The 144,179-nt window shown below is 36.0% G+C and overlaps 1 pseudogene; it reads right to left on the reverse strand.

The window, feature by feature from the left end:
- Positions 1-31,724: 31,724 nt before the first annotated feature.
- Positions 31,725-83,356, reverse strand: LOC140532010 (cAMP-dependent protein kinase type II-beta regulatory subunit-like; annotated as a pseudogene).
- Positions 83,357-144,179: the final 60,823 nt, after the last annotated feature.

Raw genomic sequence — 144,179 nt, forward strand, 5'->3', positions numbered from 1 at the left:
GAAAATTTGACTTTTAAATACAAGAAGAAAGAGAAGTATGAAAAAGTAGACAGGAAAGGCAAATCATAAGGGACTTACTAAAATTGAATTGTTTACATTCCTACCTCGGAAGATAATATTTGTAATTCTTGAAACTTTTCTCAGTATTTGGATTATTGAAAGGATTACACACACACACACACATATGTATATATATATATATATATACATATGTGTGTGTGTATGTGTGTGTATATATGTGTGTGTATATATATATATATATATATATATATATATAGAGAGAGAGAGAGAGAGAGAGAGAGAGAGAGAGAGAGAGAGAGAGAGAGAGAGAGAGAGACAGAGCACAGAGTGAGTTGCATAGGAACAGATGGTATCTAAAAAATAAAATTAAGGGGTGAGAGAGGAATATAATGGGACAAGAAAGGGAGAAATGCAGTGGGGAAATTATCTCTCATAAAAATGTGAGAAAATGCTTTATCAATGGATGGGAAAAGGAAGAGGTGAGAGGGAAATAATGAAGCTCTTGGCTTAAGGAGGGAATGACATGAATACTCAATTTGGCCTGAAAATCTGTCTTACACTACAGGAAAGTAGGGAAGAAGGGGAAAAGAGGAGAGTAAGGGGGATGATAGAAGAGAGGGCAAATGAAAGGAGGAGGATAATTCGTGGTAAACGATATTGGGAAGGGACAAGGTCAAAAGAAAGGCAGAATAGGATGGAGGCAAATATAGCTAGTTTTTCACAACATGACTATTATGGAAGTCTTTAGCAAAACTACACACATATAGCCTATATTGAATTGCTTGCCTTCTCAGTGGGGATGGGTGGGGAGGGAAGGAGGGAGAGAAGTTAGAACTGAAAGTTTTAGGAACTAATGTTGAGAGTTGTTTTTGCACGTAACTCGGAAATAAGAAATACAGGTAATGGGATATAGTAATCTGTCTTACCTTACAAGAAAAGAGAGAAAATGGGGATAAGGGAAAGGAGGAGCTTAATAGAATGGAGGGTAGATTGGGGGAAGGACTAATCAGAATGCATGGTGTTTTGAGGAGTGGAGGAGATTTGGGGAGAAAATTTGAAACGCAAAAGCTTGCAGAAATGAATGTTGAAAACTAAAAAAAATAATAAATTGGGAAAAAAGTTATAGATATCATCTTTCCATATAGGAATGCAAACAGTTCAAGTTTAGTAAGTCATTATGATTTCTCTTTCCTATGTACCTTTTCGTACTTCTCTTGATTCTTGTGTTTGAAAGTCAAATTTTCTATTTAGGTCTCATCTTTTCATCAAGAATTCTTCAAAGTCCTCTATTTCACTGAATGACCATTTTCCCCCTGAAGTAGTATACTCAATTTTGCTGGGTAGGTGATTTTTGGTTTTAATCCTAGCCCCTTTGACTTCTGGAATTTCATATTCCAAACCCTTCGATCCCTTAATGTAGAAGGTGCCAGATATGGTGTTATCCTGATAGTATTTCCTCAACACTCAAATTATTTCTTTCTGGCTGTTAGCAATATTTTCTCCTTGACCTGAGAACTCTGGAATTTGGCTACAATAGTCATACATGTTTCTCTTTTTGCATCACTTTCAAGGGCTGATCAGTGGATTCTTTCAATATTCATTTTACCCTCTGTTTCTAGAATATCAGATCAATTTTCCTTGATAATTTCATGGAAAATGATGTCTAGGCTCATTTTTTGATCATGGCTTTCAGATAGTCCTATAATTTTTAAATTGTCTTTCTTGGATCTATTTTTCAAGGTAACCTGTTTTTCCTATGAGATATTTCAGACTGTTTGTGATTTTTGCATTCTTTTGGTTTTGCTTTATAATTTCTTGGTTTCTCATAAAGTCATTACCTTCCATCTATTCCATTCTAATTTTTAATGAACTATTCTCTTCAGTGAGCTTTTCAATCTCCTTTCCCATTTGGCTAATTCTGCTTTTTAAAGCATTCTTTTCCCCATTGGCTTTTTGGGCCTTTTTTGCCATTTGAGTTAGCCTACTTTTGAAGGGTTTATTTCCTTCAGCGTTTTTTAGGGCTTCTCTATGAAGTTCTCAATTCATTTTTCATGATTTTCTTGCATCGCTGTCATTTTTCTGGTCAACTTTTCCTTCAACTCTCTTATTCGATTTTCAAAACCCTTTTTGAGCTTTTCTATGACCTAAGAGCATTGCATATTTATTTTGGAAGTTTTTGAAGCAGAAACCTTGGCTTTTATGTTTTCTTCTAGTGGTATGCTTTGTTCTTCCTCATTTGCTAGGATTCAAGAAAATACTTGTTCACTAAGAAAGTAATTTTTTCCCATTTTGGGGCATTTTCCCAACCAGTTTCTTGACTTTTGTGTCCTTTGAGGACCAATAAGTCCTCAGTTCCTCCAAGGTGGTGCAGTCATGGGAGGGGAGTTTACTCCTCTCCTGGCCTGTGCTCTGATCTGGGAGCAACCACAAGCTTTTCTGATCAGCATGTGCGTGTAGAAATCACTCTTCACAGCCTCCACCAGCTCTACCAGGCCAATGCTCCTTCTCACCACAGGGGCTGCCATTCAGTGCTGAAAGCCAGCTCAGCCATTTGATTCCTCCAGTGTCTTTAGGCAAAGTGCTCCAAAAATGGACTCTGTTGAGCCCTTCACTGTCTCCACCCTGGGGCCAATACTGGGGCCAGACCCTGATCCCTTGTCACCTAGGTTAAAGAACTTTCTCACTGATGGCCATTGAAGCTGTCTTTGGCCTTTGTCAGTTGAGATGTCTGGAAATGGCAGTTGCTACCCATTGTTCTGTGCCCTGGAGCCTGCTCCAATCCTGTCCCTGCCATGCAGCTGAGCCAAGAATTGACTGTGCTCCACTCTGAGCCCAGTGTGACAGAACTTTCCTGTCGTCCTTGCAGGCTGTCTTGGGACTGGAAATCACTTTCACTCTGTCCTTTTGCCACTTTTGCTCCTCTAGAATTTGCTTAGTCATTTTTTACAGGTATTTTATGGGCTATGAGCATAGAGCTAGAGCAGGTCTATCTTTCTACTCCACCATCTTCAGCTACTGTTTCTTGAGTACCTAATCAATGGTCTAACCCTTTACTTCTTAGCCAGTTCCAAGTGGTTTTGATGATTGCTGCTTTATAATGCAATTTGAGATCTGGTAGGGCTAGGTCACCTTACCTAGCATTTCTTTTCATTAATTCCCTTCATATTCTGGACCTTTTCTTCTTCCAGATGAATTTGAGCATCTTTTTTTTCTACCCCTACAAAATAATTATCTGGTATTTTGATTGGCATGGCACTGAATAAGTAAATTAATTTAGGTAGAATTGTCATTTTTATTATATTAGGTCATCCTGCCCATGGGCAACTGATGTTTTCACACTTACTTAAATCTGACTTTATTTGTGTGAAAAATCTTTTGTAATTGTATTATAGTCCCTGGGTTTATATCGGCAGGTAGACTTACAGATATTTTATATTGTCTGTAGTGGCTTTAAATGGAATTTCTCTTTCCACCTCTTGCTGTTGGACTTTGTTAATATATAGATATGCAGATGATTTATGTGGGTTTATTTTATAACCTGCAACTTTTCCAAAGTTGTTTCTTATTTCAAGTAGATTTTTACTTGATTCTCTGGGAATCTCTAGGTATATCATCATATCATCTTCAAAGAGTGATAACTTAGTTTCTTCTTTGCCTATTATAATTCCTTCCTTAATTTATTTTTCTTCTCTTATTGATAAAGTTAATATCCCTATTATCATACTGAATAACAATGGTGATAAGGGACAAGTTATTTCACCCCTGGTTTAATTGAAAATGCATCTAGCTTATCCCCATTACATATAATGCTCACTGATGGTTTTAGGTAGCTACTGCTTATTTTTTTTTTTTTTTTTTATGGATGGCTTCATCTATTCGTATGCTCTCCAGTGTTTTCACTAGGAACATGTTTTGTATTTTGTCAAAAACTTTTCCTGCCATCTATTGAGATAATCATATAATTTCTGTTAGTTTTTTTTGCTATGATCAATAATGCTCAAAGTTTCCTAATACTGGACTAGCCTTACATTCCTGGTATAAATTCTACTTGATCATAATATATTATTCTCCTATTAAGTTGCTACATTCTTTTTGATAATATCTAATTTAAATTTTTGCATCTATGTTTCTTGGAGAAATTGATATATAATTTTCTTTCTCTGTTTTAGCTCTTTCTGGGTTAGGTATCAGAACCATATTTGTGTCATAAAAATAATTTGGTAACACTCTTTCTTCAGCAATTTCCCCAAATAGTCTGTATAATATTGGAATTAACTGTTCTTTAAATGTTTGGTAGAATTCACTTGCATATCCATCCGGTTCTGGAGATTTTTTTTTTTCTAGGGAGTTTATTGTTGGTTTGTTCAGTTTCTTTTTTTGAGATGTGTTTATTTATATATTTCCCTTCATCTTCTGTTAATCTGGTAATTTACATATTTTTAAATATTCATCTATCTCACTTAGGTTGTCATATTTATGGGCAAAAAGGGGGGAAAATAATTTCTAATTATTGTTTTAATTTCCTCTTCATTGGAGGTGAGTTCATCCTTTACATTTTTGATATTGGTAATTTGGTTTTCCTCTTTCTTTTTTGAAATCAAATTGATGACATGTTTATCAATTTTATTGTCTTTTTTCATAAAACCAACTCTTAGTTTCATTTATTAATTCAATAGTTTTCTTAATTTCAAATTTATTAATCTCGCCATTGTTTTTCAGCATTTCTAATTTGGTTTTTACTTCAGGATTTTCAATGTGTTCTTTTTCTAGCTTCCTCAATTACATGCCCAATTCACTGATCCCCTCTTTCTCTATTTTATTCATGTAGGCATTCCATGATATTAAACTTTCCCCAAGAACTGCTTTTACAGCATCCCATAACTTTTGGCTGGTTCTCTCATTATTTTCATTCTCTTGAATGAAGTTATTGATTGTTTCTGTGATTTATTGTTTAACCCACTCATTCTTCAGAATTAGATTATTTAGTTTCCAATTAATTTTTGGTCTATTTTTCCACGTCTAATTTTTTTTTTATCACATTATGATCCTAGAAGAACGCCTTAACTCTCTCTGCCTTTCTGCACCAGATTGTGAGGTTTATATGTCTTATTGTAGGGTCCATTTTTGCTTATGTGTAATGTACCACTGAGAAAAAGCTATATTTCTTTCTATCCTCTTTCATTTTTCTCCAGAGATCTACCATATCTGTCTTATCCAGAGTTCTATTCACTTCCTTAACTTCTTTCTTGTGTATTTTAAGTTTAGTGTTATCAAGATCAGAGAGGAGGAGGCTGAGGTCCGCCACTAGTATAATTTTTCTATTTCTTCCTGTAGCTCCTTTAACTTCTTCTCTAAGGATTTGGATGCTATACCACTTGGTGTATGTATGTTTAGTAATGATATCGCTTCATTGTCTATGGTGCTTTTTAGCACTATATAGTTTCCTTCCTTATCTCTTTTGATTAGGTCTAGTTTTGTTTGTGTTTTGTCTTGGATTAGGATTGCTACCCCTACTTTTTTTTTTTTTTTTACATCAGCTGAAGCACAATATATTATTCTCCAACCTTTTGCCCTTACCATATGTGCATCCTCCTGTTTCAGATGTGTTTCTTGCAAACAACATGTTGTTGGATTATGATTTTTAATCCATTCTTCTATCCACTTTCATTTTACAGGAGAGTTCATTCCATTCACATTCACATTTATGATTACTGTCTGTGTCTTTCTCTCTGTCCTATTTCCCCCATTTATGCTTTTATTTCTCTCTTCTCCCTTCCCTTTCACAATAGTTTTAATTTTGACCACCTCCCTCAGTCTTCCCTCCCTTCTATCACCCCCACTCCCTTTTATTCCCCTTTTTCATTACTGTTTCTTCCCTTCTTTTTAACCTCCTCTCTTTTCTCTTTCCCCCTTTCCCTCCTACTTCCTCTTGGGTAATTTAGATTTCTATACATAACCGAATTTGCTGTTCTCTCCTTGAACCAAAACAGATGAGAGTAAATCTCAAACAGTGCTCATCTCTCTCCCCTCTTTCCCTCTGCTCTAATATGTTTTTGTGTCTCTGCCTGTGATGTAATTTACCTTTTTCTGCCTCCTCTTTTTCACATCTTCCTTTCAATCCCTTCTCACCATTAAATATCATTTTTATCATCACATCATTTAATTTATACCCAGTCCCTCTATCTATCCCTTTAAAATATCATAAAAAATATGCATTTCTCACAATTAAAAAGTATCACTTTCCCTTATAGTGATGTAAACAGTTTGCCCACATTGAATAACCAGGGATTTTTTCCCCTCTTTATCTTTTTATGCCTCTCTTGAGACTTGCATTTGAAGATCAAATTTTCTATTGAGCTCTAGTCTTTTCACAAGTAAAGTCGGGAAGTCCCTTATTTCATTGAATATTCATCTCCTTGTCTGAAATATTATGCTCAGTTTTGCTGGGTAATTGATCCTTGGTTGCAGTCCAAGTTCCTTTGCTTTACGGAATATCATATTGCAGTCGCTTCAATATTTTAATGTAGAAGTTGCGAGTTCCTGTGTGATCCTGGCTGTAGTTCCTCAATATTTGAATTGTTTGTTTCTGGCTGTTTTCAGTATTTTCTCTTTAACCTGGTAGTTATGGAATTTCGCAACAATATTCCTTGTCATTTTCAGTTTGGGATCCCTTTCAGTGCAGCTCTCCTTGACAATTCCTTGGAAGATATTGTCCAGGTTCTTTTTTCATCATGGCTTCCCAGGAGACCAATAGTTTTTAGATTTTTTCTCCTGGATCTATTTTCCAGGTCAGTTGTTTTACCAATGAGACATTTTATATTTTCTTCTATTTTTTTTTATTCCTTAGATTCTGTTTGACTGATTTGTGATGTCTCAAAGAGTCAATACTTTCTACTTGCCCAGTTCTAATTTTTAATAGACTGTTTTCTTCAGTTAACTTTTTCTTGTCCTTTCCATTTAGGCAATTATTCTTTTTAAGGAGTTATTTTCTCCAGTTAAGTTTTGTATTTTCTTCTCCATTTGTCCAATTTTCCCAGTTAGATTTTGTGTTTCTTTTTCCATTTGCCCAATTTCTCTTTTAAATTCTTCTGTGATTTATTTGTTCATATTTTGAAAATCATTGGCCATAATTTTTCTTCTATCTCTCTAATTTGGCTTTTAAAATCCTTCTTCAGCTCTTCCAAGAATGCTCTTTTGGCTAGAGACCAGGTCATCTTCCCTTCTGAGGTTTCAGATGGGAGTAGAGTCTCAGGGTTGACCTCTTCTGTATTCATGTTTTAATCTTTGACTCCATAGTAAGATTCTATGGTCTTTTCTTTTCTGGTTTGCTTTAAGCTCATTATGATTGCCTTTTTCCTGGCTTTTAAAGTGGATCTCTGCTTCTACAGCATAGAGGGTTCTGTCTCAAGCTTCTTGTGCTGAGAACTTGAGGCTTTGTGTATTGTGGCCTCTGATTCTCTCATCTAGAACCTAAAATGCTGCAGCTTCCCTGGTGCTGAGCTGACTGGTGTGCCAAGGAAGAGGATGGGTGAAGTCTTTCTGAGTTTCCCTGGAATTTGACATGTGGGGGAGAAGTAGTCTGATTGCAGGAGGTCTCCTCTCCTGAGCTAGACTACTGGCAAGTTCAGCGATTGGTGAACCCCCAAGTGTGCTAGTGTCTTTCTGATTCCCTGGCTGTGTTAAGATTTGTCTGGTCTCTTGTTGGTGCTTACAGGTTCCACCCCCCTGGGGCTCAGCATCTCTTCCTGGTTCACTGAGATGGGATTGCCTAGGATAGCTCTTGTCCTGCACTTGTCCCTTTCAGTCACAGCAAGAGGGTCTCTCCTTAATGATTTTCCTGCCTTCTTGAGCAAACAGAATGTTTACCCCGTTGGCTGATCCAACTGTTGCAGGATTTTTCCTGGGAAAATATTCTCTAGGTCTTTCAAGGTCAACAAGGGAAAGACAGGCACACTTACAGATCACTCTGCCATCTTGGCTTCTTGAACTTCAAGTCATAATGCAATATTCTTGACCACTTTTTTTTACAGCAATAGCAAAACCAAAGTTTTACATAATGCTATAAGATTTATAAAGTGCCTTATATATTATGTCATTTGATTCTTACAATGAACCTAGTACAGCCTGAAACTAACTTTTCCTGAGCTATGTGCAATTATATTCATCTTGAGGAAGAAAAATAGATGATATATAAGAATCAGATGAATGAGAACCTGAAGGTGATATTGAAATACAATCCTCTTCTGTTTTGACTTGACCATATATTATGAAGATCTCTAGGTGAGAGGTACTCAGGAAGAAACCTATTTTTTTTTGTGCCTTGTTGAAACTGACATTCATTCTTTCCTGCAGATCAACTTGCTTCATAAGATAGTGTTGTGCCTTCAGAGGCAAAATTATCTAAATTATTAATGACGAGGAAATTAAAATAACCTCCAATAAAGAGGCATAGAATCATATTGAAATTCAGTATTTCAAAGATGATTCCCCTTCTTATCTATTAAATTTGTAACTGCAGAATTGTAAAATAGAATTTTAAAATGACAGCCTTATTTAACCTTCTCAACCACACAGGGATCACATATAACTTAAGCTATATACTACGTAGTTTGGTATCTCATGACCTTCTGTCTAATCTTATAAAATATCACAAGCAATAATGAATGACCAGTCATTATACAGGCAGTATTTTATTCACATTACTCATATTAAAATAAGATTGAGCTATGTTTAACATAAATGCAAAAGACAGAATGAAACAACACCTATTAGGTATTCTTTGACAGGATTACTGAAAATGATATAATTTTTTTCTTTAATTTCCATTGTAGATATCCTTACTAAAGATTATTAATACAAGGTGTAATTACCTTGAATACTCAAGGTAAATATGAGAAGAGAGTCTGAACTGATATGATGTTTAAGATAAAATGTACATGATAACTTTCAAAATATCATAAAGTTTCTATTAGAGACAACGATCTTTAGAGTTTAATGGATGAAAGAATAAAGGAATGATTAAAAATAAACAGCTATTAAGTACCAAGCTCTGTGATGAAAAGAGAATATAAAAATTTTTTTAAAAAACTATGAAATCCCTGTCCTCAAAGAGGTTAATGCTAATAGGTAAGGGCACATATACAAATGGTAACCGGGGAAAGCTGGTGTGATCTAGTAATAGTGAGTGGATTATAGAATAACAATTTCTTTCCAAGAGTGATGGTCTTAATGCCTTTATTGTTCCTAGAGATAGAAGTCAAAGAGAGCAGGACAAGACTATTTGGGGGCATATCAGTGTGGTTAGTAGGATTAGAAATGATGAAACTCAATGATGAGAAACATAGGACCTCAGAACTGGAGTGCTGAGTAGGAAATGGAGGCTGGGGTACAGGACTACAGTATAAAAACTTATTCATATCCCTTACCTTTCAGTGATTATCTTTGAACAAGTTACAAAAAATGTTTCATTAATATGTTACATTTTAAGGGGTAGCAGGCATTATAGATTTTAAAGATTATGCATCAGATTTTGTTTTTATAACTCGTCTTAGGAATTTCTAAGTTGTAATCTAAAGGAATGAGTACTAAATATTCTTCTATTCACATACATAATACACCCATATTTTATATATGATACGCATACAATACATACACACATTTTAATATTATTAGTGATATGACTCCATGTCCCAAAGACATGAATATCATTAATAATATTATAAGGATGGAAAGGTAAAATGAGACTCTGATCAATTTAAGGTCAGTCATCCCAATGAGCTTATAAGATGTGAGCCATTATTTGAAGGTTATCAAAGGGAACTTTCTTTACTTCTCTAATTTTCAGTGTGTCCCCTTCTATGCTTTTATTGGGAGTTTGATTTGTCGGCTTTTTAATTTAAAGAGAAAGTCACATAATCAGTTTATTAACACTTTCCTTTTCTATTGTGACAATTATGTTTGGAGGAATATGATTTTTCCTCTGAAGCTTACTTTAACAAACCCAGAAGTTTGTGGTAATTTTTTTATTATTATTTTACTTAACATATTCTTTATAGGATTTGTTATTTGACCCATTCACTTATGCAGAATTTTATTAGTAAGTTTATATTTGGGTCTGTGTCTTTTGTTTGGGCTCCCTAAATTGATTGTGATTTTAATGTATTTCTTTTTTGTTTTGCATTTCTGCTTTTTACCCTTTGTTTACAACTTCTCTAGCCCTAATGCATGGTCTTTTTTAAAATGCAAATAGTTCTGAGACTATACTCTTTAACAATCCCATTTAGAAGAAAACATATGATTTTTAGCTCTAGTTTTTCTAGCATTTATTCAATTATATATTTTCCCTTTTGTTACAATTTCTGGTGGGTTTGTTCAAACGTGTTACTATGTCTTCTTATAATTTATTTAATTTTACTTTGTGAATTCATCTGCTAAGGTATTTGGAGTATACAAGTTTAGTATTATACTAAACTTGATATTTATGCTGATTTTTTTTGTTTAGTGTTGCTTTTAGCCTACTGTGGTTTCCTCATTTGTCTCTTTTTAAGTTTAAAGTTTTAGTTTTTGCTTGGTTTCAGAGCATTATATATTTTTCTTGATTCGTAGTCCTTGTACTTATTTCTTTCTTATTTAATCTCTATTTCCTCATAAAATTAAATATAAATAAGGCATACATCCTGAGTTTCATCTTCTAAAATGCTTTCATATTAATTCTTTGTAGATATTACTCCTTTCCTCATTTTTTTCTGTTATGCCTCACTCTTAGAAGTATCAATTCCCACAGGAGATAGAGAGGAAAGATGATACCAGTGGTTAAATATTTCTGACCCAATAGTATACTCTCTTTCACAAGATCATTTTCCCCTAATTTGCCATCAAATCTCCTCTCTTTTGCCCATGCACTTCCATTCTTCTGAATTTCAAGTGCCGCAAACTGGAAGTTCTAACCCTCCTGATGCAGAATGTTGTCAGTGGAAGCACAAAAGGAACAACATTTTGTCAAACTCGTTTTAGTGGTCTCTTTAAACTCCAGATCTCTGCCAATCATTTCCATTATGACGTCTCCATCTTCGATTACAAAATATCTCCCTTCTCTGTTCTGGTACCCCTCCCCCAGGCACATCAGAGGTTTTCTTCACTTCCCTTCCGCCACTGAACAGAGATTTCTTCCTTCCTTTCCCTTGATTCAATGTCTCTGTGACCAAACCCATGATCTTGTAAGCCCTCTTCTTCCTGAGACTCTAAAGGAATTATAAACCCTTCTTGTTTATCATTTACTTGATTAGAATGTATCATAAAATTCTATCTTCTTCCCTCATTCACTTTTATATTCCCTCAAATTCTATAGTTTACTTCTCCAAATATTTTGATTTACCTTCAAAAATGATGTGGTGAGATTTAGTTGGTAGGATTTCAGTCCAGTTCCTCCACTGGCACTTCTATTAAGTTGCATCTGTATGCATGTAATTATTTAGAAAGAAATCTCTTAAAGGTCTCCTTGCTATTATTATTTTGTTGTTATTGTTTTATTTACCAGAATAAATCTATTTCTAGTTTTATTTTCCTTTTTTCCCAAGGAGTAATAAGCATCTTTCTAGTTTTTGTTTTTGTTTTCTTTTTTGCAGCTTTTAATCCTTCCAAACCTAGGATAAGGATTTGTTGTTGTTGTTATTCCTTACACATATATCAGTTGCTGTATTTCTTTAAATTGTGTTTCTACTTCTCTATTTTATTAGTTTACTTTTAGTTTTCCACATTCACTTCCACAAGATTTTGAATTCCAAATTTTCTCCCAATCTCTCCCCTCCGCACCCCCTAAACATCATGTATTCTGATTACCCCTTCCCCTGAATCTGCCCTCCCTTCTATCACAGCTCTCCCTTCTCTCATCCCCTTCCCCTCTATTGTGTTTTAGGGCAAGATAGATTTCTATATTCCATTACTCATATGTCTTATTTCCCAGTGAAATAAAAAAAAATTAACATTTGTTTTTATAACTTTGAGTTCCAACTTCTCTTCATTCCTTCCTTGCCACCCATCCCCACTGAGATGGCATGCATTTTGATATAGATTATACATGTGTAGTCATGCAAAACACTTCCATAACACTCATGATATGAAAGACTAACTATATTTACTTCCATCCTATCCTGCCATCCATTTATTCTATTCTTTCTTTTGACCCTGTCCCTCATCAAAAGTATTTACTTCTAATTGCCCCATTCTCCCATTTGTCCATCCTTCTGTCATCTCCCCACACCCCACTTATCCACTTCCCCCCTACTTTCCTGTAGTGTAAGATAGATTTTCATTCCCTCCTTAAGCCAAATCTGGTGAGAGTAAGGTTCATTCTCTCCCTCCCACTTACTCCCTCTTCCTCTCCATTGAAAAAGGTTTTTTTATTGCTTCTTTTATGTGACAAAATTTATCACCTTCTACCTCTCTCTTTCTCCTTCTCCCATTATATTCCATTCTCATCCCTTAATTTTATTTTTAGATATGATTCATTCATATACAACTCATCCTGTGCCCTCTGTCTATATGTGTGCATACATATCTATATCCATGTATATAGATATAGATATGGATATAGATATATAGATACATATATATGCACACACACACACACATATTCCCTGTAACTGCCCAAATAATGAGAAAAGTCTCAAGATTTACAAATATGATCTTCCCACATAGGGATACGAACAGTCCAACTTTAGTAATTCCCTTATAAGCTCTCCTTCCTTTTTATGATTCTCTTGATTCTTGTATTTGAAAGTCAAATTTTCTATTTAGCTTGAATGCTTGACAGTTGTCTATTTCATTGAATGACCAACTTTTCCCCTGAAGTATGATACTCAGCTTTGCTGGGTAGGTGATTCTTGATTTTAATCCTAGCTCCTTTGATCGCTTAATGTAGAAGCTGCTAGATCTTGTGTTATCCTGATTATGTTTCCACAATACTCAAATAATTTCTTTCTGGCTGCTTGCAATATTTTCTCCTGGGAGCTCTGGAATTTTGCTGCAAGATTCCTAGGAGTTTTACTTTCTGGATGTCTTTCAGAAGATAAGTGGTGAATTCTTGCAATATATATTTTACCCTATGATTCTAGAATATCAGAGCAGTTTTCCTTGATAATTTCTTTAAAGATTATATCTAGATTTTTTTTTTATCATGGATTTCAGGTAGTTCAATAATTTTAAAACTGTCTCTCCTGGATTATTCAGGTCAGTTGTTTTGCCAATGAGATATTTCATGTTACTATTTTTTCATCAAGTCATTATCTTCCACCTGTTCCATTCTAGTTTTATGAAATTGTTTTCTTCAGTGAGATTTTGGACCTCCTTTTCCATCTGGATAATTCTGTTTTTAAGACATTCTCCTCCTCATTGGCTTTTTGTATCTCTTTTGAAATTTCGGTTAGTTTATTTTTTAAGGTGTTATTTTCTTCAGTATTTTTCTTCTTGGGTCATCTTTAACAAGTAGTTTACTCATTTTTCATGATTTTGTTGCATCATTATCATTTCTCTTCCCAATTTTTGCCCTACAACTCTTAAATGATTTTCAAAATTCTTTTTGAGCTTTTCCATGACCTGCAATCAATTTACAATTTTCTTAGAGATTTTGAATGTAGGAGCTTTGAATTTATTGTCTTCATCCATTTTCATTTTGGTCTTCCTTGTCATCAAAATAAGATTCTATAGTCTGATTCTCTTGCCTGATTTTGCTTATTTCCCCATCTTTTTACTTGACTTTTGAGCTCTTTGTAAAGGTAGTTCTCTGCCTCCAGTGGGGCTGGAGGGGTTTACTCTCAGTTAATCAATCCCCCCACAATCTGTGGGCTTAAAATACCAGAAATACCTGTTGCCTCTGACCCTACTGCGGCTGCTGCAGGGTCCTTTCCCCCCCCCCCCACACACACACCCTGAGGCTGTGCCCAGACCACTGTACTTTCTCATACAGGTCTGACAATTATTTTCTACTGACCTTTCAATTTGTCTGTAGAGTTTTGAGGTTCTGAAGTCTGTAAAGTGCCACAGTTGCCAGAGATTCCTTCCCCCTGATGGCTGATCAGTTTCTATCTGTGCCAGCATGGCCTATCCTGGCATTAGTTTTGCTACAAGGGCAGCATGATAAACACTTCCCAGCAACCTTTCAAGCAATCTTGGGCAGGAGATTTGCTTTACTTCATCATTCTGTGGGTTCTTCAGCTCCAGAATTTTAGAGTCATTTTTACATGTGTTTTTCTGGGCTTGGGGGAAAAGCTCTACCACGTCTCTCCTTCTTGTGTTTCTTCATTTTCTTATTTTTTTATTAAATAAATAAATTTATTCACACATTCCCTCATATTCTGTTTTTTGTAGAAGTGTTTAAATACCTCTTTTTTATTGAACCTAAATCTTTTTCTTTTCCCTGTTGATGACTATGCTTAAATTTACATATTTGGGTTGCATCTTGCATAATTTTGCTTTTCAGAGCACATTATTCCATTTCCTCTGCATTGCTTTGTAGGTAAAGAGTAGCCTTGTGTTACTCCAGTTTCATTTTCTTTATATTTGAATGTCTTACTTTTAGTTGTTGATTGTAAACTTTTAGAAATTCTGAATATCTTTTGCCTCTTTCTATATCTCTTGTCCTTAACACTCTGCCTGTCACTTAGTAAGTTATTAATAAGTGTTTATTAAATAAGTGGAGGATTGCTTCATATAATGATTTGTTTCTCACTCTATTTATTAAATTTAACCATCGCATATCTTGAAGTTTCAAGTAATTCTTTCTCCTGGAAGTGAAAGGTCAATTCTATTGATTGACATTTTATTACTTGTGTTAAGAAATTTAGAAAAATTTTCTTGTACAACTGTTTTTCATTTTTTCTGACTTTTTTCACTGTATACGTGTATGTTAGGAGACTGAAAATCTTTAACTCATTTCTATGCATCTTCTTTTCAGCATTCATATGTTTTTATTGTATGGATAGGCATTCTTTTGGCATTATTGAGTTGTTGTTTTTTTTTTCTTTGCATGTTTCTTTTCTTCCCAGTCATTCTTTATTTTTGCATATTTTTATTCCAAATCAATTGTTCTCTCTCACACACACTCCTCCCCTTCCCCTCACCCCCATCTTGGGAGACATTCACCACTATGACTTGATTTTTTTAAAGTGTTTCTATTTTACTGAATATAAATTCTGGCTCCATGAATCTTTTTATTTTTTCTTTTCTCTCTCTCATGAACAATTGAGGGATATTCTGTTATGGTTCCTTTTTACCTCAGTAGTCTAAGATTCTTTGCCTCATGACATGTTTACTATTTTTTCTTTGTTATGAAATATTTATTCTGGGATTCTGTGCATTAGATCATATTTGCTTAATATGTTCTTCTGTTGTTGTTTGTACATGAGCTTGAAGTTTTTAAATAATTTTTCTTACTCGTTAGATTTTTCCAAATTTCAGTCTTTATCCCTATCCCATCAGTCACTTTCTAACTTCCCTTGTGATACCTGATCCCCTGAAGATAGGAACTCAAAGTTATCTCAGCTCCTCCCATACTGGAGTATTCACTTTTCTCTAGCCTCAGTCCTGCCTCAAGTGAATTCTTAGGATGGTGTGGGGGACAGAATTAGCTCCAGTTAAATGCCAGTTGGTTCTGTTTCCTTCAAGCCTAGTATATCCCACACACATACTTGCCTCCTACCCCAGTTCCCTCGGTTTTTAATTTGTCATCCATAACACTGCTTTAGTGCAGCACTGCTGATACTCTAGAAATAGCACACAAGTTTTCTACCTCTTCTTCATGGAGTGCAGGTAAGAAAATAAGAGGAAAGAAAATGGTGCAATGAGGGTAAAGTTTGAGGATAGAGATTGTAACAGCAAAAATGGAATTGCCAAGTGGATCCCAGAACAAAAGCCTCTGTATCACACTGTGACACCATGCCTGAATCTGGTAACTGATCAACAAGGTGGCAGTGAGTCTCTGTTTTGGAGATGAGAAATGTTCATCATATTTTTACCTTATTAAAGTTCTTGTCATCTTGGAGTCATCTTTATCTAATTTATGTATTTCTGGAATACCATTCGTATCTTTGAGAGTGGCAGAATTGGGTAAAATACCTAGTCTGTCACCTTGTTGGTCACATGACCTAGAATTCCAAAGGCCACCTTTTAATGGAATTTTAATGTGACTACTGGATCCTTTCTAACAAGATGCAAATATCTTCTAAATATTATCTTATTGAGGTACTCTATTCTCCCTTCTTAGCTCCATCTCTCTTCCTTTTTTTCTTTCTTCATATTTTTCTCTGTCTTTGTCCATGTTTTTCTATCTCCATCTCTCCGTCTCTCTCTGCAATATTCCATTTTTGCCTTTTCCCGATCATTTTATTTTATTTTGCAGGGAAACAAGAAGATGAGCATAAGAAAGCCATTTCTCCCATCCTCCACCACAAAGTCCTTAGAGCAGGAGTAGTGAATTGGAGAAGTACATGGACAAAGTATAAATAAATGCAGATAGATAGATAGGTTGATAAATAGATGGACAGATAATAGATATATCTAAACAGATGGATATGTATAGATAAATGCAAACATGGTTTAAGATATAAACATATTGGGGTGGAGCCAAGATGGCAAAGTAGAAAGACACATATACGCAGGATCTCCCCACATAGCCCATAAAATACCTGTAGAGAGGGACTCTCAACAAATTTCGGAGCAGCAGAAGTGGAGAACAACAGAGTGGAGATTTCCAGCCCAGGGTGACCTGAAAGGCCCAAGGGAAATGTCAGTTGCACAGGAGGTGGAGAGGAGCGTGGAGCCCAGCCCAGCCTTGGCAGCACATTGCATGGCTCATAAACAGCCCTTGGGAGCAGAATCTAGAGTCTTGGAATCCCCAGGCACAGCAGCAGTGGGTCTGCAGATCCCTCAACCCACAGGTGCCAAAGTTCAGTGACAGGGGTTTTTTCAGCTGGCCGGGAAGGGAGAAGGGCCTTTCCATAGCTCCAGCCTCAGGCAGTGGGCCGCAGAGCAGGCAGCAGGAGTTCTCATAGCATCCCCTACCACAGCCCGAGACCATTGCTGGATGGTAAAAACCCCTGGGGGCACTGAGGGAGGTGGTGTTTGTCTCGCACTGAATGGTGGCCCTGACCCCACAGCTTGACTGAATCCTACCCTCCCCAGTGCTAGCTTGGCAGAACTGGAGGTCAGGTGCCTGTGCAGAGGAAGCTCTGCTAAGATTCTGGGCACAAAAATCCTTTCCTGCTCCAAGACCAGTACACGCTTGATTGTGCCACCTTGGAGGAACTGAGATCTTACAGGTCCCCAGAGTATACCCTATTCTTGACAAATGACCCAAAAGTAAAGTAACTGGTTGGGAAAATGCCCAACACCTTGCTAAAGGAGACACAAAAAAATGCTGAAGAAAATAACACCTTTAAAAGTAGGCTCACTCAATTGGCAAAAGAGGTTCAAAAAGCCAATGAGGAGAAGAATGTTTTCAAAAGCAGAATTAGCCAAATGGAAAAGGAGGTTCATAAGCTCACTGAAGAAAATAGTTCTTTCAAAATTAGAATGGAACAGATGAAGGCTAATGACTTTATGAGAAACCAAGAAATCACAAAATAAAACCAAAAGAATGAAAAAATGGAAGATAATTTGAAATACCTCACTGGAAAAATAACTGAGCTGGAAAATAGATCCAGGAGGGACAATTTAAAAATTATGGGACTGCCTGAAAGTCATGACCAAAAAAAGAGCCTGGACATCATCTTTCATGAAATTATCAAGGAAAACTGCCCTGATATTCTAGAAGCAGGGGGCGAAATAAATATAGAAAGAATGCACCAATCACCTCTAAAAGCGATCCAAAAAGAGAAAGTCCTAGGAACATTGTGGCCAAATTCCAGAGTTCCCAGGTCAAGGAGAAAATATTGCAAGCAGCTAGAAAGAAACAATTCAAGTATTGTGGAAATACAATCAGGATAACATAAGATCTAGCAGCTTCTACATTAAGGGATCAAAGGGCATAGAATATGCTATTCTAGAAGTCAAAGGAACTAAGACTAAAACCAAGAATCACCTACCCAGCAAAACTGAGTATAACACTTCAGGGAAAAAGTGGTCTTTCAATGAAATCAAGGGCTTTCAAGCATTCTTGATGAAAACACCAGCGCTGAAAAGAAAATTTGACCTTCAAACACAAGAATCAAGAAAAACATGAAAGGGAAAACAGCAAAGAGAAATCATAAGGCACTTATTAAAGTTGAACTATTTACATTCATACATGGAAAGATAATATTTGTAACTCTTGAAATTATTTTCAGTATCTGGGTAGTTGGTGGGATTACACATACACACACACAGATAGAGAGACAGAGAGCACAGGGTGAATTGTATAGGATGGAATCATATCTTAAGAAAATGAAATTAAATGGTGAGAGAGAAATATATTAGGAGGAGAAAGGGAGAAATGGAATGAAGCAAATTATCTCTCATAAAAGAGGCAAATAAAAGACTTTTCAGTGGAGGGAAAAAGAGGGGAGGTGAGAGAAAAATACATGAAGCTTACTCTCATTGCATTTGACTAAAGAAAGGAAAAATGCACACCCATTTTGGTATGAAAACCTATTTTACAATACAGGAAAGTGGGGGAGAAGGGGATCAGCAGGGGGGGGGATGATGGAAGGGAGGGCAGTGGGAAGACGGAGCAATTTTAGGTCAACACCCTTGGAGAGGGACAGGATCAAAAGAGAAAATAGAAGAAATGGGGGGCAAGACAGGATGGAGGGAATTATAATTAGTCTTACAAAACACCACTCTTATGGAAGTCATTTGCAAAACTACACAGATATGGCCTATATTGAATTGCCTGCCTTCCCAAAGGGAATGGGTGGGGAGAGAGGGATGGGATGAAGTTGGAACTCAGAGTATTAGGAGCAACTCTGTTGAGTATTGTTCTTGCAAGTAGGAAACAGAAATACAGATAATGGGGTATAGAAAGTTATCTTGTGCCAAGCCTAGAGGCCTGTATTGGGCTACCCGAGTCTTTCTTACCTGTCCAGGTCTTCGGCTGGCCACGCCGGATGCACGTATGAGAGAAAGGACGTTCCAGAGTCAAACAGGGTTTCGGTTACAAGTGCAGGGAGTCTTCTTTCTTAGGACGAAGAGGAGGAGATTTCCTAAGAAGGCTAAGCTTAAGGGATTGGAAGTAGAAGTACAAGCGGGGAGAGAGGGGGAGGGGAGAGAGGAAAGAAAAGAAGCGGAGCCCTACTTTTCTCTTTGGCTCCACACGTGCTAAGAGAGAGCTTTCTGGCTTCCTCAATCCTACTTAATCTTCAGCCACACAGTTTGCATCTCAATACCATGCTGTTAGGTAACTAGGTGTGCTCCAATCCGGGATGACCTCGAGGGCAGGGAGACTCCACCCATCAGGTATCTCCGGGGGAGAGGCGGAAATACCCGAGCTAGCCGAGCTAGCTCAGTCTGACCTTCTCGAACCCCCGCTGTTCATGGAGGGCCTCGTAAGACTCTACGATTTAGAAGTCCCACTTTTACCTGCCCGAGACTGTCCACACGGAATTGAGCTTCCAGTCCCAACAATCTTGCCCTACAGGACACAAGAGAAGATGGGCACAAGGAGAGGGAGGGATGTTAGAAGAGAGGGCAGATTGGTGATAGGGGCAATTAGAATGCTCGGCATTTTGAGGTGGGTGGAGGGGAGAAATGTGGAGAAAATTTGGAACCCAAAATTTTGTGGAAATGAATGTTGAAAAGTTAAATAAATAAATTTAAGAAAAAAAGATTTAAGTATATTTAAACATTCCCTGAAACTCAATCACATAGAGAAAGGATTTTGAATTGTGCGCACAGTATACTTTCAGAATTTGATCTATTAGCCAGATTTTGGAAGATTTCCTAGAAAGTCTTAACTTTGCAAATTTCCTCAAGAGTAAACCCAAGTTTTCGAGTTTGAGAATTTAGGCACCAAGACTTCTAGAGTGATTGTCATAAATGATACAATTCTTGGAAAAGGAAGACTATATAGTCTTTTTTCAACATGCTGATAGATAAGCTAATGAATTAGTCAGACAGTAAAAGCCTAAAAGACAGGGAATTACTTTTGCATAAGCCTCCCCAAATATATTTAATTTCAGGTGACATGAGAGACAGCATTTTAGTCAAATGACAGGTCTTTTTCACATAAAGAAAGCCAAATACTTTTGGCTATGTAACAATCAACATGAATAGCCTTTTCCACAGATACTATAGACTTTCTTACTGTATCTTAAAGAGTTAATTGAATCTTAGAATGGCATAACTGTCACTCTATGAACATTGTGTCAGAAGACTGAGTGTTCAATAATAATTCTTGAGGAATGTTAATTTTGATGACTGGAGAGAGAAGAGTAAAACACTCTGATAACTTTTTTTTTTATTTTTTAATGTTTAACAATCACTTCCATACAATTGAGATTTTAATCCCCCCACATACCCCCCACTAGCCTCCTCCTTCCCCACGACTGCATACAATTCTGTATAGATTCTGCATACACTTTCCTATTGAGTATATTTTCACTATAGTCATGCTATGTAGTCAGACTAAAGTAAATGAAAGAAATCGTATAACAAATCAGAACATGATACACAAACACATACACATACACAAACATGATCTGCTACATTTTGTGAGTGACTTCCATATTTCTTTCTCTGAGTGTGGAAGGCATTTTGCCTTGAGAACCACCTTTGGAATTGTTTTTTTTTATAAGAAGTTTTTGCGTTATTACAAAAATCCAAGTCTACCAGAAAGAACTCTCACACACTGTGGTCGTTGCTGTGCACAAAGTTATCCTGGTTCTGCTCCTTTCACTCAGCATCAGGTCATATAAGTCCTTCCAGGCCTCTCTGAAGTCTTCTTGTTCATCATTTCTTATGGCACAATAGGACTTCATTACATTCATATACCATAATTTATTCAGCCATTCCCCAATTGATGGACATCCCCTTGACTTCCAGTTTTTGGCAACTACATAGAGTGCTGCTATAAATATTTTTGTACATGTGGGACTCTTTCCCATTTTTATGATCTCTTGGGGATATAGTCCTAGTAGCGATATTGCTGGGTCAAAGGGTATGCACATTTTTGTAGCCCTTTGGGCAGTTCCAAATTGCTCTCCAGAATGGTTGGATGCGCTCACAGCTCCACCAACAATGAATTAGTGTTCCAACTCTCCCACATCCTCTCCAGAATTTATCATTTTCTTGTTCTGTCATGTTTGCCAATCTTATAGGTGTGATGTGGTACCTCAGAGTTGTTTTGATTTGCATCTCTCTAATCAATAGTGATTTAGAGCATTTTTTCATATGATTATAGATAGCTTTAATTTCTTCCTCTGAAAATTGCCTGTTCATATCCTTTCACCATTTATCAATTGGGGAATGACTTGTATGATTATACATTTGGGTCAGTTCTCTATATATTCTAGAAATGAGGCCTTTATCCCCGAGCTTAGCTATAAAAATTCTTTCCCAATTTACTACATCCCTCCGGATTTTGGTTGCATTGGGTTTGGATGTGCAAAAACTTCACAGTTTAATGTAATCAAAATTATCCATTTTGTATTTCATAATGCTTTCTATCTCTCCTTTAGTAAAGAATTCTTCCCTTCTCCATAGATCTAATAAATACACTATTCCTTGCTTCCCCAGTTTATTCATGGTATCAATCTTTATACCTAAATCATGTACCCATTTGGACTTTATTCTTGTGTACGGTGTCAGGTATGGGTCTATGCCGAATTTCCACCAAACTGTTATCCAGTTTTCCCAGCAATTTTTTTCAAACAATGAGTTCTTATCCCAGAAGCTGGGGTCCTTGGGTTTATCAAACAGAAGGTTGCTATATTCCTTGCCTACTGCATCTTGAGTGCCAAGTCTATTCCACTTGTCTACCTCTCTGTTTCTTAGCCAATACCAAGTGGTTTTGATAATTGCTGCTTTATAGTAGAGTTTGAGGTCTGGTAGCGCTAGACCTCCTTCCCAAGCATTTCTTTTCATTAGTCCCTTTGATATTCTGGACCTTTTGTTTTTCCAAATGAATTTTGATATTATTTTATCCAGCTCTAGAAAGTAATTGTCTGATAGTTTAATTGGTATGGCACTAAATAAGTATATTAATTTAGGTAGAATTGTCATTTTTATTATATTAGCACGGCCTACCCATGAGCAACTAATGTTTTTCCACTTACTTAAATCTGACTTTATTTGTGCAAAAAGTGTCTTGTAATTGTGTTCATATAATCCCTGGGTTTGTTTTGGCAGGTAGACTCCTAAGTATTTTATACTGTCTACCCTAGCTTTAAATGGGATTTCTCTTTCTATCTCTTGCTGTTGGACTTTGTTGCTAATATATAGGAACGCAGAAGATTTGTGTGGGTTTATTTTGTAACCTGCAACTTTGCCAAAGGTGTTTATTAATTCAAGTAATTTTTCACTTGAATCTCTGGGATTCTCTAAGTAAATCATCATATCATCTGCAAAGAGCGATAACTTAGTTTCTTCTTTGGCTATTCTTATTCCTTCAATATCTTTATCTTGTCTAATTACTACAGCTAACATTTCTAGTACCATATTGAATAATAGTGGTGATAATGTACAACCTTGTTTCACCCCTGATCTTATTGGGAATGCATCTAGCTTATCCCCATTGCATATAATGCTTGCTGAAGGTTTTAGATAGATACTGCTTATTATTTTATGGAAAGTTCCCTTTATGCCTACGTTCTCCAGTGTTTTTAGTAGGAATGGGTGTTGTATTTTGTCAAAAGCTTTTTCTGCATCTATTGAGATAATCATGTGGTTTTTGTTAGCTTTGTTGTTGATGTGATCGATAATGCTAATAGTTTTCCTAATATTGAACCAGCCCTGTAGTTCTGGTATGAATCCTACCTGATCATAATGTATTAATCTCGTGATAAGATGCTGTATTCGTTTTGCTAAAATCTTATTTAAAATTTTTGTATCTATATTCATTAGGGAAATTGGTCTATAATTTTCTTTCTCTGTTTTGTTTCTTCCTGGTTTGGGTATCAAAACCATATTTGTATCAAAGAAAGAATTTGGGAGGACTCCTTCTTCCCCAATTTTCAAAAATAGTTTATGTAGAATTGGAATTAACTGTTCTTTAAATGTTTGATATAATTCACTTGTGAATCCATCTGGCCCTGGAGATTTTTTCCTAGGGAGTTCATTGATGGCTTGTTCAATTTCTTTTTCTGAGATGGGGTTGTTTAAGTATTCAACTTCCTCTTCTGTTAATCTGGGCAATTTGTATTTTTTAAAATATTCATCCATCTCATTTAGATTATCGAATTTGTGGGCATAAAGTTGGGCAAAGTAGTTTCTAATTATTGTTTTAATTTCCTCCTCATTAGAGGTGAGTTCACCCCTTTCATTTTTAATATTAGTAATTTGATTTTCTTCTTTCTTTTTTTTAATCAGATTGACCAAAGGTTTATCAATTTTATTAGTTTTTTCATAAAACCAACTATTGGTTTAATTTATTAATTCAATAGTTTTCTTAATTTCAATTTTATTAATCTCTCCTTTGGTTTTCAGTATTTCTAATTTGGTATTTTCTTGGGAATTTTCAGTTTGTTCTTTTTCTAGCTTTTTCAACTGCAAGCCTAAGTCATTGATCTCCTCTTTCTCTATTTTATTTATGTAAGCATTCAAAGATATAAAACTTCCCCTAATAACTGCTTTTGCAGTTTCCCATAAATTGGGTATGTTGTCTCACTATTGTCATTCTCTTGAATGAAATTGTTGATTGTTTCTATGATTCCTTCTTTAACCCAACCCTTCTTTAGAATTAGATTATTTAGTTTCCAATTGTTTTTTGGTTTATCTTTCCATGGCCTTTTATTACATGTAATTTTTAATGCATTATGATCTGAAAAGGATGCATTGATTATCTCTACCTTTCTGCACTGGATTGTGAGATTTTTATGTCCTAGTACATGGTCAATTTTTGTAAATGTTCCATGTACCGCTGAGAAAAAGATATATTACTTTCTATTTCCATTTAATTTTCTCCAAAGATCTATCATATCTACCTTATCCAGAGTTTTATTTACCTCCTTAACCTCTTTCTTGTTTATTTAGAGGTTGGATTTATCGAGTTCAGAGAGGGGGAGGGGGAGGTCCCCCACTAGTATAGTTTTGCTATCAATATATTCCTTCAACTCCCCCAACCTCTCCTCTAAGAATCTGGATACAATACCACTTGGAGCATACATGTTTAGTAATGATATTGCTTCATTGTCTGTGGTGCCTTTTAGCAGGATATAGTTTCCATCCTTATCCCTTTTGATTAGATCTATTTCTGCTTTCGCTTTGTCTGAGATTAGGATTGCTACTCCTGCCTTTCTTACATGAGCTGAAGCACAATATATTCTGCTCCATCCTTTGACCTTTATCCTATGTGTATCCCCCCGTTTCAAATGTGTTTCTTGTAAGCAGCATATTGTTGGATTATGGCTTTTAATCCATTCTGCTATCCGTCTCCGTTTTATGGGAGAGTTCATTCCATTCACATTCACAGTTATGATTACAATCTGTGTATTTCCCTCCAACCTCTTTCCCGCCATTTGTGCTTTTAGCTCTCCCGTCTCCCTTCCCCTCCTCAATAGCATTCACTTTTCTCCCCCTCCTCCTGCAGCCTTCCCCTCCTTCTTTTAGCCCCCCTCCCTTTTACTCCCCTTTACTCTTATTGCTTCTTTCCTCCCTTTTAGCCACCCTCCCCTTTCTTCCCCCTTCCCCTCCTACTTCCTATAGAGCTAGTTAGAATTATCTACTTAAGATTATTGTTCCCTCCTTTAAACAAATCAGATGAGAGTACCTCTCAAACAATGCTCATCTCCCTCCCCTCCTTCCCTCTACTATAGTTTTGTACTTCTTCCTGTGATATAATTTGCCATTTTCTGCTTCCCCCTTTTCACACCTCCTATTACAATCCCTTCTCATACTTAAATCATATTTTTGACATGACATCATTTACTCTATGCCCGTTCCCTCTACATATATCCCTTTTATCATAATAGCTGCACAGTTCTCAAGATTAACAGGTATCATCTTCCCTTATAGGGAGGTAAACAGTTTGCCCTAATTGAGTAGCAAGTTTTTGTTTTTGTTGTTTCCCCTCTGTTTACCTTTTTATGATTCTCTGGAGACCTGCATTTGAAGATCTGGTGTTTTGGTCAGGAAGCTCTGGAAATCCCTGATTTCGTTGAATGACTTTCTCCTTGCCTGAAATGTTATGTTGAACTTTGCTGGGTAGTTGATCCTTGGTTGAAGTCCCAACTCCTTTGCCTTATGGAATATTGGGTTCCAATTCTTTCGATCTTTTAATGTAGAAGCTGCAAGGTCCTGTGTGGTCCTGACTGTGTGTCCTTGATATTTGAATTGTTTCTTTCTAGCTGCTTGTAGTATTTTCTCCTTCACCTGATAGCTCTGGAATTTGGCAACTATATTTCTTGGGGTTTTGAGTTTGGGATCCCTTTCGGGAGGGGAACGGTGGGTTCTTTCGATGACTATTTTGCCCTCTGAGTCTAGTACTTCTGGGCAGTTTTCCTTGATGATTTCCTGGAAGATATTGTCCAGACTCTTTTCTTCATCATGGGTTTCTGGCAGGCCAAAAATGCTTAAATTTTCTCTCCTGGATCTATTTTCCAGGTCAGTTGTTTTTCCAATTCAATATTTTACATTTTCTTCTCTCTTTTCATTCTTTAGATTTTGTTTGACTGATTCTTGTTGCCTCATTGAGCCATTAGTTTCTACTTGCCCAAATTTAATCTTCATCGTATTGTTTTCTTCCGTTAGCTTTTGCATCTCCTTTTCCATCTGACCAATTTTTCCCTTTAAGGAGCTATTTTCTCCATTTAATTTTTGTAGTTCTTTTTCCATTCGACCAATTTTCCCAGTTAGGTTTTGGGTTTCCTTTTCCATCTGATCAATTTTCCCCATTAGGTTTTGGGTTTCCTTTTCTGTTTGATTAACTCTTCCTTTTAGGGAGTTATTCTCTCCAGTTAATTTTTGAACTTCCTTTTCCATTTGTTCAATTTTCCTTTTCAGAGTGATGTTCTCATCAGTGAATTCTTTTTTTATAATTTTAAAATCATTGGCCAGTTTTTCTTTTTTATCCTCCTTCAGATGTTCCAGGTAATCTAGTTGTGCTTGCGAGAAATTCATAGTCCCATCTGAGGTTTCAGATGGAAGTACAGTCTCAGCTCTGACCTCTTTGGTGTTTGTGTTTTGGTCCTTATCCCCATAGAAAGATTCTATGATTTTTCACTTTTTGTCTGCTTTTTCCGATTCATGATGTTGGCTGAGTGTTGTAGCTTCTGGTTCTTTCAGTCAGAAGGTACAGATCTTTAAGTTGAGCTGATGTGTGTCTAGGCGAAAAGCAGATTTTTGTTTTTTGTTTCCCAGATCAACCCTGGGGTTAGCTTCTTAGGTGTGTGGGAGGGGTGGTCTGGTCTCAGGATATCTCCTCAGCTGACCTGAGGCAAAGGCAAGGTCAGGGGATAGTGATCCCAGCTTCCCTATTTTCTTCCCTTTTCCCCTGGAGGGCTGAGGCACGCCTAGATGCTAATTCGTGTTCCCGCCCCTCCTGGGGTTTTTCTCCCGGCTCTGAGGCTTGCCTGGGTCTCAGTGCGAATTTTCTCTGCCCTGGGTCATCTGTCCTTCCAGATCGCCTCCGCCACAGTAGGAAGAATCCCCCTTTGCTGTTTTTCTAGCCTCTGGTGTTATGAGACTATTTGCCCCCTTCTGCTGTTCCTGCTGATCCAGGATTTATCTGGGGAAGAATTTTATGGTTCTTTCACGGTCATCAGGGGGGAGGAGAGAGCATTTACTGATCACTCCACCATCCTAGCTCCTGGAAGTTCAAGTAGGTGACTTACCGAAGTTTAGTCTTCAGGCTGAAGGTTTCAAGGGCTGCTGCGCTGATATTTGGCGCTCAGCGGCTCTCACTGGCTCGGTTTGGTTTGTCTCCTGCTCCACTGGTTTTGCCCGCCACTCTCGGGCTTCTCAGGTCCCTTCCGCCCTGCTGCACTGACCGCACTGCGCTGTGCACTGGGGGCTTACCCCCGCGGAACAGATCCTTCCCGTGGACCTTCCAGTCTAACCTGGGCTCCGAATCTGTCAAAGTCTGTCACCCACTAGATTCTACACCTCCAAAGTCTGGTTAGATTCTCCTTTCAGAGATATCCAGAGGAGTTTGTCCAGGAGCTTAAGTGAGTCGTTGCTTTCACTCCGCCATCTTGGCTCTGCCCCGATAACTTTTTTATGAGAACACAATTTATGTTGTGAAGAATCTTACAAAGAAAAATAAAGAGAATTATTTTTTTTCCTATACAAGTGATTCATTATAAGGACATTTTAAAATAACCAACAATACTGAAAACATTGTGACTGACTTTGCAACTTCGATTAGAAATTTTTGTTGTACAAGTATTTCTTTGTCATTTGATGACTAGTTAATAATAAGTTAGTGCAACAGAACTGATAACTGGTTTAAAGGGAAGCACAGAGGATGTTGTACTGAGAATTCTGATTAATTAATGTTTTTTCCTTGTATAAGAGAGCATCTTACAATTCATTCTGAAGTATGAAGGCTAAACAATTATCATTATGTGGGTAATACTATTTTCCCTACGAAATAGCATGTGTATTTAAAGTTTGACTGAAGTTATACTTTTAATTATGCTTTGTATGTAACTGCAGATAAATACATTATTTTATAACTACAGTTTCATATCCAAATGTGGCTGAATAGATTTTCCAAACAGAACACAGTAAATAAAGAATATTTAACCTCATCTATACTGAAGTTGAAGGTTTGTTTCCCAGGAATGTTTTTAAATCATTAATTTTATTCTTAGTGTGTTAGCTTTTTGACATGAATATTGTTAGTGAATGATATGACACAAAAATATTTATTACTAAATAAACAGAAGAGGGAATCTTTTGTCAGGTGGATAAAGCTCAGGTCAAAGTACATGAATTTGAATCTTGCCTTTGTCATTTATAATGTATGAGATTTTGGGAAGTCATTTAACCTCTTTATTCCCTCTCTGGGTGACTTTTAAATCCCTTTCAGCTATAAACCTAACATCCTATAAACTAATTTCTTTCCCAATAAGTGTAGTAAAAAACATTAAACAAGAATGGTATTCTCTTACTCTTGGTAAATTAATGTGCAACTCTTTTTTTAAATACCTGCCCTCACAAAAGCAAAGAAAGAGTGTGAAGTGGTATAATAATGATACATATAGAGGGCTAGGAGTAATCTCACAAACTAGTTTCACCTGCTTAATTTTTATTGCTTTATTGTTGCTTTTCAATTTTTTAGTTTTGTCATCCTATTAGTCATTTTCAGTTGCAAAGACCTTGTGACCAGATATTGATTGATAAAATTTCTATTCTGTCTTACCTCTCTACAGATGTATATCATAGTTAATACAGGAGAGAAAAGAACCATTTTGTTTTAAACATTGGAAAGATTCATCTTATGTAAACCCAGCCTAAGGACATATAAATAATATTCCCTTAGATAAAAGAACAGACTGACCTCAGATTAATTTTGCTATAGGAAATATTTTACAGTGACTAAAAGATTTCTGGGATTTAGAACACAAAATGTCATCTTCAATAAATGTTTAATGTTCAACATGGTTTTCTTCTGGTCTTTTATCAATAGTTCTCAGAATGTGACTTTATTTTTGTTGTTATCTTTTCTATAGTTCATAGCAATAGTTATTTTTGTGATCCAGGAACATGGAGTTATTTTGAGGTGAAATTTGAAAGAAAAAAGAGGTAACCAAAATCTTCTATGAAAAGATAGATATCACAGTCTAAAGCAAAATTCAGTTTTTTAAAAAATGAAAACTATTAGGAATTGTATACTATAAAACAAGAAAGAAGGAAGAAAGGGGTAAGATTTTATTACTTAGGAAAAGTGTGACAATTACTTGTCATATGAAAGAAGCCTTTTTTACCTCACTAAATAAATGTTTGAATTGTCTGTTCTTAAACAAGAGGAATGTATAAGCTGTTAACACTGTGCCAAATTAGTCAAAATGTACTTTATTGCAAAAATATTTGAGGTCTTAGCATTGCATGTGGAGTTTTATTCTACTTCTCAAAGATACCTGCATCAAGTCAGAAAATAAAAAGGACGAAAATAAAGTCCAAATGGTTACATGATTTAGATATAAAAGCTGATACTATAAACAAATAAGGGGAGCAAGGATTGGTTTATATGTCAGATTTATGGAGAACTGAGAAATTTATGACCAAACAAGAGAAAGAGAACATTATGAAATGAAAAATGAATAGTTTTGACTACATTAAATTGAAAAGATTTAATATAAACAAAGTCAATGCAACCAAGACTAGTACGGAAGCAGAAAACTGGGAAAGAATTTTTACTAGCATCTCTGTTAAAAGGCTCATTTCTAAAATATATAGAAAACTGATCGTATTTGCAAGAATAAAAGTCATTCCCCAATTGATAAATGATCAAAGGATATGAACAGGTAGTTTGCAGATGAAAAAAAATGAAGCTATCTATAATTACATAAAAATGCTCTAAATCACTGTTGATTACAGAGATTCAAGTCAAAACAACTCTGACGTACCACATCACGCCTATCAGATTGATTAACATGACAAAACAGGAAAATGATGAATATTGGAGAAGACATGAGAGAGTTGGAACGTTCATTCATTGTTGGTTGAGCTGTGAGCTGATCCAACCATTCTGGAGAGCAATTTGGAACGATGCCAAAAGGGTTACAAAAATATGCATACCTTTTGACCTAGCAATACTGCTTCTAGGGCTGTATCCCAAGGTGATCAGAAAATGGGGGAAGTACTCACATGTACAAAAATATGTATAGCAGTTCTTTTTGTGGTGGCCAAGAATTAGAAAAATGAGAGGATACCCATCAATTGGGGAATGACTGAACAAGTTGTGGTATATGAATGTAATGGAGTACTACTGTGATATAAGAATTGACAAAAAGGAGGACTTCGAAGAAACCTGGAAATATTTATATGAACTGATGGTGAGTGAAGGGAGCAGAAGCAGGAGATCATTGTACCTAGTAACAGTCACAGTCTGTGATGACTGATTTTGATAGACTTAAACCGTCTCTGCAGTACAAGGATTTAAACAATTCCAAAGCAGTCATGATGAAAAATGTCATCCACATCCAGAGAAAGAATTATGGATTCTGAATGTAGAGTGAAACACACTATTTTCCTTTTTCTTTTGTTTTGTTCTCTTTCTCATGGTTTCTCCCATTCATTGTAATTTTTCTATACAACATGACTAATGTGAAAATATGTTTAATATGAATGCATACATAGAGCCTATATTGGATTGCAGGCCATCTTTAGTCGGGGGTGGGGGGGATGTGAAGTGAAGGGATATGGAAGTGAATGTTGTGTGATTAAGGAAATTTATGGTTCAGATTCGCACCTAAAATAAGACACATTTGAGAAGAAGAAGCTGGATATTTTATTGATTTACAGAAAGGCAAACGCATGAACAGTTTAGAGCTATAGCAGAAATAATTAATATAGCCTAATACTAATATAATTATAGCAATATTAATACAGATATAAGAGGAAACAGAAAAACATCACCAATTCAAGGAAGCACCAACACCTGAATTTTCTCAGCTGGGGAATCCCGGGAGACAGCTTTCAGGGTCTGAATTGGGAACAAGTGGTCCCAGGCAGAGTGTCCTCTCCATGGGTGAGATTCTGAGGACTTACACTAGGTGGGGGGACTTTATAGGGATCTAGACAAAGAAGGCTTTCTGCCAACGGCCCCGTGTACCGTTCCAAGCTGGTCGGGCACATGGCCATGGGAGTATGGATGTTTGTTCATCAAGGACATATCATACGGGGGCCAGAAGATATAAGTTAAGTAATCATATACTGGGAGGACTAACCAAATCTTCCAAGTATTATCTATGTGTTCCGGGAGTGGCTAGTTCCCAAAACATTAATGCATGGCCAACTTGCGCATGTTATGTTCCTTGAGATGTCACCAAAAGGACAGAATGGACTTACTTTATTCAAGGGACATGAAATATTCTTTCAAATGTTTAAAATTAAAAGTAAATTAGCTAAAAAGAGGATGAAAATAGACATACTCTATATAAACTTGTTTAGAAAGAATGTAGTGTCATACTTTATAACTATGATCAGCTTCCACATTCTTTTTTGACTTGAACATAATAATTTGAATCCATCAGAATGAGCCAATTCTTACATCCCCTTTATTCTGCGTATTTTATTAACTTTTTGTGACCTAATATTTCTGAGATGCCACACTCTTTGGAACAAATTTTTCATCAGATCTAAATAATTTGACAGAGTTTCTTAAAATCTGCTCCTTCCCAAGTATTGTAGGTTTCTTAAAATCTGCTCCTTCCCAAATATTGTAGGTAAAGTTCATTAACCATCAAATCACTGTTTTGTTTACTGATACATTATAGTCTTCTACAAAAAAAATATCAAAAAAATTCTGAAATTACAGGAAATGCTCAGCATCTGCAACAAATATGGGTACATGATCAGTGGATAAGCACTATGCTGTTCTTTGATATTACCTCTTATCAAATGATATTTCTCCTTCATACTGTGGAATCAACAATGTTCGTGTTTGTTCTAAATAAAGCAACTAGATGTTCTTCATTATTTTCAGTGTTCCTTTTCATAATTTCCATGCATGTACAGAAAATGCATCCATATCCATAGATAATCATTTGATAATTCCAACAGTGTGGACTGAAGTTGCTTGGTATTTGTTTGTTACCAGTGCAATTCTCCAAAACACCGTGCTCTAGAATATTGGGCAATTCCAATGGCACCATTTTCTTTGGTTTCTTCATCATTCTTCCTTTTCATAGATAATTTTTAGTTCTCCAGATTCTATAATGAAAAAAGAATCAGCTGAACCTCCCTGAGCAATAATTTGTTGTCCATTTATGTGTATTTTGGAACCTATCTTATCACTTTCAGATGTCCTGGGACTTCTAGCAATTTAAGAAATTGTAGTGACCCAATTAAAATTTTATATATTCTTCTTCCCCTTCTTCTTCTTCTTCTTCTCCTTTTTTCTTTCTCCTCTTTCTCCTCCTCCTCTTTCTCCTCCTCCTCCTCCTCCTCCTTCTTCTTCTTCTTCTTCTTCTTCTTCTTCTTCTTCTTCTTCTTCTTCTTCTTCTTCTTCTTCTTCTTCTTCTTCTTCTTCTTCTTCTTCTTCTTTTTTACAATTGTCCTCCTGGAAGTTACCCTGCCCATCTAATAGAGCACCAGGAGAAGTACCACTGATTGTAGCTGCTCTGGGGATATTGCACATTAAGGTTAATACACCAAAGGTTTCATGATTATTGTAGCTACCAACACACCTTTAAAAACCACACTTTACAAAAATATCATAGGTGTCCCTATCAATTACATAAAATTTGCCACCATTATCCTCCTAATCAATTACATTCTCTCCTTTCACCAACTTTTCAAACACAGCATCCAGTACTTGAGAAATCTGCTGTGAATCTAGGTTCTTTAAAAAAAGAATGTCTTTGCATGTCTCCTGTAATCTATTCCTTTGATCATCTATCTTCAGATGTATAATAGATAAAAAATGCAAGTGTCGTAAGCAAAGGTGATGATGTGGTTTCTCTGACTTCTTTCAACATTCATGTATTCCTGGAGTTTGCACCATCTTTTCATCTGGATTGTAAGCTTTTGCACACACTGATGCACATCTAGTACACTTGTTTATCATTGGAGCACTGAACACCAACGTGACACGGGACTTCTCCATTCATTCTACTCCTCCTCATTCTCAGAGTCAGTCTGCACTAGCTCCTCTGCAAAGTTGACTTCCCAGTTGGGGGGGGGGGGTGTCATCCCCAGTTGTTCTTGCTGATGCCAGGTCGTCAGTGCCAGGACCTTCCTTATGCCAGTTCTCCTGTCAAATAGTATCCAATCTTTGCTTGAAGACTTCCAGTGAGAAGGAACTCCCAAAATGGGCCACTTCACAATTATTCTTTAGGGTGTGTACACTGAGAGATCCAGAAGCAGCCACTGTTGTTGATCCAGTCATTCCAAAAACCTGCACCTGTTTTCTTGCAGCAGGGTCTGTGCTGGTGTAGCCTGCACTAGAGTGCCCTGAACTCTTACCACAGTGCAACAGACCTTTCCTGACAAAGTTCCAAGTTGCCTTGGACTGAAAAATTGTTTCACTTTATCCTTTTGTGAATTCTGCCATTCTAGAATTAGTTTTAGGGCATTATTTAAATGTCTTTGGAAAGGTTTGGGGGAGAACTCAGGCAAGCCTCTGCCTTCTCTACACCTCTGCCCCTGATGAAAAGAATTTTTAAGAAAACACTTAATCAGTAGATAAGCATTTATTTATTGATTGCCTGGTGTGTGCACAGCATTGGGCTAGGTGATGGGTATACAAATATGATAAATGAAATAATTCCTGGTGAGCTTATGCACGTATTTCAAAAAGACATATATGTAATGTATGTGTGTACATGTATACACACACACACACACACACACACATATATATGGGGGGAGAGAGTGTGTGTGTATTGAAATAGAGGAAGACAGAGAAGAAACACAGGAAGAAAAAAAATTAAAAGAAGAAGAAGAAGAAAAAGAAGAAGAAGAAGAAGAAACATAGTGATAATAATTCTAGTATCCTTTTTCATTGTCTAAGGACATTTACACAATTAAGGGTCCAAAAGAAGCTAGATGGGATGGTGAAAAAGCTCAGGAGATATGAATATAAGTTAAAGCAAAGCAAATGACCATGCTTATCCTTGAGAAAAGAAGGCTTAGGGGAATATATTTAACTGTGTTCAATTATTTGAAGGGCTATCATGTGGAGGAAGGATTAGATTTGCTGAATTTGACTCCAGTGGGTAAAATGGGGAGCTACTGGAATGAGGAGAAAAGTGGTTCATTTAGGCTTGATGTCAGGAAAATAAAGCCTTACAATTACGATTGTACAAAGTAGAATGGATGTTTTTCCTTAATTAATGGTTGTTCCTTCCCTGGAGATCTTCAAGCAGGTATAAGAAAAAATTCTCATTCAATATATGACTATTTTTTTATATATGTGTTAGACTTGATGTCCTCTGAGATCCATCTTGAAGATTATGTGTTTTTTTGTGAAATACAATCAATACAAAATAAGAAAATAAAAATGAAACAAAATAAGAAAACTGAATTTGTAGATTAGACAATGTTGGATGATGGAATATAAAGAAAATGAAGCAGTAACAATTAATCATGTGGTTGAATACACCATTTACGGTACATGTGGAATAGACAACACTTTTAGATTAGCTCAGCCTAGCCATGAGCAACTGATGTTTCTCCACTTACTTAGATCTGACTTTATTTGTATGAAAAGTGTTTTGTAACTGTGTTCATATAGTCCCTGGGTTTGTATTGGCAGGTAGACTCTCAGATATTTTATAGCGTCTACCATAACTTAAAATGGGATTTCTCTTTCTATCTCTTGTTGTTGGACTTTGTTAGTTGTACATAGAAATGTAGATGATTTATCTGGGTTTATTTTGTAATCTGCTACTTTGTCCAAGTTGTTTATCATTTTAAGTAGCTTTTTAATTGATTCTCTTGAATTCTCTAAGTATATCATCATATCATCTGCAAAGAGTGATAACTTAGTTTCTTCTTTGCCTATTCTAATTCCTTCAATTTCTTTTTCTTTTCTTATTGCTACAGCTAACATTTCAAATAACATATTGAATAACAGTGGTGATAATGGATATACTTGTTTCACCCCTGATCTTATTGGAAAAACATCTAGCTTATCCCCATTGCATATAATGCTTGCTGATAGTTTTAGGTGGAGACTGTTTTTTATTTTGTGGAAAGTTTCATTTACTTCTATGCTTTCCAGTGTTTTCCTTCTAATGTTTTATTTATTTTTATTTATTTTTTTGTTTATTTTTAATTAAACTATTTTATTTGTTTTCAGTGTTCTACAATTGCTTCCGTATATCTTAGAGTTTTCCTTCCCTCTCCCTCCTTCTCCCTCCCTCCCCAATAACTCCCTCAGTTGGCATACAATATTATATAGGTTCTATACATATATTCCAATGAGAAACATTTTCACCTCAGTCATGTTGCATACAATAATTAAAATGAATGGGAGAGAACATAAAACAAAACAAAACATAATACAACAGAAAAGGCTCTACTTCATTCTGTGATCAAATTCCATAATTCTTTCTCAGGATGTGGAAGGCATTTTGCCTCAAGAGTCCATTGGGAATTTTTTAAGTCCTTGCATTGTAAAGAAGTTCTAAGTCTATTCTAAATCTGCCAGAAAAGATCCTCGCACACTGTGGTTGTTGCTGTGTACAGAGTTCTCCATGTTCTGCTCCTTTCCCTCAGCATCAGTTCAAATAGTTCTTTCCAGGCCTCTCTGAAGTTTTCCTGCTCATCTTTTCTTATAGCATACCACAACTTGTATAGCCATTCCTCAACTGATGGGCATTTCCTTGAGTTTGTTTTTCCTTCCTTGAACCCAATCAGATGAGATTAACTCTCAAACAATACTCATCTCACTCCCCTCTTTCCTTGTACTGTAATATATTTTTGTGCCTCTCCCTCTGATAGATTTTACCTTTTGCTGATTCCTCCTTTTCACATCTCCCCTTATAATCCCTTGGCACTCTTAAATCACATTTTTATGAAGACATCATTTACTTTATACCTTTCTCTCTGTCTATCAATATCCCTTTTATACATCATAATAAATACACAGTTCTTCATATTAACAAGTATCATCTTCCCTTCTAGGGATGTAAACAGTTTGTCCATATTGAATAACAAGTAGTTTTTCCTCTTTTATCTTTTTATACTTATCGTGAGACCTGCTCTTGTAGATCAGATTTTCCATTGAGCTCTTACCTTTTCATCACAAGGTCTGGAAATTCCTTACTTCATTGAATGTCTATCTCTGTGCCTGAAATATTATGCTCAACCTTGCTGGGTAATTGATCTTTGCTTGTAGTCCAATCTCCTTTTCCTTATGGAATATCACATTCCATCCCTCCTTTTTTTTAATGTAGAAGCTACAAGGTCCTGCGTGATCCTGAATCTAGGTCCTTAATATTTGAATTGTTTCTTTCTGACTGCCTGCAGTATTTTCTCCTTCACTTGATACTACTGGAATTTGGCAACCATATTCCTTGGAGCTTTTGGTTTAGGATCCCATTCAGGAAGTGAATGATGGATTCTTTCAAGGACTATTTGGCCCTCTGGATCTAGCACTTCGGGACAATTTTCTTTGATGATTTCTTGGAAGATATTGTCCAGGCTCTTTTTTTTTGCATCATGGCTTTCTGGTAGTCCAATAATCCTTAGATTTCCTCTCCTGGATCTATTTTCCAGTTCAGTTGTTTTTCCAATTAGATGTTTTACATTTTCTTCTATCTATTCCTTCTTTATATTCTGTTTGAACGATTCTTGATGTCCCATAGATTCATCATTTCTACTTTCCTGATTCTAATTTTTATCAAATTATTTTCTTCAGTTAATTTTTGCATCTCCTTTTCCACCTGTCCAATTGTTCCTCTTAAGGAGTTATTTTCTCCAGTTAGGTTTTGTACTTTCTTTTCCATTTGTCTCATTTCTTTTTAAATTCTTCTGTGATTTCTTTTTTCATATTTTTTTTAAATCATTGGTAAATTTTTTCTTCTATTTCTCTAATTTGGCTTTTAAAATCCATCCTTAGCTCTTCCTAGAATGCTCTTTGTGTTTCAGACCATTTCATATTCCCTTCTGAAGTTTCAGAATGGAGTACAGTCTCAGTGTTGACATCATAAGTATTCGCATTTTGATCCTTGTCCCCGTAATAAGATTCTATGGTCTTTTCTACTTTGCTTCTTACTCATGATAATTACATTTTTCCTGGCTTTTAAAGCACAGTTCTATGTCTGGGGCACAGGGAGGCTCTGTCCCACAATTCTAGTGCTTAAAACTTGAAGCTTTATGTGTTGTGGCCTCTGGTTCTTTCAACTACAGGCTAAAATGCTGCAGCTTGTCTGGTGCTGAGCTGACTGCTGTTGGAAAGCAGAGGCCAGGTGAAATCTTTTTGGCTTTCCCCAGAGACACTCTAGAGCTAGCTGTGTTAAGTGTGAAGGATGAGTTGTCTGGCCACAGGAGGTCTGCTCTGCTGAGTTAGAGCATAGGCAAGCTCAAGGGTTGGTAACCTGGTGTGCACTTGTGTCTTTCTGATTCTCCTGGGATGCTTAATCACTCCTGGGATACTGGTGGTGATAGTTGTGGGCTTCATCCTGCTAGGGCTCAGGATCTTCTCCCACTTTGTTGAGTTGAGGTTGTCTGGAACAGCTCCATTCCTGCACTGGTCCCCTTCATTCACAGCAAGAGGGACCCTCTTTAGTGATTTTCTTAGCCTCATGGGCTAAGAGACAGTTTACCTCTTCTGCTGTTCCCACTGTTACAGGTGTGGGTGTCAAAAAGGTTTTCTAACTATACTCTCATAAGAAATGTTAGATGCAGCTAACATATTCGAATAAGATGAAGGTGTGTAGTCCAGATTTTCTCACTTCCCATATTGTTATCTTGCTGAGAAATTATATTTATAAATTTCCACTTGCCTTGATATTCCGTATTCTTTCCCAATTTCCCCTTTGTGAAAGGATTCCTCACATTTTCTGCTACCTTTCTTGGAAGATTTCATCTATATCTTTTTTTCTTATCTTTACAGTTTGAAGACCATCAGATAATTTTTGCTTGACCATTCCACTGATCTATCCCTTTCCTATGTAGTGTGTCCTTTCAGACATACACACACAGAAATTATATATGTATATGTATACATGTGTATAGAGAGACAGAGAGATGGAGAGAGAGAGAGAGAGAGAGAGAGACAAAGGCAGAGACAGAGATAGACAGAGAGGGCATGACTGTTTTCCAACAAAAGGAAGCATCTTGCTGAGGCATAACTAATCTCCACTATGATGAACCGATAGTCATTCTTTGAATCCAGGTTTGTTTATTTGTTTGCTTTTAATTATATTTCTTCTGTTGCCCTTTGCACCTAGTTTGGGCTACTTTTTCTTTCTTTGTTTCATGCCTTCTAGTTTATTGACTGACTTCCCTCTTCTTTATTTCTAGCTACTTCCTATTCTATTGAATCTAGAATTTCTTGTTCACTCCTCTTCCACTGAATCCCCCACTGATGACTAAATAATCTTTCCTTTCCAATAATGCTAATAATAGGAAGAGACATTTTTGTACAGGTAAGATTCGAGCATAATCGTCAATTCTACAAATAGTTTAGAGTTATTGAAATCCCTTTGTGATAGCCTTCTATTTTTCTTTCAGTTTCTTTGAAATCCTCCTTAATTTCCTCCCCCTTCTGTTTTTTATTGTTTTTTTCTCTCTCCCACTAATTGTTATTTTTATTTGGTCTCTCTTTTGTTCTTCTTCAGTATGCCTGTTTACTTACATTCTATCACATCACCCCTCCTTGAGTAAAGGAATCATTTTATGCATGCCTAGAACCTAGTACAGTTCCTTACACAAAATGGTTGCTTAAGAAATGGTTATTGAATTGAGTTGAATTGAAAAATTTGGCTTAATTTGTTCTTCAATTCAATTCTAGGCAAAGTTCATTATCCATTTCTATTGCTTCTCCAGCACACACACACACACACACACACACACACACACACACACACACACACACACACACACACTTACCAACCCTGTGAGGATTGACTTAGACCTTTTTTTAAACTTACCCAAGGTTAGAAGGAGACATAAATCATACTCAGAGAGAGTAATTTCTAATACCAACCTGAATCCTGCCCATCTATGCCCAACCAATTATTCCTTAAACCGAATAGCAAAAGACAAAAGAGCTATAGAGGGCAGGGACTGCACTATGTGGGCTTTCATGGGTTCTTCTACTTCCTGGCACTTTATCCTTTTGACAAATAGCCCCTTAACCCCTCTCCATGGTGATGTGTGCAAAATGTTACATGGCAGTTCAATATACTACATAAACCTGAGAAATATCTTATCTGAGGAGAACTGTCAAGATCATACTTTGTTCTACCAAGTCATATGCCTTTTGAAAATCAAATTTTAAAAATTAACCCAGTGGGAATTTAAATTTTCTACATTAGTCTGTTGTGTGACTACAAATTTACAGTATGCTATGGGAAATCACTTGTAAAAACCTGACTCTCATATTTTCACTGATGATACCCCAAAGGGAATATATTGCTCCCACATTGATATTACAGAGTTTCACTTTCATTTAGAGGCAATTTTAATGTATTGCTTCTCTTGTCTCTTTTTGGTCATCTTTTTCTCCTCTTACTACAGCATTTATGGAATTAAATTTATTTTTCCATAGTGTTGGCATTATGACTGGCATAAAGTAGTAACTGTGCCAGCAGAGGTAGCCCACATCATGTGACCAAACTATCATATATAGTTAGAGAAATTCAGCATCTGAAAACTTCTTGTTTCCCAGACTTGCTGGCACAGGTTCCTGACTGTCTTTTTCCAATACCGCCAGCCTATATCCTTGGCTCTTTGTTCATCATCTGCCAGTGTGAGTTCATCATCCCTGATCTCATAAGTCACCAAACTAGCACATACTGGTTTCTTTCTAAGAAGGCAGTGTGCTAAACTAGAATGAATTGGACTTGGGAGCAAAGGATCTAGGTTTTAGAGCTTAGTTCTGTCTTTTATTACTTTGTGATCTTAAGTCATGTAAGGCCTCTCAATTTTTTTTTCCTGTAATGTAAAATTAATGAGATGTCCTACGATCTTCTAGGGGCATTCCAGCTTGAAATTATATGACTCTATATTCTTCTCTGTCTTAGTTTAACTTTGTAAATATTGAGCCCACATGATTGCACTAACTACCAGTAATCTGCCTGAGTAGATGAACTAGCATACTCTACCCTACCACAACCAACAGAGATCCAGAGCTTGTTGAATCATTTGATTATATTCCTTCATGCACTGAACGCAATATGTTTTTTACTTTTATTTTTACCTGAAACAATTCCCCTCTGTAAGAAAGCTCCTTTTAGCAAAAAGTCTCTTCCCTTAAGCCTTTCCCTGGAGAAAATATCTGAGTTTCATTTGTTTAGCTGTTTCTGTTAATCTCCTTGTAAAATGACATAGATATTATGAATATATAGGGGGAGAAAGAGACAGAGACAGAGAGGTAGAGAGAGGGAGACAGACAGAAAGAGACAGAGAGACTGACAGAAAGACAGAGAAAGACATAGAAACGCATAGGGACAGACAGACAGACAAACACAGAGACACAGAGACAGAGAGAGACAGAGAAAGAGGATGGAGACACACAGAGACAGAAAGAGAAAAAAACAGAGAGAAACACAGAGAGAGGGAGACAGAGACAGAGAGAGGCACACAGAGAAAGAGACACAAAGGAAGAGACAGAGACAAAGACAAATTTATTATAATGTAAAAAATAGACAAAGAGAGACCAAGATAAACAGAAACACATAGAAACAGAGACAGAGAAGCAGAGACAGACAGAAAGACAGAGAGAGAGAGAAAGAGAGAAGCTTATAATAACATAAAAAAATTTAATATTTTTAGCAATGTACTTACTCAGCGCATTCAGGTAAGATCTCATTACACTCATGAAGTATTAGGATATAATGGGCAAGTAAAAGAGATAACTAAGACATTTAAGTCTTAGAAGTGATTTTTATAGACCTCCTTTGTCAGTATGGTGAAGTCTATGGACCTCTTCTCAGAATAATGTCAATAAATGCATAAAACAACATATATTGAATGAATTTTGGGAGAGTTTGTCCAGGTTTCTGGGGAGAGAACTAAATGTTTTATATTTCTGTTTTTATGATGCAACCTAAGTACTTCAGTTTGAGCTAACTGTACCAACTGGCTGATTATAACTATGAGCACACTGGTGAGGGCCCACTGGATGTGGCTCCAGTGCCAGCACTCTTAATTCTAATTCTATGTTGGGATAAAATGAGGCACTTGTAAGTTATTGAACAGTTAAGAAAAGGAGGTTTATTCTACCCTGTCACAGCTGAAATGCAAAACATGGAAACTGACAACTAGGTTCTCTAGAAGCCCCACCAATATTTCTCTATATTGAAAAATACATAGTTATACCTGTGCTTAGCTCAGTGTTTTATATATCTTAATAATTTCTTACTGAATACAATAAGTGATGCCTGCAGTGAAGCTCAGAGTTCAGGACCCAATCTGATTCAGTTCAACTGAACATGTAACTATTAAACACCTAAATGATTATGAAACATCTGGAGGATTTTGAGCAGGCACAAAATATACTATGACAAAAATGAAAATCATTCCATATCTCAAGAACATTGCATTCTATTAGGAGGAAACAAGAGGTAAATAGAAAACTGAATACATAATACATATACATTGAATAAAAAATAATTGGATGTGTTCATGTGTTTGTGCATATGTGCATATGTGTGATGAATTATGAGAGATGAATAAAACTATCTTGTAAGAGATGGTACTTGAACTAAGCCAACAAAGCATTATTAAGAGAGACAGGGATAAGAAGGGAAAACTATTCAAAAGTGGAATTTTCTGGGAAGTAATGGGTTCCCCTCATTGTAGGCCTTTAGGCAAAGGTTATATTCTCATCCAAATATGTATTGGATGGTCATTCATGTCCTTTTCAAGTCTGAAATTCTGGGGAGCTGTGAGAGAGTCCCAGGCATGGGAGATGAAGATTTTACCATACTTTATGAGACTCTTGTGGACTGCTATAACAGAGGAGAAAAGACTAAGAATAAAGTCCTTTAAGAAAATGAGATACAACATGAACATACTCTCCAAAAGCCTTGGTTTAGTGGAAATTGTCTCACTTTTTAGAAAATATAAGTCAATTCCATGTACTTCCAGTTAATAATGATTTTAAAGATACAGTAATATACTGTCCCAAGGGTGACACCTATTCTGAAGTCACCTTATTACTATCTTACTTATGACAAGAAGCTAGCTATGAAGAAGAAGTCCCTGTGCACAATGGTTCATTTCTTGATAGCTAAGGATATTAATTCATGAGCTGCAGGCAAGTTCATTGATCTTCCTAGCCATCCAGAAATGAAATGTCATGTAGAGCAACTCGTTCTTCATTGCTATTCTGGAATAGTTTTTTTTCTTCCTCCCATGAGATTCTATTTTAGAATTAAAAAATAACAACTTACCCACTCATTCTCAAAGGAAGATGACAAATGTGAAAACACATTTTGGGGGTACAAAAATTCATTTGCAGTCCACAGGATAAATATTTTGCTAGGCCTCAGTTAAACAAACAGGAAAACTCTTTCAACATTTCAAATCATAGGAAAATTTTGTGCCCTCGCACAAGTAAATAAGAATTGTTTTTTGTTAATCTGAAGAAACCAATGAAAAGCATAAGGATGCTTTCAAATAGGTTAATTGTGGAAATGGTCAACTGATAAACAAAACAACATAAAAATTAAATGCAAGGTAATTTTGATGTGCATTCCTGTGTGTGCATGTGTGGATAAATATTAATTTACTGCTAAGGGATTATGAAAGGACTCTTATAGAAACTGGTGCTTGAGTCAAGACTAGAAGGTTACAAAGGATTACAAAAGTCAGAACTGAGAAAGAAGAACCACTTAAATGTGCAATGTGATGCTTGTGAAAGTTACAGGTTTCTTCTTAATAGATGTCTTTAAGCAACAGCTAGTTGAAACTGACAGGATCTAAAATTCTGTCTATGTGTAGTTCCCTAATGGAAGTAGATATTTTGATATTGTAGTCAGGATTCTTTAAGTAAATTTCTTCAAGTCAGCAAGGTTGAAGAATGTGGAAGCACCAGATCTAGATTCAGAAAGACTTGAGTTCAAATCCGACCTCACTGAGTTATAGCTGAGTGACATGTGTATATATGTATATATCTCTATGTGTATTGTGTACATATATATATGCAGTATTGTGTACATGTACATTGTACATGTGTACACATATGCATGTTTATACTGTAGGTGTGTATATATCTATACACACACACACACATATATATATATAGGCAGATATTTATGTATGCCTCTATGTGTGCATATATGTATGTGTATATGTGGGTGTATGGATGTATATATTTAAACTGTATGTGTATGGTTAGTTGGTTGTTGTCCTTCATGTTTGAAGAGGACTAAAATGACACCACCATGATGAAGTGAAATTTCAGTGTTTCTGACTGTGGCTGATCAGACCAATATGAGCTCGGAATGTTCTACCACAGGTTGGGCACAGATAGTCCATGTGAATATTCAAGGTTGATATCCCAAATTTGCTCATCCTGCATTTACTTTTTACTGTCTCAGTTCTGCTTTGCTCAAAAAGCTCAGCACCCTTTCTGATGTGGGCACACCATGCCGAGCAGTCCTGGGCCAATGTCTCCCACTTTGTGCAGTCAAATCCAAATACATGTGTGTATGTGTGTATCTGTGTATCTGTGTATGTGTGTATGTATGTATGTATGTATGTATGTATGTATGTATGTATCTATCTATCTATCTATCTATCTATCTATCTATCTATCTATTTATCTATCTATCTATCTATGTATCTATCTATCTATCTATCTACCTATCCATCTGTCTATCTATCTATCTGTCTATTTTAGTCTTTAAGGTATAGGACAGTCTAATAGTAAAAAGCTTGTAAACTGATAGGGAGTTTACTGAGTAACAGTCATCCAGCAGAAAGATACTATATAAATCCACAGACCAAATAATGTACTTTATTGTTATTAATATTTATTTAGGAAACTTGAATTTACAGAGGAATGTTGCATTTATTAGAATATAATCTTGAAAAGACAGACTTAAATATCGAGTAGTAGGGGGGAGGGCATGTGTGAGGCAAGGTGGCAGAGAAAAGATAGAGACTTGACGGAGCTCTCCCCCAAATTTCCATGAACACCTTTGGTGTCATAAAATGATTCTGGTAACAGCAGAATTGGCAAGTTGAAGGACAAGGTGAATTAATTTTCCAATATTCCAACCAAAGGCAACTTAGAAGTTTGTTAGGAAGGTCTGTTAATATTTGGGTGAGAGCACAGTGTAGTGCAAGCTATACCAGCACATCCTGAATACAGCAAACCAGGGAAGGCATGGGAGCCACTGAATCATCATCATTGTCATCAGCTGCTTCCGGAGCTCTCTACTAAAAATGGTAAGGGGGTCAAAAAACCAATCAGAAAGAAATAACAGGGATCTCTGCTGCCACTGGGAAGAAGACTCAGTTGTTTTGCCTATACTTAAATCTGGGTCACAGTTTTGGGTGGCAGCCCCAGGGTGAGGAGGAGCATTAGGACACAAGAGCTTACAGCCACAGTGGAGTAGCTACGTTGATCACAGTTTCAGGGCAGAAATCAGTACTTGTAGTCACTCACAGACCAGAACACAGGCCAGTAGAGGACAAAATGTACCTCTCCTTAGATCACACCAGCTTGGAAGAATTAAAAATTTACCAGTCCCTAAAAGTATCTCTCAAAACAACTGCACAAACACTTGAAGCTTGTACAGTGTGCACTCTATCCTGGGGGCAGAGGCCCAAATTAACAAAGAGATAAAAGTCAAGAAATAGACTGGAAAATATGAGCAAACATGAGAAAATAATCTGACAATAGAAAATCATTAAGGTGATAAAAATAATCAGAACACACACTCAGGAAAAGATAACAAGGTCAAAGCTACTATATCCAAAGCCTCCAATATGAATTGGTCTCAAACTATGGAAGAGCTCAAAAAGAATTTTGAAAATCAAGTAAGAGAGTTAGAAGAAAAAATAGAAAGAGAAATGAGATGGATGCAAGAAAATTATGAAAAAAATGTCAACAGTTTGGTAAAGGAGACATACACAAACAGACACACAATAATTAAGAAAATAACACCTCAAAAAAACAGAATAGAGCAAATATTAAATGAGGTACTTTCTGTTCCAGTAGGAAAAGAATGCCTTGAAAAACAGAATTTATCAAATGGAAAAAGGCACAGAATTTTACTGAAGAAAAAAATTCCTTAAAAAGTGCAATTGTTGAAATGGAGAAAGAGGTACAAAAGCTCACTGAAGAAAATACTTCCTTAAAAATTAGAATTGAGCAAATGGAAGCTAATGGCTTTATGGGAAATCAAGAAACAATAAAATAAAATGAAAGGAATGAAAAAATAGAAAGCAAGAACTATCTCATTGGAAAAAAAAAATAAACAATAGACATAAAATAGATCCAGGAGACAAAACTTTAAAATTATTCAATTAAGTGAAAGTCAAAATAAAAATATTTTTTTAAAATAGCCTTGGCATTATCTTTCAAGAAATTGTCAAGAAAAACTGTCCTGATATTCTAGAACCAGAGGGTAGAATAGAAATTGAAAAAGTCAGCCATTAACCTCCTTAAAGAGATCCCAAAAGGACAACTCACAGGAACATTGTAGTCAAATTACAGACCTCCCAGGTCAGGGAGAAAATATTGCAAGCAGCCAGAAAATATGGGAAAAAAATCAAACAAGTATTTAAAGCCATAGTCAGGATAACTCAAGATTTAGCAGCTTCTACATTAAAATTCTGGAGGGAGGGGGCAGAGTCAAGATGGAGGAATAGAAGCAGAGCTGCAGAATCCACAGAATGATGTAGTGAAGCAAATTTCCACCCCAAGACAGCCTGATAAGTTGACAGGAAGCATCCAGTGAACTGCTTTGGGGGCAGAGCACAATCCAGGTTGGATTATGTCAGCACAGATGAGATCTGAGTAGATCTTGTGGGGATTTGAATTTTTGGCACATGTGGCAGTTTCTAGACTTCAGAACTCCAAAATGCCAAGAGCAAATTAGAAAGTCAGTAGTAAAATCCTGTCAGACCTGTGTGAGAGAGTAAAGTGGTCTGGCCCCATCCCCAGGGTAGCAGTAGGGTGGAGGAACCCACAAGAGCCACAGCAACAGCAGGGGCAATGGCAGTGGATGTTTCTGGAACTCTATGCTCACAGATTGTGGGAGGATCAAAATACTGGCAGTACACCCCCCAAAGCCAAGTAAATGGCTGGGGAAATAAGCAAGAACCAAAAGAATCAGACTATAGAATCTTACTTTGGTGACAAGGAAGACCAAAATATGCAAACAAAAGACGACAAAAAAGTCACAGCTACTACACTTAAAGCCTGCAAGAAAAATATGAGATTGTCTCAGACCATAGAAGAACTCAAAAAGGATTTAGAAAATCAAGTAAGAGAAGTAGAGCAAAAATTTGGAAGAGAAATGAGAGTGATACAAGAAAATTATGAAAAATGAATCAACTGTTTGCTAAAGGGGACACAAAATTGCTGAGGAAAATAATACCTTAAAATAGACTAACCCAAAAGGCAAAAGACATCCAAAAAGCCAACGAGGAAAAGAATGCCTGAAAAACAAAACTGACAAGATGGAAAAGGAAGTACAAAAGCTGACTAAAGAAAATAATTCCTTAAAGATTAAAATGGAGCAGATGAAAGCTAATGCCTTTATGAAAAATAAAGAAATTATAAAACAAAACCAAATGAATAAAAAAATAGCAGACAGTTTGGACTATCTCTTTGGAAATCAACAAACCTGTAAAATAGATCCGAGAGAAACAATTTAAAAGTTATTGGATTACCTGAAAGTCATGATAAAAAAGGCCTAGATATCATCTTTCAAGAAATTATAAAGGTAAACTGCCCTGATATTTTAGAATCAGAGGATAGAATATTGATAGAATTCACCAAACTCCTCATGGAATAAATCCCCAAAAGAAACTCCCAGAAATATTGTAGTCAAATTCCAGAGCTCCCAGGTCAAGGAAAAAAATATGTAAGCAGCCAGAAAGAAACAATTCAGGTATTGTGGAAACACAGTTAGGGTAACACAAGATCTAGCAGCTTCTACACTAGGGGATCTAAGGGCTTGGAATAAGATATTCTAGGAGTCACAGGAGGTAGGATTAAAACCAATAGTCGCTTACCCAGCAAAACTGAGTATAATACTTCAGGGGAAAAATCGTAGTTCAATGAAATAGAGGACTTTAAAGAATTCTTGATGAAAACATTAGAACTAAATAGAAAATCTGACTTACAAACACAAGAATCAAGAGAAGCATGAAGAGGTAAATAGGAAAGAGAAATCACAAATGACTTACTAAAGTTGAACTTTTTACATTCCTACATGGAAAGATAATATTTGTACCTCTTGATATTTTTCTCAATATTCGGGTAGTTGGACGGATTATATAAATACAGACAGAGAGTATGATGAGATGAGTATGAATGAATGATATCTAAAAAAAATGGATAAGAGAAGAATATATTGGTAGAAGGAGAAAGGGACAATTAGATTTGGGTAAATTATCTGTCACATAAAAGAGTCAAGAAAAAGTTTTATCAATGGAGGAGAAGAGAGGGGGTGGGACAAGGAAAGAGTGAACTTTACTCTAATCAGATTTGGCTTCACATGCCCACTTAATTTGGTATGAAAATCTATCTTACACTATAGGAAAGCTTGGGGTCAGGGGGTAAGGAGGGACTTGGATGATGGAAGGGAGAGCAAATGGGAGGAGGGGGTAATTATGGGGTAAGTATTTTTTGAGGCGGGAGAGGGTCAGAAGAGAGAGTATAATAAATGGGGGGTGGGATAGGGTGGAGGGAAATGTAGATAGTCTTTCACATCTTGACTGTCATGGAGGTCATGACTGCATATGTATAACCTACATTAAATTGTCAGTCTTTTCAATGGGTTTGGATGGGGAGGGAGGAAGAGAGAAAAGTTGGAACTCAAGGTTTTAAAGAGGAACCTTAAAAATTGTTTTTACCCTCTACTAGGAAATAAGATATCCAGGCTATGGGGTATAGAAATCTATCTTGCCTTATGGGAAAATGGAGGGAAGGGGATGGGAGAAGGGAGGGCAGATTGGTGTAAGGGGTAATCACAATGGAAGATGTTTTTGGTGGATGGAGGGGAGTGGTGAGGTGAATATTCGGGACTCAAAATTTTGTGCAAGTGAATGTTGAATCCTAAAAAGAAATAGAATAATTAAATTAATTAAAAAATTTTGGAAGACTTGAAATACCGTATTCCAGAGGGCAAAAGAACTGGGATTACAACCAAGAATCACCTACCCAGCAAAAGTGAGTTTAATTCTTCTGTGGGAAAAAATGGACCTTTGATGAAATAGAGAACCTTTAAGCATTCATCATGAAAAGACCGGAGCTGAAGAGAAAATTTAATTTTCAAATACAAGACTCAAGAGAAACATAAAAATTAAACAGGAAAGGGAAATCATGAGGGATTTAATAAAGTTAAACTGCTTGATACTTGTAACTCTTAAGAACCTTATCATTATTAGGGTAGTTAGAAGGAGTATATATAGATATAGGACACAGTTGTGAGTTGAATGTGAAGGGATGATATTCAGAAAAGTAAAATTAATGGGTGAGAAAGAAATGCACTGGGGAAAATGGAAAGGGAGAGGTAGAATTGGGTAAATTATCTCTCATAAAAGAGGCAAAAAACACCTTTTACAGTGGAGGGGAAGATGGGGCAAGTGGAGAGAAGTGAATGTCATATACTCTTATCAGAACCGGCTCAAAGAGGGAATAACATGAAAATTCAATTGGGTATAGAAATCTAGCTTACTGTAGAGGAAAGTAGGATGAAAATGGGATAAGAGAGAGGGAGTGATAGAAGGGGAGGGCAGATTAGAAGAGGACATAGTCAAAAGCAAAACACTTTTGAGGATAGACAGGGTGAAAGGAGAGAGAAAATAGAAAAATGGGGATTGTAGCATGGAGAGAAATAAATTTAGCTGTCGTAACTGTGAAAAAATTTGAAACAAATTGCTCTGACAAAGATTTCATTACTTAAATGAGAACTGAGTCAAATTTATAAAAACAAGAGCCATTTCTTGATTGATAAATGATCAAAACAGAAGTAATCAAAACTATCTGTAGTCATGGGAACATATGTTTTAAATCATTGCTGATTGGAAAAAAAATACAAATTAAAACAATTCTGAGGTACTATCTCATACCTGTTAGAATGGCTAATAGGACAGAAAAGGAAAATGACCAATGTTGGAAGTGTTGTGAGAAAAATGAGACATTAATGCTTGTTTGGCAGATTTGTGAACTCATTCAACTATTCTTAAATTTGGAATTATGCTCAAAGGGCTATCAAACCATGTATGCCCTTTGGCATGGCAATACCACTATAAAGTCTATATCCCAAAAGAGATGTTAAAAAATAACATAAAAGGTCCTATATATACAAAATATAAGAAATGTTGAGCAGGATGCTCTCAGAAAAACTGGTAAAGACTTACATAAGCTGATGCAAAGTGACATGTATTGTGTGCAAAGTAACAAGAATATTGTGAGATGACTAGCCATGAGTTACTTAACTATTCTCAGCAATACAGTTATCCAAGACAACTCTGTAGGACTTATGAAAAAAATTATATACATCCCCAGAGAAAGAATTGATGGTGTCTGGATACAGATTGAGGAATACTTTCTTGACTTTATTTTTCAAGATTTTTGTCTGTTTTCTTTCACAACGTGACTAACACTGAAATATATATTTACATGACTACATGTGCATAACTACATGACTACAATTCATGACTACATGAATTGCTTGCCTCCTCAACAAGGGTGGTGGGAGGGAGGAAGGGAGAGAATTTAGAATGTAAATTTGTTTAAAAAGAATGGAAAAAATAGTTTTTACATGTAATTGGAGGAAATAAAATATTGTATAAATTCTCAAAAAAATATAAATTAAGTATTTAGGAAAATCTCAAGGTTTGGCTGAAAGCTTCAAATTGATGGTTTTAACTCCCATGGACTATATGGGAAAAGTAAACGCAAAATTATTTAATTCCTGATCGTATAAATATCTCAGAAATGCGATAAGCTGTTGGAGATGACACAGAAATCATGATTGCAGGGAAATTTTCCTTTGTCCTCTAAATCACTGTTAGTCTCAGGTAAATATCATATTCCATCTTTCTCTTTTTCCTCCATGAAATGTTAGTAAGCAAATCAATTTTTTACGGCTTCAGATTTTTCTCTCAGTGTACTCAACTTAAACCTATTAGCCTGGAACATCATTTCATCAAATTTAATATTCAATTTAAAATTCAAGAGACATTTATTTCAACCTCAAAATACAAACCTAGTCTCAAAATATGAAACATCAAAATAAAACACAGGTATTATAACACTGAATTTTTAAGGTCCTTATATTCTGAGGCAGTGGCAACTCGAGGATATTAACAATAAGAGCCTTTAAAATCATAGAATCACTTGTAAGAGGCCTCTAAGTTCTGCTGGTCCATTCGTAACCCAAAGTATGAATCTTAGGGGCATTATCTTTTACAGCTTAATACAACACAGACAATGTTAATATGTAGTTTTCTAAGTCAGTATGAGGCCCTCAAGGATCTTCATATATGGTTTAATGGCTCCATTTTATTTGAGGCCACCATTTTGACATTCCAAAGTAAAACAAACTTGATCAACTATGGGGGCAGATATATGGAGCCAACCAGCGCTGGTGTCATGAAGTCATCAAGGTTTCAAAACTTTCTCAGTCCCACCCACTATGCAACTTTGAAAAGTCTTCATATAACATTCTGAGCAAAAGGAAAAGGAACAAACAAATAAAAATCACACTGAATTATTTTTCCTTCTAGGGAAACTTAGGAGGAGAGAGAGATTGTGGCAAACACTGGGATGGGAGAGGGCCTACAGTGCAACCTGGTAGAAGTGCCATTGGGTGGGAGCCTTGGAGGTAGCAGTAGTGTCAGCAGCAGTAGCAGCAGTAGTAGTGGCAACAGAAGGAGCCCAATTCCCTGGGTCAGGAAGAAGACTAAACATCTGATCAGAAAGATTATAGAAAGGAATGTGAGCTACCACTAGATGCAAGGCCAAGAGCCATTTGGTGATTTCATTACATAGTACCCGATTCTAAGTTTTTGTTCAGGGAAAGAGAGAAGTAGTTGCATTAGCAAAAGATCAGGATCTTAACTCGGTAAGAACCAGAGTACAAACTAGAACTGAATGCTGAACCAAACCTTTGTAGAAGTATCAAAAGATGCTTACAGGCTTCCAGACCTATCTCTGAAAATAGCAGGACATAAAAGATTAAAGTTCAGGCCAATCATCCTCCCATCATCCAGGGGAACAGAGCCTAACTATAACATAAAAGTCCAAAGTTAAGAAATAAACTGGAAAAGTGAGGGAACCAAAAACAACAACAAAGAACATGACCATAAAAAAGTTATTATGATGAAAGGGAAGATCAAAACTTAAACTCACAAGACATCATTAAAAAAGAGCTACAAGTAAAGTTTCAAATAAAAATATAGGTTGGTTACAAGCCCAGCAAGAATTTTTGGAATATTTAAAAAAAAAAGATCAAGTTGATTAACATTGGGTCACTAAGAGTGACTTGACTTTCTCAATTGACTTTGATGTCCAGGCTATTGATGGGTGACATAATAGAGAAAAAAATAAATTAAAGTTTCACCAAACAGAGAGAAATTTCATTCTTATGCATAGTCTTCCTTTCTCCATGCTTCAACCTTTTCCTCCTAGTATCACTCTCTTCTCTTGTTCTTTATGACACTTTCTCTGGTTTTCTCCATATTATCCCCCTACTCTTTCTCAATCTCCCTTACTTGCTCATCATCTATATCACCAACCCTAACTTTGGATGTTCTAGAAAGTTCAATTCCAGACCATTGTCTCTTTTGCCTCTATATTCATTTTCTTGGTAACCTTACCAGGTCCTATGAATATAGCAATCACCTCTATGTAGGCAACTTCTGCATCTGTTGACTTTCCCCAGCCTTTCCCCTGAACTTTAGTTCCATGTCACCTTATAGACATTCAAATTTGAGGTCTCAGATGCATTTTAAAATCAATATATTCTAAAACTGAAATCATTATCTTCTCCCCCTTCCACATCCTCCCCTTTTCCAAATATTTCTAATTCCATTACCACTCAAGTTCAAAACTTCAACATTATTCTGACTCCTCACTCTCATTTCACATGTCAATTTTACCTTCACATCTCTCACCTCTGATTCCTTCTTTTCACTTTCATAGCTATTAATTTAGTTCAAGCTCTCAGAACCAATTGTCTGCATAATCACAATAAGTTTTGAATTGATCACCCTGACACAAATCCCTCCCCACTCCAAAGTATACTACTACAGCCAAAGTAATTTTCCTCAACCTCATATTTGACCTTGGGAAGCTCTTATTTAACAAATTCTGGTGACTTCTTATTGTCTTTAGGGTCTTCTGTTTTTCCATTAAATCCAGGGGCAATCTTATTTCTACCAATTTTTCCATTCTCATTTAACATGCAATAACTCTGTAATAGAGTCCAAATGAATTTCTCTCTGTACCTCATATATGAAACTACATCATCTATCTCTTTGCCTTTGCACTAGCCATCACCATGCCTAGAATGCATTCCTTCTTTAGCTACACATCAGAGTCCTTTTCTGTCTTTAATGATGCAGGATCAAGTACCAACTTCTGCATGAATCTTTTCTCAAACCTTTCAAATTCTACTACATTTCCTCAAAAATTGCTTTGTCTTTAGTTACTTTGTACATATTTGTATTTATTCAGCTTGTATTTATGCTGATTATAGTTTATATGTATTTGTTTTTTCCTAATTAGAATGTTAGTTCCTTGAAAGTAGGAATGGTTCCTTACCTGTGCTTGTATTCCTGACACATAATAAATAATTTTTGACTGATGTATATTTTATTCTCATGAGATGATGATTTTCTTTTTTTTTTTAATTTTATTTTTATTTTTTAATGTTTAACAATCACTGCCATACAATTGAGATTTTATCGCCCCCCACATACCCCCCACTACCCCCCTCCCTCCCCACGACTGCATACAACTCTGTATAGATTCTACATATACTTTCCTATTGAGTATATTTTCACTATAGTCATGCTATGTAGTCAGACTAAAATAAATGAAAGAAATCGTATAACAAATCAGAACATGATACACAAACACATACACATACACAAACATGATCTGCTACATTTTGTGAGTGACTTCCATATTTCTTTCTCTGAGTGTGGAAGGCATCTTGCCTTGAAAACCACCTTTGGGATTTTTTTTTTTAATAAGAAGTTTTTCCGTTATTACAAAAATCCAAGTCTACCAGAAAAAACTCTCACACACTGTGGTCGTTGCTGTGCACAAAGTTCTCCTGGTTATGGTCCTTTCACTCAGCATCAGGTCATATAAGTCCTTCCAGGCCTCTCTGAAGTCCTCCTGTTCATCATTTCTTATGGCACAATAGTACTCCATTACATTCATATACCACAATTTTTTCAGCCATTCCCCAATTGATGGACATCCCCTTGACTTTCAGTTTTTGGCAACTACATAGAGTGCTGCTATAAATATTTTTGTACATGTGGGACCCTTTCCCATTTTTACGATCTCTTGGGGATATAGTCCTAGTAGCGATATTGCTGGGTCAAAGGGTATGCTCATTTTTGTAGCCCTTTGGGCATAGTTCCAAATTGCTCTCCAGAATGGTTGGATACGCTCGCAGCTCCACCAACAATGAATTAGTGTTCCAACTCTTCCACATCCTCTCCAGCATTTATCATTTTCTTGTTCTGTCATGTTTGCCAATCTTATAGGTGTGATGTGGTACCTCAGAGTTGTTTTGATTTGCATCACTCTAATCAATAGTGATTTAGAGCATTTTTTCATAGACAGCTTTCATAGACAGCCAATCTTATAGGTGTGATGTGGTACCTCAGAGTTGTTTTGATTTGCATCTCTCTAATCAATAGTGATTTAGAGCATTTTTTCATAGACAGCTTTAATTTCTTCCTCTGAAAATTGCCTGTTCATATCCTTTGACCATTTATCAATTGGGGAATGACTTGTATGATTATACATTTGGGTCAGTTCTCTATATATTCTAGAAATGAGGCCTTTATCCCCGAGCTTAGCTGTAAAAATTCTTTCCCAATTTACTACATCCCTCCGGATTTTGGTTGCATTGGGTTTGGATGTGCAAAAACTTCACAGTTTAATGTAATCAAAATTATCCATTTTGCATTTCATAATGCTTTCTATCTCTCCTTTAGTAAAGAATTCTTCCCTTCTCCATAGATCTAATAAATACACTATTCCTTGCTTCCCCAGTTTATTCATGGTATCAATCTTTATACCTAAATCATGTACCCATTTGGACTTTATTCTTGTGTACGGTGTCAGGTATGGGTCTATGCCGAATTTCCACCAAACTGTTATCCAGTTTTCCCAGCAATTTTTTTCAAACAATGAGTTCTTATCCCAGAAGCTGGGGTCCTTGGGTTTATCAAACAGAAGGTTGCTATATTCCTTGCCTACTGCATCTTGAGTGCCAAGTCTATTCCACTTGTCTACCTCTCTGTTTCTTAGCCAATACCAAGTGGTTTTGATAATTGCTGCTTTATAGTAGAGTTTGAGGTCTGGTAGCGCTAGACCTCCTTCCCAAGCATTTCTTTTCATTAGTCCCTTTGATATTCTGGACCTTTTGTTTTTCCAAATGAATTTTGATATTATTTTATCCAGCTCTAGAAAGTAATTGTCTGATAGTTTAATTGGTATGGCACTAAATAAGTATATTAATTTAGGTAGAATTGTCATTTTTATTATATTAGCACGGCCTACCCATGAGCAACTAATGTTTTTCCACTTACTTAAATCTGACTTTATTTGTGCAAAAAGTGTCTTGTAATTGTGTTCATATAATCCTTGGGTTTGTTTTGGCAGGTAGACTCCTAAGTATTTTATACTGTCTACCCTAGCTTTAAATGGGATTTCTCTTTCTATCTCTTGCTGTTGGACTTTGTTGCTAATATATAGGAACGCAGAAGATTTGTGTGGGTTTATTTTGTAACCTGCAACTTTGCCAAAGTTGTTTTTTGATTCAAGTAATTTTTTGCTTCAATCTCTGGGATTCTCTAGGTAAATCATCATATCATCTGCAAAGAGTGATAACTTAGTTTCTTCTTTGGCTATTCTTATTCCTTGAATATCTTTATCTTGTCTAATTGCTACAGCTAACATTTCTAGTACCATATTGAATAATAGTGGTGATAATGGACAGCCTTGTTTCACCCCTGATCTTATTGGGAATGCATCTAGCTTATCCCCATTGCATATAGTGCTTGCTGAAGGTTTTAGATTGATACTGCTTATTATTTTATGGAAAGTTCCCTTTATTCCTACGTTCTCCAGTGTTTTTAGTAGGAATGGGTGTTGTATTTTGTCAAAAGCTTTTTCTGTATCTATTGAGATAATCATGTGGTTTTTGTTAGCTTTGTTGTTGATGTGATCGATAATGCTAATAGTTTTCCTAATATTGAACCAGCCTTGTAGTCCTGGTATGAATCCTACCTGATCATAATGTATTAATCTCGTGATAAGATACTGTATTCGTTTTGCTAAAATCTTATTTAAAATTTTTGCATCTATATTCATTAGGGAAATTGGTCTATAATTTTCTTTCTCTGTTTTGTCTCTTCCTGGTTTGGGTATCAAAACCATATTTGTATCATAGAAAGAATTTGGGAGGACTCCTTCTTCCCCAATTTTCAAAAACAGTGTATGTAGTATTGGAATTAACTGTTCTTTAAAAGTTTGATATTATTCACTTGTGAATCCATCTGGCCCTGGAGATTTTTTCCTAGGGAGTTCATTGATGGCTTGTTCAATTTCTTTTTCTGAGATGGGGTTGTTTAAGTATTCAACTTCCTCTTCTGTTAATCTGGGCAATACGTATTTTTTAAAATATTCATCCATCTCGTTTAGATTATCGAATTTGTGGGCATAAAGTTGGTCAAAGCAGTTTCTAATTATTGTTTTAATTTCCTCCTCATTGGAGGTGAGTTCACCCCTTTCATTTTTAATATTAGTAATTTGATTTTCTTCTTTCTTTTTTTTAATCAGATTGACCAAAGGTTTATCAATTTTATTAGTTTTTTCATAAAACCAACTATTGGTTTAATTTATTAATTCAATAGTTTTCTTAATTTCAATTTTATTAATCTCTCCTTTGGTTTTCAGTATTTCTAATTTGGTATTTTCTTGGGGATTTTCAATTTGTTCTTTTTCTAGCTTTTTCAACTGCATGCCAAAGTCATTGATCTCCTCTTTCTCGATTTTATTTATGTAAGCATTCAAAGATATAAAACTTCCCCTAATAACTGCTTTTGCAGTTTCCCATAAGTTTTGGTATGTTGTCTCACTATTGTCATTCTCTTGAATGAAATTGTTGATTGTTTCTATGATTCCTTCTTTAACCCAACCCTTCTTTAGAATTAGATTATTTAGTTTCCAATTGATTTTTGGTTTCTCTTTCCATGGCCTTTTATTACCTGTAATTTTTAATGCATTATGATCTGAAAAGGATGCATTGATTATCTCTACCTTTCTGCACTGGATTGTGAGATTTTTATGTCCTAGTATATGGTCAATTTTTGTAAATGTTCCATGTACTGCTGAGAAAAAGGTATATTCCTTTCTATTCCCATTTAATTTTCTCTAAAGATCTATCATATCTACCTTATCCAGAGTTTTATTTACCTCCTTAACCCCTTTCTTGTTTATTTTGAGGTTAGATTTATCGAGTTCAGAGAGGGGGAGGTTGAGGTCCCCCACTAATATAGTTTTGCTATCAATATCTTCCTTCAACTCTCCCAACCTCTCCTCTAAGAATCTGGATACAATACCACTTGGAGCATACATGTTTAGTAATGATATTGCTTCATTGTCTGTGGTGCCTTTTAGCAGGATATAATTTCCATCCTTATCCCTTTTGATTAGATCTATTTCTGCTTTCGCTTTGTCTGAGATTAGGATTGCTACTCCTGCCTTTCTTACATGAGCTGAAGCACAATATATTCTGCTCCATCCTTTGACCTTTATCCTATGTGTATCCCCCCGTTTCAAATGTGTTTCTTGTAAGCAGCATATTGTTGGATTATGGCTTTTAATCCATTCTGCTATCCATCTCCGTTTTATGGGAGACTTCATTCCATTCACATTCACAGTTATGATTACAATCTGTGTATTTCCCTCCAACCTCTTTCCCGCCATTTGTGCTTTTAGCTCTCCCGTCTCCCTTCCCCTCCTCAATAGTATTCACTTTTCTCCCCCTCCTCCTGCAGCCTTCCCCTCCTTCTTTTAGCCCCCCTCCCTTTTACTCCCCTTTACTCTTATTGCTTCTTTCCTCCCTTTTAGCCACCCTCCCCTTTCTTCCCCCTTCCCCTCCTACTTCCTATAGAGCTAGTTAGGATTATCTACTTAAGATTATTGTTCCGTCCTTTAAACAAATCAGATGAGAGTACCTCTCAAACAATGCTCATCTCCCTCCCCTCCTTCCCTCTACTATAGTTTTGTACTTCTTCCTGTGATATAATTTGCCATTTTCTGCTTCCCCCTTTTCACACCTCCTATTACAATCCCTTCTCATACTTAAATCACATTTTTGACATGACATCATTTACTCTATGCCCGTTCCCTCTACATATATCCCTTTTATCATAATAGCTGCACAGTTCTCAAGATTAACAGGTATCATCTTCCCTTATAGGGAGGTAAACAGTTTGCCCTAATTGAGTAGCAAGTTTTTGTTTTTGTTGTTTCCCCTCTGTTTACCTTTTTATGATTCTCTGGAGACCTGCATTTGAAGATCTGGTGTTTTGGTCAGGAAGCTCTGGAAATCCCTGATTTCGTTGAATGACTTTCTCCTTGCCTGAAATGTTATGTTGAACTTTGCTGGGTAGTTGATCCTTGGTTGAAGTCCCAACTCCTTTGCCTTATGGAATATTGGGTTCCAATTCTTTCGATCTTTTAATGTAGAAGCTGCAAGGTCCTGTGTGATCCTGACTGTGTGTCCTTGATATTTGAATTGTTTCTTTCTAGCTGCTTGTAGTATTTTCTCCTTCACCTGATAGCTCTGGAATTTGGCAACTATATTTCTTGGGGTTTTGAGTTTGGGATCCCTTTCGGGAGGGGAACAGTGGATTCTTTCGATGACTATTTTGCCCTCTGAGTCTAGTACTTCTGAGCAGTTTTCCTTGATGATTTCCTGGAAGATATTGTCCAGACTCTTTTCTTCATCATGGGTTTCTGGCAGGCCAATAATGCTTAAATTTTCTCTCCTGGATCTATTTTCCAGGTCAGTTGTTTTTCCAATTCAATATTTTACATTTTCTTCTATCTTTTCATTCTTTAGATTTTGTTTGACTGATTCTTGTTGCCTCATTGAGTCATTAGTTTCTACTTGCCCAATTGTAATCTTCATCGTATTGTTTTCTTCAGTTAGCTTTTGCAACTCCTTTTCCATCTGACCAATTTTTCCCTTTAAGGAGCTATTTTCTCCATTTAATTTTTGTAGTTCTTTTTCCATTTGACCAATTTTCCCAGTTAGGTTTTGGGTTTCCTTTTCCATCTGATCAATTTTCCCAATTAGGTTTTGGGTTTCCTTTTCTGTTTAATTAACTCTTCTTTTTAAGGAATTATTCTCTCCAGTTAATTTTTGAACTTCCTTTTCCATTTGTTCAATTTTCCTTTTCAGAGTGATGTTCTCATCAGTGAATTCTTTTTTTATAATTTTAAAATCATTGGCCAGTTTTTCTTTTCTATCCTCCTTCAGATGTTCCAGGTAATCTAGTTGTGCTTGCGAGAAATTCATAGTCCCATCTGAGGTTTCAGATGGAAGTACAGTCTCAGCTCTGACCTCTTTGGTGTTTGTGTTTTGGTCCTTATCCCCATAGAAAGATTCTATGTTTTTTTCACTTTTTGTCTGCTTTTTCCGATTCATGATGTTGGCTGAGTGTTGTAGCTTCTGGTTCTTTCAGTCAGAAGATACAGATCTTTTAAATTGAGCTGATGTGTGTCTAGGCTAAAAGCAGGTTTTTGTTTTTTGTTTCCCAGATCAACCCTGGGGTTAGCTTCTTAGGTGTGTGGGAGGGGTGGTCTGGTCTCAGGAGATCTCCTCAGCTGACCTGAGGCAAAGGCAAGGTCAGGGGATAGTGATCCCAGCTTCCCTATTGTCTTCCCTTTTCCCCTGGAGGGCTGAGGCACGCCTAGATGCTAATGCGTGTTCCCGCCCCTCCTGGGGCTTGTCTCGTGGCTCTGAGGCTTGCCTGGGTCTCAGTGCGAATTTTCTCTGCCCTGGGTCATCTGTCCTTCCAGATCGCCTCCGCCACAGTAGGAAGAATCCCCCTTTGCTATTTTTCTAGCCTCTGGTGTTTTGAGACTATTTGCCCCCTTCTGCTGTTCCCGCTGATCCAGGATTTATCTGGGGAAGAATTTTATGGTTCTTTCACGGTCATCAGTGGGGAGGAGAGAGCATTTACTGATCGCTCCGCCATCCTAGCTCCTGGAAGTTCAAGTAGTTGACTTACCGAAGTTTAGTCTTCAGGCTGAAGGTTTCAAGGGCTGCTGTGCTGATGTCTGGCGCTCAGCGGCTCTCACTGGCTCGGTTTGGTTTGTCTCCTGCTCCACTGGTTTCGCCCGCCTCTCTTGGGCTTCTCAGGTCCCTTCTGCCCTGCTGCGCTGACCGCGCTGCGCTGTGTGCTGGGGGCTTACCCCCACGGAACAGATCCTTCCCGTGGACCTTCCAGTCTAACCTGGGCTCCGAATCTGTCAAAGTCTGTCACCCACTGGATTATACACCTCCAAAGTCTGATCAGATTCTCCTTTCAGAGATATCCAGAGGAGTTTTTCCAGGAGCTTAGGTGAGTCGTTGTTTTCACTCTGCCCTCTTGGCTCTGCCCCCGATGATTTTCTTTTATGCTCCTTCACCTACCTTCTTATTCCTACCTGCAGAAATCCTTCTTTTCATAGTTCTGATAATGCCTCTGACACATTTTGTAAACTAATACATTCAGACGAATGAAACTGGGAGTTGTTTTGTCATCACATAAATATAAATAAATATTTAGTGAGTTTGTGATGTATTTATCCAAGGATTAATGTAAATCCAACTTTATTATGCTGGAAAAATAGAAATGTTTGTTAATCATATTTTGGAAATGCATAAAAAATTTTGACTTCAAATGAAATAATGTTCTATGTTTTGGTTAAATACTAGACAATGGGAAGATATTTCTGGATGTTTATATTTAAATGTCAAAAATATGGCAGGATGTTATGTCTATTGAAATTTGACAGAGGTTTGGGCAGCCAAAGTGTGCATGGCAGAAGTCTTCATTATTTTGAATCATTTTATTTATTCCCTATAAAATTCATAGTATCAGGAAACCAAATATATTGGGAAGTTAGATATCTTTGTTGTAAGGAATAAATAAATACAGACTTTAAATCTAGATGACAATGCTAGCCCATTTTCAGCAAGCTATTTAATCCTTTTGCTTCATTGCATTGTTTGTCCATTTTCTTGAAGAGGGCCATGACATCAGGAAGGTGATACCATGACTGAAGTGAACAAGTGAATTGAATTTAAGTGAGAGACAGCTGTACAAAGTTACTAGCCTCACTTTCTTCTCTGGAGCCTTCTGGGTCTACTGGGAAGATGGAAATCAGGACAACTGGAGATGGCCCTGAATTCAGGTCTTTCTCAGGTCTCAGTTTGACTGAGGCAGAACCCAATTCAGTGATTAAAGCTAGGTAAGAAATGAAGCAAAATAAAAAATGGTCTCTTTTACCTGGTCAAAATAAAGCTAATAATAACCAATTTTAGAGGGGAAAACTCTTAGGGTTTCTGGCCAAAACAGAAAGAGTTGCTATTAACATTCACGTTGAGCCATCAGGGCCCCAAAATGACCAGGTGGAGCTTAGGCTGGAACCTATTGTTGGCCAACCAATGATAGCCAGAGTGATTATGGTTTAAAGCATGGTCCTTAAGAAAGAAATTGAGCTCATAAACCCCAAGATATTTTTCGAAGTTTCAGGAATCAAAATTTATATTCCTTTGGGCAGAACACCTGCAAATAAGTGTATTATACCCTATGTGGTAGAGGGAGAAGAAAGAGGAGAGGAGAAGGGAGGGAAGAGCTGTGTTGATTAACTGGAACTGGACAGATGAGTACCCAGTGGGGCACCTACTACTATTCCACAGGTGGCAATTTATCCTTTATTCTCAAAGAGGACTATGACTTCAGGAAGGCGATGCCATGATTTGCAAGGAAATTAGATTTAAGTGAGAGAGGACTGTGTAAAGTCACAAGCCTGGCTATGTTCTTTAGAGCTGTGGCAAAATGTAGATCAGAATGACTGGAGATGACCCCTGCTGCAGTGTATTATCTTTGAAAGGAAATATGAGTATAAGACTTGAGAAACTGTTTTGCATGACACTATTAATAGAATGACATACTATTCTCACATGACAGTCTAATACTGTATGTTAGGACACAAAGTACTTTTTCTCTATGTGTCTCTCTGTTTCTTTCTGTCTCTGCTTCTCTCTCTTTCTCTCCTCCCTGTCTGGCTTTTTCTGTTTTTTATTTCTCTCTCTTTTCCTTTCTTTCTCTGTCTTTCTATCCATCTTTCTCTGTCTGTCTCTGTCTGTCTCTCTCTCTTTCTTTCTTGCTCTCCATCCCCTGCTCCCTATTTTTTTTATAAGACCTACAATTTCATTTGGTATGGGTTATTCAGAATTCTGAATGATGAATTGTCAAAGAAGAAATCCCTGCTGCCAAGGCAGACCAGTACTTGCTCTGTAACATAGGCTGCTAGGTGATGTAGTGGGTGACAGATCTGAGTTACAATCTGACCTCAAATACTTAATAGCTTTATGACCCTGGGCAAGTCGTTTTATCTCTTCATATCAGCTGCCTCAACTGAAAAAGGGGGTTATAATAACACCTAACTCCAGGGTTGTTATAAGGAACAATTGAGAATATACTTCTCTCATATTGACTAGAAATGCATTTGATAGAACTGTGACCTAACTGATTTCAGCAAATGGGAAGAGTGGAGCTTGAGGTAAAGGGAAGACAGCTGGTGACTATATGTTTGCCTTAAAGGACATTAATATAAAAGTAAAGAGACCAAAAAAAAAAAAAAAAACAGCCTATACAGAGGAAAAGAAGGAAAATTCTAACTATATGTGTATGAGAAATGGAAAAACATATAAATCTAACTTTCAAAACTTACTTTCAAACTTTAAAAAAACTTTAAAAGTAAATTGAATAAAAATGATAAAGTGAAAATGATAAATTAGACAAGAAAACAAAGTACTATAATCTCTTCTATAAGAAACATATCTAAAAATTAGTACGTACACAGAATAAAATTAGGAACTGTAAAAACGTTGCTATGGATCAGAAAATATATAGGAGTTGCAATCATTCTATCACACAAAGCAAAATGAAAAAACAACAACAACAAGGTATAAAAGAAATAAATAAGGAAGTTACATTATTATGAAAGGCACCAGTGAAAACAAATCAGTATCACTATTATACTTATATTCCCCAAATGCCTTAACATTTAAAATCATAAAAAAAATATTTAAATGAACTACAAGAATTTGTTGACAGTAATACAATAGTAGCAAGAGATTTTTAATGTTCCTCTCTTGGGTCTGGATAAGTCTAACAGAAGGATGAAGAAAAGAAGAAATATATAATTGAACTAAGCTGGAGAAACCAGAGCTAAATGACTTATCATGGTTTCCAAATGCACCTGCTATATTTGTCAGAACATCATGGGACTTTTATAAAAAGGCAGAAATAGTAAACACATCCATAATACAATAAAAATAACAATTAGTAGGGAGCACAAACAAAAGACACAGACCAAAATGGAGACTTAACAAAACAATTTTAAATAATGAGTTAGTCAAAAAATGGGGCCACTAAAAACACAAAATAAATAATTAAGTGAAATAAATAATAATGTTGAAATACATGCCCAAATTTCTGTGATGCATCTAAAGTAATCCTAAAGGGGATTCCCCTAAATTCCCCTAAAGGGGAAAGTGATATTTCTAAAAACACACATTTACCCAATAGAAAAAAAAAACATTTAATGAAATGAATATACATTTCAATAAAAAAGCAAAAAATAGACTACAACCAAAATAATCACAAAAGAGGAAATATTAAAAATTAAAGGGGCAATAAACCAGAAACATTTATAGAAATTGCCTTAAAATTTAAAAGTTTGACAGGCCTAATAAAATTAATCAACTTTCAGCCCATCTGATTAAAAAGAGGAAATCATATCAACAATAACATTAATGAATAAAGTAAAATCACAACAAATAATATTTCTAAAAATATGACAATTTTCCAAAGACAAGTCTACCTATGCTCCTTCTTCTGTTGGATTATTGGCCTACATCATTGTTCATATAAAATCTCATTCAACGATGTATAGTTCAGATGGTATGGAAAACAAATACTTTTTCATCTGTTTGCTTTTCTTTGTGAATAGTTAGGCAAAATTCTTGAAAGATTATGACTATAAGTTACAGACTAAATGCTTTGGCAGAATGAGTTTCCACAAAGGCAACATTCCTGACAATCAGAACTATTTAAAACGGGAATGAGCTACCAGTGTAGGTCATGGGTTCTACCTCATCTGACATTTTCAAGTGTGCTCAAGGACATGTGACACCTAGTAGGTACTTTATAAATGTTGTCTGAATACAACTGAATTAAATCAGAGAATTAATGGTCACTTGTCAAGTAGGTGAAACTACATCTATAGGCTTAACTAAATTGTCTGACATTATGTGATTCCCACACTACTAAGTTATTGTGTGATATGTAATGTCCTTTGCTTTTATATTTAATGTAACAACCATTGACACTCATTTCCCAGGTGACTTCATCCTCCCTGCCTGCTCCCATACTTACTCACAGGTGATTAAATACTCATAAATGAAGTTATGTTCACAATACAAAGTTGGTATGTAACTGATGACCAGGATTACTCAGAGCTGACATTCCAGAACACTATCCTCTTTACCTACTAGCACCTTCTCCCATGTTCTTCTAACTCCTTTTAAGAATAACATATTTACATGAGTGTAGCCAGGGAGTATTCTTTACTTTGCTTTCCATCTAGAACTAAGGACATGATTTTAGATGATAGCCATCTGAATTGATACTTCTAGTCTTTTAAGAATATATTCAAAGAAGAGATTGGGGAAAGAATGATGAGGCTTTTGTCATCTGGATAACCCTCATTTCCTCAAGACAAAACAAAGTATCTGACTGAGGATTTGTAATAAAAAATAGCTGTACTTTGGGGAGATTCTTTTTTCTGATGGGATTAAAATGGAATGCATCTGACTGTACAAAGACCAGATTTAAATATCCTTCTACTACTTAAACAATCTCTCTTCACAGTTTATTTTAGATGGAGTTTAGGTCTCTTAATTATTACTAAAGGAATACTCAATGAAGTCAATCACTGTATGATATCAACTTACAACACAAAGTCAAGGTAGAAGTTCCTTTCTTTAACTGACTAAGGCCAGGTCCATGCAAAATATTTGCTTGAATATGAATTTTTAGTCACAAATGACTCCATTTTCCAGTTTATAAAGTCTAAATTAACTGGATGTTCCTCCTTTTTTATATCAAAATTTATTTTATTTTCAATTCACAGAACAAAACAAGAATTTCCAGAATGCAGTACAATAAAAATGATTGCACATGAAACTATAAATCTGCCATGTACAACTTTTTATTCCCTGAACTATACAACAAAGTTATCATGTTTCTTTTTTCCAATTTTTTTCTTCCCTTCCCCTTCCTGCTCTAGAGGTGGCTAAAATGTATACATACATACATACATATATATATATATATATATATATATGTATATATATATATATATGTATGTATATGTAGACAGACAGATAGATAGATATAGATAGATAGATATAGGCATGTATGCATACATGTGTACGTGTGCATGTATGCATATGTGTGTATGTATGTGTATGTGTGCATACACACATATATCTGCATACATATATATACACACATGCATACACTCAGATTCATATATATGTCTATGTGTAATTTCATACATGCTCTTATTTATCAGTTCTTTCTCTCCATGCAGATGTAGCATCTTTCTTCATGTGTCCTTTATGTCTAATTGTGTATTTATATTAGTCAAAATTACTTAGTGACTCAAGCATTCTAAAAAACAGCAATATTGCTGTTACTATATGCAATATTCTCTTTGTTCTTCCCCCTTCACTTTCCATCATTTTGTGAAAGTCTTTCCATGACCTTTCTAAGATCATTAAGCTCATCATTCCTTTTATTTTATAATTAAATTTATTTCTATGTTTTTAATTGAATTATTTTATTTGCTTTCAGTGTTCTACAATCACTTCCATATATCTTAGATTTTTTTCCCACTCCCTCCCCTTTATTCCTTCCTCTCTCCTCAATCCTTCCCTGAGACAACGCACAATCTTATATACGTTCAACATGTAATTCTTATTAAATGTATGTCGCATATGAGAATTAAAATTAAAGGGGGAAACCATAAAACAAAACAAAACATAACATAATACAAAAGAAAATGATCTCTTTCTGTCTGTTATCCAATTCCATAGTTCTTTCCCTGGATGTGGAAGGTGTTTTGCCTCGAGTCCATTGGAAATTTTTTTTTTAATGTTTATTTATTTATTTTTAGTTTTCATCATTCATTTCCACAAAATTTTGAGTTCCAAATTTTCTCCCCATCTCTACCCTCTTCCCACTCCATAATACCTTGCATTCTGATTACCTCTTCCCTCAGTATGCCCTCCCTTCTATCACACTTCTCCCTTCCCTTATCACCATGTTCTCACTTTTCTTGTAGGACAAGATAGATTTCTGTACCCCATTACCTGTATTTCTTCTTCTTAAGTTGTATGTAAAACAATTCTCAATATTCTTTACTAAAACTTTGAGTTCCAACTTCTCTCCCTTCTTTGCTCCCCATCTATCCTCACTGAGAAGGCAAGCAATTCAATGTAGGCTACATATGTGTAGTTTTGCAAAAGACTTCCATAATAGTCATGTTATGTAAGACTCACTATATTTCCCTCCATCCTATCCTGTCCCCCATTTATTATATTCTCTCTTTTGACTTTGTCCTTCCCCAAAAGGTTTTACTTCTAATTACTCCCTCCTCTCATTTGCCCTCCCTTCTATCATCTACCCCACCCCACTTGTCCATTCTCCCCTACTTTCCTGAAGTGTAAGATTGATTTTCATACTAAATTGAGTGAGGATGTTATTCCCTCCATAATCCAAATGTGAAGAGAGTAAGATTCATCTTTTCCCTCTCACCCTCTCTCTTTTCTCCTCCATTGAAAAAGCCTTTTCCTGTCTCTTTTATGAGAGATAATTTGTCCTACTGCATTTCTTCCTTGCTCCTCCCAATATATTCCTCTCACATCCCTTAATTTTATTTTTTTAGATATCATCCCTTCTTATTCAACTCACCCTGTGCTCACATACATACATACATACATACATACATATATATATTTATGTGAATATATATATGTATGTATGTATGTATGTATGTATATATACATATAGATGTATGTGTGTGCATACAAACCCTCCAACTACCTAAATATTGAGAAAAGTCTCAAGAGTTACAAATATTATCTTTCCATGTAAGAATGCAAACAGTTCAAATGCAGAAGGTCTCTTATGATTTCTCTTTCCTGTTTACCTTTGTATGCTTTTCTTGACTTTTGTGTTTGAAAGTCAAGTTTTCTATTCAGTTCTGGTCTTTTCATCAAGAATACTTGAAAGTCCTCTATTTCATTGAATGACCATTTTCCCTCCTGAAGTATTATACTCAGTTTTGCTGGGTAGGAGATTCTTGATTTTAATCCAAGTTACCCTGACTTCAGGAATATCACATCCCACACCCTCCAATCCCTTAATGTAGAGGATGATACTTATTGTGTTATCCTGATTGTATTTCCACAGTGCTCAAATTTTTTCTTTCTAGTTTCTTGCAATATTTTCTCCTTGAACTGGGAACTCTGAAATTTGGCTACAATTTTCCTATGAGTTTCTCTTTTAGTATTTCTTTGAGGAGGTGAAAAGTGGGTTCTTTCAATACTTATTTTGCCCTCTGATTCTAGAATATCAGGGCAGTTTTCCTTGATAATTTCATGAAAGATGATGTCTAGGCTCTTTGTTTTGACCGTGGCTTTCAGGTAGTCTTATAACTTTTATTCTCTCCTGAATCTATTTTCCAGTTTAGTTGTTTTTCCAATGATATATTTCACATTATCTTCCATTTTTTCATTTTTTTGGTTTTGTTTTGTAATTTCTTAGTTTCTTATAAGGTCATTAGCTTCTATCTTCTCCATTCTGATTTTGAAAGAACTATTTTCTTCAGTGAGCTTTTGAACTTCCTTTACCATTTGATTATTTCTGCTTTTTAAAGCATTCTTCTCCTCATTGGCTTTTTGGACTTCTTTTTTCCAATTGAGTTAGTCTATTATTAAAGGTGCTATTTTCTTCAGCATTTTTGGGGGTCTCCTTTAGCAAGATGTTGATTTGCTTTTCATGATTTTCTTGCGTCACTCTCATTTCTCTTCCCAATTTTTCCTCTACCTCTCTGACTTGATTTTCAAAATCCTTTTTGAACTCTCCCATGGTCTGAGAGCATTGCATATTTATTTTGGAGGTTTTGGATGCAGAAGCCTTGATTTCCTCTGAAGTTATGCATTGTTCTTCCTCATCTGAAAAGATGGAAGAAAATACCTGTTCACCAAGAAAGTAACCTTCCCTAGTCTTATTTTTTTCCCTTTTCTGGGCATTTTCCCAGCCAATTACTTGATTTTTGAGTCCTTTGTCAAGGGGAGGGTATACACTGAGGACGTGTAAGTTCTCAGTACCTCCAAGGTGACACAATCAAGGAAGAGGAGTTTCTCCTCTCCTGACCTGCATGCTGGTCTGGGAGCAACCAAAAACCTTTCTGGCTAGAGTCTGAGAGTAGAATTCCCTCTCCACAACCACCTGCAGCTCCACCATACCAGCTCTCCTCCTCACCCTAGGAATGTGCTCAGGGCTTAGATTCAAATAACCTGCTCAATTCCCCCAGGGACTTTAGACAGAGGGCTCCAAAAATGGACGCTGCCTCTGCAGGGCTGCTGTTGTCAGTCCAGATCATGTTCTTTTCTCCTGGATAAAGGAGCTTTCTCACTGAACTTTGAACCTGCCTTTAGTGTTTGTGGGTTGAGCAATCTAGGAACTGCTGCTGCCAGTGACTCCCTGATGCGTCTTCCGGGTCCAGCTCATCATTTCTTATAGCACAATATTATTCCATCACAAATCATACACTATAGCTTATTCAGACATCTTTGCATTACATAAAAAACAGATTTTATTGCACTATTCTTGGTCAAATTTGTGATTGATCTAAGTAGTAAAAATAGGTAATGAACAATAGAAATTATGTCTATACTGATTATAATAATTTTATATATGCTCTTGACTGATAATCCAAGTGCCATAAAAGGGAAGCAAAAAGTTTATATATTCTGAAGGATTATGAATGACAAATTGTATTTTATATTTAATCCTGGAGGTGATTAAGAGCCATTGGAATTTGTTGAATCCTGGTTGATAGAGATATACTTTAGGAAGATTAATGTGACAACTGAGAGAGGATGGACTGGAATGGAAGTAAAATGAGGTAAGGATCCAAATATTAAAATTATTTACTGAATATATACATGCATATTTATATTAATATGGATACTTCTGATAGAAATCTAAAACAGGTCCTTTCAGTAATTTCAGTCTTGAGTGTTAATATGTCATGAGGCACTTATGGGAGACAAAATGTATTTCAGCTTGAAACAAATATTATATATATATATATATATATATATATATATATATATATATATACATATATATATATATATATGGAGAGAGAGAGAGAGAGAGAGAGAGAGAAATGATAGATTAAATTTTAAAAGGCTTAATAAAATTGATCAACTCCTCCTCTAATTGGTGAGCTCCATCTTGTAACCTTCATTTAAGGATATGCCCAAGTCACTCATGCTCTCTCTTTCACTTCTCTCATTCCTTTCCACCTGATTCTCAGGACTTACTTACCTTGCTAGCAATAGGGCTAGGGAATTTCTCCCTATTTCCCCATTGCTTTTTCAGAGCTTTTCATGGGTTGTCTTCACCCATTAAAACATCAGCTCCTTGAGGGAAGATACTATTGTTCCTTTTCTTATATTTGTGCTCCCAGTGCTTAATACAGAGCCTAATACAATGAAAAGCTTCATAATATCCCTCTGTCTAACTCTAGATTCTCCTAAACAATGAAATTCTGTTGCTAATATTTTCTTTGAATTACCTCCCTTAGACCATCCCCTTCATTAGCCATTGCTCTAACAATTCACTGAATTGCAACTAGTCAGATTCTTCAGCAACAAAAATCTTCTATTTGAGTTTTAAAAGCCTTTTATGAACTATATTCTTCTGACTTTTCCAGTTCTATACTTCACTCCACTATATGTATTCTTCTAATCCAGTTACTTTGGCTTTCTTGCTACTTCTCACACAAGATACACCATTACTTCCAGTGTCCACTTTTTCACTGACTTCCTCCTATACCTGGTATTTTCTTCCTCCTCATTTCTGTCTCCTAGATATCCTGGATTCTTTCAAGTCTCAGCTAAAATAATGCCTTCTGCCAGAAACCATCCCTAGTCCCTATTAATGTTAACGCTTTCCTTCTGAGGTTAACTCCATTCTGTGTGTGTGTGTGTGTGTGTGTGTGTGTGTGTGTGTGTGTATGTTTACCCTGTTTGAACACAGTTTATACAATGTTGGAGATCTTGATTTCTGCATTGTAAAGTCCTTAAGGAAAGGATTGTTTTTTTGTTTTTTTGTTTTTTTCCATTCATACGACTCAAATCAGTGTTAGGAACATAGTAACTAGATGTTAAATAAATACTTGTGGATCTGATATGACTCTGACTCCCTTATATTAGAAATTACTTCATAGGTAAACCTGAGGAACTTTTGCACCCTATTCTAATATCCATTTATATTTCCCTCTCTTATGACATTAATTTCAGTACATTTGTTTTTGTGCAATGACTAGTCAAAGAATTCTTGAATCCAGACTTCTAACCAAAGGTCACTCATTTTAACTAGTTTAATTATGGCAGTGGACACCATCCAGATATCAGATTGTCATTGTGTGTATGTATTTTATAAGTGTACGCATGTATGTGTATCCACACACATGTTATTAATTATAATATATTGTATTATATAATAATACACATAAGTATATATACATATATATTAATATAAAAGTAAGGATTATAATAATATCTATATGTCTAGAAACCTGTTGGTAATTCAATAGTCAGGGTAAGAAATTTAATAAATACAGATATGATTATTGATTACTATTTTTTTCAAGGGTGTCCCATCAAGATAAACAAGAATATACTCCTAATCAGCTAATAACTGCCAGTAATTGTGGGGAACCTAAATTTTCCACATCACTTTTTAGAAGTCAACATGATTCCATTTTTTTTATAATCAAAAGTTTAAATTTAGATTTTTATTCTTCTCACTCATTGGATTGCATCTGATTTTTATATTTCTTCAATCTATCTTTACAATTCTGTGTCATATTAAAATGTTCACCATTTTGTCATTCATACTGAACTGGTAAAAATATTTTCATATTATGTTGATGCCAGCTGGTTTAAGATGCTATAATCTAGGTCAATATGTCCTCATAGTAATATCTCATTGTCAAAGGATTATCCTTCAAGATACATGGCATTCTTTACAGCTTCCTCCCCTTATTTTTCTAAGAGTCAAAATTTTTTGGCTAAAAATAATTAGATTTTATTCTTATTGTTTTAGCTGTGTTGTTATCTTTTGGTTTTGTCTCACAGGTGTTTCCTTTCCGTGATAGCCTCTCACCACTACCAACAAATCTCTAATAAATTCCTTTGTATAACAAAAACATGTAAGTTTCTCCTTCTAATAGTATATACTACATTCCACAACTTCATTTGAAGAAGACAAAGTGGACTTACCTTTCAGTTCTACAGGGTTCATATTATTCATTATAATTATTAGTATCCAACTGCTTTTAGCCATTTTAGCTATAATGATACTGTTTATTGGATGGAATCTGGACATAAACATTTTAGCTAAGGTTTCATATTTTAAAATACATATATGGAGATGGTACCAAGTAACATAATCAGAATTCAGTCCAACATCTGTTTGATAAAGACCACAGCAGGTGAGGTATAAATATAACAAGGCAAATATATTATATAATGAATCTAATAGCTATTCTAAGGAACAGAACATGACTGCACTAGGACATCCTTTTCATTTTTACTTTTGGAATTTATAATCTCAAACAGAATCAGGCTTAAGCTCAGAAAAATCTGGTCATTTGAAAAGTTAGCTGAAGTCTGGTTTATATTTTGCAAAGACATCATTACTTCATGAGTAAAAGGAAGTTTATTATGATGTCATAGTTTCCAGGCAGATCTTTTTTAATTCAGTGGCACACTTTTAAATACCTACAAGGGATTATTTCAGAAAAAGATGTTTGTACATATAACAAGATATGTGCTAGCACTTTCTATATACCGCATTGGAGATAAACCTTCTTCTGTTTTATAGTTTGTTATCTAAGGGGCTGTGACTTGGAAGGGGCTGACATTCAGAGAAAAATGTCCTGCCAATAATGAAAAACACTGAACCTTACAAGTGTTTGTTCTATAAATACAAAATTATATATGTGCACCAGGACTCTTGGAATATCCTATGTGTGTTTTTGTGTCTTAGTTAATAGTATATATTAAAAAATGATGCAAATTTTAAAAAAATATCTATTTTTCTTTGGCACCGACCTTTAAATAAATAGTCTGAAATGTTGTAGCTTTAATGTTAAAAAATCAGATTGTATAGATGTGTGTATAATTTCTATATGCTTCTATCTGTGTTTGTTGAGATATGAAACATGTTTATCTATAAGTGTGTATTGATATTCATGGATCTCTCTTGCTTTGTATAGACTTCTTTCTATATGTGTATATTCATCTCTCTCTCTCTCTCTCTCTCTCTCTCTCTCTGTGTCTCTCTCTCTCTGTCTGTCTATCTATCTATCTATCTATCTATCTATCTATCTATCTATCTATCTATCTTCATGTATCTATTAATTGAAACCACTTCCAAAGAAAAAATAACATTTTTTCCAAAGTTACATATGATGTTAATAGCAACTATTTTCTTAAATCCCATCATTGTTTTTCTCGGTCTATAGCTGGATATAAAGTACATATAGATGCCATCATCATCAGCTGAGTACTAGTGACCCATAAAAGAGAAACTGTTTACATGAATATAATCCTATGTATACGTTCTCACAAAAGAACAATGATGTCACTAGCTGTGGGGGGTTTTATTGTTGATGAGATTCTGGTCCAAAGCAAAGGATGAACAAATAGTTCAAGTCCTAGGAGGAGGTATGGATTAAATGGGGTAAACAAAAGAAAATGATTATTTGATTGCCGGTGAAAGTCAGAGCCATTCAAAGCCATGAAGATTGCCCAGGCACAGGTGCCAACTCTCCTATTAAGCAGCAATTGTCAGAAAAGAAAAAGGCATTAATATGTCCCACTCCACACACAATATCAGTTAATTGTCCCCCAACGCAGATAAGGAATATGATTGAAATATCCATGCCCCCAACCAGGCACCTATGAATACAAATTACAACTTAGCTCATTCTATTTTCCATATGGTAAGTTTCAACTTACATTAAGACCAAGTTTCACAAGATTATTCGTGTTTAGTTTCAAATTCCATATTTCAAAAAGTCAGAGGGAACCAAAACAAGTGTCAGAGAATTATGTAAGAGTGAAAACTGTTTCTTTTTCTGCCACTCACTCATTTAAAATGATCTGTATGTACATAGTTTCAATTCAATTGAATTAATCACATTTTTTACATGCCCACCCAATGTCATCCCTGATGAGCAATTTTCTGAATAGATTATTCATGCATTTTCATTTATGTTACCATCAACACTTAGCATTTCACAGAACAGTGTAGAAGGAATGGACAAATATGAAAACAAAACTTATAGACAATTTTTCAGAAAGCATATGATTGGGTTGGAATACTAGTGTGATGTAAGAAATGAAGGGCTGGTTGATTTAGAAAAAAACATGGAAACACTTGACCTATGAAGGAAGATACTATCCACCTTCAGAGAAAGAAATGACACATTGAAATATGCATCCTATGGTCTCACATATATGTGTGTATGTATGTGCATTATTTATGGTATTTCCATATATGACATGTATATGTATTTTTATAGATATATGTGTGTATATACATACATGTGGACTTATATACATGTACATACATACACATACTACACACACAAATCTGTATCTGAATAGCTCCCCATATTTGTGTTTAATTGTGACCTTCTACAGGACAGGGGGAGAGAGGGAGGAGGGGAAGTAGAAAAAAAATAAAGTAAAAAGTACACAGCAGAGAATAAAAACTTAGAAAGAAGAAAGGAAAATCTGGGCAGCTTTGAAAACATATTATTTATTACATAGGTTTTCTTGACATGGAAATCAATTGTTTTATATCGAATTCTCTAATGTTCTGCTGTGTACAATGTAAGTTTTTTAATCATTTTGTATTTAAGTTTGAAATGAATAAAACATTTACACACACAAAAAAAATCAATGAGTTAGTGAGCAATTGGTTAAATAACCTAAGAAACTCAAAGAAAAAAGGAATCTCTCCTTAAGTAACAAAATATTCATATCATCATTTCTTATGGTAATTAAAATCTGAAAATAAAATAGATATCAATCAAGGATGATCCCTGAAGAGTAACTTTCTAAATAAGCACTTTATACTTTGACACCTTCAATTTATCTGGCCATCAAACAGTCAATTTCCAAGACAGATATCTGTCCAAGATGTGACAATCAACTTCCTAAAGAAAATGAACATGTAGGATGGAATATCAATTTCTACATTTAGTACCTAATCTTTATCATTCATTTATGCCAAATAATGGCCATAAGTAGAAAATAAACCTATTATAGTACTTTTATAATAAAATCTGGAAGAAACCAAATTTAAAAAAAAAAACTATTGTTTGATTTAAAACTCTTTTTGTGGCAGTTGTTATTTTAATAAAGCTTTTATGTTCAGACCCCTTACAAAGTCCTTGAGGCCTATATTTCCTTTTAGGGAAAAAGTTTTATTCTTCTTTTTTATTTCTGTTCCTTCCACTGTTGTTCTTGATATCCAAGATTGTCTTGTTCATTTTTTAAAAAATCCTACTTGCCTTGAAGTTACTGACTCAGAGATTAATGTCAATCTAAACCCCACACTCTCACCCCCATTCCTAACTAGTTGCTAGAATCTTTAAAATAGCTGCAATCCATAAATATGATACAGAAACTGATACTATTGCTATTAGTTTCTGTAAGGAGATGCATTTGGTGTAATTTTAATGATAAAATTTCTCTTTTTCCTTTTTATTCCTTAACCACCAGATACCTGTCTGCCTCTTGTGCCTAAGGACTGTCTCTGAATTGTCAGGTAGCAGCTATAGCCCAGCTACTGACATCTCTATTGATATTTTTCTCTATTTCCCTGGGTAGCAAAGTTAGTTTCTTCACTTATGGCTAGTGACTGGATTTCAAGAAGATATTTGGCAAAGTCATGATATCCTTGGGAATCTGATAAAGAGATCAGGGAGGGTGGAGTCAGAATCTAATATAATTAGGTGTCTTGGGAATTAGTTCATGACTATACTCAAAGTCTATTGATGATTTGACTATTGGCCAGGGAAAATATGTGACATAAGGCTCTCTTGGGAGTCCTAGCTTTTTCAACAATGTTTTGGCAACAGCATTAATATCATGACTATCAAATTTGCTAATGGAATAAAATTAAAATGATTGTAAATATGAAAGATGATGGAATCAGAATTCAAAAGGATCTACACTGGCTTAAATTCTAAATCAAATAAAACTAAATTTCATATAGCTCCCTATTAGTATAAAGGAGGAGTCTTCATGAAGTTGACCCAGTCTTTGGATTGATACTGCATAATTCCATTAGATTGGAGCCACTACATTTTACATAATTATAATTTCAAATAATATGATTTTGAACATATGTACCTACTTCACAGGATATATTATTATTATTACCAGCTATAGATTCCTATACTAAGATCCTACTGCAATACCTCATTCTAACATAGAAATCATTTTGGGTTCTTGAAAGGTTTGACAGTAGAATATACCTTGAGATAACACTAATACAGAAAGTCTTCAAAAATAAGTTTAGCGTTTGTTGTTCAGGTCTCAGTCTAGTCAAATATTGAGACATTGTTCACTAATTTTGCTGAAAGGGGGATTTTTTTTCTCAGTGAAATCAACAAAAAAAATACCATCTACCTAATTATAAAGAAATTGTGATCTATTTTAATAGAGGAAATATCTGCATCAAAATAAATATAAAAATAAAGAAAGCTAAAGTGCTCTAGTCACTTTGATACTTCAATGAAGTTGCATTCTTATCAATATAATTATTCTCTCCATTGATGTAGATAGAAATCCACATGTAGTGGAAGTAAGATTTTAAAGTTCTACACCCATGAAGCCTATGATAGATCTGTTTGATTTTCTAGAAAAGGTGTTAAAATGTTCTCAAGACTTAATTGGTTCAGGGCATAAAGATCTGGGCTGTTGATATAATTTCCTGATTGCTTTAATAGAAAAGTTAGGGCATAAGTGTTATGATTGGCTCCCGGCCCACCCCCTCCCCCCAGACTTATGCCCAGCTGGAGAGCAGAATGGTCAATAGTATCACAGGAAACCTTTGATCAATGGAATTTCTGCTGTATCCTCATTGAATACCTTTTCAGTATTCTGATTATCCTTTCCATGAAGTGGCTAACTAGAACTCCTTTTGTTAACTGCCAGATGTTCAACAAGTGTCTCATTGCAGATCAGTTTCAAACTGAGCTGCCAGCTGAATTAAGACAAGACTGGCCTCTGCTTCCACACATGGCTTTTCAATTCTGTGTGACTCTTGTTTTTGTCCTCCAATAAACCTCGCAGAAAGGTTCCATCCTTCCTCATATTCTCTTCATAATGCACTGAAGTACCCAAACTATTCATTTAATGCTTTATTTTTGCCATATCGACAATTCACTTTATTTCCTAGTCATTCTCTAGTTTGATTACATACTTTACCCTTATTCACCTACATAAGTTGACATTGGAAGTTTGCTACATATTAATCATGACAAATATGCAACTCTATTTAATTTTGGGAAAGCTTTAATCTCCTAGATACGTACATCCATATAGCATCACTGAGAAATTGATTTTAAAACTGGTGAGGTAGATGAGATATCTCATAGAAATTATGACATGAAAAGTTCTAGCTTAGTCCATATCTCATTCAAAATTCCCAACAAAGATTAAAATGGGTAACAAATGAGCTATCAATCATTAAAAATAAAAGGGAGCTTCAGTTAAGGCCATCCATAGAGTGAAGGACTAAGGAAGATGATGGTCAAAAGTATGGCCAGAAGCATGCTTCATTTAGGGTCACATTACTGGAGCTTAAAGCCAATAGGGTCTTTAATAGAGGAATGTATAAGCCAGGGGAATATGGACACTAGGATTTCAAAGTCACATCAGTAAACAAAACAATTTCTGAGAGGTAGCTTTCAAAGATGTCAAGACAGTGAAAACATAACAGAGAAGCAAGTAGAGACTTTGGGAACTTCCTGAAAGCTAAAATCAATCTTTGATATTCATTTAGGGCTACAGAAGAAGACAAATCTAATTCCTGGTTTTTTTACTTTACAAAGAGTAAACAAATAATTCTCATGAACTACTAGAAATGAAAGCAGAAGTCAGGGAATGAGGGAGAACACAAGACCTGCTTCTACATCTAGGTGGAGCTTTCTGTTATAGGAAGGGTTATGGAAAGGAGTAGGGAGGGAAGATCATAAAAAAATATGCAGAACTGTGACACCACAGAAGTTCATCAAGCCTGTGAAATTATCTACAAAAGAAAACAACTCTCAAGGTTCAGTTCAGACACATCAAATTGATAACAATGTTTAAAAGAAATAATAAAAATAAAATAATATTTGGAGAAGACATATATGAGAAAGCAGGTTGGCTAATGCATTCTGGGTGGACCTGTGAAGTGGTTTAAGCATTCTGAAAAGCAATTTGGAATTGTAGCCCCTTCCCAAATAATCAAACTGTGCCTACCGTTTAACCTGACAGGACTGCTACTAGTCATGTACTCACTACCTCCAGTAAATAGGTCTAAGAGAGAAGGAAATCACACACACACACACACACACACACACACACACACACACAAACAAGATATAAATATTCACAATGTTATTTTTTTTTGTTTGTGTTTTGTTTGCAAAAAGTTGACACAAAATGGGTGCCCATGAGCTGGAAAATGACTGGATAAGGTATAGTAAAAGAGTGATATGGAATGTTACTGTTCCAAAACAAATTATACATAGGAACTAGGGACCAACTTCTGCAATTCTGTTGACTATTTTCAGGGAATCTAGATGATTTTTGACACATGAAATTAAAATTGAAAATCAGCTGCAAATTTAAGATGGACAATGGGCTAAGCAGCAGCTTCTGTGAAAAAGAGTTGGAATTTTCATGCACTGCAAGCTCAGTTTGAATTAACAATATGAGCCAGTTGCCAAACAATATCAGATGTAATTTAAGAAAGGATCACTAACATTTCAATATCTAGAAAAGAAACAATAATCCCCTATACTTATGTTAAATAGAACATAACTGAAATCTTGAGTTAAATTCTGAATGTCATATTTTAAAAGGTATATTGACACATTGGAGCATATTCAGAAGGAAATGAACAGGATGAGAAACCTAAATCATGTCACATAAGAAAGAATTAAAATAATTGGGAATAATTTAGGTGCATAACAGAAAATTTGGAGAGATATAATATAAACATATTTTTACTTAATATTTACTAATAAATACTGAGTTTCCATGTAGACTTGGGATGGGACTTCAGTTCCATTTAATGCAATCCATTAAGGATTTATTATGCACCTAATATGTGTTTTGATCTAAGTTGTTTTGGGGATTTCAAAGATAACAATGACAAAGTCCTATATTCAAGAAAATTGCTGCAATAGAATCTTTTTTGCTTCTAATAAAAGATAAATAGCTCAAAGGGTGGAAGTTAAACAAGACTTACCATGAGGTAAGATCTCCCGGGGGCTGGGTCTGTCCAAAAATGGAATGTGTTGAATCATGAGATACTCGTTTTCTCATCTCTGGATGACCACTTTTTAAGTATATCATTCAACAGATTCATTCTTTAAATAGGACTTTAACTAGATGATCTCTTGGGGCCATTCCCACTATAAAATACCAAGATTCTACCAGGCACACAATTGTGCTCTGTCTTCCACCTCCATTGAGTGCTAGAGAAGTGGAACAGATTCTATCCTTTTATCCTCAGTGTTAATGACCTAAAAAGAGGAGTAATGGCGTTAAGAATATAGTGAACTTCAGTGAAGTGCATACAATATCTGTAGGCTGGAAATTTGCAAGGCATAGAGTCTGTATTTGGATTCTGTTGAAACATAATTCGATTAAACTCTTCCTATGCATCATGTTTATGGCTAAATCTTTAGGATGTAGTATTAAAGAGCAGATTTTCCTTCTACATATCATTTTGAAAGATTCATCTATTTGCCTAAAGATTTGTGGTAAGGTAAAGTACTTCCCAAATACTTTGTCTATGCTACAAATTATGAATGATTTCATTTTATAATGAAATATATTTATTCTTGTTAAATTTTTTTCAGTTCCAAATTCTCTTCTTTAACACCCATTGAAAAGGGAAAAAAAAATAAAACCAATTGTAGATATAGATAGATAGATAGATAGATAGATAGATAGATAGATAGATAGATAGATAGATAGACTGACATAGATATAGATATACAAAATAACTTCCCTCCTTAGCTATATTCCAGAAAGGCAAAAAAATATTAATACATAAATAGAAAAAGACACAGAAGAAAATATGTTTCAATATGCATTCTGAGTCCATGAGTTTTCAGTCTAATGGTAAATTGATAATTGAGTTGATTAGAATTACTAAGCCTTTCAAAGTTGATTAGCTTGCAAATATCACTGTTACTATTTAATTGATATTCTGCTGTCTTCTCTCTGCATCAATTCTTTAAAGTCTTCCCAAATTTCTCTGAAAGCATCTCTTTCAAATCTTTAAAACACAATAGTATTCCACTGCATTCATATACCCTAACTCTTCAAATTGTTCTTATTTCTACAGTCAATTTAAATGGTTTTGTACAAACAAAAACAAAATGCAGCCAAGATAAGAAGGAAAGCTGAAAGTTTGGGAGCAATTTTTGTTCTCTGATACAGACCTCATTTTTAAATTTCAAAGAGAACCTATTCATATTTATAAGACCATAAGTCATTCGCAAATAGATACATGACCAAAGGATATGAATTGGCAGTTTTCAGATGAAATAATCAAAGCTATCTCTAGGTATATGAAGAAGTTCTCTAAATCACTTTTGATTAGAAAAATGTAAATTGAAACTATTCTGAGACACCACCTCAAACTGGCTAATATGATAGAACGAAGTGATAACTGTTGGAGAGATTGTGGGAAAATTGAAACATTAATACATTATTTTTGGAGTTGTGAACAAAAACCACTATTCTGGATAGCAATTTGGAACTATGTCCAAAGGGCAACCAAACTACATACCCTTTGATCCAGCAATAACACTAATTGGTCTGTATCCCAGAGACCACAAAAATGGAAAAGAATGAATATATGCAAAAATATTTACAGCAGCTCTTTTTGTGGTGGCAAAGAATTGGAAATTGAGGGAATGCCCATCAATTGGAGAATGGCTGAACAGGTTGTGGTATAGGAATGTAATTAAATACTACTTTTCTATGAGAAATGATGAGGAAGTTGATTTCAGAAAAACCTGGAGATACTTGTATTGACTGATGCTGAATGAGGTGACCAGAACCAGGAAAAACATTGTGCAAAGTGGCATCAACATTGTGCACTGATTAGCTGTGGTGGACTTGGCTCTTCTCAGCAATACGGTGATCCAAGACAATTCCAAAGACTCATGATAGAAAGTGTTAACCATATCCAGAGAAAGAACTGTGGAGTCTGAGAGTAGATTGAAGCATACTGTCTTCACTTTTTCTTTTCTTTCTCTTTTTTCCCTTTTGTTCTGATTCTTCTTTCACAATATGACTATTGTGGGCATATGTTTAACATGATTGTACATGTATAATAAATATAAGCTTGCTTGTTGTCACTGGGAAGACAGAGGAAAGGGAAAGAGGAACAAAAGTTTGAAACTCAAAATTTTACAAAAATGAATATTGAAAACTATATTAACATATAATAGGGAAAAATAAGATACCATAAAGAAAATAAATATATCCTTTTCACGTCATGATATAATGCATCCAATATGGGGTCATGGAGAAATTAAATAAAAATGAATTTGAAACTAAAAAATTTTAATCTTAAAGAATGAGTCAAAGAGCAAATCATAGAAATAATAAATAATTTTATTAGAGAGAATGACATTTAAACAATATACCAAAATGTGTGGGATACAGTGAAATCAGTATACTTGGAAAAATGCATATATCTAAATGTTTCCATCAATAAAATAGAGAAAGAGCAAATTGATGAATTTGGCACTCAGTTAAAAATAGAAAAAATTAAAATTCAAAATTAAACACAAAATCATGAATCATGAAAATCAGGGGGGCAGATTAATAAAATTGAAAGTAAGAGAACTATTGATTTAATAAATGAACCAGAATTTTTTTAATAGGTAAACCATTGTTTAATTTGATATATTGCTCTAGTATCTTAGACAGCATTTTAAATTTTTGTATCAATATTCATTAAGGAAATTGTTGGTTTTATTTCTCTGCTTTGATTCTTCCTGCATTAATTATCAGTACAATATTCCTGTTGTAAATGGAAGTTGGGTAGAACTTCTTCTTTGCTTATTTTTTCAAATAAATCATGTAGTATTGAAATTAATTGTTCTTTAATATTTGATGGAATTTAAAGATCAGAGCCATGATGGAAGAGTAGAAGCAGGGACCTGCCTGAGCTCTCCACTCAATTCCCTCAAAATAAAAATTATTCTGAAGCAGCATAAGCCACAAAATCAAGGAATGAAGCAGATTTCCAGCCCAAGAAAATATGAAAGGCCGACAGGAGGGGTCTATTGCACCAGACTCGGAGCAGGGTAGAGTCCAACTTGGGCCACCCCAGGACAGATAGGACTAGAGAAGGTCTCAAGGCTCTGAATCACTGGCAACTGTAGTGATTTCCAAACTTCTCAACCTACAAAGCCAAAGACAGCTTCAAAGGTCAGAGGGAAGCATTCTCACCTGAGTGAGAGAGGAATGTGGTCTGACTCCAGCCACTGGACAGTGGCATCTACTGCTGCCGTGGCTAACTGCTTCAGGAACACTCTGCCTACAGGTGTGTCTGCGGGGAGAGGTGCAGAAATCAAGCAGTTAATCTGAGTCACAGTCCAGGGTGGTAGCCCTGGGGCAAGGAAGAGCACTGGTGTGGCAGAGTTAGTGGAGGCTATGGAAAGGAAATTGTACTAGCAGAGATAGGGCAGAAAAGAATGCTTGTGGTTGCTCACAGACAAGAGCATGCCAGGAGAGGAGTAAACACCTTTCCTTTGATCATACCACTTTGGAGGAGTGGAGAATTTACAGGTCCCTGGAGATATCTCTAAAAGCAGCTGAACAAAGCCCCTGAAACTTGGAGCAGTACACCATCCTCTTGGCAAGGAATCCAGAGATCAAAATATTGTCTGGGAAAATGACGAAAAGGAGGAAGTAAGATTATCGAAAGCTACTTTCTTGGTGAAAAGGTATTTTCTTTCAAAGAGGAAAATCAAAGTATACAACAAGAGGAAGATTAAAACATAATTGGAGGAAGTAAGGTCAAGGCTCCTATATTCAAAGCCTCCAGGAAAAATATGAAATGGTCTCAGGTCATGTAAGAGCTCAAAAAGAATTTTGAACATCAAGTAAGAGAAGTGGAGGAAAAATTGGGAGTGACAGAAGAAAATCATGAAAAACGAGTCAACAGCTTGTTAAAGAAGACCTCCCCCAAATTTCTGAAGAAAATAACACCTTTAAAAATAGACTAATTCAGATGACAACAGAGGTTCAAAAAGCCAATGAGGAGAAGACTCTCTTAAAAAGCAGAATTGGCCAAATGGAAAATGAGGTCCAAAAACTCCCTGAAAAAATAATACCTCCAAAATTCAAATGGATAAAATAAAAGCTAATGACTTTATAAGAAATCAAGAAATCATAAAACAAAATCAAAAGAATGAGAAACATAGAAGATAATGTGAAATATTTCATTGGAAAAACAACTCACCTAGATAATAGATCCAAGAGAGATAACTTAAACATTACTGATCTACCTGAAAACCATGGTCAAAAAAAGACCCTGCACATCATGTTCCAAGATATTATCAAGCAAAATTGCCCTGATATTCTAGAATCAGAGCATAAAATAGAAGTTGAAAGAATCTGAATTTGTGTTTTCATCTTCCTGTCTCCATAGTAAGAATCTGGGGTCATTCTTTATTTTGCTCATGTTGTTTGTCTGTTCCATGGCTTTTAAAGTTGAGCTCTCCTGCTGGAGGACAAGGGGAACTGACACAAGATTCTTGTTCTGGGTGGTGGGGACCTGCTCCCTAGCTTTGTGTGCTGGGGCTTTAGGTACTAGCTGCTGGGGGGTTATGGAAGCTTACCTGGTACTGAGCTGGAGTAAGCATCATTGAAGCTCTTGGGATGGGGGTAAGGAACCCGGCTCTGGATGATGCCTCCTCACCCAGGCTGCTTTGAAGCACTGAAAGTTTTGGCTGCTGGAAGATGCCTGCTTGCCTGGAGTTGTGCCTCCTGGAATTATGTTGAAGCATGGTCATTGAAGGATGCCTAACAACTGGTGTACATGATGGTTTTCCAAACTGGAGTCTACCAGTTCTCCTCCATGTGCCAATTGAGGGCCCTGGTATTGACAGTTTCCTGCTTTACCACCCTGAGGCTCAGGATCTTCCCCTGTTTTTTCTGAGGTGGGACTTGACACTGGCTTGCTGGAATGCTCCCATTCTGTAGTGCTCCCTATCCACCACAGCAAGAGGGACCTTTCTCATTAATCTTCCTAGCTTCCTAGGCTATAAGACTACTTCACCCTGTCTTTCTGCTGGATCAACTGTTTTGGAGGTTTCCTGTGGCAATATTCTCTGAGTTCTTAGAGGTCAGTAAAACAGAGTGGGAGAAACTTACTTCTTACTCCATCATCTTGGCTTCTGGAAGTACCCTTTCTTTTTTTAAGCTAAAGCAAAATATATTCTGTTCCAGCCCCTTATCTTTACTCTGTATGTCTCTCTCTGCTTTAAATTTGTTTCTTCGGAACAATATATCATAGGATTGTGAGTTTTAATCCACTCTGCTATCCACTTCCATTTTATGGGAGAGTTCATCATATTCAAATTCAGTTATGATTATTATCTACATATTTCTCTCCATCCTATTCTTGCTCCTGTGTATCTTCTCTCTTTTCATCCTCAGCAGTGCTGTGCTTCTGTCTACCACCTCCCCTCATCTGTCAGTCCCCCACCCTTTTACTTAATTCTGTCCCCTCCTACTTCCTTGTCAAGTAAGGCAGATTTCTATATTCAACTGATTGTGTGTATGATTTCTTTTTGAGCCAATATTAATGAGAATAAGGTTCAAGCAAAGCCCATTGGCCACACTCCCACCTTCCCCCCTTTGTAATAAGTCTTTAGTGGCTCTTCAGCTGAAATAATTTCCTACATTCTACCTCTCCCTTCCTTCTGCACCCAGTGTACATCCTTTCTCTTCTTATCCCTTAATTATTTTTAGGTCATTCCTCAAATTCACCTTATACCTGTACTTCCTGTCTGTGTATATTCTTTCCAGCTGTACTATTAAAGATACATTTTTAAAAGAATTACAATTATCATCTTTCCATGTAATAATGTAAACAATTTAGCTCTTTTGAACTCTTATCTTATTTCCTTTATACCTATCTAGTCATCCCCTTGGGTCTTGATATTGGAGATCAAATTTTTGACTTAATTCTGGACTTCTCCTGATGAATACTTTTTTAATATATAATTTAATTCTTTTCAGTTGTTAATATTCATTTCTACAAGAACTTGAATTGAAATTTTTTTTCCCAATCTCTCCCCCACCCCCACCCCAGGACAGCATGCACCCAATCAATCCTTTCTTCCAGTTTGTCCTCCCTTCTATTACCCACCCTTTTACCATCCCCCTTCCCCTCTATTTTCCTGTAGGGAAAAATAGATTTCTATACTCCACTGCCTGTATAGTTTAACTTTCAGTTGCATGCTAAAACAATTTTTAACATTCATTCTTAAAACTTTGAGTTCCATAATCTCTCCCTCCCTCCCCACCCACCTTCATGGAGAATACAAGCAATTCAATATAGGTCATACATGTGTAACAATGCAAAGCACTTCCATAAAAGTTATGTTGAAAAAGACTAACCACACTTCCCTCTGTCCTTTCCTGCCCTTCATTTATTCCATTCTCTCCCTTGACCTGTCCTCACACAATAGTGTTTGCTTCTAATTATTCCTTTCCTCAATTTGCTGTCCCTTCTGTTATCTTCCCTCTCTTTATCCCCTTCCACCTTGCCTTCCTGCAGGGTAAAAGAGATTTCCATATCAAATTGAGTGTGTGCTATTTCCTCCTTAAGCCAAATCCCATGAGAATAAGGCTCAATTATTTCCTTTCCCCTCCCCCCCACCTCCATTGTAAAAGCTTTCTTCCCTCTTTTATGTGAGATGATTTAATATATTCTGTGTCTACCTTTCTCTTCTTCCTACTACATGCCATTCAACAATAAGTTTTATTTTTTAGGTATTTTCCCTTCATATTCAACTCACCATGTGCCCTCTATCTATCTATCTATCTATCTATCTATCTATCTATCTATCTATCTATCTATCTATCTATCTATCATCTATCTGTCCATCTGTCTGTCTGTCTGTCTATACACACTTATATATACATACCTACACATATATAATATAAACATACATACACACCCATGCACACCTGCATTATATATATATATATATATATATATATATATATATATATATATATATATATATATATATATATATATATATATATATATTCTGGCTAACTACCCTGATAATGAAAATAATATTGAAAAAAATAATATATTTCCAAGTAGGAATGTATCAGTTCAACTTTAATGAGTTCCTTAAGGCTTCTCTTTCCTGTTTACCTTTTCCTGTTTCTCTTGATTCTTGTATTTAAAAGTCCAGTTTTCTATTTGTCTCTAGTCTTTTCAACATGGATACTTGGAAGTCCTCCACTTCACTGAAATTCCATTTTTCCCTCTGAAGTATTATACTTATTTTTTCTGGGTAGGTGATTCTTGGTTTTAATACTAAATCTTCTGACTTCTGGAATATCATATTTCAAGCCTTTTGATCCCTTAGTGTAGAACCTGATAAATCCTGTGCTATTCTGATTGTATTTCCACAATTCTTGAATTATTTCTTCTGGCTATTTGAAATATTTTCTCCTTGACCTGGAAACTCTGGAATTTGGTTGCAATAATACTGGGAGTTTTCTTTTTGGGATCTCCTTCAGAAGGTGAATGGTGAATTCTTTCCATTTCTATTTTGCCCACTGGTTCTAGAATATCAGGGCAAATTTCTTTGATAATTTCTTGGAAGATGATGTTTAGGCTCTTTTTTTGATCATGGTGTTGAGGTAGACCAACAGTTTTTGCATTATCTCTCCTGGATCTTTTTCCAGGTTAGTTATTTTTCCAATGGGATGCTTCACATTGTCTTCTATTTGTTTTCCATTCTTTTGGTTTTGTTTTATAATTCTTTGGTTTCTCATGAAGTCATTAGCTTCTACCTGTTCCACTATGATTTTTAAAGAACTATTTTCTTCAGTGAGCTTTTGAAAGTCCTTTTCCATTTGGCTAATTCTGTTTTTTAAAGTAGTCTTCTCCTCATTGGCTTTTTGGTCCTCTTTTGCCATTTGAGGTAGTTATTTTTAAAGGTATTATTTTCAGCATTTTTAAAAAAGTCTTCTTTAGCAAGCTGCAGACTCTATATGCTGAAGCCTGCTCTATTCCTTTCCCTAATGTGCTGTGTGGCCAAGGCTGAGCTGCGCTCCACTCCAAGCCTGGTGCCCTTTCCTGTCAGCTTTCCAGGCTGTCTTGGGCTGGAAATCTCTTCCACTCTGTCATTTTGTGGCTTATACTGCTCTAGTATTTGTTTAGAGTTATTTTTACAGGTATTTTATGGGCTATGGAGGAAGAGCTTTAGTAGGTCCATCCTTCTACTCTGCCATCTTGGGTCTGCCTCCCATCTTATGGGTACTCTGTGAATACCTGAAATACTATTTCATTGAATTACCATTCTTCCCCTTAATGCATTATGCTTACTTTTGCCAGTAAAGTGATTCTTGGCTGCAGTTCTAGCTCCTTGGCTCTCTGGAATATCATTTTCCATGACCTCTGAACTTTTAATATTGCACCTGCCAAGTCCTGGGTAACCCTGATTGGGTTTCCTTGATTTGTTATTTATTTTTTCCTTTCTGGCCACTGCTACTATTTTTCGTTGCTCTGATAGTTCTGAAATTTGCCTATAACATTCACTGGAGTTTTTATTTTGAGGTCTCTTTCCTGAGGTGACTTATAGATTCTTTTAATTCCTTTTTTGCTCTTTGTTTCCAGGATGTCAGAGTAGTTTTCATTGATAATTTCTTGAAAGCTGCTGTTCGGGTCTTTCTTTTGATTTTGGCTTTCAGGTAGTCCAATGATTCTGATACTGTCTCTGCTGGATCTATTTTCCAGGTCAGTTGTTATGTTTTTTTTTTTACATCTTCTTCCATTTTTTTTTATTTGTTTTAAATTGATCCTTAATGTGTCATTTGCTTCCACTTGCTCAATTTTAATTTTGTCTGAGATCAGAATTGCTACCACTGCTTTTTTTTTAAACTTTATCTGAGGCATAATAAATTCTGCTCTAGTCCCTTACTTTTACTATGTGTGTGCCCCTCTGTTTCAAGTGTGGATGCAATTCTCTTCTGCCTGTGCTAATTTTGGTCTAATATTTAACACCAACGAAACACAGGTGGTTCCATCAGCTACCACCACAACATCCATAGGTGGAATCATTGGATTTCACAAATGGAGAAGTTTTGAATGCTGTGGATAAATTTACTTACCTCGGTAGTGTGTTTTCCAGGGATATACACATTGACAATGAGGTTGAAGCATGTATTGCCAGAGCTAGCTCGGTGTTTGGGAAGCTCAAAAGAAATGTTTGAGAGAGAAGAGGTATTAGACTGACTACCAAACTGAAGGTCTACAGAGCTGTTGTGTTGACCTCATTGCTATATGCTTGTGAAACATACAGTCTACCAGAGCCATATCAGGAAACTAAATCGCTCCCATTTGAACTTTCTTAAGAAGATTCTGAGGATCACTTGGCAGGATAATGTACCAGAGACTGAAGTCCTTGCTCAAGCTGAACTGCCAAGTATTTAAACTATGCTTCAGAGAGCACAAGTCCGCAGGACTGGCCACATTGTCTGAATGCAAAATGTATGCTTGCCAAAAAAACTATTTTAATGAGAACTCACATGGGGCAGGTGATCACATGGTGGCCAAAAGAAATGATACAAGGACACTCTTAAGATCTCTCTCAGGAACTTTGGATTTGACAGCAGGGACACACTGGCACAGAACCACTCTGCATGGCATGCCCACATTAGAAAGGGTGCTGTGCTCTTTGAGCAAAGCAGAATTGAGACAGAACAAAGTAAACACAGGATGCACAAATTTGGGATATCCACCCCAAATATTCACATGGCCTATCTGTGCCCAACCTGTGGTAGAGCATTCTGAGCTCATATTGGTCTGATCAACCACAGTCAGACACCCTGAAATCTCATTTTATCATGGTGATGTCATTTTCATCCTCTTCAGAAACAAAGAACAACAACCAACCAACCAGTGCTCTCCCTTACTTGTTTTTTCTCCTTTTCCGTCTCTTTATTTAGCTCTTGCTCTACGTTTTCTTTGAATTCTTATTGGTGTATTATAAGCTGCATTTTTGTTTGAGGTTTTGTAGAGGTTTTCAAGTCATTGTCTTCTGTGTAAGCAAGTCTTAGCTACTTATGGTTATGCATTTTTGTTGCTGATTCATTATTCTAGTCCATTTGTTGACTCTGGATTTACATTACTGTTGGGCTTCACTCATCTTAATGAGGCAGGAATGACCCATGCTTCTGCTGATGTCATAGCTCAATTGAGGAGCTGCAAATTTTTAGTTTTTGCTAAGTGGTATGATCTGAAGAGTGGTCTATTCAGTCCCTCCTGGACCAAACTCTTGAAATCTCCAACCCAAATATGGGTCAGTTTGATAATGTGTATTTGGGTTTCAATACACTGTTGCTGGACTCCCTCACTGTTAGCTACCTGGAAGATTTTGTAGTTTGATGAGACCTAACTGTTGGTTCCCCTTTCGTCTTGGTCTCATGCTTTGTTTATTTATTTTTTTCTACTTTAGTCTTATCATTGAGGAAAGGATTAAAATTGAGTCATTAGTCTTCCCTTAATCTTTGAGCCACACAGCTAATATTCTGAAATTTGTTTTGTGCTCAGTATTCAGTTAACACCTTGTACTCAGTCGTTGCCACTTCTCTCCACCCTGGAACTGGGACCCAGAACTGACTCATGGGTGACAGAGTTTCTTGTTCCAAATGCTAGTTCAGAGTTCCCTTGGGATCTTTTTCAGTGCTAATGTTTCCTGTCCATCCCTTTATATCTTTGGGCTCCAAAATCCTCTCATCTCACTATTTTCTTGGCCACCCATTCACCTCAGTGTCCATAGACTTCTCTAAGCTTCATAAGACTTCATAAGCTGTCCTGGGCTGTGAAAAGGATTAACTATGATTTTTTCTTGGTTTTACTGATCTTGGAACATTTTTTTTATATTGTTGTGGAGAAGGTTGTGCTTGGAGAGCTAGGGAACTAGACCCCCCTTCCACTTTGTTACCTTGACTCTACCTAATTACCAGTGCTTTTGAAAGAAAGATGAATGCACATAAATTTTACTGAGCATGGGGGAAAATATGCCTATTGAATTTTTATATACAATTTCCTTAAATTTATATTTTGCTAAAATGAGACTAAAAAGGACTCTGGTGCATAATCTGACTTAGAGTTGTTATTTTCCAAATTTATCCATAGAACACACAGAATATATTAATAAAAGAAATATGGATGTTAAAGATAATCTTTGTTTCAAAAAAAGTCAAATAGAAATTTCACATTGTACAATTTTCTTTGAACAGTTCAAGTCAAAACAAAAATCTTCAGATATTATGCTTATAGAAAATATTCTTTCACAAAAAGATATATCTAAGCATTTGAAAGTATAGAATGAAAGAAAATAAAATAAATAAAAATCATTTCAATGGACGCTAATCCTTAAAATATTTGTAGATTTTTTCTTTTTTTTTGTTTTCCCCGTTCTTCTTCCTACCTTTTCCCTTTTTTTCTTTTTGTTATTCTTCCTCCCTTCATATCAACTCATAAAGGTAATAGTATAGTCTATAGAGACATAACCTAGGAGTCAAGAAAAACTGGGTTTATTTTCTGTTTCTGACACATTCTTGTTATATTGCTCCCAGAAAGTCATTTAATCTTCAAGACTCTACACACTTTTCTAAGAACATAATCAGTTGGAAGAGGTGCAGATCTTTATTGCTAGAGGGACTTCTCTTACTTAAAGATCCTTTCATAGGTCTGAATTCTTCCCCTCAACAACTCCCACCCTACCAATAAAAGTCATAATGATGACTAAAATAAAATATCTGATTTTTTTCTCCTGAAGTCAAATACATACATAAGAAGTATTCTATAGGGTAAGGAGTTCTTGAATTGGAGCTGCAAGAAATATGTTCATTTCTGAACTTGATTACGTCTAAGATGCTTTCGCTGCTTAACGTCATGTTGTATAGGAAAAGAATTAGTGTGAGTTAAACTCTATAATCCTACTTACCAATTAATTTATCTTCATTCCTATCTTTTTTTTAAATCTACCTTTCATATTCATAAAAGCCAATGTATCAAAGCCTGGATAGCCCAAATCATCTTAGATTTGGAACTTAAAAAGGGACCTTAGAAATCATCTAATCCAATCTCTTTGTTTTACAGATAAGGAAACTGAGACCCAGAGAGTTTGGGACACATACAAGGTCACAAATACAGTAATAAAATAAGAATTTGAACTTGGGTCTTTTCCCACCAAATCCAGTGTTCCTTCTAATATATCATGGTGCCTTTCCAAGGTATTTCATTAATTGATACTTTACTTATTTTTAGTATAGTTTTCACAGTTACTGTTGTCTTGTGGTAGAAAATGACTGCAGTAGAAATAAGGAAGATGTGAGTTTTCATTCCTCATCCATCACTAAACTTGAAAAAGTAACTCACTTATAAATTTTAAAGCTTAAGTGAGATGTTTGGATATCTAAGGCCTAAAATTTTAAAGGAACTTTTAGAGATATCATGATAGATGGCAAAACTTAATGTCTCGAGGACTTGGGATCGTAACCCACCTCAGAAATTTACTAACTTTGTTACCTGAAACAACTGATTTAACCTTTTGGGGCCTCAATCTCCACATTTGTAAAATGAGCGTATTGGATTAGATAACCTCTGTGCTAGATCTTAACCAAAAATCCAAGAAGCAATAACAGATAAGCTGCAAAGTTCTTTGCAGCCCTAATTCTATAATCCTACAAATCTTTTCAGTTACCAGTTCTATTTTAAGTGAAGATAACTTCATAATTGTGTTATAAATAGACTTCCTTCCATTTATATTGAAATGATCAGTTTTGAATTGTTTTAATTACAGAATTTGGGCAGAGGGGATTGGTCCAATAGTTAAAAAAGGGCCTCTCTCCCCAGCATAGACTGTAATTTGGAAACTATTAATAAGAAATCTAAGGATGAGAAAATATGTACTCTTGTAAAAGCCCCTCTATATCTTAAACATTTTAAGGTGTATACTCACAGTTTCCTTTTCAATACTGATTCCACATTGTTCATTATTCATTTATTCATTCATCATCTATTCTTCCACTTCATGTCCCCCAAACATTTGTTGAGCAGCCACCTTGTGCAAGATTTGCAGAATATGAAGAGAATACAGCCATTACTGAGAATAATCTTCTGTTTTTATCTTGATTAAAATTTGGATGTATTTAGAAACTTAGAAATAATTGCATTTAAAATGCAATTTAAAATCTGTTCTTATTTCCTATCTTGTTCCTCAAGGGATATTAAAAAGTATTATTCATAGGATTTAGAAATGGTTTTGGAATACGGTGTCTAACATTTTAATTTAGAATTTTCATTATTTTAAGCATCATTAATTATGCACATATTTATGTATGCATGTGCACATGTGCAATATGTATATGTACATACATACACATATATATGTAAACGTATATGCCTTCATACACCTTTATTTACTCAGATGACTAAATCTCTCAAATTTATCAGGAGCTTCCTTAGAAATCATTACAGTCCTTGATTTAGTTACCTGGTTTTATTACATCATCTGACATTGTCACCCACATTAAACAAATGTACCTCTTTAATTTGCTCCCAAGTGGCAGGTCCTTTTTCTGTGGTTTGGGATTTGTGCAACTCCTAGAATATTCTTACCAGTCAATTGTAGTCTGTCAATCAAGTTTTGATTTTTTTAAATCCCCCTTTTCTTTCCTGGGATTTCATTGGTTATAGATGCAAAACTTTGTACTGACAAAATTTAGAATAACATTTCCTAAAATTTAGCAAGTCATTAATTGATGTGCTGATAAGAACAGGTACATCAGTACATCTGTTTGAATTTGCTGTATGCTACTTATGATTGTAGAGCTGAGATTCTTTAGATTTTCAAGGGAAGTGATAGAAATAACCCAGATTGTGGGCAGAAACTTGGAAGCTTAAGAATTTTGGTAACCAGAAAGAAATGTTATGGCCATTTAAGAAAATGATATGAAACACCTAGCTTGGAATGAATGAATAAATGAATGAGTGAATAATTCAGAAGGCATCATATGCTAAGTGCCAGAAATTAATTTCAGTGCTGGAGGAAAAATAAATAGAGATGGTCCTTGCTCTCAAGGAGCTCATATGCTAATTGTAGGGAAAGATCACATAAGAGTTTAGTTGAAGTAAGTATACAAAGGTCAAAAAGCACCATGGGAAGGTGACAAGGTCTAGGTATCGCTTGTGTCCATTAGCTGGTAAAATATAATACTTTAGGTTCTTCAATGGATAGAGACTGAGAAGTTGATTGACTTGGTAGTCCTCTATCTGTCCAGAAAGATTAGTCGTTGCTTCATATGTCATCCAAATGCCTGAAGTAGTCATGCTTCTCATAAAAGCAATACTAGTAACCAATTAGCAGTCCTAATGGGGTCTTGATGTCCAAATGTTTGAGGGAAGAGAGAGAAGGTATAGTGAAGAGGAAGAAAAGTCTGGAGACCTGAGTCTGAATCAAAAGCTTTCCCACTCCTAATAGATGTCTGAACAGGAAAAAATGGCATTTAAGAGAAGCAGTATTTTGATTTCCTGATAAAAAATTCCGCTCCTTTCCTTTTGTCTTAGGATGATGGACTTTGCTGATACAAAGAATCCCCTAGTGGTAGGTGTAATTATCCTAGCAAAAGAAACAAACAGCTTTTCAAAAATATCTAAATAGTTTAAATTATATTTTGGGGGTTATTTTATAGGTTTCAATTCTTAGATATTGCAGTTGTTTTTTGTTTCTTTTATTTTGTTGTTTTTTGATATAGTAAGATGATTTATTTGATTGGAGGGTAGATTGTTTCAAAAGCGGCAGAAGTATTCAAATCCTGGGAGATGATAGAGAAGTTCCATAGGTGCAGCTCTTCCCCTTACATGCCAAATAGTAAAAATAAAAAATTCTAGAAATCTGAAATCTCAGCAATGGCTAAATGTTCTTGGAAATTATCAAAAAAAGGAATTCTCATAGAAACTAACCAAAGAAGATTAATTTGCCATGAATGCTCCCACTACCTCCAGCCTCTTTCTTGCTTCCATAACCAAAACCAAACTGAGGCCCTGTGATCTTCACAGCTGCTGTAATTTTAGGTACCTATAAATTGGAGTAAATAAGTTTACGGTTTTCTAGGGAGGACCTTAATATTAGGATGAGTTGCAATATGTAAAGGAAATGTATAAGCTCTGAATTACTATGGAGCATAGGAGACAAGAATTTAGAGGATAGAGGAGAGCAGAAGCAGTCAAGAAATACTTATTGAGTGACTAGTGTGTGTCAAGCACATCATTAAGTAGTAGTGGCAGGTGTTACATGATCAGATCTGTGCTTTAGGAAAGTCACTTTGAGTTTAGGATGATGGACTAGTATGGAGAGAGACTTGTGGTAAGATTTCAGTGGGCAATTGCAATAGTCCAGGTATGAGATGGTGAAGGCCTGCATCTGGATGGTGGCAATGTTAGAGGAGAGAAGGAAGGAATGCATGAGAGATGGACAGATAGGATGCAGAAAGAGATTGTATGGAGGGATTAGAGAAAGTATAGAGTCAAAGATGCCTGTCAAGTTATGGACCAGACTGAGGGGATGGTAGCCCTTCGACAATAATAGAGACATTAGAGAGAAGAAAAGGTTTTTTGGGGGGGTGGGGAGGGACAGATAATGAATTTGGTTTGGTAAATTTTGTTTACACAACTTAAAATTAACTAAGCACAGGTGGAAACAGGAAACTGATAGAAGGTGCAGAAGAAACCCAACTTTTGCTGTTAGGTATACTTTGATTAGCAATGTATTAGGGCAGACTCCACTGATCTGTAGAAGAATAAGCCTAGGAAGTGAAGAGAGTTAGTTGCAGGGACAGCAGTGAATCCAGAGGAGAGGAGAAGGTAAACTTGGATCATCAACCTCACTGCAGTGACAACTCATGTTCTTCTTAAGGCAGTGTCCTGTATGACCATCCTTAACTTGTTAACAATATAGACTTCATTAAACCAAAGAGTCATTAGAGAAGAAAGAACAAGCACTAAGGGCTGGGAAATGGGCAAGATGAAAATGAGTGTTCTGAAGGAAAAGAATTAGTAATAACTATAATTCAATAAAGACATTATTAGAAAAAATCAGCGAAGTGATTAAGATAGACAAAATGAGGAGGAATGAACAAATAATTGAGAGGGAAGCTCCAGAATGATTCAGATGAAAAATCAAAGAATTAACTGAAAAAAGGTAAAAGAATAAGGACAGAAATAAGAAATCTTAAGGAAGAAATCAATGAATCTAACCAGAGGGAAGAGAATTTAGAACAAGAGATAGAGACACTTTCCATAACAGATATGCTGAATAAAAAAATGACAGAATTAGAACACAGAAATTCAGAGAATAGTAGGAAAATAATGGTTCATTTTTTTAAAAAGTACATTTAGAAAACATGAGTGGTATGCAAACCAGAATATCTAACTTCAGAATAGATTGGAAAGAGATACTCTAAGGAATGTTAGATTATACATGTTCACAATCAGAAGTGTATCTTCTAGGGAAAAAAAATTGTGATGAAAAGGAAAACTTGAGAATTGTACTCCAACAGATCATAAAGAAAAAAATATTGTTAGAAACATTAGAAATAGAGGCCAAAGTTCAACTTGAGGGAATTCATAGAATGTCAGAAAAAATAAACATCAAGGTTTAATCAGTAGGAAATAGTAAAATTTCAGAACTACATCAAATAAGAAAATGTACAGACAGAACCAAGAGCTAGCATTCTTTGCAATGCAGGAACATTAGAAGCTTCCTAAATTCAAAGATATACAAAGTAATGATATTCCTTTCTTTATTATTATTTCTAGTTCTCAAAATGATAGTGAAAACAAGAACAAAATCAAAGGTTTAAATATAAGCAGAAAAAAAGACAACATTCTCCCTATTTTCAGATGACAAAGATGTATACTGTATACTTAGACAATCCCTATAGAATCAGTAAAAAAATGTAACACATAATTTCAGAAAAGTAACAAGGAAAAATAAATACATGCATGTACACATTTCTTTATTATTTATCATATTTGTAGACCAATATGCCGGGTAAAATCTAGAAACCACAATGTAATTAATAAAATTAAAAATTCCTTACCTTCAAATATATTACATTTTTAAAGGAGAATAAATATATTCACAAACATTTAAAGCAGGACTATTTTGTTTTGTTTTGCTTTTCCTTTTTTTAAAGAAAAACTGTGATTTAAGAAGTATAGGGAACTCCCAGAAAAGAAACTACTTCTAGCTATGCAACCAAGCCATTGCCTTCCAATTTATAATCTTAAATGCCTGTGGCATTTAAGTGACTTGTCTAGTTCATTTAGCCAGTACTTGAGAAGAGAGACTTACACCCAAGTCTTCTTGACTCCAACACTAGCTCCACACCCATTATTCAATGATTCCTCTCTTAAGGAAACGTACAACAGAATTAGTGTGAATCAAAAACACAATCGTGGAAATCCAGAAAGACCATTTGAAGTAGTTTATACAGTAGCTTATATAGGTTTATGCTTGAAAGCAGAGCAAGTAGAGAGGAGAGAGGGCATTCCGTGGATAAAATATATTCTTTGCAAGGTCCAAAGGTGGCATGTGGTCATCTATTCTAGGGACAAAGCCACAGCCTAACCTAGCTGAAGTATAGAATGAGAAAGGGGGTGCTATGTTGAATCAGCCTGGGCTATAGGCTTAAACTGTATTGTGAAGGGCTTTAATGCCAAGCATAAGATTTTATGCTTTCTCCTAATGCCAGTGGGAATTACATAAAGCTACTTGAGTTGAGGAGTGACTTCACCAGAATTGCACTGGAGAATATCAATTTGACAGTTGCATATAGGATGGATAGTAGAGCACAGAGACTAATTGCAAAATACAAATTAGTAGACAAGTAGACAAAGTGAGATGTGATGAGAGCTGAAACTAGGATGGTTATGTGAGTAGAGAGATTTTGAAGAATTAAAATCAATACTTGGCAAATTATTGGATATGGAGAATCACTGAGACTGTAGGACTGAAGACGACCCTCTAGATCGACAACCAGAGTAAATCACAGAAAGTTGGGGATTATTAAGTTAGAATATTTGTAAAATTGCCAGATGATTTCTACATGAGATGATTTAGCTTTTTTTTGTCACATGGGAGGTTTCAACCTAGGCTTAGAATTAGAAATGACTGTGATATAAAATCAGAAAGCATCTATAATATCACATATACCAGAGACAGCTCAAACTCAGCATGCCCCCAAGATATCTCTTCCTTTGCCCCAAAATGAAATCCTCTGCTTCACTTTTTATGAGGGGTAGCAAAGTTCTTTCAGTTTCTCATATTGTAATCTTGATATCAACTTTGACTTTTTTATTGACTCCTGATAAATAATTGGCAAAATTTTTTATTTCTGCTTTCACAATTCTCACACCTAACTTCTCCGTCTATTCACAAAGCCTCATTAATTCAAAGCCTCATCACCTCTCTCCAGTGGTCTGCTAATTGATATTCCTGCCTTGGGTTCTCCAATATCTTCTCCATAGCTACTCAAATATTTTTTTTCTTAAGCACATATCTGAACACATGGAAGTCAAAGGAGAGAAAGATTTGTTCCCAAAGAATAATATTACCAAATAGGGGCAGCATTTGTGGGAGGAAAACATGGCAAAGGGGAAGAGCATTGGCATATGACACCTATTCCATTATAATACATGGGTATCCCATGGCTGGTGGCTTCAATGTGCAGTGGGATGGGCACCCCAATCAAAGCCCCACACAGCCACTCATAAAGAGTTTTTAGATAAAGAGCTGATGTGTCACTAATAGGAGACTATCCTATCACCAGTATGGTGAGGCAGTGGGATATAGTCTGGACCTGTGAAAGGAGAGTTTAATCTGAATACCTAGGAAGAAAGGAGAAATGAAGATCAGGGAGCCAGGAAGCTTATCTCTAAGTGCCAGAGTATAAAAGCAGCTGAGGGGTAATGAGGAAATGCCTGATTTCTTGGTTAAGTCTTACTACACATATACCCCAGGAGTTGGGGACAAAACAGCCAGACTGTATTCCACTGGTTCACAGATACCATTTACTTGAATACTTATTTATCTACAATGGCTTTCAATCAAATAAAATATTAACTGTTCACTTTAAAACTCTTCATAATCTGTACTTAAATCATCTTTCCAGTCTTATTATATACTACTACCCTTCTTACCTATTGTCTCCAGTCAAGCAGGCATGCTCCCAGTTATATACAGTGCCCCCACTTTGTGTTAACTGTCCCTTATGGCTAAAATGTACTCTCTACTCAACTCCATCTTATAGAATCCCTCAATTCTTCATAGTTGAGCTCAACTTGACTTTTTATACAAAGTCTTTTCTGATCCTTCACCCACCTGCTATTGTCCTTCTCTAACTAGCCTATGTTTAACTACCTGGGTTTTACTTTGTATTTTTGGTATATATTTATCTTGTTTGCACATGTTCTGTACCACAATAGAATATAAGCTTCTTGAAAGAACACAGAAATATTTCACTTCTGTCTTTACACCCTCAACATCTAGCTAACACAATACCTTATATATAATATAACAGGCACTTAATAAGTTCCGGTGGATTAGTTAATTGATTTTTTTAAGGGGAGGTTAAAATGTTGGACTGTAACTGAAATTGTAGTCAAGTATATGGGGGGAGGAAGCACACTTTGGTGAAAAATTTATTAAAATGTCCCTTGAATATATATATTTTTTAAAAGAAGAAGAAAAAAATTGAAAGATCAACAAAGTATGTCCCCATTGCATGTGTGGAAACTGGGGGAGGGGGGGGGAAGGCTTAGGGTCTCCTCACAAGTAGACAGTGCACAAATATTTGCTGATAACATATTTTTAAGCCACAAGCACATGCATGAATCACAAGATTGCCCAGAAGAGTCTCCATTGAATGCCAAGGACAGTGACATATTCCATGAAAATAAAATTATCTATAGGAAGAACAGGTCATATTCTTAATGGAGGCATTGCTTTTCCAGAATCAATAAAATACATCTTAAATGACTGAACCACTGAAATGATTGTGTTATTCTGTCATAGCAATCCAAGACCTCTGCATCTGTCCTTGCAGACCTTTATTAGAGGCAGAAGATTGAAAGGATGGGAAAAACTACCTGAAGACTATTTTCAGAGTTTATGTATGGCTTATTGTCTAAGGTGGAAAATAAGTCTCTCCAGGTGTCAAGGAGGAAGTTTTATAACGGCACCTGAATAAACCCCCAGTTATAAAAGATCCCCATAGGTGGGTCAGTGATTGCCCACCAAATCCCAGGAAGGCTACTATTCCGGGCCAACGTCAAACACGTAGAAGTTGCAGCCTGAAAGAAATTGCAGATAAGGAAGAGGCCAGGTTGGTGTGGTGTGAGATGGAGGGAAGTGAAGAAAAGTATCTTAACACAGAAAATCAATCAGGCAAACCATGGCATCTGAAAAAGTCTTCATCTTTTAAGACTCATGGCATTCTCTTTCCTATCCCAGGTACCTTGTGAAAAAGAATGTTTAGTACACTACAAGTGGAATTAGATTTTCTCTTTTACCCTAGAGAAGAGAATCAGAAGCAATGGGTATAAATTTAAGAGCCTCAATGTCAGGAAAGACTCCCTATATATTAGAGGCATGCAAAAGTGGAATGTGCTTTCTCAAGTGATAATGGCCGCCACCACAACAGGGCTCCTTAAGTTGAAATTAGATTCCATGTTTTACACTACCCTTTCACCAAGGTATTGAAGAAAAATAATTGGGTTTTTGGAAGTGGCCCAATGATAGCCATCCAAGTCACAATGATAATGATTCAAAAGTTGCTGTGACAGGACCATATGACAACAGCAAACACATCTTGCAATTGTTTCTGTTCAAACCAAAATTGGAAGAACACATTTTAGGGTCTTCCTTCATGTTATAATTGCATTCCTTTTGCCTGTAAGTGGAGTAAAGGGTTGCCAAGATCCCTTCCATTTTGCACATCTGCAGTTCTGTGATTCTTTGAGTGTTCCAGGAGTCTAAGTGTTCCTTCCAACATCCATAAATATGGTTGCATAGGGAAAACAAGCAAAGAAGAATGTGAGAAAGTCAATTTTGAATTTACATCTTCTATAGCCTAGAAAAGGATTTATTAGAGATCTCACAGGAGAGAAAAAGGAAATGTGTGTTCCCCAGAGATAGCATCGCTGTGTCTATATCAGATGCTAATGTTGTCTTTATTTAACTATTGCCTTCATTAAAGGCTTTTAACTCATTAAAATGCTGTTTGTTGTTTCTGGCAAAATGACAAATTGTGATTATGTTTATGCTTTTATCCCCAAGGCTAATTCACGGACTCTTTAAAACAATATGCCCTTTTGATAGGCTGAGAGCTCCTAATAACTATATTTAAGTAAAGAAGCCATCAAGTTGAGAAGTATTAGCACAAGGGCAATTTACCAGTTTGCTAATTTTTTGCTGGACAGCAACCACAATCAATTTTTTTCTATGTAGAAGGCCACTATAATGGAAATTTATCTGCTTTCAAAGAAATGTACATGGATATGTGTGAATATATAGATGCATAGATAGAATTTGCTCCATTTATATCTATCTCTACACACACACATAAACAACCACATATATATGTATATATATACGCACATATATGTACCTATATATATGTGTGTGTATCTTCCAAATCTTATATATGCATATACATACACGCACATATATACACATATATGTATGTGTGTGCATCAGAATGCATGCATACATCATACATAGACATATAAATACACACATATCTATGTATATACATATATATGCATTTCCAAATGCAATGTGAGATTGAATACATGTCTAAAAAAATAGGTAGTACTCACAGAAACTTTCACTACAACCTTTTATATCTTCATATCTCCCAAATGCCAGGGGAAAAAACATTGCCTGTAATCTTTGCCTTAGTATCTCCTTCTCTTACTTGTTCTTTAACTCTTTGCAGCTTGTAATGCTGTTGTTGTTTGTCCTCATTTTCAAAAAGGACCAATGACATCACAGGGTAATGCCTTCACTCATGTGTGAATCAGATTTAAATGAGGCAAAGTTGTACAAATTTGTAAGATTCACTCTCTCTTCCAGGGTCATAGAAGTCCAGTGACAAAACAAAAGTCAAGAAGACTGACAACGCCCCAAGGTTCCATGTGTGAGCTTGGAATCTTCAATGTATGACCCAATTCTGGTTCAGTTGACTTCATGGTCATTGGAACACATTGTTCTCATCTGCCCATTATGTTGAGGAATTTTCCACACGTATGCGGTAGACACCCCCACTTACTCACCAACGGATTGAAGGTCTTTCAGTTACCCTCAACGTGATTTAGCCCCTATGTTAAGATGGTTTATCTGGGTGTGGTTGTTGCCTATTTTACATCTTCTTGGAGCCACATCTTGGACTTGAGTGAAAGGTGGACATCAAAGATGGATGAGCAGCCCTGGAAAGGCTTGATAAGCACTCATACTAGAGATGCTAGGCTTTCTTGAACATTGTTTACATCCTACTTTATATCTGAACTGAAGAGACTGTTTACAAAATCACCAATGATTTTTTAATCACAAAATTTGGTTCCCTGCTCCCTCTGATTTTTATCCTTCTCCTCCTCTCTTCCACATTTGACACTTGTTAACCACCTTTCGTCTCTCTTAGTTTTCAGAACACTATTTTGCCCTGCTTTTCCTCCCCCCTGTCTAACTATTCCTTGGTCCCCTTTCCTCACTCAATATTCATGTTGTAATTTTCCTTACCTGAAGTCCTGACCATGTGACTTCCCTAATCCACAATCATTTTTATTACCTCTATGATAAAATTGTCTCCACTTAGCTTTTAGTCATAAACAGCCTGGCTTCAACAATATTTTCAGTCTTTTTGGATGTCAACCCCACCCCACCCCCAATCTTCTGTCTAGAGAAATTCATTTTCTCTCTGTTTCTCACATACAATGCTCCATCTCCAATCTCTGAGTTTTTGCATTGGCTGTACCCCATACCTGGTATATAATCCCTCTTTGACTCTGTCTCGTACAACTGTCTTTTCCTTCAAGATGCAGTCCCAGTATCATAGGGATTCTTTTTACTTGGTGTCTATGAACTTAAAGAAAAAAAACTTATTTCAATATGATTAGTTTCCCTGTTAATCCTATGTATTTTGTTTTATGCATTTTAAAACATTGTTTTGAGATCTCCATAGTCTTCACCAGACTTTCAAAGAGACTCATGACATGGAAAAAAAAAAAAGGTTAAGAACACTTATCTGAAAGAATTTCATGGACTGTTGAGAGATTAAATAATTTGTCCAGAAATATACAACTAATATATTGCAGAGGCAAGACTTCAGTTTTGGTCTTTTTGCCTAAGGTGGAGGTACTCAAACCACTATTCCATATTGCCGTCTTGAAGAGTAAATGAAAAGGTTTGTAAAATCAGAATACATCATTCCATTGTCATCCCATCTCTGAATTATGGTGATAATGATCAATTTTTCACCTTGCTTTTTATACTTGTATCCCCAGATTTTATAGATGTATAGTTTTGCAAAGAAATGTTGAAATAAATGGTACTTTATATAGTTTGGCAAAGTTACTGTCCATTTTCCACAGTCTAAAATGTGAATTCTCTTGGTTTTTGCCATTTAGAGTCTCCCATAGAGTGAACATGTTTTGAAAGAAATGGATCACTAGACAAGCAACTAATTGTTCATCATTGAGTCAAAGCAGATTCACCTCATCACCCCGTTGATAAATTTAGACATTTAGCAGGTCAAGTACCCTGCATGCAATAGGACTTTCTTTAATTGGCTCCCCTAAAAGTAATGAAAGGAAATTGAGTTGCTTTCTTCATCTGCTTTTTCCACTCAGAATAAGAACTTTTATAGCTGCGATGACACAAGGAATGCTGGCATTTGAGAACAGATCACCATAAAGATGTAAGAGTTCAGCAGCCAACCTAATATAGTCAAAAGGGCCATCAATTCCCTGTTAATAGACATGGTCTGAATATGGGTATGTATAATAAGAATTTGTGGATGATTATAGCTCTATGGGTCTCATTAGCCAAAGGAAAAGAAATATTCAGAATTGTGAGAAGAAAAGATAATTTATTTTTTCAGTTTTGTGTAGCTTTTTGGAGAATTCAGCACCAGGAATTCATTTGAGGAGAAATTGGGCATTGAAGAGTGATTAACATTAATTGCCTCAGTTTCCTCTCATCTCCTTAACTTTTAACTCCTTTTTACATAGTCTTAAACCTCATTCCTCAACTAAAACTGCTTTCCCTATTATTATCAATATCAAATCTTCTTTACCAAATCTGTCACTTTTCATTGTTTTTCATGTCTCTGCAGCATTTGGAACTGTTGAATTCCTTTACTTCTGGATAGTTGCTCCTTCCTGAATTTTCAACTCTGCTCTCCCCTAATTCTTCTCTTATCTGTCTAACTACCTTCATGGCTTCTTTGTCGAATCACAGGCTATGTCCTGCCCATCCTTTGCTTTTTCTCTTGGGGATTCAAAGATTCCTGTATGTTCAACTGTCATCTGGACCCCAAAGACTTTCAGATTTCTATGTTCAATCTGTTCTTGAGATGTACTGGAATATCATTATGGAATATTTTCACTTGAGGATCCCATAGGTATCTCAAATTTGACCATTCAATCAGATTTTTTTTCTCCTTTACCAAAACCTTCTCCTCTAACTTCATGTTTTCTGTTGAAAGCAACACCATCCTTATAGTCACTCAAGCTCACAACATCACAGTCTTCCTTGTTAACTCTGTTCTTCCTCACTGTCCATAGCTAATGAATTACCAAATCTTTTCAATTCTACAACACCCACAAAGTACATAACATCCTTCAGTCCCCTTACTTCTCTCCATTCACAAGCCAAATTCTTAGGCTTTCATCACCACTTTTCTGGACAATTGTTATAGAATACCCGTGAATTGGTGTTCCTGCCCTCTACTCCCTCTGGTTTCTGATTGCTTGTCCACATGGCATCTTTAGATTAAAGAGCTGACTATCTCATTCAGCTTTGCAAGAACCTCTAATAGCAAAAATCTGTTTCTTCCTTTGGATCTCCTCTACTTCTTGCCTGTGATGTTTCCTCCATTGCTGCTCTCTGTCTGCCTCTCCTCAGCTTCAGGTTGCCACCTGGCTGTCTCCCTGTCTTTATTTATCTACCCCTTCCTTGCCCCTACAACTTCCTGAAACAGTATTCTGCAGGACTTGTCCCACAGGAATTTTGTCTCCTCGTCACCCTCTCTGTAACATCTCGTTTCCACTATTCAGAAGTTCCAGTCTTTTGACCTCTTTGTTGTTGAAACTAAGAGTGATGACTTACTTCAAGGAGTGGCTGAAGATTACATTCATATAAGAAGGGCAGAAAGATGCAACTCTTCAGGGAACTAAAGACGATTATGACAAAAAGAAATTTATAAAAGCTTTCATAAAGAAATAAAGATTTTATAAAGAAATGTCCTTCTACCCAGCTTCAAGGTGACCAAAGAAAAACATTTGCCAGTTCCTCTGGAAGATTGGTATTATTAAGAAGGAGCAGCTAAAGGTTCATCATTACAAAAATGAGCAAAAATACATGGGGTATTTCTTGAATAGTTTGTTTTCTAAGCCAAATTGGTTACCTTTTGAAATGAGTCTCTACAGCAAATGGACTTTTCATTTAATTCAAAGTTCCATTCACATCTGCATGATCACAGAAAACGTCTGTAGGCTAGCAACACATAAGAAAATTGCAGTAAAATGGTAACTAATTCCCCTTTTTTCATCCTAGAACATTTACAATGGAAAATATTTTGTTTTGAATGTTTATTGCTCAGTTAAGTGTTTTTCACTTGATTTAAAATGTTTTTGTTGTATTAAACCATGAATGTCGCAGCTTAACTATATAAGAGCTTATTAACAACAAACAAAAAAAATTCTAATAGTTCCACACTATTTTAGGGATAAAATATAAACTCTTCTGTTGTGCATTGTTGAAGAACTGATTTAATGTTCTTCTCTGACAGCTTAACTAAATCCTTATTTATTACTTACAGTTGTAGAAGAGAAAACAGTTTCAAGAAGAGATATAGATACCTCCTCAAGATGGTCAAGGTTGAACTTATTTAAATTTGAGAAGACTTTCCCCACGTTGGAAAATAAAATGAAATGAAATGAAATGAGGTTAGTCCAAAACTAGAACTCCTGTAAATGGTGAGTGATAAAGTCAAGGTTTTTAGAAAATACAGCTCTTTGTAACTTTGTCATATTGCCACAGAATTGTGAGTTCTTTTATATGTCATCCTTTTATACGACCCAAGTTGGAGGAGGAAAATAACTTTTTCTTTGGGGAGGGGCATAAATCAGAAGATAGTCAGTGATAGCCATTATGAAAGAATAATGATGATGAAGCTGGAACAGAGGGAATGTCAGAAAACTGGGACACTCTGTTGGTGGAGTTGTGATCTGACCCAGTCATTCAGGAAAGCAATCTGGAATTATGGCCAAAGGGCTAAAAAACTGTGGATACCTTTTGATGCAGCAATACCACTGCTAGGTCTGTATCTGAAAGATATTAAAAGTGGGGAGGACCTATCTGTACAAAAATATTTATAGTAGCTCTTTTTGTGATAGCAAAAATTGGAAAAAATTCCCCAACAATTGGGGAATGGCTGAACAAGTTGTGGTATATGGCTGTAATGGAATTTTTATTGTGCTCTAAGAAATGATAAGCAGAATCATTTCAGAAAAAAACCTGGAAAGATTTAAATGAACTTATGCAAAACAAGTTAAGTAGAGGCAGGTGAACATTGTGTACAGTAACAGTCTTTCTGTACATAGGTACAATCATTAACATCAGAAAGAAGAATTTCTGACTTTCATTGCAGAGTCAAATTAGTCAGACTTACATAGATCAAAAAATTTTCAAATAGGTTATACAACAACTGAGCTCTAAACTGAACTCATATTCTCATGAATTAGCAGAGTAATGACCAGGGAATGAGTTTTAAATATGACAATACCATCCAGCCAGGTTGACGTGATTTTCCCAGTGTTTTGCTGCCTGCCCCAAATCCTTACCCTATAACCGTGGCTCAGTTATATGGAAAACTCATTCAGACACTAATTTCTAGGGTTCTTCTAGCAAAAAACAGAGCTACCAGTATGCTGAACAGGGCATTTGTGAGCATAGGAAGTCAGAGTTAATTGGTAAAGCTTGCAGAATAAAAGGTGCTTCAACAACAGAGGGCTGGGATACTCATCAGCAGTGGCCATTAGTAAATGCAATCTGCTATCTTTGAGACAAAAAAAGTCACTTAGCATTTGTGAATCCAAATAGACACAAAGTTTGTAACTCTGAATTCTCTAAGGTATTCCCTAAACTTAAAACACTGGTAGGTTTAAACTGGAAAGGTGTTGAGTATGACTTGGCAATAGATTTTATCATATTAAAATCAGTACATAGAAGTTCCTAGAGACTCGTCAATAGGTTGATCACACACAGGATGGTTAAGTTTTTGATCAAAGTTGCGAAGCCCATAATGAAGTCACATGTTCTTGATATATAATGCACTATGTGATATGATTAGTCATCAACATCTCTCATGCATTTAGAGATATTTCTGATCCTATGGACTAGAAAAAAAACTGGACCCTGTAGAAATTGGTGAGAAATGAAAAGACCTATCATCCTGACTGTGCTGCCTATAAATTATCTCTCTAATCATAGTAAAATAGTGAACCGATATTTTTATAATTCTTTGTTGTGCAAAGCACTTTATAAACATTATCTAATTTTAACCTTGTTACAACCTATGAAGTAGGCATTTTTTTATTATAGTCATTTTACACATGAGGTAACTGAAGTTTGGGGAAGTTAAATGGTTTGGTCATGGTCATGCCTATAGCAAGTATCACAAATGAACTTGTCTTCCTTGCTTTAAGACTTGGTCTTTGGGTATTAAACTGTGTCATCTTTCTATACATATTTTCATTGTTCCATTCATTTCTTCTAATAAATATTAACTACATAAGTACTATCTTTGAAGCTAGTCACTGCATGGGATACAAAGACAAATTATTTGGAGAATGGAGTACACATATAAATAATTACAGTATAACACCACATAGTACTATGAGTGATCAAAACAAGCTGGAATTCAGAGGACATATCTAGTTGGAGAGAGGTTGATCAGAGAAGGCTTCTTGGAAGAAGTGATGTTTGACAGGTGTTTTGAAAGGTGAATAGGATTTCAACAGTTAGAGACAAAAGAGTAACAATCTAAGTACAAAGAGTGGGTTGTACAAAGATGAGAGATTGGAAAAACACAGTTTGTATATGGAAAAGAATAAGTCGACTTGACTAAAGCATGACTAAGTAGTGGTGGTCAGTGCATGTTCTAGATTAACATATAAAATGTGCTTAAAAATTTCTTTTCTTTTGGTATATTAAATAAATTGGATGCAGTAGAAGATACATTTATACTGTTGCCAAAAATATAAGGAAGGCAAGAAAAGTCTTTTACTGAAGGAATCCTTCTCTACTAGATGGCTAACCTGCTAAATCTTCATTTTTTTTTTTTTTTTTTTTTGCAGTCACAGGGAGAAGCAACAATATTCCTTTCCTGATCCAAGAAAGAGATGCCTTTGACCTCATCAGATCTGTGTTGGGCATCTTACTGTAGCTTCTGAGGATCTCCTGATCGCTGATTACCTCTTTTTTTTTTAATTTTTTGTCTTCTAGATCTTAAGGAAAATGGACTTCAACTTTCTCCTAATTTTCCCATGTGAAATTATTTTCTGGAAATCAGATAGTATGACATTCAGAATTAAAACAGGCCAAGTAGTGACTTGAGAGAAAAAATTTTTATAGAAAAGCTAGTAACTTGTCCTCTGAAGCAGTGTAAAGCTAACTTCTAAAACTGGCATATTAAAGAGTTGAGCTTCAACTTCATTACATTCAGAAGATCACTTCTGGTATAATTACTTTGTCCATGATTTACTTCTCTATTGACACCATTGGCTCTAGAAGTGATTCCGGAAATTGTTATCAGTTCCTCCTGATGAAATTAGGCGGCATAATATCACACAAGGATACCTTCTCTGTGGTTAATAACATTGCATATTGAAACTAATGCTAATAACCTGATGCAAATACTTACTGATGCTAAATAACAATCCTAAGAGTTGTCCTTGATTATTTCTAATTTATACTGTTTATGTTGTTTGTATATAGTTTCTGATGTGTTGTTTCTAGCATTAGATTGTAAGTTCCTTGAGAGCAGGAACTGTCCTTTGCCTTTCTTTGTATCTTTGTAGCAATACCTAGCACAACGTCCAGCACAAAATAAGTCCTTAAAAAATTATTGACTAACTTCATAATGTACTTAGTTTAAGAACTCTTGATATAGATAAAAAGAGATAATTACCACAACCAAAATAATGTAGTGTATAGTAATGAAGCATTTGGACATGACTTTAAAAAAATTAAAATTTCGTTTTTCTCACACTTTTGTTACAATTATAAGATATTTTTAGGAAAAGAAAATTTATTTTATTTTTATAATTATTCTTTTTCATGCACCAATAAAATTCTCATTACTGTCTACACAACAGTTTTTAACAATTCCACCTGAAGGAGGAGCCAAGATGGCAGAGTAGAAAGATACACATATGCTAGCTCCAAACCCACAGTCCATAAAATACCTGTAAAGAAGAACTCCCAATAAATTCGGGAGAAGCAGAAGCCATAGAACAATGGAGCAGAGGAGATTTCTGTTCCAGAGAGACCTGAAAAACCAAAACCAAAGGTCCGTTGCATACTGGACCTGGAGCACAGCCTTGCCCTGCCTTGGGCACACAGCACCAACAGGAGGAGATCCAAGCAGGCTTCAGGGACAGAATCTCCAGCAGTCTTGAAGGTCCCTCTACCCACAGGTGCCAAATGTCAGTAAGAAGGTCTTTTCAGTTCACTGAAAGGGGAGCGGGTTGTCTCCTTAACTCAGGCCCCCTAGAGAGGCAGCAGTGGACAGGGGCTCCCAAAGCAGGCAGGAGCCTGGATCCATTGTGGAAGGTCTCTGCATAAAGCCCCTGAGAGAACTGAGCCCTGTGAGGCAGGCCTGCCCCCACCTGAGCACCTAATCTTAATCTCACACTGAATAGCAGCCCTGCCCCCATCAAAAGGCCTAAGGCTGGAAAGCAGCATTTTTAATCTCAGACCCAAAGCACTAGCTGGGCGGATATGGAGGCACGGTGGGTGGGGAGAGGACACTCAGAAATCAAGTCACTGGCTGGGAAAATGCCCAAAAAAGGGGGAAAAAAACAAGACCATAGAAGGTTACCATCTTGGTGAACAGATATCTCCTCCCATTCTTTCTGATGAGGAAGAACAATGCTTACCATCAGGGAAAGACATAAAAGTCAAGGCTTCTGTGTCCCAAACATCCAAAATAAATATACCATGGTCTCAGGCCATGGAAGAGCTCAAAAAGGATTTTGAAAATCAAGTTAGAAAGGTGGAGGAAAAACTGGGAAGAGAAATGAGAGAGATGCAATAAAAGCACGAGAAACAGGTCAACACCTTGCTAAAGGAGAACCAAAAAAATGCTGAAGAAAATAACACCTTCAAAAATACACTAACTTAATTGGCAAAAGAGGTTCAAAAAGCCGATGAAGAGAAGAATGCTTTAAAAAGCAGAATTAGCCAAATGGAAAAGGAGGTTCAAAAGCTCACTGAAGAAAATAGTTCTTTCAAAATTAGAATAGAACAGATGAGGCTAATGACTTTATGAGAAACCAAGAAATCACAAAGCAAAACTAAAAGAATGAAAAATGGAAGATAATGTGAAATATCTCATTGGAAAAACAATTGACCCGGAAAATAGATCCAGGAGAGATAATGTAAAAATTATGGGACTACCTGAAAGCCATGATCAAAAAAAGAGCTTAGACACCATCTTTCATGAAATTATCAAGGAAAACTGCCCTGAGATTCTAGAACCAGAGGACAAAATAAGTATTCAAGGAATCCACCAATCACCACCTGAAAGAGATCCCAAAAGAGAAACTCCTAGGAACATTGTGGCCAAATTCCAGAGTTCCCTGGTCAAGGAGAAAACATTTCAAGCAGCTAGACAGAAACAATTCAAGTATTGTAGAAATACAACCAGGATAACTTAAGATCTAGCAGCTTCTACATTAAGGGATCAAAGGGTGTGGAATATGATATTCCAGAAGTCAAAGGAACTAGGACTAAAACCAAGAATCACCTACCCAGCAAAACTGAATATAATACTTCAGGGGAAAAAAATAGTCTTTCAATGAAATAGAGGACTTTCAAGCATTCTTGATGAAAAGACCAGAGCTGAAAAGAAAAAATGACTTTCAAACACAAGAATGAAGAGAAGTATGAAAAGGTAAACAGCAAAGAGAAGTCACAAGGGACTTACTAAAGTTGAACTGTTTACATTCCTACATGGAAAGACAATATTTGTAACTCTTGAAACTTTTCAGTATCTAGGTAGTGGTTGGGATTACACACAGAGAGACAGAGAGCACAGAGTGAATTGAATAGAATGGGATCATATCTTAAAAAAATGAAATTAAGGGGCGAGAGAGAAATATATTGGGAGGAGAAAGGGAGAGATGGAATGGGGCAAATTATCTCCCATAAAAGAGGCAAGCAAAAGACTTTTTAGTGGAGGGAAAAAGAGGGGAGGTGAGAGAAAAACATGAAGTTTTCTCTCATCACATTCCACGAAAGGAAGGAATAAAATGCACACTCATTTTGGTATGGAAACCTATCTTACAATAGAGGACAGTGGGGGAGAATGGGATAAGCAGGGTGGGGGGGTTGATGGAAGGGAGGGCAATGAGAGGAGGGAGCAATTTGAAGTCAACACTTGGGGATGGACAGGATCCAAAGAGAGAATAGAAGCAATGTGGGGGGGGGGGAGGATAGGATGGAGGGAAATATAGTTAGTCTTACATAACATGACTATTATGGAAGTCATTTGCAAAACTACACAGATAGGGCCTATATTCAATTGCTTGCCTTCACAAAAGGAATGGGTGGGGAGGGAGGGATGAAGAGAAGTTGGAAATCAAAGTTTTAAGAACAACTGTCAAGTATTGTTCTTGCTACTAAGAAATAAGAAGTATATGTAATGGGGTATAGAAAGTTATCTGGCCCTACAGGACAAAAGAGAAGATGGGGACAAGGGAAGGGAGGGTCAATAGAAGAGAGGGTAGATTGGTGATAGGGGCAGTTAGAATGCTCGGTGTTTTGGGGTGGGGGGGACAAATGGAGAGAAAATTTGGAACTGAAAATTTTGTGAAAATGTATGTTAAAAGTTAAATAAATAAATTTTAAAAAATAAAAAAAATTTTAAAAAAATGAAATAATCTCTGTTCTCAAAGGAGGTCACATCTTTTGGAGAAAATATGAAGCCTTACTCTTTAAGATGTAAAACCAAATCTGAAATACATTCCTAATGTAAAGATAGGGTACATAGTGTAGTAGATAGAGAGCTGGCCTCAAAACCAAGAAGAGCTTAATTCTAATTCTGCCTCTAAACAAGATATCCTGGCTATGTGAACCTGAGAAAGTCTCAGCTCTCTAAGAAACTCTCTAGGATAGTAAGTTACATGGTCCTGACATGCATAGTAGGAGGTTCCTTACCCAAGAATCCCTGTACCAATGAAAGCACAAGTTCAGTCTTTATCCCACCCTCCATCCTTTACCTACTCCTTCTGAAAAGCAATAAATACATTTCATTAAAATAGTTTGCTCTGTGTTTCTTCTCTATCAATAAGGAGAGTAGGGTATTTGTAGGGTACAATTGAATTATATATATAGTATACTGGATAAATGGAGTTTTTTACTGAAATATATTGTTTTCTAATGCAATAACTGCTCCAGTGAAAATATTGTTATGTTAGGGAAGGAACTGGAATAAATGAATCCTTTTTATTTTACCTTCAAAAAAAACCAAAACAACAACAACAAAAAAAACAATTCCACCTGAAACCAAATCTGATTAGCTTTATGTTTTTGTGATTGGTATATAGTAAAAGTTGGCAAAATGGTAAAAGTCAGATAATAGCCATGGTCAAACTAACATTCTGAATAATTCTTTCTATTCTATTTGTTTAGCATATTTACATGAACCCTGTCAAGAAATCAAGATTTTAGAAAGCAAAGCTCTGTAACTCCATTATATTGCTATTGGATTATGGGTACAATGATATGCCAGCCTTTTAATACTACCCAATTTGAAGAAGGAAAACAGCATTTTGGGGTTAATTCAGAAGAAAGACAGTGACAATAATAATTAAGGAAAAATCATGGAGTAGAATGTATGATAGAAGGGATTAAGAAAAATTAGGACATACATTGTTGGTGAAGTGGTGAACTAATCCAGCCATTATGGAGAACAATTTAGGACTATGTCCAAAGGGTTATAAAACCTTTGATCCAGCAATACCATTAATAGGTCTGTATCCCAAAGATGTTAAAAAGGGTGTGGAGGAATTATTTGTACAAAAATATTTTATAGCAGCACTTTTTGTGGTAACAAAGAATTGGAAATTCAGCAGTTGGGAAATGGCTGAACTAGTAACAGTATATGATGATAATGCAATAGTGTTGTGCTATAAGAATTCATGATCAGTTTTTTGTGTTGGCAAAGAATTGAAAATTGAGGGGATGCCAATCAATTCGGGAATGGCTGAACAAGTTGTGGCATATGAACATAATGGAATACTATTGTTGCATAAGAAATGAGCACACAGATTTCAGAAAATCCTGGAAAGACTTACATGAACTGATGCTCAGTGAAAAGAGCAGAACCAGGGGCGGAGCCAAGATGGCGGAGTAGAAAGACACACATACACATAGCTCCGAACCCACAACCCACAGAACGGCTAGAGGGGACCAACCCATGGTGAATTCTGCACCCAGAGGCCACGGAATATTGGAGCGAGGGAGATTTCTGTTCCGGAGAGACCTGCAAACCTCTCGCGGGGGGTTCTTCGCGCTGCGGACTGGGTGCCAGGACTGGGAGCTGAGGGCAGCCCTGCCGTGGCTGCAGCACCGAGAGAAACAGACCCGAGAAGGCTTCAGGGACAGGATCTCCAGCGGCCGCACAAGTCCCTCTGCCCACAGAGGGACCTGCAAACCTCTCGCAAAAGGTCCGTTGCGCTGCAGACGCGGAGCCCAGCACAGACCTGCGGCGGCCGTGGCTCTGAGAGGTACAGATCCGAGCAGGCTTCAGGGACGGGATATCCAGCGGCGGCACAAGCCCCTCCACCCACAGGTGATGGGGATCGGTGAGAGAGTCTCCTTGGCGGGTGGAGAGGGGATTGGGGTGCCCCCATGGCTCAGGCCCCCCTGGGAGATAGAAGCTGAGAGGTGGCTGCAGACAGGGGCTCCCCAAGCGGGCGGGAGCCTGGATCCATTGTGGAAGGTCTATACATAAACCCCCTGAGGGAACTGAGCCTGAGAGGCCGCCCTGCCCCAACCTGACCACCTGAACTTAATTCTCACACTGAATAGCAGCCCTGCCCGTGCCAAAAGCCCTAAGGCGGGAAGCAGCACTTGAGTCTCAGTACCCAAACGCTGGCTGGGAGGACCAAGAGGCGAGGTGGGTGTGAGGAGAATATTCAGAGGTCAAGTCACTGGCTGGGGAGAATGCCGAGAAAAGGGAAAAGAAATAAAACGATTGAAGGCTGCTTTCTTGGAGAACAGACATTTCCTCCCTTCCTTTCTGATGAGGAAGAACAATGCTTACCATCAGGCAAAGACACAGAATTCAAGGATTCTGTGTCCCAGCCCACCCAATGGGCTCAGGCCATGGAAGAGCTCAAAAAGAATTTTGAAAATCAAGTTAGAGAGGTGGAGGAAAAACTGGGAAGAGAAATGAGAGGGATGAAAGAGAAGCATGAAAAGCAGATCAGCTCCCTGCTAAAGGAGACCCAAAAAAATGTTGAAGAAATTAACACCTGGAAAACTAGCCCAACTCAATTGGCAAAAGAGGTTCAAAAAGCCAATGAGGAGAAGAATGCTTTCAAAAGCAGATTTAGCTAAATGGAAAAGGAGATTCAAAAGCTCACTGAAGAAAATAGTTCTTTCAAAACTAGAATGGCACAGATGGACGCTAAAGACTTTATGAGAAAGACAGATGTCACAGAACATAGCGAGAAGATTGGAAAAATGGAAGATAATGTGAAATATCTTATTGGAAAAACAACTGACCTGGAAAATAGATCCAGGAGAGACAATGTAAAAATTCTGGGACTACCTGAAAACCATGATCAAAAGAAGAACCTAGACATCATCTTCCATGAAATTATCAAGGAAAACTGCCCTGAGATTCTAGAACCAGAGGGCAAAATAAATATTCAAGGAATCCACAGAACATCACCTGAAAGAGATCCAAAAAGAGAAACTCCTAGGAACATTGTGGCCAAATTCCAGAGCTCCCTGGTCAAGGAGAAAATATTGCAAGCAGCTAGAAAGAAACAATTCAAGTATTGTGGAAATACAATCAGGATAACACAAGATCTAGCACCCTCTACATTAAGGGATCGAAGGGAATGGAATAGGATATTCCAGAAGTCAAAGGAACTAGGACTAAAACCAAGAATCACCTACCCAGCAAAACTGAGTATAATACTTCAGGAGAAAAAATGGCCTTTCAATGAAATGGAGGATTTTCAGGTTTTCTTGATGAAAAGACCAGAGCTGAAAAGAAAATTTGACTTTCAAATACAAGAATGAAGAGAACCATGAAAAGGTGAACAGCAAAGAGAAGTCATAAGGGACTTACTAAAATTGAACTGTTTACATTCCTACATGGAAAGACAATATTTGTAACTCTTGAAACATTTCAGTATCTGGGTACTGGGTGGGAGTATACACACACACACACACACACACACACACACACACATGCGCACACGCACACATACATAGAGAAAGAGTGCACAGAGTGAAATGAAGAGGATGGGATCATATATTAAAAAAAAATGAAATCAAGCAGTGAGAGAGAAATATTGGGAGGAGAAAGGGAGAAATTGAATGGGGCAAATTATCTCTCATAAAAGAGGCAAGCAAAAGACTTATTAGTGGAGGGATAAAGATGGGAGGCGAGAGAAAAACATGAGGTCTACTCTCATCACATTCCACTAAAGGAAAGAATAAAATGCACACTCATTTTGATAGGAAAATCTATCTCACAATACAGGAGAGTGGGGGACAAGGACACAAGCACTGGGGGGGGGAGGATAGAGGGGAGGGCATGGGGAGGAGAATGCAATCCGAGGTCGACACTCATGGGGAGGGAAAGGATCATAAGAGAATAGAAGTAATGGGGGACAGGATAGGATGCAGGGAAATATAGTTATTCCTATACAACACAGCTAGTATTGAAATCATTTGCAAAACTACACAGATTTGGCCTATATTGAATTGCTTGTCCTCCAAAGGGAAGGGGTGGAGAGGGAAGGAGCTAAAGAATTTGGAACTCAAAGTGTTAGGATCAACTGTAATGTTCTTACCACTAGGAAATAAGAAATACAGGTTAAGGGGTAAAGAAAGCTATCTGGCCCTACAGGACAAAAGAGAAGACGGAGACAAGGGCAGAGAGGGATGATAGAAGAGAGAGCAGATTGGTCACAGGGGCAATTAGAATGCTTGGGTTTGGGGGGGAGGGGAGAAAAGGGGAGAAAATTTGTAACCCAAAATTTTGTGAAAATAAATGTTAAAAGTTAAGTAAAACAAAAAAAAAGAAAAAGAAAGTTTAAAAGTACATTACCGAAAAACTAAAAAAAAAAAAAAAACAAAAGAAAGAAAAGAAAAGAGTAGAACCAGGAAAACAGTGTATACAGTAGCAGCCACATTATATGATGACCAACTTTGACAGACTATCTTAACTGTTCCCAGCAAGTCAATGATCTAAGACAATTTCAAAGACTCATGATGGAAAATGCTATCTAGAGAGAAAACTATGGAGTTTCAATGCAGATCAAAAAATACTGTTTTCTTTCTCTTTTTTTCTTTCCTGTGGTTTTTCCCTTTTGTTCTGATTTTTCTTTTACAACACGACTAACATGGAAATAAGTTTATTATGATTGTACATGTATAGTCTTTATCAGATTGCATTTCATCTTGGGGGGGAAATTTAAAAGTCAAAATCTTATAAAAGTGATTATCAAAAACTAAAAGTAAATAAATTTTAAGGAATAGAAATGATGAACAGGGTGATTTCAGAAATATACCTGAAAAGAGAAATGAACTAATGCAAAGTGAAGTGAGCAGTATCAAAAGAACATTGTACACAGTAACAGCAGCATTATATGATGATCAACTGTGAATGATTTACTTATTCTCAGCAATACAATTATCCAAGACAATGTCCGAGGACTCAAGATGAAAAATGCAAACCACCTGCATAAATAAAACACTGATAAGAGTCTGAGTGCAGATCAAAGTATATTATCTTCCACTGTGTATGTATGTATGTGTGCTCATATAGGTATGTGTATGTGTGTGGTCTGTGTTTTCTTTCACAATCTGACTACATACATGTGCATACACATTGTGTAATGTGTGTGCATGTATACACATAGTTTCTTCTGTCATCCAAGCTTCAGGAAAATCACTTAAAAAACAAACAAATGAAAAAATTCTCTTTAAATGTTTCCTTCTCCATCTTCTGATTTATGTTTACCACGTGCTTTAAAAAAAACTAAGTAAAGACCTCATTCAGGTGACATATTTATTCATCTAACTTATTGATGCTGGAACATTTTTGGATGGTATTAAAAGACACTAAGTATGGATTAAAGAAAATTAATATTATCGGTAATTTGGAGGCATTTTTTCTTACTACAGAGCAAAATGGAGTAAGAAGACATTTTTCTGAAAAAGAATACTTGTTTCCCTCTCCCTTGTGCCCCCCGATTGGACCATACATAGTTCAAATCTAACTCTTGTCTGGCCACAGAAATTGAAAGCAATACAAAGTTATTAAAGACTTGAAGTGAAATATTGCTTCTATGGTCTCAGTTTATTTCCTAATACTTTCTGAGGCTGAAAAGAATGAAGTGATTTTGTGATTCCCTCAACCTATCTAAAGGGATTCCCTATGTGTACTAGCTAAAAAGGCATTAGAAGAAACCACATAAGGAAGGGTCATGGATTGCGGCTCAGTCAGTAGGCCCCTTACTTTGTAGCAAGTCCATCACAGTTGTTTTCCTAACTCTCTCCTACTAAGTTCATCTCTTAAAATTTTAAAGATGGAGATTGGTATGTATAATGGATAGCTTAGCAACACATGGAGGCCCCCCGTAAAATGTCCATCAGATGAAGATGCACTTAGTCCTGAGGTTAAGTCAACAAATACTTTATTCCATTCAGCTGTTGTTTTAAAATAAACTTCCGAGAGCAATGGAACTGTTTGTAATTTGGGCATTCACAGCCCAAATTTGACCTCCCTAATTTATGAGGAAAGGAAATAGAAGAGAAGAAAATGAAAGTCACTAAAAGAGACAGTGATGGATATGAAAAATAGTCAGAGAACAATTATGCTTATGAATTATGCATAGACCAGCAAAAAGCTTGTAAGCTTTTGTTATATGGATTTTCCTTAACTAAACCACTAACTGCAAAGAAATGGGAACTATGCCAAAGTCATGAACTTAAAAACTTTTTTTTCTTGCAAATATTTCAGAGGAAAACCAGAGGAAGGACAGGAATCAGTGTATACGTGGGACAAGCAAGAGCTCATTTAAAGAATTTTTTTAAAAGTGGAGATATAAATTAGAATGATCTATTATACAGAGTTAGCAAATATTTTGTTATTTTGGAAAATAATAAATAATACTATTGTTCTCATATTAATAGCCTTAAGGAAGGAAAACATTATTTTTAATGAAGAAAGTCAATCAGGAAATCTCTTAATAGGAAATCAATTTTCAAAATACGCAATATATTAATAAACTGGAGAGTGTATTTACAAATTTTAATTCTATTTTAGGTAAAAACCACATTAAGAGACTATCAAATTCTATAAATTAGTATGCCATTATATAAGAGAAATTTTTAATTGAAAAAGACCTACAGGTGACCTCTAGATCCATTCTATTTTCTTCAGGGAGGCTTCATCTCAACTATTCTAGGCAGATGAAATTCTATTCTGTTTCTGGAATTCTGGAATATATTCACCACCTCAGTGACTCATTCTGATACTTAACCCTAAGGCTATTCCTGTACATGCACTGAGAAGTGGAAATAGGAGGCCATTACCTGAGTAATTCAACCTCAAATCACTTTTATTTAGAAAACACAGCTATTTAAAGTAAAAGTGTGGTCAAGGCTTGAATAATCTTGGTAAAATTGCCTTCATCCTTCACCTCACTTTTTTTTATCTTGAGACAGTTAATATCTTAACTAAATCTCCCCTGCCATTTATGTCCAAGTTTATACACACCACATTTGCCTTTCAAAAATACTGAAAAGTCTAGAAAAAGAAGAATATTTGAATGAGTTTTCTGCCCCTTATACATTTATAATGTTCAGACTATATTCATATGGACAAGGATACTTACCTCCAGGGACAATTTTAGAATTGCTTTTAGAATACTTACATATCTTCACAACCACTCAAGAAGAATGAAACATGAGAACCATATATTGATCAACTGAATATCATTTCCTCTCTAAATGAAAGAGCAGAGGAAAACATCAGAGCCATGCAATATGACAATTTATAAATTTATCTGAGATTTGATTATTAAGGGCAAGGCTTCTTATTGCTTCTGAAGCAAACATAAAACTAGCAACAAGACAGATCTTAGATGCAATTCAAGGCATAAAACATTTTTAAGGACTCATAATTTTCAAAGTGAGAGAAATGTAGGTGTAGTGGATAGAGAGTGGACTTGAATTATTAAGATCAGAGTTCAAGTCCCACTTATGGCACATATTGATTGTGTGAACTTGAGTAAAAGCTTCAGGTCCTAAGGCATATTCTCTAAGATTAAATAGCAGAGCAGTTCCTAATCTACATTTGTAGAGAGAGAGGTACCTCACTCTAAGTTCCTAAGACCAATGAAATCACAGGTTGGGATCAAAGCCACAAAAAAAGGCCTTGTGGTAGGGGTTGTATTTCTCCTAATGTCTGCCATGTTTCACCAAAGGAATTTCACACTTTGAAACCAGTAGTTCTCAGAAATGAGTGGCAAAGTATATCACTACCAGACAAAATTCTGTTTGTCTATATAATATTTCTTCTTATTATTTCAATAATAATACACAATATAATATTGTGTATATAATATTTGAGTGTCAGTGAAAATTTTGAAAGAGTAATGGTAGGAAGAGGTAATTTATAAGTCTTTATTCTGAAGGGTAAAATATGAAGTTTAAGATATGCACGCCATGGACAAATAATGTTATATTTGTTCTTCTTTGAGGGGTGAGGATGGGGGAGAGGGTGCTATTTGCTAATCTCAGTTTACATAAGAAATTTCTTAGAGCCTACCTAACCCTGGAATATGAGAGCAGTAAATCATAAATATATAAATATTTCCATGGTTTTTTGCAGGCTCTCTTAACTCCCCTCTGTCTCTTTATCACCCTTTTAGTCAGTTTACAGGTCAGAACTCCAAACATAGAACTGGAAGTAGACACAATATCACCTTGTCTCCCAACCAACCATTGTCCTAGAATTTCTGAGAAGCTACAAAACTAGGAAATCATCAGGAATTTTTTCTATCCCTATACCTACATCTATCAATGTGGATATCATATCATAGACGGAGATCTTAATAGATGCAGAAGATTATGCTGGAACTAACTTGCTTCGGAAATATTTACACATGTTTAAGTTAATTTCAAAATCAAACATCATAACTCTTTTCACTTTGTTCTTTTTTCCGTCCTCCACCCCCTCCAGAAGGCTACAATAGAGTTTAGATATGTTTCTCTATAGTTAGAGAAATATACATACACATATAAACACATAACTTCTCAAAAATATTCTACTTCTGATCTTTGTTTTCATGTTTGTGCATATCTCTTGTTTCCTATCCCTCCTGCCTCCTCTACTTTACTTCCATCCACTGCCTTGGCCTTGTATTACTTGCCTACCTATCTCCAAAGATCCCCCTCCTATCCTCCCATTCTCATAAATTTAAACACCCTTCTATACCCTGCTTTCATTTATTCTCTCATTCTCCCCTCTGAAGATCCCTCCCTTGCCCTCTCCCCTCTCCCTATAACTCTATTATTTTATTTCTTCTGAATTTAGAGGACTTTTATACTCTTCTGAATATGTATGTATGTATGTATGTATATATATATATATATATATATATATATATATATATATATATATATATATATATATATATGTATTGTGCCCTCTTGAACCCATTCCCACTGAAAGTAGATTACTAAAACGAACAGCCCTCCTCCCCATCTAATTCCTCTGTATCAATTCTTCCTCTTGCACCTCATTTGTATAAAATAATTCCTCTTTTCAACTGTTCCTAAACAATTTTGCTTTTTAAATTCATACCACACTCAAGTTTATCCCAATATTTCTTATGAGCTACTCAATTATTAATGAGTCTTAGACATACATTTATTCCATATATATCTGTGTGTGTCTCTGTGTGTGTATATGTCTGTGTGTATATATATATTAAAGTCTGTCCTTATGAATACCTTGTAATAAGTTTTTGGTAGGTTCCTTATATTTCTCTAGGTTCTTATATGCTGAATCTTCTATTAAGCTCAGGATATTTTTTTTTAAAGTCTTGAAAGCTTGAGAATTAATCAAATGTCCATTTTTTTCATTCAGGGCAGTACTTGTCTTTGCAGGATATGATATTTTAAGCCAGATCCCCAGTTCTTTTTGTCTTTGATATATAATGTGTTGCAAGACCTGTGGTCCTTTAATATCTCTACTGCTAGATCTTGTGGAACTCTAACTGTGGTAGTACCATAGTTAAATTGTTTTAATCTTGATGTTTTTAATATTTTATCCTTGAGTTGTGGGTTTCAGAATTTGACTGTGATATTCCTGTGAGTTTTCCTCATACAATCAGTTTTAAGTTGTGATCAGTGGATGTTTATTTCTGTTTCTACTTCTGCTCCTTGTTTTAATTCTTCAGGGAAATTTTCTTTAATTATTTCATGTACTATTTTATCAAGATTCTTTTTTGGATCCTAACTTGCAGTTAGTCTGGTTATTTTTATGTTTTCTCTTCTTGATCTATTCTCCAAATCTGTTATTATTTTTTTCTTTTTTGCAGAACATCATCCTACTGCAGCTTGATTTCATAGGTCTCATAAGCAGCAAAAGTTGTATATATGTCTCTTGCAAGAGCAGGGACATGACTATGAGGTCACGCATCCCTCCTTGGGAACCCAACTGGGCAGAATATTCCCTAAGTAAATTGTATAGAATTCTGTATCATGAAGACAGGACAATGGGTTGTAAAAGTTAAATATTGTAAGGGTTGAAAAAGTTATACATTGTATATCTGTGTGCTCTCCCAGGAAATGTATGGGATGTAACCATGTAACCATAATGTCAATTTCTAAGTAAAAGTTGACTCCTGAAGGGGCTCCGTGCAGTCACTTTTTCCTGAGCCTGCCCAGGCTATGCCTTGAATAGTTTGGTGTCTGTGTATTCTCTTCTATTCCCTCATGTTCTCCTCTCCACTTATAGGGGACACCTGTTCAAACTCTGCTGTGTGGGACACAGCAGTTTTTCTTATAAGATGTTTCACTTTCTCTTCTATCTTTTTCATTATTCAAATTTTGTTAAATGTCTCTTTATCTGTTCTAATTTTCCTGGCTTCACTTTGCCCAGTTCTAATTTTCATGTTATTCCTTAAGATTCTGGATCTCTTTTTCTAATTGGTTGACTTTCCTTTCATAACCTGCTTATTTTTCTTGGATTATTCTTTTTGTTTCCTCAGTTTTTCCTCCATCACTGTCACTTGATTTTTAAAATCTTTTTGAAAGTTTTTCTATGAATTCTTTTTGGGCAGGTGACCATTTGATATTAGTCTTTGGGATTTCTTTACTTCAATATCCTTCACTGAAGATGAACTGCAGTCATCTCTATTCCCATAATAGCTTTCTGTGGTTGGATTTTTCTCTTCTGTCTGTGCATTTTTTGTGAAAATAGCTTAATTTTTATAATCACCTCTAGACCTGGGTCATAGGAAATGGCATGTTTTACCCCAGATATTCTGTTCTCCCCTCTAGCCTGGAACCAAAGTCAAAACTCCAACCTCCTGTAAGTGCATTCTTTGTGGGACAGAGATCACCACCTCAATAATAAACATCAAAGTCTGAATCAGAGATGATAAAAGGTCTTTATTTTTTCTCATGAGAAAGAGCATCTTGTTGCTCAATCAGCATCATTAACCAAGGAGTGTGCTTGCTGGTGGTGGGAAGCACATGTTTATTACCCTAATGCAAGTTCCCTACTCCCCTCCTCATCCATTTCCCTATTGGCTGAATATAGGACATACAATCTCATAATGTTGGCTACTTTCCAGAAACAATTATGCCCATATTTAGCAGTAAGTCAAACCCAGGGAGTATATGAACACAATTACAAAACACTTTTTCCCACAAATAAAATCAGATCTAAGAAAGTGGAAAAACATAAGTTGCTCATGGGTAGGCCGAGTCAATACAATAAAAATGACAATTCGACTTAATTTACTTATTCAACACCACACCAATCAAACTACCAGATAATTATTCTCTAGAGCTAGAAAAAATAATTCAAAATTCATCTGGAAGAACAAAAGGTCCAGGATATAATGGTCCATAGAACTAATGAAAAGAAATGCTTGGGAAGGTGGCCTAGCCCTACCAGATCTCCAATTGTTTTGTAAAGCAGCAATCATCAAAACCACTTAGTACTGCCTAAGAAACAGAGGAGTAGACCAGTGGAATAGGTTAGGTACTCAAGACACAGTAGTCAATGAATATAGCAATCTACTGTGTGATAAACCCAAGGAACCCAGCTTCTAAGATAAGACCTCACTGTTGAACAAAAATTGCTGAGAAAACTAGATAACAGTGTGGTGGAATCTGGGCGTAGACCAATGTCTGACACCATACACAAGAATAAAGTCCAAATGGATACATGATATAGGTATAAAGAGTGATATTATAAACAAGTTAGGAGATCAAAGAGTAGTGTATTTGTCAGATTGATGAAGAATGGAGAAAATTTTGACCAAAAAAGAGATATAAAACATTGCTAAGTTTAAAATGGATATTTTTATTATATTAAATTGAAAAGTTTTTGCAGAAACAAACCCAATGTAACCAAGATTAGGAGGGAAACAGAAAACTGAGAAAGAATTTTTGCAATTAGTGTGTGTGATAAAGGCTTCATTTCTAAAATATATAGAGAACTGAATCAAATTTACAAGAACGCAAGTCATTTCAGAATTGATGAATGGTCAAAGCATATGAACAATAAAATTTTAGAGGAAGAAATTAAAGTTATCTATATTCATATAAAAAAAGTTCTAAATCATTATTGATTAGAGAGATACAAATCAAAACAACTCTGAGGTACCACATCACACCTATCAGATTGGCTAACATGACAAAACAGAAAGATGATAAATGTTGGAGAAGATATAGGAGAGTTGGAAAATTAATTCACTGTTGGTAGAGCTGTGAGCTGATCCAAACATTCTGGAGAGCAATTTGAAGCTATACCCAAAGGACTACAAAAATATGCATACCCTTTGATCCAGCAATACCATTTCTAGGTCTGTTTCCCCAAGAGATCATAAAAATGGGAAAGGGTCCCACATACACAAAATATTTATAGTAACTATCTTTGTGTTGGCCAAAAACTGGAAATCAGTGGGATGTCCATCAATTGAGGAATGGCTGAACAAGTCGTGGTGTATGAATGTAATAGAATACTATTATTCTGTAAGAAATGATCAACAAGAAGACTTCAGAGAGACCTGGAAAGATTTATATGAACTGATGTTGATGATAAAAGTATATGTATATTAAAAAATTGTTTCATAACAAATTAGTTTATGGCTTGTTATCAACAAATGTTTGATTTCTACAATAATCTAATTTATCTGTACACCTGGGATTTTGCAAAAATTTCTTGAGAGTGAGTGGAAAAAGTTTACAAAGCCGCAATTTAAGTGAATATTGATAAGTTATACATAGTACACACATAAATGTCAATATATCTTTATATTTATATGTTTACAAATATATATGAATATATAACTTATCAATACTTTTAAATATTATCATATAACATATTTAATAAACTGAAAAAGTTAAACTAATCTATATATGTAAGTAAGCATCATCAATTTTTATCACTCCCTATCTTTATAGACATAACTACAAGAAAGAAGGAAAAAGCCTGTAAAAATTTTCAAATATAATAGGTTGTAATGGATAAGCAGGGTATGTGGTTACATGGACTCTGGAGTCTGGCCACACCCAACAAAAAAAATTGACCCTTTTTTCATGTATTCTCCCAAACTCTACACTAATTTAGAGCAGAGGTGTATAACTCTTGAGTCTAAATCTCTGAGTACTTCTGAAACCAGATTAAAATGGAATTGAGAAATATTTTTTTAAACAAATAAAAATACAATAAAGCATAGATATCTTAATTTATGCTTTCTAAGTCATTATGAAGCCAGCTCATAGGGATGTGTTTTTTTTTTTTAAGAGTTTGACATCACTGATCTGGAAAGTCATTTTGTCTCTTATTAATACATTATAATCTTTTTACTAACTTATATTCCCACCCCAGTTACTTACTAGTTAATGAAATAGAAGAAAAAAAACTTTTTTTAACACTACTTATTCAAATATTAACTGAATATATACTACATGGAAATGAATTTAAGCATAATTAACATAGACATAACTATTTGCATTATTTTGACTGACTACATATGACTAAAAGCAACTAAATCTGCCAACAGATCTCAAATAATTCAAAAGAAGTTGACTTCTTTTCATTTAAACAGAAACTTAGTTTTATTCCCTTGAGTTCATTTCAGATACTAATTAATTTTTTTAATCTTTGTAATATTACTCAAGATTAGTTCTGCTTCCCCCATTTTATCTTCTCTTCAGTAAACAGCAGAAATAGTTTTTCCAAAATACACTGTACTTGCCAGTTCCTCACAACATTCTTTTTTTCAAAGCTTCTTTATAATATCATTGAAAGTTTTAACAGTCAAAAGATTTTTCCTCATCCCTTTCTTCTCTTTTCTACATATACTTTTTGGATCACCATAGACAATAGATAAAACACAGACCTCCCTGACTCTATAGTAAAATTACTTCACATTAAGTAATTTTCTGTTATTACTTCAAAACTTCCAATGCAAATGATTTCATTTCTCAACATTTTATTTTAATTCTTATCTCTTTCTTAAACATTCTTTCACAATACTTATAGTCTTTATGAGAGAGACTTGGGAAACAGGGTTTGCAAGTACACTAGGAGACTTTTCTAGAAGAATTTCAGAAAAGGTCTATCTCATTTGAATGAAAGGGGAGTAGAGCACAATGCAGGTGGCATCTGAGCAAGCCAGTGGGAGCATCTTAGCCACAGGACAGATCAGCAACTGAGGCCTCCTTGGTCCTGACTCAGAAGGTTAGTGCAGAAGGCAAATTTCCAACCCCAACACGACAGGCACCACAAAGCAGGGCCACCCCAGTATTGGAGGCAAGCTGCAAGCACCAGAGGACCTCTGGAAAGTCAGTGACGAGACTCCTGGCCCTAGTAATAGAAGCTTGGGAAAATGCTCCCTGTGTGGCAAAAGCAGAGCTCAACTTTTAAAAATGAGCAAAAAAACCAAACCAAAACAAAAAGAGTCCTGACCATAGAAAACTACTGTGATGACTGAGAATATCATGACACAAACTAGGAAGAGGACAATGTGAAAATGCCTGCATATGAACCCTCAACAGGGTATATGAATTGGTTTTAAGCCCAAAACAATTCTCTTGGAAGAGCTCAAAAGGGATCCTAAAAATCAAATAAGAGAAATAGGAAAATGGGGAAAGAAATGAGAGTTACGCAGGAGAATTAGGAAAAATGGCAACAGCTTAGAAAATGAAGTAAAACAATTAATTGAAAAAAAAACAATTCCTTAAAAAAAAAAAAACAATTGGCCAAATTTGGGGGAAAAATTCCACTAAAGAAAACAACTCCTCTAAAGGAATTATATAAATAGAAAAGGAGACAAAAAACCTAATTGAATGAAAAAATTTCTTAAAAATTAGAATTGAACAAGCACAATCTAATGACTCTATGAGACATCAAAACTCAGTCAAAAAAATCAAAAGCATGAAAAAAATATAAGAAAATACAAAATACATCATTAGAAGAACAAATTACCTGGAAAACAGATTCAGCTGAAATAATTTAAGAATTATTGGAACACATTAAAGCCACAATTAATAAAAATAAAAGCCCAGGATTCATCTTTCTTTCATTTTTTTTGCTTTTGCTAATCCAAAATTTTATTTTTTTATTTATTTTTAATATATAATTTATTTATTTTTCATTCTTAACATTCACTTCCGCAAGTATATGAATTCAAAATTTTATCCCCATCTTTCCCCATCCCTCACCCCAGGACAGCATGTACCCCATCCACCCCTTCTACCAGTCTGTCTTCCCTTTTATTACTCACCCTTCTTCCATCCCCTCTATTTTCCTGTAGAGAAGAATATATTTCTATACTCCATTGCTTGTATAACTTAATTTCCAATTGCATGCTAAAGCAATTTTTATTATTTATTCTTAAAGCTTTGAGTTCCATATTTTCTCCCTCCCTCTCCACCTATCCTTATTGAGAAAACAAGCAATTCAATATAGGTCATACATGTGTAACAATGCAAAACACTTCTATAATAGCTATGTTGAAAAAGATATCCTGCCCTAAACTTATTCTGTTCTCTTCCTTGACCTGTCCTCCCACAAAAATGTTTGCTTCTGATTATCCCTTTCCCCAATTTGCTGTCCCTTCTATTCTCTTCCCTCTCCTGTCCCCTTCCCCTTGACTTCCTGCAGGGTAAAACAGATTTCCACATCCGATTGAGGGTGTGTTATTCCTTCCTTAATCCAAATTCCATGAGAGTAAGGCTCAATTATTTCCTTTCATCTTCCCCCTCTTTCCCTCCCTCGTAAATGTTCTTTTGTCTTTCTTTTATATGAGAGAATTCTACCTCTCCCTTTCTCTTACTCCTAGTGCATTACATTCAGCAGTAAACTTTATTTTTTTGGGTATTCTCCCTTCATATTTAGCTCACCCTGTGTCTTCTCTCTCTCTCTCTCTCTCTCTCTCTCTCTCTCTCTCTCTCTCTCTCTCTCTCTCTTCTCTCTCTCTCTCTCCCTATATATATATATGTATATGTATATATGTGTGTGTGTATATATACACATTCACCCATGTACATATATACAACTACACATATATAGTATACACATACATATATACCCATACACACCTACATATATACATATACACACACACACACAAACACACACACACACACATATATATATATATATATGGAGAGACAGACAGACAGACAGACAGATAGATAGATAGATAGATAGATAGATAGATAGATAGATAGATAGATAGATAGATTGATAGATAGATATTCCTTCTAACTACCCTAATACTGAGAAAGGTCTCATGAGTTACAAATAACATCTTTCCATGTGGGAATGCAAATAGTTCAACTTTAGTGAGTTCTGTAAGTCTTCTCTTTCCTGTTCACCTTGTCATGTCTCTCTTGATTTGAACCTCCTTTTCCATTTGGTCCATTCTGCTTTGAAGCATTCTTCCCCTCATTGAGTTTTTGGACTTCTTTTGCCATTTGAGTTAGTCTATTTTTAAAGGTGTTTACTTTCTTCAGCATTTTTTGGGTCTCCTTTAGCAAGCTATTGACTCTGTTTTCATGATTTTCTTGCATTGCTCTAATTTCTCTTCTCAATTTTTCCTCTACTTCTCTCATTTGATTTTCAAAATCAGTTTTGAGCTCTTCTATGACCTGAGACTATGGTATACTTATTTTGGAGGTTTTGTATGTGGAAGCCTTGACTTTGATTTCTTCCTCTGATGATATGTTTTGTTCTTCCTCTCCTGAAAGGATGGAAGAAAGTGTCTGTTCACCAAGAATGTTGCCTTCCATAGTCTTATTTTTTCCCTTTTTAGGCATTTTCCCAGCCAGTTACTTGACTTTTGAGTCCTTTGTCAAGTGGAGGGGATATTTTAGGGACCTGTAACATCTCAGTTCCTCCAAGGTGGCACAGTCAAGGGACAGGAGTTTACTCCTCTCCTGGCCTGTGCTCTGGTCTGTGAACAGGATTCCCTCTCCAGAGCCTCCACCAGCTCCACCACACCAGTCCTCCTCCTCACCCCAGGACCAACACTCAGGACTATGACCCAGATCAGTCACTTGATTCCCCCGGGGTCTTTAGGCTGAGGGTTCCAAAAGTGGATACTGTTTCCACAGTGGCTGCTCCTGCCCTTCTCACCCAGGTGAAAGAGCTTTCTTACTGACCTTTGAAGCTGTCTCTGGTATTTATGGGTTTGGCAGTCTGGGAACTGAAGCTACTGCCTGTGATTCTGCACTCTGAAGCCTGCTCCAGTCCTGTCCTTACCACACCCTGTATCCAAAGCTGGGCTGCACTCTGCTCTAACTGTAGTGCAATAAATCTTTCCTGTCAGCCTTCCAGGCTGTCTTGGGCTGGAAATATCTTTCACTCTGTCGTTTTGTGACTTCTTCTGCTCTAGAATTTGTTTAGAGTCATTTTTACAAGTATTTTTATGGGATATGAGGGTAGAGCTAGAGCAGCTTCATCCTTCTACTCTACCATCTTGGCACTTCCCCCCCCACAACATCTTTCAAGAAAATTAACATGTAAAATGGCTCTGATATTCTAGAACCAGAGGATAAAATAGTCCTTGAAAGACTCCACCAATGATCTCCTGAAAGACATCCCAAAATGAAACCTCCAAGGAATATTGAAACCAAATTCTAGAATTATCAGGCATGGAGAAAATATTGCAAGTGTTCAGAAAGAAACAATTCAAATATCAAGGAGCTATAACCATGATTTCATAAGACTTAGAAGCTTCTTTATTAACAGATAAAAGGGCTTGTAATATGATTTTCCAGAATGGATATGAGTATATGATTTAGACATAAAGAATGATATCATAAAAAAGAAGAGCAAGGAATAATTTACCTGTTAGATCTATGGAGAAGATCAAACAAGAGATACAGAACATTATCAAATGCAAAGTGGATAATTTTTATTGTATTAAATTCAAAAGTTTTTGCACAAATAAGACCAATACAACCCAGTTTAGAAGGAAAGCAGAAAGCTAAAAAACAATATTTACAGGCATCATTTCTGATGAAGGCCTTATTTCTTAAATATATAGAGAACTGAATGCAATTTACATGAATACAAGACATTCCCTGGTTGATAAATGATCAAAGCACATAAAGAAGCAGTTTTCAGATGACAGAATCAAAGATATATACATATATATACAGTGATATGAAAAAATGCTCTAAATCTCTACTGATCAGAGAAATGCAAATAAAATCACTCTGAGTTACCACCTCACACCTATAACATTCGTTAATATTACAGAAAAGAAAAATGATTAGAAAAGATGTGGAAATTTGGAATACTAATGAATTGTTGGTGGAGTTGTGAACCAAACATTTTTCTGCAAAGCAATTTGAAACTATGCCTAAAGGGCTATAAAACTGTGTATACTCTGTGATCCAACAATAACAGTATTATGTCTATATCCCAAAGATACCAAAAAGGGGGAAAAGAACTATTTATACAAAAGTATTTATAGCAATTCTTTATGTGATAACAAAGAATTGGAAATTGTAGAGATGTCAATCAATTTGGGAATGGCTAAACAAATTGTGGTATAGGAATGTAATAGAATCCTATTGTTCTATAAGAAATGATAATCAGGAAACCCTGGAAATACTTACATGAACTAACACTAAATGAAGTGAAGTGAAATAGGAGAAGACTATATACAGTTACAGCAAAATGGGGTGATCATCAATCAGACTTGGCACTTCTCAACATTACAGTGATTCAAGATAATTACAAAAGACTTGTGCTGGAAAATGCTCTCCACATTCAGAGAAAGAAATATGGAATCCTAATGCAGATTGAAGCATACTGTTTACTTTCTTTTTTGGGTTTTTTTTCAGACTTCATATTTCTTTCTCTGGATGTGGATGTCATTTTCCAGTATGAGTCTTTTGGGATTGTCCTTTTATTGCTGAGAAGAGCTAAGTCTATCAAAGTCAGTCATTGCACAATGTTGCTGTTACTGTGTAGACAATTTTTTTCTGGTTCTGCTCACTTCACTGAGCATCAGTTCATAGAAGTCTTTCCAGGTATTTCTGAAGTCCACCTGCTCATCATTTCTTATAGCACATCCCAGTACTTTTCTTTACTATAGCTTGTTCAGTCACTCTACAACTAATAGCCATCCACTCAATTTCCAGTTCTTGGTCACCACAAAAAGAGCTACTATAAATATTCTTATGCATGTGGGTACTTTTCCCACTTTTATGATCTTTTTGGGATATAGCCCAAGAAGAAGTGTTGCTGGATCAAAGGGAATGAACATTTTTATAGCCCTTTGGAGATAGTTTCAAATTGCTCTCCAGAGTGGTTGAATCAATTCACAGCTCCATCAACGATGAATTAGAGTTCCAATTTTCCCACATCTTCTCCAGCATTTATAATTTCCTCTTTTTTCATGACAGCCAATCTGATTGTACGATGTGGGTCCTAAAGTTGCTTTTATTTGCATTTCTCTAATCAATAATGATTTAGAGCATTTTTTCCATATGATTATAGATAGTTTTAATTTCTTCCTCTGAAAACTGCTTGTTCATATTCTTTGACAATCAGTTGGGGAATGAGTTGTATGGAAATATGTTTAATGTCATTGTACATGTATAATTCTATCAGATTATGTGTTCTCTTGGCTAGATGGAAAGAAAAAATGGGAAAGAGAAAAATTTGGAACTCAAAATCTTCTAAAAAGGAATGTCGAAAGCTATCTTTACATGTAATTGGAAAAAAATTAAAATGCTACAGAGTACAAAAAAAGAGCTCTAGCTGTATAGGTTGAATAAATTAAGTTCCCTACCAGCACAGATCTACTGCAAACCCTGGCTTGTGCTCCATTTCTCAAATAGTCTGTTTTCAAGTGATTTGTAATATATTCTTATCATAATATTTTTCAGCCTTCAGCTTTTTGGGGCACGCCCAGTTCACCTAACATGCAGGTACTTTGAGAGGCCTTTGTAACACATCCAGATTACCTAAAATGGAAGGAGGCCTCTGAATCCTTTAACACAGGCCTGCACAACCTGAAGCCCTTGGGTGACTTTTGGCACACCAAAGGACTCTGGGTGGCCCATGAAAAATGTAGAGGAAAGCATCCTTCCCATGGAGAGGAAATCCTTTGGTGTGTCACACACAGCCTAAGAGTCTTAAGTGGCTTGTGAGATTTAGGTTAAGCAGGCCTGCTCTAACACATGAGTGGAAGTAATCCCTTTGCTTGGCTTCTTGTGTCTTTAAAAAAGTGAGACAGCCATTTTCTCTTTCCTATTTTTCTTTTTTGACCACTATTTCCTATCAGTTCCTTCTACTGTGCATTCATATATATCATGGAGGCTGTGAACTGAACTGGTGAGAAGAGAAAGATTTTCCTTCCCCTGTTCTCACTCGTCTATTCTGACTTTGAAGAACAGGCCCAGTGTTGCTTGTTCCTATTCTGGGTTATGTTCATCCCCTGATTTCAGGTCAGAAGTGATCTCTATTTCACACAGAAGTTATAGACATGATGATCTTGTGTCCTTTGAGGATTGCTGGTATGTGAGCCATGACAGCTGAACATGTAAGTCCTGAGAAGCCAGGGTTCCTGCCACTCAAACCCGAGGAGGGTTTGGGACTTGGGACTGAGTCTGTATACATGAACTGAACCAATTTATTAATCTAATCCCCTTCCCCTCCCAAGAGACTGAGGTAGTACAAAGGGGTGAGGGGATATACTATGCTTCTCACTTGTTTGGGGGAGTAGTTTTCTATATTTGTTATTACACCTTCAGAAGTAAATATTTCTTTGTAAAATCTCATCTATTAATGGAACTGGAGTGCAAGTGACTTCCCCTATAATTGGAGGGTATATCATTAGTAGGGACTAGAATCAGAGAACCTATACAGCCCCAAGCACTTGTAAAAGTACCAGAGAACCCTGGGGGTGGAGTAAAATTTAATCTACTTTCAAGCAGTAGGGGTTATACGGATGTGTGCTACATATTATTTTTTTCTCTTTTTTTCCTCATCTTTCTCAGTCTAAAAACTCCATTAGATACTATTGACAACTATGGGCCTCAATAATCTCTCCCCTCTGGATTTCCTTGACTCTACCCTTTCTTAGTTCTCTTACTACCTTTCTGACTTTTCTCATTCTCCTTTGTTAGCTCATCATCCATATCATGCCCTCCAACTTCACTGTTACCCAAGATGCTGTCCTTCCCTCTCTCTACACATACTCTTGGTCAAATCAACTCTCATCTATAGTCCATATAGAAGATATGCATATACATAGCCCCTCATCTATAGTCCAATGAATGAATTTCACACGCACACACATTTACACACATAAGATATAGAAGACATATGTATATATTATGGACACATGTATTACACATGGTACATATTCATGTTTATAAATAATATTATGCTATATAATAGAAATTGTGCCACATGTGATACATATTTGTGTAAACACATGTATTTTATTATTATATTTGCATAGAAACATTCAGTTCCAATCTCTTCCCTGAATTTTAGTGACACATCACCAATTGCTTTTTGAACACATCAAACTAGATATCCCAGAGACATTTTAAACTTTTGAAAAACTGAACTTATTCCTCCCACCTCCACCAAATCCTCACCTTTTCCAAACTTCCATATTTCTGTCAAAAGTTACCACCATTCTTGAGAGTATGGTGTGTTCAATGAAGACTAGTAGCTCTGGTGTGATGGCTTGCCTAGCCCTTTTCAAGGCCACTTATCACTTGTTAATGTCCACCTTTCACTGTCACCTGTGGCTCCAAGAAACGGTAGCATATACAGCAGTCACACCCCAAACCATCTGGACAGATGAACTAAACCAGGCTGAAGGTAACCTATAGAATTCTTACACATCAGTGAGACTGTGATGACTTTCCCTGGTGGAATGTGTAGATGAGAATAATTTATTCCAATGGCCATGAGGGTGGGTTAAAGCACATGCTGTGGAGCTGTTAGAGATTGGTCGGATTTCAAAGATGCCAAAGTCACTCACTGTATTCCAGATCATGACCAGTCTTGCTAGACTTTTGTCCTGCCACTGGAATTTGACGACTGGAAAAGAAAGTATGACTGATGATTTTGTGCAATTCCATATCATTTAAGTTCACACAGAATCCCTGAAATGTCACTGGTCCTTTTTAAAAAGGAAGGATGACCAACAACAAACAACAGCATTACAATCCTTTCTATCTCTTAGGTTTTAATATTGGCTTTAACCTCAACTACTTACTCTCCATCACCATACTTAGCCACTTTTTTTCTGTTTCTGTCTTCAAAATGTCATATCTGATTTCTTCTCTTTACTCACACAAGTACCACTTTATTTATTGCCATTATCATCTCTCACCTAGCTTATTGTAACTGCTGTCTTGCTTCATCTCTCTCCACTCCAGTTTCTCCCCCATGTTGCCATCAAAGTAACTTCCTTATGTACACTTCAGTATGTACATATGACTTCCCTATTCAACTGACTCTAGTTGCGTTCTATTGTTTCTACAGTCAAATACAAAACCCTTCACTTATTTTGTAAAGCCTTATTCAAACTGACTCCAATCTCAATGGACATCCCTTCATCTCTCACAATCTGTGATCCAGTCAAATTCACCTCTCAGTTTCTCACATAAACACTCTTTTCACCATTTCTATACCTTCCCTCCTTAGCTATGCCTGCAAAAAGTCTTTCCTGATCCCCCAAACTTTTGATGTCCTCTTTCCCAAACTGTATTGTATTTACCTACTTTGCATATATTTTACTTATTCATTTTGTATTCATGCTGTATATATGCATCTCTGTAGTGGTTGTCTTCTCCATTATAATGCAAAGCCCTTTCAAGTGCAGATTCTTTCATCTTTGTACTTTTGTCCCTAACATCTCACATAAAGCTGATAGGCATATAGTAGGCATTTGATAAGTACTTGTTTGATTGATTTTATGACTCTATAAATATTCACCAGTGTCCCACTTCTCTCTTTTAAGTCAATATCTTCACTGACTCACATAAATATATAACCTTATTTTGAATGAACAAAAAGTTTTCCTGTGTTCTAGGCACTGAGACTGATCCCAAAAACAAATAAAGAAAAAAACAAAGAAAACCCAGCAAATTTAGTTCCTGTCATTGAGACATATTCATTCTGCTACCTATACAATGCTATTGTGCTACTCTAATGCCACACCTTGCCTATTTGCACCTCCCTCCTCATTCTCCACTCTCTACCTTGTTCTTTTTTAATAAAATATTCTCTTCTGGGTTCCTGTTTCAGTCATGGGATTAAACAAACCATTTCGTGAAATACCTATGAGATAAAATTTCCCCCCTTGAATTAGATTTTCCAGAATATATCATATTATATCCATACTATGAACATTTGTGAATATTCACCTCATGCTGTGGATTTCATTACTAATTCTTCACTTAGATTTTTTTATCCTCCTCTGCATTTATGATTGTCTCTACTTTTAATTTTCTTCTTCTGTTCATAGTAGCCATTCTCAAAGATATTAAGCTTGAAAATACATAGGCAATTTTCTCCCTCCCTTCTCTATTTAAGCTTAAGGCCTTTTTGATTAGATCTGAAAAAGCCTAGACAAAATATTTTTTACCAATACCTATTAAGTTTATTCCATCTCTGACTGGAAGCCTGTTCCTATATGCTCTAGGTCTCACAATATTTTATAGTCAATTATTTTATCTTTTTGTAAAAATAATTTATTTTTAGTTTTCAATATTCACTTTTGTAATATTTTGAGTTCTAAATTTCCACCCTCTCCCTTCACCTTCCCTCTACCCTGAGATCACATGTAATCTGACATAGGTTATATATATATAATCATATTAAACATATTCCCACATTAGTTGTATTGTAAAAGAAGAATCTGAACCAAAGGAGGAAAAGCACAAAAAAAAAGAAAAAAAAAAGAGAGAGAGAGAGAGAGAGAAAATAGGATGCTTGATCTGCTTTCAGACCCCATAGTTCGTTCTCTGGATGTGGATAACATTTTTCATTTTAGTCATGGAACTGTCTTCATTCTTCACATTTCTGAGAAGAGTTAAGTCTGTCATAGTCGATGATCACACAGTGTTTCTGTTACTGTGTACAACATTCTCCTGGTTCTGTTCACTTTACTCCACATCAGTTCATATAAGTCTTGCTAGTTTTTGTTTTTGTTTTTGTTTTGTTTTTTCCTGAAATCCACTTGCTCATCATTTCTTATGGAACAATAGTATTCCAGGGGGGCAGACACAAGATGGCAGAGTAAAAGCAAGGATTTTCTTGAGCTCTCCCCCAAACCCCTCTAAATACCTGTAAAAATGACTATAAACAAATTATAGAGCAGCAAAACCAACACAGTGACAGAGTGAAACAAATTACCAGCCCAAGCCACACTGAAAGGTTGACAGGAAAGGTCTATTGCATCAGACTGGGAAAGGAGCACACAATAATGCTGGCTGCACCAACACAGACTGACACCAGCAAAATCCAGAAGAGGCTTCAGGGCAATGAATCATGGGCTGCTGTGGTTTCTAGATTTCTCAACCCACAAATGCAGAAGATAACTTTGAAAGTCAATAGGAAAAGTCAGTCAGACCTGGGTAAAAGAGGAGCACAGTTCAGATACTGCCTCAGGATAGTGGCAGCAGTGGTGGCTGCTCCCGGAGTTCTTGGCTCACAGGCTATGCGAGGATGGAGTGATTGATGAGAAGAGGACTGCAGGAATGTCTTTGCTGTCACTGAAGCACAAATACTTTGTTTTGCCTATGCTTCGGTCAGGGTCACATGCCTGGATGGTAGTCTTGAGACAAAGCAGAACACTGGTGTGGTAGGGCTTATGGTGGTGATGGAGAGGGATTCCTCCTCATAGGTTCAAGGCAGAAAATACTGCTTGTGGTTACTCACAGACCAGAGCACACACCAGGAGAGGAGTAAGCACCTCTCATTTGATCATACCACCTGAGAAGAACTGAAAATTTGCATGACCCTAGAAGTGTCTCTGGAAACAGTTGTATAAAATCCCTGAATCTTGGGACAATATGCCTTACACCATAGAAATGGAGTCCTACCTTAACAAAGGATGAAAAAGTCATGTAATTGACTGGGAAAATTAGCAAACAGCAAAAAACAATCAGACCTTAGCATCTTACTTTGGTGACAAAGAAAATCAAAGCAGAGAACCAAAGAAAACAAGAAAGTCAAAGTTCTTACATCCAAAGCCTCCTGGAAAAACATGAATACATTGCAGGCCATGCAAGAGCTCTAAAAGAATTTTGAAAATCATGTAAGAGAAGTAGATGAAAATTGGGAAGAGAAATGAGAATGATGCAAGAAAAACACTAAAAAAAGTCAACAGCTTGCTAAAGGAGATCCCAAAAATGCTAAAGAAGATAACACCTTAAAAAATAGACTAATCCAAATGGGAAAAGAGATCCAAAAAGCCAATGAGAAGAAGAATGTCTTACAAAGCAGAATTGGCCAAATGGAAAAGGAGGTCCCAAAATTGACTGAATAAAAGTAATACCTTAAAACTTAGGATGGAATAAATGGAAGCTAATGATGCTATGAGAAATGAAGAAATTATAAAAGAAAACGAAAAGAATGAAAAAAATAGAAGACAACTTGCAATATGTCATTGGAAAAACAACTGACTCAGAAAATCCAATGATCACATCCTGAAAGAAAATCGACAAGGAAAACTCCTAGGAATATTGTAGCCAAATTCCAGAGTTTTCAGATCAAGGTGAAAATATCACAAGCAGCCAGAAAGAAGCAATTCAAGTATTGTGGATACACAATCAGGATAATATAGGATTTAGCAGTTTCTACACTAAGGGATCTGAGGGTTTGGAATATGATATTCTAGAACTCACAGGATCTAGGATTAAAACCATAAGTCACCTACCCGGCTAAACTGAGTGCAATCCTTCAGGGTGAAAAGTGGACATCAATGAAATAGAGAACCTAACACCATTCTTGATTAAAAAAAAAAAACAGAGAAAAATTAAAAAAAATTTTCTTTCAAATGAAAGAATCACAAGAAGCATGAAAAGGTAAACAGGAAAGAAAAATCACAAGGGACTTATTAAAGTTAAATTATTTATATTCCTACATGGAGAGAAGATATGTACACCTCATAAAACTTTGATCAGTATAAGGGTAATAGGAGGGAATGCACATATATATGTATATAATATGTGTGTGCACATATGTCCATATGTACACATATGTGTATGTATGTATATACATATATGTATACACTAATATAAATGGAAATGCAAATATGTTTATATGTGTATAAAGAGAGAGACAGAGAGATAGAGAGGGAAAGGTGGAAATAGACAGATAGAGGGTACAGGATTAGTTGAATGTAAAGGGATGACATCTAAAAATAAGATTAAGATATGAGAGGAATATACTGAGAGAAGGAGAAAGGGAAAGGTAGAATGAGGTAAATCATCTGACAGAAAAGAGGGAAGAAAAAGTTTTTATATTGGAGGGAAAGAGTGGGGATGTGAGAGAGAATGAGTGAACCTTTCTCTTACTGAATTTGGCTTAAGGAGGGAATAAAAACCACAATCAATTGTATATGAAAATCTTTCTTACCTAACAAAAAAGTTGGAGGAAGGGGAAATGGGGGCATGATAGAAAAGATTACAGATTGGGAGAGTGGGTAATCAGAAGCAAGCATTTTTGAGGAGGGAGAGGGTCAAAGGTGGGAATAGAATAAATGGGGAGCAGTGTAGGATGGAGGGAAATACAGTTAGTCTTTCACAACATGGCTATTATGGAAGTGTTTTCCATAATAGCACATGTATAAACTATATCAAATTGCTTGCCATTTGAAAAAGGGTTTATGGGGAGGGAGGAAGGGACAGAATTTGGAATGCAAAATTTTAAAACTGAATGTTGAAAATTGTTTTTGCATGCAACTAGGAAATAATATGTACAGGCAATATGATATAGACATCTATATTGCCCTACTGGAAGATAAAAGGGAGAGGAATAAGAGAAGGGGGAGGGATAGAAGGGAGGGCAGATGGGCAAAAAGGGTAATCAGTATGCACTCTGTCTTATGCTAGGGGAAGGAGAGAGATGAGGAGAAAATTTGGAACTTAAAATCTTGTGGAAGTAAATGTTGAAAACTAAAAATAAATTAGAATAATTAAAATTAAAAGGTTGAAAAATCAAAATTTTAAAAATTCAAAAAAATAGCATTCCATTACATTCATGTACCACAATGTGTTTAGCCATTTCCCAACTGATAGACATCCTCTCAGTTTCTTAGAATTATATAATCTAATGGAACTTCAGGAATATAGTACATCTTAAACCTGAAAGGAGTTACCTCTAACCCGGATGAACATGGTATCCACAAAGGAAAAAAAAATGCTATTTTCACATTTTTAAGGTAGTACCAATTATTAGGAAACTTATTCCTAATTGTTAGGAAGTTTATTGCTGTTGTTGTTGTTGTTGTTGTTGTTGTTGTTGTTTACCTCCCCCCCCCCAACAAACATCAAGCTTAAATGTTTCCCTTTGTGCCTTCTATCAGGTACTCTGAGTTCTACCTTCTGAAAGAGAATTAAATTGATCAGTTTTCTACCTGAAAATCTTTCAGATACTTGAATACAGTTATTATGCTTCTCCTTAAATTTTTTCTTCTCAGGCTAGCTTAGCTTAGGAAGTAGGGTACCTTGAGAAAGAAGAGGCAGAACGTGAATGGTATCTGCTTTCGGTTTCCTTTTTTTCCAAAGACATCATAATCTTTAGTGATGTTTTCTAGATTCCTCTAAGCCTCTGATGTTTCCATCAGCAACTGCATGGGAAAGGATTCAAAAAATTCCTCCATTAGTCATGACTTTAACAGGGAGTGCTTTTAAGAGTCCATTGTTCTTTCAGGGTTTTAGAGCTTTAGGCTTAGACAACCTGACATACTCCATAGCCACACACCAGGAATCAGTGTAAATACAAAATATTGTCTACCTTTCTCACATCTCAGTTAACTAAGAGGACTGACTAGGTCTCCAGGAGTATCTGAGAGGCAGCTCATGCAAGCTTCCAAATATTACATCTTACAGTGTTAGCATTTATGTCTCAGAAATCAGCAACTGCTAAAATCAGATCTTGATTTTATTATTCTTAATTGTGTAGACATGAAAAAAAATGATGGTGAATAAGTTAGTAATAAAGGTTAAACTTAGAAGTGTATCCACTTCACTTATTTTCTCTTGGAGAGCCAGTTGTTTAACATTTACCCTCAAATTCATGCTGCACATACACCTCTGCTTATTCTTTCAGCTATCTACATTTCTTATTTATACCTTTAGATTTCTATATATACTTACATACTAATATTATACATAAATTTTTATACCTTTCTCATAGAGCTCAGATCTTCAGTAAACCAAGCAAAAACAAAAAGTCTTGGAAGAGTTAGGTCCTCATAGGCAGGAGCAGAGATAAGACATTGAGACTTGGACTAGAGATCTTAGCCTTTGTATCCCAACCTCTTTATGGAAGATACTGGCATGGGAAAGGTGCACAATGGAGGTGATTTGGATGCACTATTTCATTTACCAATGGATGCCTGCTCTGTCTCTTTTTATAGGACCCATCCTGCATTACTTAATTTATAATGGGCAACTCTAAGAGTGATAGTATGATGCAGTGTCATAGATTCAGTATCAACCAAGACTTAATTACATGTAAGTAGATGATTCTCAAATGCTATAAGGGTCTGCTTCAGGGAGCTGATAGCTCCTGAGGTCTAAAAATCATTGAATGTGACAATCATCCCTCTGTGCCTACCAAAGAGTTCACTCAGTCAGGTTCTTATCTGTAGAGACCTTTAAGATCATAAGTCCCACAGGATCATGGTTGGTTGGTTGTTGTCCTTAGTTCTCCAAGATAAAGTGAAATTTCAATGTGTATGACTGTGACTGATAAAATCAATACGAGCTTGGAACACTCTACTACAGACTGGACACAGATAGTCTATGTGAACATTTAGGTGGTTACTCCAAATTTGCACATCCTGTTTCCTTTGTGCTCTTTGAATTCTGCTTTGCTTGTAGAACAGAGCACCTCCAGGCTCAGGGTTCCTGTGTCAGTGTCTCCCATGTTGCACAATCAAATCCAAAGTTGTTGAGAGAGATCTTGAGAGTGTCCTTGTATCACTTCTTCTGACCACTATGTGATTGCCTGTCCCATGCAAGTTCTCCATAAAATAGTCTTTCTGGCAAGCATACATTTTGCATTTGAATGTGACCAACCCATCAGAGTTAGGCTGTCCGAAGCATAGTTTGAATGCTTGGCAGTTTAGTTCAAGCAAGGACCTCAGTGTCTGGTACCTTATCCTGCCAGGTTATCTTCAGAATCTTCCTAAGACAGTTCAAATGGAAACCATTCAGTTACCCGGCATGGTGCTGGTACACTGTCCATGTTTCACAGGCATACAACAATGAGGTTAGCACAATGGCTCTGTAGACCTTCAGTTTGGTAGTCAATCTAATACCTCTTCTTTCCCAAACTTTTCTTTGGAGCCTCCTAAACACTGAGCTAGCTCTGGCAATGCACGTGTCAACCTCATTGTCAATGTGTACATCTCTGAAAAAGACACTACCAAAGTAAGTGTACTTATTCACAGCATTCAAAACTTTTCCATTTGTTGTAACCAATGGCTCCACGTATGGATGGTGTGGTGGTGGCTGATGGAGCACTTGTGTTTCCTTCGTGTTAATTATTAGGCCAAAATTAGCACAGGCAGCAGAGAATTGATCCATACTTTGTTGCGTCTCAGTTTCAGAGACTGCATTGAGTGTACAGCCATCTGCAAATAGAAAATTATGCACCAGCATTCCCTCCACTTTGGTCTTGGCATGTAGTCTTTTCAAATTGAAGAATTTACAATCATTGTGGTAGTTGACCTTGATGCCATGTTCATCCTCATTAAAAGCATTTGATAAAATGACCGAATGATCCCACAGGATCACAAAGGCCAAAAAAGAGAGAATGCTGTACTCTAGATCTTCCAAGGGTATAGCCTACTTTGATCCCTACACAAAGGAGGAACACTTACAATTAGGCCATCAAATAAGGACCATCAAAATTCTCTATACACTAATTTGGAGAGTTTTCTGCCTTTTTAGTTTGTGAGGGAGCTAGTACCAATTGCTTATTACTCATTATATCTAGATTCTCACCATCAAATGAATTCCAACAATCTTATGCTCCTTCCCCTTGTGTCACATCTGAGCCAGTGTGGCCTAATCTGGCCCAATCAACATTGCATCATCAATGTATTCATTGACATCTATGCCATTAGCCATAGAAGGCTCTACCCAAACCAGAGTAATATGAAAAATACAGATAATCCTGGGGAAGAATGCTGAAAGTATGCCAAACTCCAGCTCAAGTAAAACTGAACTTTTTCTGACTGGTCTCAGTCATAGAAATGGAGAAAAACAACACTGGTAAAATATAGTGCAATTGACCTAGTTCCTGGGCCACCTGGACTATAATAGTGACAAGATCAGGAATGGCTGCCGCAATCAGCATAACTTTATTCGGTTCTGGGCAATATACTGTCAATCACCAGGATACTATCCACCTATTTCACAGGCCACATGGAGTTATTATAAGAGGATTTTGTATAATGAAGCATTCTATCTTCTTTCATTTAAATTACTGGGGAAAAATGTCTTTCACCACTCCCCTGGGAGGACTTTATATTTTTTTAATATTCATTACAAATGGTGGTTCAAGTAGCTCCAAGGGATCCCATTTATCCTTCCCTATAATAACAGTCACAGAAGCTACAGGTAAGCTCCTATATAGGTACCCATGCAATAAAACTCATAATGTTGTTGCTGACAATATGTCCCCCTGGTCAGCCATCACAAATGAGTCAGAGTATTCCACTCACTTCCAGCTAAAAAGAAGTATCCCTTTATCATCCCCACCCCCAAATAGAAGTACCGTTATGAAGCCTTTAAGGTATAACAGTATTCTGAATGCCTGAATTATGAATTTTTTTCTATGTCTGTCAACTCTCTCTCTTTACAAACCACAGAAACTCTGACATATGACCTACAATATCACCCTCTACCTCATATGCCTACAATTAAAACAGAAAAATAAACAACCAGGTGGTATAGGAGGACTAAATAGATGAGTTGGAGGCTTTCAAGAATATCTAAATTTTAGTCAAGCAACCTCATCCCAGATGACCTAGACTAATTTTTTTTTAACACTCCCATAGCTGACTATCAATTATCTTATCTACTTTATTTTAAAAGTCAAATCCAAAATTCCTTTCAGGTGACCATATTGCCCTTAGGTCTGCTCAATAAGCAGGGGAAATCTTACCTTCTCCCATCATCCTCATTATACTTATTTGTGTGGATAGCCCGATTTAATAGCAGTTGGACTGCACCAATCTCTTGCAGAAATTTCATTGATTGATCTGGCTTTGAATGTCCATAACTAAAACCTGGCATCATTCAGCTATCTCTGCCCCCAAAGTCATGCTCTAATCATACCCAAAGAAAACATCATAAGGAATTGGGCTCATCAGAATGGAAGATAAATTTTAACCCAGTAGTACTACATCTTGAAATTTTCACCATCTTCTTGGCTCTCCTCTACTGAAAAATTGAGTACAGAGGGAATGGCAACAAGTACACAGAACTCCTCATTTTATTAGTGGAAAAGGGGCAAAAGACACCTCCTATTTAGGACCTCCAATTGATACAACTAATTTTGAAAGGGCAAATCATGTATCAACTTATCCAGTGATATGATTTTGCAACTGATAAATACTCTTATCATCTTTCATAGATTGTTTAACACAAATAGGTATTTTTCTAGAGATTTATTGGCTTTTTCTAGCAACTACACAATGTCCTTAACATTCAAAGTTTCTACTCTTTCATTCCCATCTCCTTGAAGCCACTTTGTGTAAAGTAGTATTTCACCTGCAGTAACATAATAAATCTAAGTCTCTTTTATGACACACTCTACTTTCTGCTCATCATGACATCTTCCCATGTTTTCCTTTCTCATAATCCTGATTTGATGAAGTATATGAATTATCCAGAGAAACTGTTAGGTCAGAAAACATCCTTTCTCCCTGTAACCTATAAATCCTTCCCTTCATGTATATGGACCTCTTCACCTGAACAATCAACACATCTTTTAAATGCTAAGCTCCTTTCAGTATATGCTTTCTAAAACTTACAAGCTCATTTACCTTTTACTCTAGTTGCTGAATACATAGGGAAAATTTAATTTGTTCTCCTTTTATTAGCAATCCAAATTCCCTAGGACAGTCAATAAGGGCAAGGGAATATTTTTTGATATTCAGTTACTCAAAAATGCATTCTGCCAACCTCACAGATTCAAAGGATACTTTCTCTTTATTACAAAATAGGCCTTCTTTATATTTTTTAAATGATTCTATAAATGAGAAATGAAATTTCCTTTCTAACCATATCATCACCAAGGACTTTCTGTCTTGCACCTCTTTCTTCCATTAGAAAAAAATAAATTAACTACTGAAGCCCCTGGGGTGTGTATAGCTTAAAACACCAAATAGAAGCCAAGACTATCATAACAAAATCTTAAAAATAAAATGAGCACTTATAGAAGAAAAAAACTATAAAAAAATCACCTTACTGAATCAAAGATTACAAGACTCATTTTTTATAATACAAGGTTTAAAGTAAAACTCAGATCCTCCTGGACATACAACACAACTGGGAAAAGATATATCAGAGAACGGACAAAGGGCAATGTGAAATTTCTGCCATTAACTCCCCTTCAGCTGGGATTTTATATCCCAGGCAACAGGAGAGTTAAATGGTTTTTCTGCCAGCCTGAATGAAATAGAAATGACTCCTGCCACAACTGGGCATTTAATAAATGCTTCTTAAATTAAATTGAATTATTCTTAGATATAGATATCAATCAATTTACAAAAATCTATTCATTTCCTGCTATGTATAGGAGACTGAGCAAGGCTCTGGGGATACA

This window comes from Notamacropus eugenii, chromosome 3, assembly GCF_028372415.1.
Source record: "Notamacropus eugenii isolate mMacEug1 chromosome 3, mMacEug1.pri_v2, whole genome shotgun sequence".
Classification (NCBI taxonomy): Eukaryota; Metazoa; Chordata; class Mammalia; order Diprotodontia; family Macropodidae; genus Notamacropus; species Notamacropus eugenii.